This window comes from Loxodonta africana, chromosome 21 (assembly GCF_030014295.1).
Source record: "Loxodonta africana isolate mLoxAfr1 chromosome 21, mLoxAfr1.hap2, whole genome shotgun sequence".
Taxonomy (NCBI): domain Eukaryota; kingdom Metazoa; phylum Chordata; class Mammalia; order Proboscidea; family Elephantidae; genus Loxodonta; species Loxodonta africana.
In genome coordinates, this window is record NC_087362.1 from 61796230 (window position 1) to 61940408 (window position 144179).

At 41.2% G+C, this 144179-nt stretch overlaps 3 protein-coding genes across 5 annotated transcripts; all 3 read right to left on the minus strand.

The window, feature by feature from the left end:
• Positions 1-7396: 7396 nt before the first annotated feature.
• On the minus strand, positions 7397-90159 carry LPCAT2 (lysophosphatidylcholine acyltransferase 2). 3 transcript variants are annotated; one of them, XM_064274023.1, is made up of 15 exons: positions 89898-90012; positions 82010-83982; positions 79040-79179; positions 76042-76259; positions 74655-74767; positions 71820-71880; positions 70914-70972; positions 68670-68704; positions 65451-65505; positions 54888-54970; positions 50549-50674; positions 48218-48371; positions 20623-20721; positions 13229-13364; positions 7397-9404 (listed from the first exon to the last, which is right to left on the minus strand). In XM_064274023.1, the coding sequence occupies exons 2-15, from the start codon at positions 82016-82018 to the stop codon at positions 9223-9225; spliced, it is 1470 nt and encodes a 489-aa protein (XP_064130093.1). In that variant the 5' UTR covers positions 82019-83982; positions 89898-90012; the 3' UTR covers positions 7397-9222. The 3 variants fall into 3 exon arrangements, 2 of the variants coding, with proteins under 2 accessions (XP_064130093.1, XP_064130092.1); XM_064274022.1 differs by lacking the exon at positions 82010-83982 and having other exon boundaries at positions 89898-90124; XR_010318895.1 differs by lacking the exons at positions 7397-9404; positions 13229-13364; positions 20623-20721; positions 48218-48371; positions 82010-83982 and adding an exon at positions 52942-53720 and having other exon boundaries at positions 50559-50674; positions 89898-90159.
• On the minus strand, positions 29308-48211 carry CAPNS2 (calpain small subunit 2). Its single transcript, XM_064274024.1, has one exon. The coding sequence runs from the start codon at positions 30317-30319 to the stop codon at positions 29573-29575; it is 747 nt and encodes a 248-aa protein (XP_064130094.1). The 5' UTR covers positions 30320-48211; the 3' UTR covers positions 29308-29572.
• A 3154-nt stretch (positions 90160-93313) lies between the features above and the next one.
• Positions 93314-119868, minus strand: MMP2 (matrix metallopeptidase 2). The gene is made up of 13 exons (XM_003416312.4): positions 119412-119868; positions 115761-115987; positions 114529-114677; positions 113321-113449; positions 112897-113070; positions 108670-108843; positions 107707-107880; positions 105835-105990; positions 103983-104118; positions 100994-101130; positions 100301-100460; positions 96436-96545; positions 93314-94224 (listed from the first exon to the last, which is right to left on the minus strand). Exons 1-13 carry the CDS (start codon positions 119565-119567, stop codon positions 94121-94123), a joined length of 1986 nt encoding a protein of 661 aa, XP_003416360.2. The 5' UTR covers positions 119568-119868; the 3' UTR covers positions 93314-94120.
• Between the last annotated feature and the right edge of the window lie 24311 nt (positions 119869-144179).

Genomic DNA, 144179 nt, shown 5'->3' on the forward strand with positions numbered 1-144179 from the left:
AAAACCCTAAGGAATCCTCCAGAAAACTACTGAAACTAATAGAAGAGTTTGGCAGAGTCTCAGGTTATAAAATAAACATACAAAAATCACTTGGATTCCTCTACATCAACAAAAAGAACACCGAAGAGGAAATAACCAAATCAATACCATTCACAGTAGCCCCCAAGAAGATAAGATACTTAGGAATAAATCTTACCAAGGATGTAAAAGACCTATACAAAGAAAACTACAAAGCTCTACTACAAGAAATTCAAAAGGACATACTTAAGTGGAAAAACATACCTTGCTCATGGATAGGAAGACTTAACATAGTAAAAATGTCTATTCTACCAAAAGCCATCTATACATTTAACGCACTTCCGATCCAAATTCCAATGTCATATTTTAAGGGGATAGAGAAACAAATCACCAATTTCATATGGAAGGGAAAGAAGCCCCGGATAAACAAAGCACTACTGAAAAAGAAGAAGAAAGTGGAAGGCCTCACTTTACATGATTTCAGAACCTATTATACAGCCACAGTAGTCAAAACAGCCTGGTACTGGTACAACAACAGGCACCAATGGAACAGAATTGAGAACCCAGACATAGATCCATCCACATATGAGCAGCTGATATTGGACAAAGGCCCAGTGTCAATTAACTGGGGAAAAGATAGCCTTTTTAACAAATGGTGCTGGCATAACTGGATATCCATTTGCGAAAAAATGAAACAGGACCCATACCTTACACCATGCACAAAAACTAACTCCAAGTGGATCAAAGACCTAAACATAAAGACTAAAACGATAAAGATCATGGAAGAAAAAATTGGGACAACCCTAGGAGCCCTAATACAAGGCATAAACAGAATACAAAACATTACCAAAAATGATGAAGAGAAACCCGATAACTGGGAGCTCCTAAAAATCAAACACCTATTCTCATCTAAAGACTTCACCAAAAGAGTAAAAAGACCACCTACAGACTGGGAAAGAATTTTCAGCTATGACATCTCCGACCAGCGCTTGATCTCTAAAATCTACATGATTCTGTCAAAACTCAACCACAAAAAGACAAACAACCCAATCAAAAAGTGGGCAAAGGATATGAACACACATTTCACTAAAGAAGATATTCAGGCAGCCAACAGATACATGAGAAAATGCTCACGATCATTAGCCATTAGAGAAATACAAATTTAAACTACGATGAGATTCCATCTCACACCAGCAAGGCTGGCATTAATCCAAAAAACACAAAATAATAAATGTTGGAGAGGCTGCGGAGAGATTGGAACTCTTATACACTGCTGGTGGGAGTGTAAAATGGTACAACCACTTTGGAAATCTATCTGGCGTTATCTTAAACAGTTAGAAATAGAACTACCATACAACCCAGAAATCCCACTCCTCGGAATATACCCTAGAGATACAAGAGCCTTCATACAAACAGATATATGCACACTCATGTTTATTGCAGCTCTGTTTACAATAGCAAAAAGTTGGAAGCAACCAAGGTGTCCATGAACGGATGAATGGGTAAATAAATTGTGGTATATTCACACAATGGAATACTACACATCGATAAAGAACAGTGACGAATCTGTGAAACATTTCATAACATGGAGGAACCTGGAAGGCATTATGCTGAGCGAAATTAGTCAGAGGCAAAAGGACAAATATTGTATAAGACCACTATTATAAGATCTTGAGAAATAGTAAACCTGAGAAGAACACATACTTTTGTGGTTACGAGGGAGGGGAGGGAGGGAGGGTGGGAGAGGGTTTTTTATTGATTAATCAGTAGATAAGAACTGCTTTAGGTGAAGGGAAAGACAACACTCAATACATGGAAGGTCAGCTCAATTGGACTGGACCAAAAGCAAAGAAGTTTCCAGGATAAAATGAATGCTTCAAAGGTCAGTGGAGCAAGGGTGGGGGTCTGGGGAACATGGTTTGCGGGGACTTCTAAGTCAATTGGCAAAATAATTCTATTATGAAATCATTCTGCATCCCACTTTGAAATGTGGCGTCTGGGGTCTTAAATGCTAACAAGCGGCCGTCTAAGATGCATCAATTGGTCTAAGCCCACCAGGAGCAAAGGAGAATGAAGAACACCTAGGTTACACGACAACTAAGAGCCCAAGAGACAGAAAGGGCCACATGAACCAGAGACCTACATCATCCTGAGACCAGAAGAACTAGTTGGTGCCCGGCCACAATCGATGTCTGCCCTGACAGGGAGCACAGCAGAGGACCCCTGAGGGAGCAGGAGATCAGTGGGATACAGACCCCAAATTCTCATAAAAGGACCAAACTTAATGGTCTGACTGAGACTAGAGGAATCCCGGCGGCCATGGTCCCCAGACCTTCTGTTGGCACAGGACAGGAACCATTCCCAAAGACAACTCATCAGACATGAAAGGGACTGGTCAGCGGGTGAGAGAGAGATGCTGATGAAGAGTGAGCTAATTATATCAGGTGGACACTTGAGATTATGTTGGCAACTCTTGTCTGGAGGGGGGATGGGAGGATAGAGAGAGAGGGAAGCTGGCAAAATTGTCACGAAAGGGGAGACTGAAAGGGCTGACTCAAGAGGGGGAGAGCAAGTGGGAGTAGGGAGTGAGATGTATGTAAACTTATATGTGACAGACTGATTGGATTTGTAAACGTTCACTTGAAGCTTAATAAAAGTTAATAAAAATAAATAAATAAATAAAATAAAGGGAAGTTAGTGGCTTTCCTGTGCCTGACAAATCTCGGGTAAGGTGCCTGACAAGAATAAAAAGATGAAAAGGGCAGTACACTACACTGGGGCATTAATTACCTATTGATCCCTTGTTAAAGAGAGTAATTTATTAATTCTTAGGATTTTCTAATAGTTTGTACTATTTCTCTGCCTTCAAATTACACAAGTTCCCAAATCTCCTGGAAATGTTAATTACAATTTGAAATACCAAGCATTAAGCATCATTCTCTTGAAGCTTCAAGTTAAAACTACTTAACATAGCTCACAAGATCCTTCAAGATCTGGCTGCCATTTACTTCTTCATTCTTATGTCTCACTTACTCTTAGTCTTCTATACCCCAAGCCAGACTTAACTGTGCACAGAACTTGGAACACGAAGCCCCCTTGCTTTTACCTAGTTAACGCAAGCTTCTGGCCTCTGCTTGGACTTTGCTTTCTTTAGGAAAACATTCCAGGCCTCTCTCCTGAGGCCTCATTTGGTAAACTAACTTTGCATTCCTGAAGCGCTCAAAGTTTACTTTGAATTCTAAATGACCTGTGTGTATCAGTCAGGATCCTTGCAGGAGAAAGATGACATAATCAACCTAGGATAATTTGAGCAAGGCTTCATAAAGGGTCTAGTTCACAAAGGTATGTAAAAGAGGTAGGGAAAACACTTGGGATAGTTCAGTACTCTGGGACTAGTAACAGTGGAAGCCATTACCACCTTAGGCTTGAAGGATCAAGAAGAGGGGGGTGATTTTCAGAATCCTGGAAAGAGAATCTCATGAAGACAGCTGCCCTGAAAGGAGCTGTGATTTTCAGCAAAGGGATGAAGCCAGCCTGAAAAGAATGCTAGTGATAAATACCCTGATTTTATGTTCTTCCCTCCCTCTAATCTCCTGCCAGGACTCCACTTTGGTTGAACCCAGAGAACACAGCAGGACAAGGGAAATATATTCTAAGCAGATCAACCTCCCAGGACAGAGATGAGGGTAGAGAAGTATGAAGAGTAGGACTGAAAGATTAAACATCTGTGCCAGCCTGTTGACTTGCACATTTTCCCCACATGATTGTAGATGCTCGTAGGGCAGGACTATGCCTTATTTACCTTTAGACTCCCAGCACCAACAGTAGTGTCTATTACTCAAAAAGTATCTGCTGAATCGAAGGTTGGGTACGTTATAGTTTCAGTGCTGTACCAAGTGTGGTTCTTTCCTGTGTATAAACTTGTTACAAATTCTTGGCTAACAACTATGCACATGTGGGTAGACTCTAAAAAGCAGCAGCTGGAAGCTGGGAGAACTAAACAGAGAGCACAGCTTCTGTCCAAGACAGAATTTTGAATAGGAATTCAGCCAAGTTGACTGCCTGCTAGAACAAAAATAAATACTCTTCAAATGAACATAAAAAAATCCAGAGTCTCTACAATGTATCATTCATAATGTTCAATATAAAATAAATGCTTACTAAAAATCAACAGAAAAGTATGACCTGTACTAAAAAAAAAAAACCATTAAGTACTGACCCTGAAATGACCCAGATGTTGCAACTAACAGTGAAGGACTTTAAAGTAGCTATAATGCAAAGTTCAAAGATTTAAAGGAAAATATTCTCATAATGAATGAACAGATGGGGAGTCTCAGCATAGAAATGAAAACTACAAAAAAGAACTAAATGGAAATTATAAAGCCGCAATTACACTGTATGGGCTTAATAAAATATTGGAGATAAGGAGAGTCAGTAAACTTGAAGACAGATCAATGGAATTTATGAACAAAAGAAGGAAAAGAGATTGAAGAAAAATGAATAGCACCTCAGTGATACAGAGAATAATTCCAAACATTCCAACATATGTGTAATTGGAGTCACAGAAGGCAAAGAAAGAGAATATGGGGCAGAAAAAAATTTGAGGAAATAATAAACAAACACTTCCCAATTTTGTGAAAAATATAAACCAGAGGTCCAAGAAGCTCAACAAATCTCATGTGGGCGGGGGGGGGGGCGGAGATCACAGCTATGTATACCATAGTCAAACAGCTTAAATCCAAAGATAATGAGAAGAATTTGGAAGCAGCCTGCGTATACTGACAGCTTGAACACAGGGAAATATGACAGAAATGACAGCTAACTTTTCATGAGAAACAATGGAGGACAGAAGACAATGGACATTATATATTTAAAGGGGCATTACATATTTAAAGTAGTAAAGTCTATTTTTTCTGGTGACATATTAAAGTAATCCTCTCAATCAAGAATTTTATATTCAGTGAAATTGAAGGCTAAAGACATTTTTAGACCAACAAAGACTGACAGAATTTGTGCCAAGCAGAACTACATTGCAAGAAATGTTAAATTAAGTTCTTCGAACTGAAGGGAAATGACACCAGATGGTAACTCAGATCTATAAGAAGGAATAAAGAGCACAGGGAATAGTAAATATGTGGAAAAATATACAAATCTGTATTTAAATGATGAATTATAAAAATGATGCTAGGCTTGTATAATGTAAACTTAATAAATATGACAACAAGTATGAAAATGGTGGTACAAATGGAACTATGATATTGAAATGTGAAGTACAAGCCCTATTGCAACCACAAAAAATAATGCAAAGATATATATAGAGAGAGAGAGAGCGGCATTCCCTAGGTTACGAAAATCTGACTTATGTACAACCTGTAGTTACAAACCAACCCCATAAAGCCTATTATATTAAAAATTCGAGGTACATACAATGATTCACAATAACAGGAGCTACTTTGCAACATGCATCAAAATGTTATTATTATTATTACTGTATTGTTATATTAAAGATGTTTTAGTGCTTCTTTAATGTTTTTTATATAAAGGTACCAAACAAACAAACAAAAAAACCCATTGCTTTCCACTTGATTCTGACTCATAGTGACCCTATAGGACAGAGTAGAACTGTCCCATAGAGTTTCCAAAGAGCACCTGGCAGATTCAAACTGCCAACCCTTTGGTTAGCAGCCATAGCACTTAACCACTACGCCACCAGGGTTTCCTGTGTGTGTGTGTATATATATATATATACACACACACACATGTATTTATATATATATAAAACCAAAAAACCCATTACTATATACACACACACATATATTTGTGAATATGACTAATCATCTCTGCATTATCAGTGGCTAAATTTAAATGGAATCCTAAAAAGTATTCAATTAACCCAAAAGACAGGAAAGAAAAGTACACAACAAAGAAAAGATGTAAAACTGGTAGACCTAAATCCAACCATATCAATATTACACTAAATGTAATGGACTAAAAACTCAAATTAAAAGGAACGATGTCAGATTTGATAAGAAAGCAAGTCCCAATTATATGATGTCTATGAGAGACATAATTTATATCCAAGGATACAAATATGTTGAAATTTAATGATGTAAAAAATGTACTACACAACCAGTAAGTATTAGAAACCTGAAGTGGCTATATTAGCATCAGAAAATAATTAGACTTCAAGAGAAAATATTACTAGAGATAAAGGAGGACATTGCATAATGATAGAAGAGTTAATTCATCAGAAAGGTATAACAATTATAAATGTGTATTCACCTAATAATAGAACCTCAAAGTACATGAAGTAAAAACTGACAAAATTAAAAAGGGAAATAGCTAAATTTATAATCATAGCAAAAGATTTTAATAACCTTCTCTAAACAATTCCTAGAACAGGCAGACTTTCCCTACTTCCCCCCCTCCCAAAAGAAAAAGAAAAATCATTCTTTTGGTTCTTTTTCTCTGGAGAACCCAGATCGATACATATTTTGGTTACTGAGAGTGGTTCTAGAGGAACAGAGTTTTAAGGACGGGTTTTTTGAATGGCTTTGGGGTTTCTCAAATTGGTTCTTTAATTTAATTGGATTTAAAGACAACAACAACTTTATTTTCAGTGGCAAAGAGGACACTGATAGTCTATGGTAAAATGTGGCAATAGAGACATGCAAAATATCCCCACTGGATATTCCTAATCAAGTATTTATAAAAGGCAAGAATCTGGATGACCATGTATTTGATATCTTAAAAATTTTTGTCAGACTAATGAGTATAATGAGATTGGCTGGTTGCCCCTAACTCTGCTAGAAAAAGTTGGGAAAGAAGAGAAGGAGCTGAGTGGCAGAGGAGGATTAAATATACACGATGCAAGTGACTTAGTCTATAAGCATTCAGCATGCCATTATCCTTCAACAGAACTGTTCTGATTAAACTTTTTATGATTTAGAAGTCTTAGCATCTAGTATTTCTCATTTCAAAGAGTAACCTTTTTTTCAAACTATTAGAAAAAAAACCACAGTGCATTTAACTGATTTAATGAAATTTAATGCCTTACTTTAAATCCTAAGAGGACAAAAGACTCTTTGAAAGAAATCTTTGCTGAGATGGCATAAAAGCAGAGGTTTGGTCTATAGTAATACTGATGATCATGACTGTGTTATTATACACAACCCAACCAGTCAAAAGTCAACTTTTGCTACTTTGGGTAAAATTTTAGTTTTTCATTAGAATAAATTCATTTCTGACATTTCATGAGGCTTAAATGCAAAAAATGATTAATCACATTCACAAGCATGCAAACTTATATTCAAACCATGATATTAAAAAGGTATATTTGAGACAAAATGACAAAACTGGAATTTTTAAGGGCCAAGAATGATTTTATGTAGCATGTTTGTTTATTTGGTAATATAATAATAAAATAGGAATATTACATTGACAGACTAGAGGAATTAAAAGAGCATAAAATATTATTTTAAAACAAAACGATGGCATCATTTACAAGACTCTTATATATATAAAAAAAACACCTTTAATTTACAATGCCACTCTTTAATGACTATTAACAATAACTATATGGCTTTCCTGTGACTAAAAACAAAAAAATATCATGGTACCTGAGTATTACATACATTCAATTGCATACGACAAACACTATTATAAACATAAACTGTCCTGATTTTTTAAACAATTATTTTCAGTTCATTTAATGCCTTGTCTAAATAGCTCTAAGAGAAATAAAGAGCAAACAATTATATATAATTGAGGATGCAAGTTTTTGATACTCAATTCCCAAATACATTTTAACCGGTTAAATTAGAACACTACTGCTTAATATTGAAACTAACTTGAAATCATGATTCTTGATCAAATATAAACTTCAACAACTCTCCTGAGACTTTGGTGAAGATTGTTTCTACTTCACAGATAGTTTTAAAAAACTAGCCTGGGGGTGAATCACCAATACATTCAGACACATAGCCAGAACAAAGAGTTTGATTTCGAAGACTGAATTCAGAATATGAAGCAACTATTTTCTATATTACATTAATAAATTGTTTCTTTGTCAAAATCTTAAACATAAATGATACATAATATTAACAGTATACATGCATGAGACCCAATAAAAATGGCACTTGTGGGAAATAATGCTTAACTTAAAGGGAAAATGTCACTGTTAGATTCCTGTTTGGGGCCAGAGTTTCAGTCTCGGGTTTTTTGATTCCCTAGACTCTGGTGACACTTTGACGTCTCTTGTGTTTTCCATACAGACATTTCAGACAAACTCTAAAATCTGAGAGAACTCTTAAAATAAAACTCCCACTTAGATGGTAAAATAGATTAATCTTAATATTATATAAATAGAGCAAATCTGATTCATTTATTGAACAAGCTCTACATTCTAAACCATCCAATTCAAATTAAATTCAACTCTGTGGCCAACAATTCATTATTCTCATTAGGCAATCAATGTTACCTTCAATAAGGCAATTCCCACTTAGCCTTTGGCATCTGTAACTGTCTTTAAAACAAAGCTCCAAACCTGTAAACCTCAAGCGTATAAAAGAATATGATTTCCTTGGCAGATGGTTAAAGAAATCTGTAATACAGATGCATGCTAAAGTGAATATGAGCTCTTAAGAAGTGTCATCTAATTAATGGAGCTCCCCTTTCCAACCCACCCATATTCAGTGATCTCAGAAACTGAAATGTAAATGGAAAAAAAATGCATCTATGAAGTTATAAAAAATTCTGCTATGCTCCTCAGACTCTTCATTCTCATTTCCAGAATGGCAATGGATTAGAGATAGGAGAACATTACTTTTTTTCTTTAAAGGAAAGTAGATTAAAAGTGTTTATACTTTTGAAACTCTTTACAGTGTTGACTAATCCTCACCAGTTAATAAGTAAGCCATTGCATTCATCTAGATAGGCATATTAAACCAGAAAATCCATAAAAACATCATATATACCACTAGCAAACCAATCAGTAAAGTACAATATAACACAAAAGAAAATGAACATGTTATACATATGTGAATAAAAGCAATTTCAGTAAGAAAACTTATCATTTTTATTAAAAAAAACTTTCCATCTTAAGCATCATCATTACTCAACTAGCACATTTAAAATATTATCAATAAACATGTTTACAATTTCAAGTGAAAGCCATGGAGTCTTCCTCATTGAGAATATTTGTTTTCAGTCATCTTTTTTGTCTGAAGTGCTTTCTTCATGATTTTCAGGACTTACTTTATTACTTGTAACTGAGGGAGTTGCCCGGACTTCTGGTAATGAAAACACATGGCACGTCTGGAGGTCTAAGTATGTTGTGAATATTTTAGCATATTCTGGATGCTTTAGGGCAAAACTTTTAAATTCCTCTAGAAGAGAAAAAAAAAAATCCAGTAAATTGGGGTGAATCTTCTTTTAGCATGATGCAGATTGACATATGACCTTAATAATACAATTATTGCAAAATTCTTACAATCACTGCTGGTAGGAATACAAATTGTAAAACCACGACAGAAAACAGTGTTTCCATTATCTTGTTAAGTTGATGATGTGTGTACTCGATGACTCATTGATTTTACTCCTAGGTACTGATCTAGAGACATGTGCATGTTGTGCTCCAGAAGACATGTAAAAGACACTTTATTGAGTGCCCTGCACTTGTCTGCTGAGTGCTCATAGCAGCATTATTCAAAACAGGCAAAAAAAATGGAAACAAACTGAAGTGTCTCTCAGCAGTAGAAATGGATAGATGACGAACTGTGGCATGTTAGTGTAACATAACGCTATACAACAATGGAAATGAATGAACAGCTGTGTTACAACAATGTGGATGAATGAAGAAAGCCAGACACAAAATAGGAAATGCTGTGTGATTCCATTTATATAAAGTTCAAATACTTAGGCAAAACTAAAATAGAATATTTAAGGATGCATATTTTTGTGGTAAAACTCTAAAGAATAGCAAAGGTAGAGATTCTTTGTCAAGTCAGGACAGTGCTCCCTCCCTGAAGAGGGAGGAGGGGGCTGTTGTTGAGAAGGGGAACAAGAGGTTTCTGGAATTCTGGAAAAGCTCTATTCCTTGATCTCAGTGGTGGCTACACCGGTGTTCACTTTATAAAACTTCATTATGTTTTATGTTTATTCACTATTCTATATTTTTTGTCATTTTTCACAGTACAAAAGGTTTAAAAATTCTATTACCGAGGGCCGTAAAAAATTATATCTGGCTTTTTTTAACATTTTAACCCTTATGTCTGGTACACGAAATGGCGAAAAGCTGAACTTTGACTTATGATCAGTAATGGCTAACAGAGTGTACAATACGTAGGAATCATACCACAAGACCTCTGAGTAGAGGGCCTCTTTTTATCTCAAGTACCTCAGAGTTAGGAACTGAGGTAAAAATATAGATGGCTTACTTCATTAACCATCAGGTTTTGAACCTCAAGCCTCCAATAACCTGGAATTTCTAAAATATGATATTGCCCTCAATTTTGAAATGTCTCTGTTTTCTTTCAATTGGGTGGAAAAAGCTTTACAGAGTTTGTAGAGCAAAAAAGTAGCCTTATCTATGAATCAGCTTGCTGCTTGGCTCTGAAAAAAACATGTCCTTTTTGTAACTATTATTTTTTTAAATCCTCTGATAACAAAGACTCTGCTTTATTCTTGTGGTACATTAGACTAACAATTCCTGAAGACAAAAAACTAGGTCTTAGCAATGAGGTGTCCCGGGGTAGCACAAATGGTTAAACACTTGACTACTAACTGAAAGGTTGACGGTTCAAACCCACCCAGAGGCACCTTGGAAGAAAGGCCTGTAGATTTGTTTTTGAAAAGTTCTACTCTGCACACATGTGGTCACCGTGAGTCAGAATCAACTCTACAGCAATTGGTATGGCTTTTTTTTTTTTTTAGTGATGAGGAAGTCACTAGATTCAGCCCAAATCGCTCTTTGCAATTACAACATTATTTTGCCTTAATAGGCCACTTCGTATTTCCAAATTGGACAAGCTGTTGTTTCTTCTTAGCATCCAAAATAAACGTCCATCTGCATGAGTCTATTTCACTGATTGAGACACTAAGTACTTAAGATAAGTCACCATGAGAACTGACCTACTGAAACCAAGATTTTTAATTTCAAGACTTGTGCTTGTTCAAAAGATCAAGAGCCCTGTCCTCTGCTTGGATGTCAGTGGCCCTTAAAGAGTAAGTCATTTCTAGAAGTTTCTTGTGAACTGGCTATAAGTGGAATTTGGCCATTAATTTGTCTAATGTAAAGCCAAGAGCAAAAACAATGTAAAATATCACATTTAAACAACTTAAATGACCACATTCATGGCATATGTCAATACCTACTATTTTATAAAATCCATACTTAAATACCTCAAACATTCCTCCATTGTACCAAAAGTGGACTTGCATAATATTAGGGACAGAGAGACATTCTGTGTATTCTGGAACGAAAAGGGCTGGACTCAAAGAACAGAGATTTCTCTAAAAAATTACTATAATTGACAGGTTATGACTGTGAATCATCTGTAGTCTTAGCTTCCACTAAACAAAGTTCTTCAAAATAGTTTTTTCAAAGTTTGGGAGCTCAGAGTAATAGAATGTCTCACTAATCAAAGGAAAATGGTCAGAAAAGAATTAGTACTCATGGGGTTTATTACTCATATGTTTTGTTTCAGTATATACTTCCTCATTTTATAATGTCTTATTTTTTAAAAGATGAACTCAACAGAGTAAGTGTCCTAGGCATCTAATTACCTAAAATAGACTAATAAAGGGCACCCAAAATGACAGTAATTAAAAACGAAGAACAAAGGAAGTATGTGATCTAATTTCCCCACCCCATGAAATTTAACCAGCTGAAACTCTTTGAACACCATTAAAAAAAAAATTTTTTTTTTTTCAAGACAAATCCTCCTCCAACCTGAGGGAAAAGATGGGGAATGATAGGCCAACCTGCCATCTAGGACCACAACAAAGCCAAGGAAGAGAAGCTATTGCCTAGGCCTCTCCACTGAGGTATGCTTCTCAGTAGATGACTATACTGTGAAATATATGGAAACTGACACTTCAGATACATGGACTTGTCTTGATGTGTGGATTCAAGCTACCAGGAGAAAAGTCAGTCACTGATGGGTAGACCTGCCACTTTGCCACAAGGTTTTCCTCCATAATAGTGCCTACCTCACAGGGGCTGCTACAAAGACGACATAAGTAATGAAAGTGGAAACTTACACAAGTAAACACTCAATAAATGTTGTAGCTACTACTATTATTTTTGGATATCTGTCCATATCCCTGGAAACCCTGGTGGCACAGTGGTTAAGAGCTACGGCTGCTAACCAAAAGGCTGGCAGTTCGAACCCACCAGGCACTCTCTGGAAATTCTATGGGGCAGTTCTACTCTGTCCTATAGGGTCGCTATGGTCAGAATCTACTTGATGGCAATGGGTTTGGTTTTTTGGGGTCCATATCCCTCTCCTGTGATTACAACTCAGCTTAGTTAACTTGCTCAGTTGAGCCTGGCCACCAAACTTATAGCAGGAAAGACCCTCAAGGAGGGCTGCATACATGACAGATATGAGACGAAGTTAAGGTTCTAAAGCCAGCCTTTCTTGGGCTTTGAATCCTGGCTCTGTCATTCTCTAGCTAGGTAATATTCGGTAAGTTACTTAAACTCTTTTTATCTCACTAAAATAAGAATAATTAAGAATACTGATTAAATAGGCTTTGCTGTAAGGATTAAATGAGTTAATACATGTAAAATGTTTAGAAGACTATTTAGCATATGATATATCCTCAATAATTAGCTACTACTGTTACCATTACAGGGCCCTGGTGGCACAGTGGTTAAGAGCTCAGTGGCTAGCCAAAAGGTTGGCAATTTGAATCTACCAGCTGCTCCTTGGAAATCCTCTGAGGCAGTTCTACTCTGTCCTATAGGGTCACTAGGAGTTCGATTCAACTCAGTGACAATGGGTTTATTACTATTTTACCTCTACTACTACTTTTTTTTTTTAATTTTTTTCTTTTTTTTACTACTTTTACTATAATTACTGTCATCATCATTATTAGTATTACTAATATAATTAGCTGAGGAAAACAACATTCTTTTATGAGGGTCAATTCATAGTCTGGATGCCCTCATTGTAAACTAAATCAGGAGGCCAAATCGGCTACTCACCATAGGAAATAGAATCTCCTTGGGCTATCTCCTTGAAAAGACCAGAAACATCAAGATCAGGCACTCCAAGAGAAGCCTGCAGAATGGTGGAAAACTCTTCCTCTGTTATGTAGCCATCCTCGTCAACATCAAAGAGCTGAAGGAAAAAAAAAAAATGAAATATAAGAATTAGCTCCCCCAGAGCAATAATGGTAAGGAAAATAAACTCGTTAATAATTCAAACATTTATTGTGCCAGGGACCAGAGATACATGTGTGAAGAAAGCACACGCTTATGCCCTCATAGCACTTACAGTCTAGTGGTGAAAAGGGACAGAATTAAAATAGGGGCAATAACAATTGTGAGTATACCCTGTGGAAAGCATAATGAATCCTACCCAGAGGTCAGGGAAGGCTTTTCAGAGGAAGTGACATTTGAGTTGGGTCTTAGAACATGACAAGATGTTAAGAATATACAAGGAATGGCAGGTGATAGCCTGGGGCTCAAGGCAGGAGACTAAGGACAAGCAGGAACCAGATCATGGTGGATAAATGCCACAACCAGTCCTCTAGGTAATGGCAAGGACGTGATGTGATCATGTGTGAGGTGAGGACTCTGTTTTAGGCAGTGTGGAAGATGGATTGGGGCAGGAGGTTGACGAAACTAAAGGCAGAAAAACCAAATAAGAGTCTGGGATGGAGAAGCAGGGAAAGGTAGGAAGGGACAGAATTTATAAGCAAAGATAGGCCTTGCAATCAATTAGATGTCTGTCACTATAGGTCAGGGTTGAGTCGACAACACCCAACAACAATAATGATGGAAAGGAAGGAGCCAAAGAGGCTGAAAATTTTTAAAGAAAAAGAAAAAAGATGGCTGAGGTTTCCTGGCTTGGGCAACTGGGTGGAAGTGGGTTACATTAGCCAAGAGTAGGAGAACAGGCAGAGGAACAGGCGCCAAGATGAGATCAAGAGTTAGACCTAGATAGGTGGAATCTGAGTTAAAGATGCTAGGAGGAAGTAAGAGCTTCAGCATATCAGCTCAGGACAATGATGAGGCTTGAGATATGAATTCAGGTAAAATCTGAACCTATGGGTGTGTCTGAGCTTATCTGGAGAGAATGTATAGAGTAAGGGAATGCCCTGGAAATAAAAAGAACAGTACATGTAGGGAAGGAGAACTGGCAAAGACTTAGAGAAGCAAGAGCCAGAGAGACAAAAGAACCAGGAACAAACTGCATGCATCTTGGAAGCTAAGGGAGGGTTTTCAGGAAAGAAGTAACTCTGACAGTGGTAACGCCCAGCAGAGTAAAATGCCATTGAAAGGCCAAGAAGAAGCAAAAACGTTTGCTGGAGTTGATAATTAGGAGGTCTCGATGACTTTAGTGAACAGTTTCAAGGGCCTGGAAGCCAGATGGTAATGGAATTAAGGAACGAAACAGAGGTGAAAGTGCAGACAAGTAACGGACTCTTCATTCCAGAAATTATGTAATAAAAGGAGGAGATAAATGAAGTTATAGCCAGGAGTACAAATGGCTTTAGGGAGAGAGAGACCAAATGTGTTTATAGCAGGAGGCCAAGAAGGCAGTAAGGTGGGATGGACTGAATGAAAGTCAAGTAGCAAAACAGAGATAACTGATGGATAGTTAATATCCCATATTCAAATCCTTTCCTGTGTATTAACGATTTTTAGTGATATAAGCACTTAGTCTTTGCAGGTAATGTTAAAAAATGTTCAAATCACTTTACATGTCTTAACTCCTTTAACCCTCACAGTAGTCTTATGTAAGGGAGGTGCCATTATTAGCCCTATTTTACAGATGAGAAAGCTGAGGCACATGGAAGTTAGGTGATCTTCCCAATGTCACAAAGCTAGTAAGTGGTAGGGCTGGGATCCAAATCCAGGCGGAAAATATCTAGAGCTCCTGCTGTTAGGTATCTACTTTTGATCAAGCACATGAGCAAAAGCAGAAAGATAGGCATTAGAGATAGTGGTATAATCACGAGAAAAACAACAAGCAAATACTGAGTAGTGTTCTAATCGCCTGTGAGGCTTGGAGGGAAGATATAACTTGAAGTTTGCTGCCCCCAGCTGAGAAAGCACTGGCTTCCGGTCTATTTCCTGCTAAAGGGGGATAAGATAGTTGGAAAGTGAAAGCGAATTAGCATCTCTTTTCACAAACTGTACCCCCAGGGCTCTTTATGGGCCTTGGACTTCTAACAATAACTGCTAAGACTCCATCACAGCCTCTTCCTCACAGGCTCTAAGCTGTCTTCAAAGTTATATTACGGTTTTACCTTCTGTCCCTAAACAATTCTAACCAACTCATTTTAGTCTAAATTCTTGCTACTTTTGGTGCATCGGTGACTCTCACTTCTGTGTAAGTTCCCTTCTAGTGTCCATCCTGTTACTTCTTCTATATCCATCCTTTGCCACAACTGTCCCAGGTCAACCCCTCAATTCCCCATACCTACTTATCACTCTCAACAGTCTCCCTGCTATGAAGTTCCCAGACCTAAGGTAACTAACTAACTAACCCATTGCCATTGAGTTGATTCTGACTCCTAGCAACTCTCTAGGACAGAGTAGAACTGCCCCACAGGGTTTTTCATGCTGTAAATCTTTACGGAAGCAGACTGCCATATCTTTCTCCTAGCTGATGGATTTGAACCACTGACCTTCTGGTTAGCAGTAAAGTACTTTAACCACTGCTCCACCAGGGCTTCTTAGACCTAAGGTAAGCCCCCTGATTTATGCTCTGGTACAAAGCTTAATCAAAAATCCCCACAACTGGACCAATAAGCAACACCATGATAAACGGAGAAAATATTGAAGTCATCAAGGATTTCATTTTACTTGGATCCACAATCAATGCCAATGGAAGCAGCAGTCAAGAAATCAAACAACGTATTACACTGGGCAAATCTGCTGCAAAAGACCTCTTTAAAGTGTTAAAAAGCAAAGATGTCACCTTAAGGACTAAGGTGTGCCTGATCCAAGCCATGGTATTTTTCGTAGCCTTATTTTATTTTATTTTTTTTTTACATATTCACGTGAAAGCTGGACAATGAATAAGAAGACCAAAGAAGAATTGATGCTTTTCAATTATGGTGCTGGCAAAGAATATTGAATATACCAGGGACTGCCAGAAGAACAAACAAATCCATCTTGGAAGAAGTACAGCCAGAATGCTCCTTGGAAGCACAAATAGCAAGATTCATCTCATGTACTTTGGACATGTTATCAGGAGGGATCGAGTCCCCGGAAAACGACATCATGATTGGCAAAGTAGAGGGCTGATGAAAAAGAGGAAGACCCTGAATGAAATGGACTGACACAGTGGCTGCAACAATGGGCTCAAACACAGCAACAATTGTGCAGATGGTGCAGGACTGGCAGGGTTTCATTCTATTGTACATAGACAACAGAATGTACATTGTACATTCTATTGTCACTATGTGTTGGAGCTGACTCAATGACACCTAACAACAACAACAGGAAGGTTAACACTGTTTCTTTAGGAGGAATAACGTCTCCAATAATATCTCCCCATTGCAAAGAATACTGTGAGACTCTTAATCAAAACATCCTTCCTTTCCATAACATAGTTTATAAAGAAAATGTTCTACATTCTGCCTTGATGAATAGCATCTGGGGTCTTAAAAGCTTGTGAGTGGCCATCTAAGATACTCCGCTGGTCTCACCCCATTGGGAACAAGGGAGAATGAAGAAAACCAAAGACACAGGGAAAGATTAGTCCAAGTGACTAATGGACCACAAGTACTACAGCCTCCACCAGACTGAGTCCAGCACAACTAGATGGTGCCTGGCTACCACCACCAACTGCTCTGACAGGGATCACAACAGAGGGTCCCAAGCAGAGTTGGAGAAAAATGTAGTACAAAATTTCTAACTCATACACACACAAAAAAGACCAGACCTACTGGTCTGATAGACTGAAGGAACCCCAAAAGTATGGCCCCTGGACACCCTTTTAGCTCAGTAATGAAGTCACTCCTGAGGTTCACCCTTCAGCCAAAGATTAGACAGGTCCATAAAACAAAATGAGGCTAACTGGGCGCACCAGCCCAGGGGCAAGGACGAGAAACCAGGAGGGGACAGGAAAGGTGGTAATAGGGAATCCAAGGTTGAGAAGGGGAGATGCTGACATGTCATGGGGTTGGTAATCAATGTCACAAAACAATATGTATACTAATTGTTTAATGAGAAGCTAGTTTGTTCTGTAAACCTTCACCTAAAGTAAAATAAAAAATAATCCTGACTTTCCTAGCAGGCACTTGGCCCAAGACCATTTGGATCTTCACTGGAATTTGAATTACAAACAGAGTTACAGTTTGCTCATTCCAACTGCAGGCCCAAGGGAGTTCCTGTAGCCAGGATCCCTGAAACAGCCTGGTTGTGAACCTTCCCTCACACCTACTCCATAGTCCTCTTTGGATCCAGTCAGCCAGAGTCTATTCCTATTGTTTGCTTCTGAAAAACTGAAATAATATTTTACCTCTAATAGTCACTGTGAAGATGAAATGAGATAAAAAATGGAAGTATTTTGTTAACTGTCAAGTGCTACCCACTAAAATAATGTAAAAGGATCCTATGTGCAAAACGATACTATTATACAAAAAATAAAAGCATGCAAAAAACATTTTCAAAAACATAAAACACACCTGAAAAACAAAGTTAAAAAATAACTAACGTAAAGCATGACATTCACTTTATTGGAAATAGAGCTAATTATAGTTTTAGGTCCTCATTTCCTCCCTTTCTCTACCCACAAACCAAGATCTAGGCTAGACAGAAATCTCACGACTTCTCTAAAAGCAATAATTACTGTGACTAAGGGCCAAATTTTCTATCAGATCTTTCACTGGTAAACTCAAAGTGACCATTTACCCAACTAAGCTTATAATTACACATACAATCCCAAAACAGAAACAGAAATGTTTGAATCAGAATAAGTTAGCTATCTGTATAATTTTAGGTTTTATGATGAATAAGTCTGTAAAAGCCAAAGATTTTAAACTTGGAAAAAGTTCTGGCCCCTGCCTTATGGCCATCTGCTGAGCATCAACCACTTAGGTTCTTTGGGCCTAGCAGTAAACTCTGTTTAAACCAACCTGAAATAAAAAAGTAAACTCAGGCACTCTTTTGTCAGCAACAGAAGAACGCATGAAAATTCCTTAGGCTGTCCCAGTTGGTCTTGAAGATATAAGAAAGGACTCTTGGAGGAAGAGTCTCCCTAGACAATAAAGGAAAGGAGGCTTGTCACAGTCACAGTGTGTTATGGATTGAATTGCGTCCCCCCAAAATATGTTTTGAAATCCTAACCCCTATACCTGTGGATATAATTCCATTTAGGAATAGAGCTTTCTTTGTCATGTTAATGAGGCCATATTGGTGCCTTAAATCTCTTCATTTCTGAGATATAAAAAGAGCCAATTAGGCTGTGGGGACCATGGTCTCAGGGAACGTCTAGCTCAACTGACATAACATAGTTTATAAAGTTCTACATTCTACGTTGGTGAGTAGCCTCTGGCATCTTAAAAGCTTGTAAGCAGCCATCTAAGTAAGATACTCCACTGGTCTCGTCCCATCGGGAACAGAGGAGAATGAAGAAAATTAAGACACAAGGGAAAGATTAGTCCAAAGAATAATGGACCACAACACCCCAGCCTCCACTAGACTGAGTCCAGCGCAACTAAATGGTGCCCAGCTACCACTACTGACTGCTCTGACAGGGATCACAATAGAGGGTCCCAGACAGAGCTGGAGAAAAATGTAGAATAAAATTCTAACTCCCCAAAAAAGACCAGACTTACTGGCCTGACAGAGACTGGAAAAACCCTAAGAGTATGGCCCCCAGACACTCTTTTACCTCAGTAATGAAGTCACTCCTGAGGTTCACCCTTCAGTCAAAGATTAGACAGGCCCATAGAACGAATCAAGACTAAAGGGGCACAACAGCCCAGGGGAAAGAACTAGAAGGCAGAAAGGGACAGGAAAGCAGGTTTAGGGAATGCAAACTCGAAAAGGGGAGGATACTGACATGTTGTGGGGTTGGTAACCAATGTCACAAAACAATATGTGTATTAATTGTTTAATGAGAAGATAGTTTGTTCTGTAAACCTTCATCTAAAGTACAATTTAAAAAATGTTTTTTCCAAAAAAAAAAAGAAGAGCAGGTTAGGCACAGAGAAGCAAGCACAAACAGAGAGGAAGATACATGCTGTGTGGAGATGGTCAAGGAATCGAAGGATGCCAGGACTACAGAAATTGAACAATATCTTCCCCCAGAGATGACTAAGACAGAGCCTCCCCCTACAGCCAGTGCCCTGAATTTGGACTTTTAGCATCCTAAACTGTGAGAAGCTAAATGTCTGTTCTTCAAAACCACCCACATACAAAGTATTTTGGTTATGGCAGCCCTAAGAAGCTAAGACACAATGGGATATTCTTCTCGGATAAAAGACAGTCTTACCTCAGGAAGAGGTTAATTCCTGAGGTAAGATTAGAGAAGAGGAATAGGAAAGGTCTGCTGTTGGCATGCTGGATGGAAGTGAAGAGACCAAGTGGCTGAACAAGAAGAGGTCAATATAAAAAAGTTGATAAGATAAGCAGGGAGATCAAGTTTTTAATTTGGGGTATGATCTTACAAGCCTGGAACTCAAAGGGAACATCCCATTTAAATACTAATTAGATGAAGCACCTTTAATCTCAGAAGAACTGAAAACACACCTCTGGGAATGTATTTTTCTTCTCCTTTTGCATGTGTAGGTAATAAATGGAGTCTATATCCTCAGCAATTCAAATTTCCATCAAGCTTTGGTGAGGACCTGGACCAGGGATTTTATTCATCTGCCCCCAGCTTAGCTCCCCGTATTGCTATAAAAATGTATGTGATACTACAGGAAAACATACAGAGTGGAAATTTGGGAGATTTATGATGGTGTTCACCTGATAACCACCCAAAGAAAATTAAGTCCATCAGGAAAATACACTTAAAATACCTTTGACCCCCAGAGTGAGAAAAAAAAGATGGCTTAGGGCTTTGTGGATGGCAAATGAGGATGACAAGTGACAGGTGGTGTTTATTTATAACTCTCACTTTGGGGCTTTAAAATGGGAAGGCTGAAAAGAAATAATTTTTCAATTTGTTAAATTGCCTGCTCTTCAATCTTGATGTTGTTAACTATGCTGCTTCCAAAGGCTTTTATGCTTAAACAGATGCTTATGTTTCCTTTATTCTCAGTAGCAATTGACTTAATTACGTTACTCTTGTATACACGTCACAGAAGATCTATAAACTCATGTAATATATTCACTGATTTCCAAATTATACACTTAGAGTCAACATTTGTTTGTGAGGCAAACCAAGATGCTTTCAGCAGAGCTGACAGTACCTTAAATGCCACCTGGATGATCTCCTCTGTGTTGGCAGGGTTGCACAAGACAGCCAGGCCAATCACATACTCTCGGAAGTCGATACTGCCATCGTGGTTCTGTGAAATGAGGGGAAAAATCAATTAGGAGGGCCACTAACTGAATTATCACTCATCACAGCTAGAAAGGTGAAATTCAGGTATAACATCCAGCTCAACATCTTCATGCACTGAGGCTAACTGGAAAAAATTTAACATTTGAGATAGAACAGCAAGCAAGTAGACCACCCATTCCCATTTTCAGAGGGAAAACGACATTCTCTACTTAGCAATAAAATATTAACATTTTATCACTAAGGCCATTTAGGGGGCCCTGCAGTATCCAAAGTGAGTTCTTGAGCTCAGCCCTGATGGGAATCCCAGTAGGAGGCAGGATCCAGGCCATTCATCCCAAGTGGGACCAAACCATTCATTCCACCATGGATGGTGGCCCTGCCATGATGGCCAACACCAAATACTTTTACACACCAAAGGTCACGAAGCAACACATGGAAAATGGAAGGGAAAGGAAAAGGGCAGTAATCACAGCTACACCTTTCTTTCTTTCACTTAATCTGTAGTAAACTAGAAGCTGCTAGAGCAAACCTGGGCCACTTACTTGCCTCTTGGGAATATCAGACCCAAGAAGATGCTGAACTTTACCAGGGCTTCGAACCAGTTTGAACTGATTCAGTCATGGCTGAAGACGTGAAACCTAAACAGACTTGAATTCTTACGATTTGAGTCATCCAGAACGATAACTGGAACAGGAAAGATTACAGGTCAAAGTCCTAGAATGGGAGACTCAGAAGAGGTGTAGTGAGCCATTTCAGGAGCTTGATGCATGAGACTGGATTACTGGCAGGACTGTGCAGACAGTCAAAGTGGCGAAGTTGGCCACCATCTTTGAGTGGGGCACCACTGTTTCCGGCTCTGCTCAAAATCCAATGAGCAAGAGATTTAGTTGCTATGCCCTTGTTTTCTAAGAGGGAGATTAGGCTTTCAGCAGGGCTTCAACCCATAATCTTTCCCATTCTTGCTATCATTCAGGTTCACTCAAATTTTAGAAACTGGATCTGTTCTGGTTCCGCTTCCTCAACCATGACTGAACCAGGAAGAAGCCAGCTGTTCAAAGCCTTGAAATTTACTGAAGCTTCTGTGGCTACACCTCTGAAAACCGAACACAACTGGTATATTAGTATCTATTTTTTTTTTTATAGGCCTCAGGAGGCATTTCATGATAGCAATATAAAAGAGTGGACTGGTAATTCTAATCCAGGCTATATACAGAGTTTTTCCTACACATTAACTACTCACCTAGACAGGAATACTGAGAATGAAAATGAAGAGAAAGAAGAGAGAGCTTAAGGAAGGGAGGAAGAAAGGAAGAGAGAGGCAAAGCAGAGAGGGAGGGAGGGCTGAAGGGAAAGAGAAGACTAAAAGAAGGAAAGGGGGAGGAGAGAGGGAAATAGGGAAAGAAGAAAGGAGAAAGAGAAATGATTATAAATCCCAGGTGTTAGAGTCACTTTGGCAGCAAAATCTTCAAATGATGAGGTGAGTTCCCAGATAAACTATGAACTAGTAACAACAAAGCTGACACAGTACTTGATAGATTAACAAATAATGTTGGGCATCAATAAGACTGTAATTTTCAGCTGTAACTAATTACACTTCAATCCTCAAGAGTTCCTGAAGGGCAAGGATGGTTCTTCTTTAGCCAGTGCAATCCCATTGCCTAACACCCAGGTAGGCACCAAAACAATGCTACCCTTTCTTTTCTCATCTGCCTTACAAGTGATCTTCATGTTAAAGCACTAAGGCAAGCATTCTATACTGGGGGTTCATAGATGAACTTGGGGAAGGAGAAGGCTGTGAAGCCCCTGAAATTAATGTGATTTTTGTACGTACATTTTTCTAGGGAAATATTCTGTAGCTTTTATCAGCTTCTCAAAGCAACCAAGATTCAAAAGGTCAAAAACCACTTCTACCATACTACTTTATTTTACTACAAGGTAGAAATGGAAAAGTCGGCAGTTCGAATCTACCAGGTGCCCCTTGGAAACCGTATGGTGCAGTTCTACTCTGTCCTATAGGGTCGCTATGAGTTGGAATCAACTCAACGGCAAACAGTTTGGTTTTTTTGGTTTATAGGGTCGCTCATCTATGAGCTGGAATCAACTCCACAGCAATGAATTTGGTTTTTTGGGTTTTTTTGTTTGTTTTTTCCCCCACTGGAGAAGGTAGAAACAGGGAGGTTTCAAGATTTTCCTAAAGTAACAGGGTTTATTCATGAGGAAAAAAACTCATGTCATCTGACTTTCATTTTTGTCTGGCTGCCAGCCTAAGAGACTTGGCTTTTTTGTTTGTTTTTAAATCAACTTTGTTGAGGTATAATTTACATTCAATACAGTGCAGCCATTTTCAGCGTACAGTTCAATGTGTTATGACAAGTGCGCACACCAGGTTAAGCACCACCACAACCAACATTTTCATCACCCCAAAGGTTTCAGAGAAGGCAGAGTATGAGGGACATAAGTTCCTTCTTGTGCCTGCAACATTTAATTTTCTTCTGCACTAGGGAGGGCTATTTCATAATTAGCCTCAGAGTTTTAGGAGCTTATTGAACTCTGGATATATGACTCAGTATAGGTAAATTTCTTCTGCAATTGGTTTTCTCTGCTAAGCAACATAGAAGTTTTGAATAGAAGTTCTTTAATTAATCACGGATTACTTACGGGTACTGTTGTCATGGTCATAAATGGGAAATACCCCTTTGAACTTATGTTATGCCTTTATTGTGAGGCATACAATTTTTATCTGTACTAAACCCTATGTAGAATGCGGGTCAAATATCACAACTCAATTTTCAGATGGAGAAATAGAAATAAAACAGACCCTCAATATTACCACAGTTCACAGAACCAGGTAACAATTTTCATTGTTAATTTCATTAGAGAAAAATAACTTAGTCTTATATGAGTTATTTTGACTGACAGAAGAATGTTAAGGCAGACTAATCGCATGAGAAATTACGCAGAAGTTTCCATCTTAGCAATGCAAAAAAAATAAAAATAGCATGAAAGTTTTTCTGAGAGATTCTATTACTAGATTAATAAAACAAAACATTTTCAAGGTTTTAAATTTAGAATAATAAAATTTAGAACTGGAAAGAATCTTAGAAATCATCCATTCCAACTTCTTTTTACTAATGGAAAAACTGAGATAGAAGTTTTATTTGAGGTCACAAAAACTCACTATTGCTGTAGCTGAAATCAGAATTTAGGGAGTCTGGCTCCCAATCACACAAACTAAAATAAACAGCTTGATAAAATAATACTATTAAAAAGCAGAATAAAACAATTATAGAGCAAAATATATTCCTTTCATTTTTTTAATAGCATATTGGTTCCATGATAAAAAAATATATATATACATATTTTCCAGAAAAGCTGGTCTCCTTCTTCAGGGAGGATTATGAATTATTTAAAAAAAAAAAAAAATCTAGATAGGAAAATATCTCATGGCCAGATTCCAAAGGAGGAGACCAGCTTTTCTGGTGGAGGCCCTAATCCTTCCATTAAAAAAATCTGTAGCCCTGGAATTGATTCCTACTCATACAGACCCCATGTGACAGGTTAGAACCTGCCTCATAGAGTTTTCTAGACCGTAATATTTATGAGAGCAGATTGCCAGGTTATCTGGTGAGTTTGAACCGCCAACCTTTGCGTTAGCAGCCCAGTGATGAACCACTGTGCCACCAGGGTTCCTTTAATCCTTCTATAACCTGCCCTAATCTGGAGTCCAGCACAGCCCAGAGTTGCAACCAAGGATTTGTTTTGAGTTACTGCCAAAAAAGGGTGACTAAGCCTCGCTGAAATTCCAGGCAGTGGGCCCTATCCCCTTCTCAGCTGTCAGCAGGATCAGAAAAGCATGGAAGTGTCTGTTGGGGCCACTGTGAGCACATGGCACCCCAGCACCATCCCTGCACTCTCACCACACCAGCTTCCAGGGCCACCAGGAAGTTCCAGACCACCTAATCACACATACTGTCTGTTTATAATCACAAAAAGGGAAAATGATGAGTCTCATGTATGATTCTCAGTTATCTGTTTCCTAAGGTTATTTCATAGTTGGAATTTTTTAACATTTTTATTCACATGGAATTGGGTACTTTGTACAATTTCCTAAGTCTAGCAACATTTAAGGATATGGTTATGAATACATTTTGAGGTAGTAAGCTCCCAAAGATAGGGGCTATTTTTCTCTTTGCTGTGTGAAGCTCTACTATTATAACTGATGTAACATCATGTCTACAAGTGAGAGATAACCAATGTCCTCAAAATAACATAAACAATGCTTACATAAAACAGAACTTCCTTGGTAGCATCCAACAAGAAAAAGTCTTCAAGTCTGCAAAAATAGTCTATAAATCCAAAGGAGTATTATTATTTAAATACACAGTAAATTCTCAGTTATCCAGAAAAGTCAGGGAAGAGGTGTTCTGTTTACCAGAATATTCTGATTAAGAGAATGTTTCTACCCACATACATAATCGTATTACTAATTTTCTGGGAATTAAGTTGCTTTAATTCACTTAGCATTAAAAGTAAACGTTTTTTAAAAGTAATTTTAGAGGCACTTTAAGATCACTAACCCATTGCCATTGAATCAACTGCAACTCATAGCGACCATACAGGACACAGTAGAACTACCCCCTGGGGTTTCCAAGGCTGTAATCTTTACAGAAGCAGATAGCCACATCTTTATCCTGAGGAATAGCTGGTGGGTTCAAACCACCAACCTTTTGATTAGCAGCCAGCCTCTTAACCACTGCGCCACCAGGACTCCTAAGATCGCTACGCACATTTAATATCAGTGCGCTGCAGGTGCTTCTGGAAATATTTTTTAAGGCCCTAGTATGGGTTGGAAACCCTGGTGGCATAGTGGTTAGGAGCTACGGCTGCTAACCGAAAGGTCAGCAGTTCGAATACACCAGAACTCTGTCCTATAGGGTCGCTATCAGTTGGAATTGACTCAGTGGCAACAGGTTTAATATGGATTAGTACTGCAATACTAGTGATCGAGATTTCTGACTTAGGTTACTGTACAAATCAACTTTTATAAATACATGTACTACTTAAAAAATATTTTTTAAATGGCCTTTAAATAAAAAAAGAAAAAATTTTTTTTCTTTTTTTTAATTTAAATATTGGCCTTTAAATGGCATACAAATATTGAATGTTTTCGGATGTTTGTTGTTCTTTGGTGCAGAACATACAGTTCTTTTTCCTGCTGTTACAGACTGTCATGGATTGAATTATGTCTCCCCAAAAATGTGTGTATCAACTTGGTTAGGCCATGATTCCCAGTATTGTATGGTTGTCCTCCATTTTGTGATTATAATTTTATGTTGAAAGGATTAGGAAGGGATTGTAACACCACCCTCACTCAGGTCACCTCCCTGATCCCAGGTAAAGGGAGTTTCCCTGGGGTGTGGCTGGCACCACCTTTTATCGCTCAAGAAATAAAAAGGAAAGGAAGCAAGCATAGAGTTGGGGACCTCATACCACCAAGAAAGCAGCACTGGGAGCAGAGCGTGTCCTTTGAACCTGAGGTCCCTGAGCCTGAGATGCTCCCAGACCAATGGAAGACAGATGACAAGGACCTTCCCCTAGGGCCGACAGAGAAGGAAAGTCTTCCCCTGGAGCCAGCGCCTTGATTTTGGACTTGTAGCCTACTTGGCTGTGAGAGAATAAACTTCTCTTTGTTAAAGCCATCCACTTGTGGTATTTCTATCATAGCAGCACTAGATAACTAAGACACAGGCTGTAGTACTCAGTAGGCTATATTAAGATGAAGGAGCTTTTCAAAATCATATGAAATAGATTGAAATTTTAAAATGTAGGTGATGCATCGTCACATATTTTTATTACTGAGTATTATTTTTGAATCGCATAATGTATTCCTTGATGTTATAGACATCAAGAAATAATGGGATGGAGTATGAATCACAGACCTTCATTTTAGGCTATAGTCTTCCATATAAAAAAAAGAAAACCCAGTGCTGTCAAGTCGATTCCGACTCATAGCGACCCTATAGGACAGAGCAGAACTGCCCCATAGAGTTTCCAAGGAGCGCCTGGTGGATTCAAACTGCCGACCCTTTGGTTAGCAGCCGTAGCACTTAACCACTACGCCACCAGGGTCTCCTTAGTCTTCCATATAGACATGGCTAAATACTTGTCTTACACTGAAAATGTGCCTTTAAAATATCAGCCATTGGATGAAAACAAAGAAATTCAATCACTCATCAGGCTATTCATCCACACAATGCCAAAGATTTAGCTACTTGGAAAAATTCAGAGTTTGGACCGAATCTTCTAGTATTCACTCCGTATATTATTTAAATAAATTGTGTATAGATTCAGAAGAGAAGCTTAGGTAACCTGAAAATGTTTTGCCATGTGCCCGCTGAAAGAGAATCATACAAGTAGGTACTTCCTCTATTGGGAAAGCAAGAGAAATACTTAATACCACTCCTAGTGTGAATAATTGTCCTAACTTTTATAAAATACTTCAAATGAAGAGAGGGAAAAAAGTGTAGCGACACTGTCCTGTCCATAATCATCACGTGGAAAGGTTAACTTATAAACTTAATATCCTGAGACCTTAAAAGACACCTTGGCAGCTTTCCCCTTTCCTGGCTAATCTCCTTCACTCATGCTTCATATATAAGTGGGCTTGTTCTAAAATAGGGAGAATGATACTAAGGTGTGGCAGCTGGCAGGAGCCGCATTGCTTCTATAACCACGCCTGGTCTAAAGAGCACACAGACCCAGCTTAAATGACAAGTCCCTTGAGGAAAGGGATGTGACATCCACACGTGGTGTAGTACAGAATCAGATGCACTGGTGTTTCATGAATACTTGATGGCCGTAATGGTGAACCCAGAGGTCAAATGCCAACCTCTTCAAATTTCACTGGGGGTTTCTAATAGACAGCTGAGGGCTGTTAACAGGCCAGTGACATCATTTCCATAGTTCCGACTTTCTTCTAAATGAGTCAAAAGAGGGAGAGTTTATCTTTCAACTCATGCTAAATGTAATGCATTCTCTCTCTCCCAGGCTATTTTGGACCCTCCAAAAATAGCCTGGGAGAAAGGGCATGCATCAAAAACCAGAGAAGCAGGAGGGGTGGAAACTAATTAAGCAGAAGGCAGGTGTACTGAGCATTCAGGAAGGCAGCCTCTCTTGCCCGAGTTCACTTTGCACTGGGATTCTGGATTCCGCTTGCTCCGCTATAAGAGCCTGAATCAAAATTATAAAGCCAAACCAAAGGCTACATACACAAGGAGGATATGACTACCAGTTTTGGGAGAAGCAATTTCTCAGTTATCCTCATCTTCCTTCTCCTGGACATTGGCAGTACTGATTCTCCTAGCTCTCCCTCACTTTCTGCTAAGCCAGATTTAAGAAATCCTGGAGACAGTTTTACTTTAAAGCAGTGGCTCTCAACCTTGGCTGCTCATTAGAATCACCTGGGGAGCTAATCCTCATCCCTGAACCCCACCTCAAAAGATTCTTAGTTAACTCACTTGGGATGGGGCTCAGGCATCAGTATTCTTAAAGAGCTTTTCTGGTGATTCTGAATTGCAGCCAGAGCTGAGAACCACTGTAATAAAAAGTCAGTGATATTTGTCTTTCATACTGTTTTATAGGCCATTTAACTGATGACTCTTTATTTTTAAGTTTTCCTTCTTTTCTTTGTTCACTTTTTTCCTGCCTGTAGGGTCCCTATGAGTCTGAATCGACTCGATGGCAAAAGGTATTTTTCTTTTTTTTTTTGGTTTAGTTTTCAAAAAGAAACGAAAGAGCTTTCCTTGCTCCAAGGCAGGACAAGACGTGACAAGAGCTGGCTGACATCAGCAGGGTGTGCCTGATTCTGTATCATAAGGACATTGTACCATAAGAGTGATGGTTTTGATTCATTAAAGCAACTAGAACATCTTGAACTACAGACACACCCTTTATTCCCCAATACCCTTGGATCCTCTTTAGAAATATATAAAAACAAAAAAGAACTGCTAGAGGGGGCCAGAAGCTGCCCTAATGGACACGAGGAGAGAGAGTGGAGGGAAGGACTGTGCTGTCTCATTAGGGGGACAGCAATTAGGAGTCTATAGCAAGGTGTATGTAAATTTTTGCATGAGAGACTGACCTGATTTGTAAACTTCCATTTAAAGCACAATAAAAATTAATTAAAAAAAAAGAACTGCTACATGCTTATTTCACTAGAGAAATAGGTCTAAAGAATTCTAGAATTTTACATAGTTGCTCTCCCATAAGAAAATGCTACCCTGATAGGAAATTGCTTAATTTCACGTATCTGAAGCTGTTTCTATATGGTCCAGTAGAGAGTTTTCCTGGAAAGCCCTTTTCATTTTTAACATAATAGAAAGACTAGATGTGAAATGGAGAGAGAAACAGATTAAGAACTTCCCTTCTCACCTTTTTAAAGGGAAAAACATGTCTCCCGAATGCTTCCTCAATTTATTCCAGGAGTTCTTCAAAATTTCATTCTTAACAACAAATTTCCTACTCCTTGGAATTCATTTACCAAACAAGCAGTAACCATTAAATACCTACTCATACATTTTTTTTTTCATACATTAGGGCTTTGCCCTGCGACCCCCTCCCCTGCCATTACATATATAAGTCTATGTGACTCTAGTATCTCAGAAACCCATTATACAAACCACTCAAATCGTTTCTCATGAAAAACCTCTTTTAATTACGCAGTAAAGTGTGGCACAACTTCATGAACAGGCGGAGTTGTGACGGCACTGGCCAGGTACCAGCAACCTTTGGATGGCTCAGCTCAGCTTCTAGCAGTCCTGTCCTCCTGTGCGGGGCTGGCCTTCTTGGTGGCCACTTCAGGAATACATGGTCAACTGCAGCCATTCTTCGATAGACACCTGAATGAGGCCATCGGCATCTTGATCCAGAGACCTGAAGGCACGAAACATGGCATCCAGGCGAACCAGGCAGCTGATGAAGTTGTTAAAATCCATACTCCCGTCCTCATCGGCATATCGGCGGATAATCATTTGGTAGAATTGTTCATTTAGCTGGAAGCCTGCTGCCTGCACAGCCCCCCGCAGCTGCGAACTTCCCAGGGACCCAGAATGGTTGCTGTTATATTGCTTAAAAACACAGTGCCATTTCTTGATGTTGTTCCACAGATACTTAAATTCTTCAAAGCCCAGCTTCCCAGTCGTGTCACTGTCCATGACAGACACAATGCTCCGGCACGTGTCAAGACTGAAGCCATCGGTATTCAGATCCGCGTGCTTAGCAATGACTTTGTTGAGAATATTCATCAAGTCAGTGGCACCCACCTCCATGTCCGGTCCAGCCAGTTGTGCAAATTGCTGCCGAAACCTCTTAACTTCTTCACTTTCGTTGGCCTCCACATTGGTGAAATGCTGCTGAGTGGGAGGCGGTTCTGGAGTATACTGAGCTGCTGCGGCCTCACTGATAAAATTCACAATCCCTCCAACTATCCCTCTGATATTTCCTCCTCCTGTTGCTGCTCTTTGACCGCCTCCCCCAAGAAGGCCTCCAAGAGCTTCTCCAAGACCATGATCTGCCCCTTCCAAAAAAGCCTTTGCAAGAAACATGCTTTCAGCTTAATGAGCAAGTGTAAAAGCTGCCAGAATCTTGGAGGTGGTATGCAGAGAGCTGAAATGGAGTCTAAGTAGCTCCTATGTGGAAAAACTGGCTTTTCTGCACCTGCTTAAACTGCACCACACCCCCTAGTGATGATGTCTCATCTTAGATTTCAGCTGCCTGAATTCCATCAGGTCCTAGCACCTGCCATTTTTAGAGGGCCTCAATAAAATGTTGTCTACTCTTGTAAATAAATATTCATAAATTATAGCATGAATGACACATTCAAAGATAATATTTTTAAAAGGAAAATATAAAACTCTATAGGAATATAATATTATATAAAATATATTACAAAAACTGCACAAATATAAAAATGAACATTTCCATAGTTCTCTGATTTCTTAGTTTACTCTCTAAGCACCTGAAAGATGACATGCATTTTTCTAACTGGAGAGGTAAATTACTCATAGATTTCTTTTCTAAAGAATCCTCATTGTTAGAGTAGAACTGAAGAATTCTTGGGCATTGGAAAGATTTACCTAATCCCCCTTCTTCTGCAGAAGTTCTCAAAATTCAATGTGCTGAAGAAAAACATGGAAAATGGGGGACTCTTATTAAAATGCAGGCCCCCCACCCCCACCCCACCGCCAGGTCCTACCTCCAGAGATTCTGGTTTAGTGGATCTGCTTTGAGGCCATGGATCTACGCTTTGGAAACTTTATGAAGTGTAACATTCATACAAAAAAAAGTATCAATCATAAGTGTACAGGTGAAAGAATTTCAAAAACTATACATACTCATGTCACAGCACATGGATCAAGAAATAAGACATCACTGGCCCCATGAAGCCCTTCTTCCCTCTTTCCAGTATCTCTCACCTCGCAAGGGTAACTGCTCTCCTGACAACTAACAGCATAGATTAGTTTTTGCACCATAAATAAATGGAATCACACAGCATGTACTTCTTTGTGTCTAGCTTTTTTTGCTCAACACTGCATTTGTGCAATGTGATTTTAGATTTTTAAGTGAGTCTGTAGATGGTCCCAAACAATACTTTGAGAAATACTACCCTCGATAATATTAGGCAGCTAGGTGGTACAAATGGTTAAGTGCTTGACTACTAGCTGAAAGGCTGGTGCTTCGAACCCATCCAGAGGCACACGGAAAGATAGGCCTGGTGATCTGCTTCTGAAAGGTCAAAGCCTTGAAAACCCTATGGAGCAGTTCCACTCTGCACACATGGGGTCGCCATGAGTCCACACTGACTCGATGACAACTAACAACAACAACCACCACCCTTGATACTAGATTGAATCAGATTACAGACAGTCCCTGGATTATGAACAAGTTCCGTTTCTAAATCTCTCTTTAAGTCAAATTTATGCGTAAGTTAGAACAGGTACAGTTCATATATAACACAGTTAGTCAAATGTTTAACTTCTTGTTATTGTTGTTAGGTGTTGTCAAGTTGGTTCCAACTCATAGCGACCCTATGTACAATAGGGTCCTGCGCCATCCTCATGATCATTGTCATGCTTGAGCCCATTCTTGCAGCCACTGGGTCAGTCCATCTCGTTTAGGGTCTTCCTCTTTTTCACTGATCCCCTGCTTTACCAAGCATGATGTCCTTCTCCAGAGGCTGGTCCTTCCTGATAATATGTCCAAAGTATGTGAGATGAAGTCTCATCATTCTCGCTTCTACAGAGCATGCTGGCTGTACTTCTTCCCAGGCAGACTTGTTCATTCTTTTAGCAGTCCATAGCATATTCAATATCCTTGGTCTTCCTTATTCATTGCCCAGCTTTCACATGCATATGAGGCAACTGAAAACACGGCTGGCTTGGGTCTGACACACGATCTTTGTTTTCAATACTTTAAAGAGGTCTTTCGCAGCAGATTTGCCCAATGCAATGCATCATTTGATTTCTTGACTGCTGCTTCCATGGGTGTTGATTGCAGATTCAAGTAAAATGAAATTCTTCACAACTTCAGTCTTTTCTCCGTATCATGATGTTGCTTATTGGTCCCGTTGTGAAGATTTTTGTTTTCTTTATGTTGAGGTGTAATCTATACTGAAGGCTGTAGTCTTTGATTTCATCAGTAAGTGCTTCAAATCCTCTTCACTTTCAGCAAGCAAGGTTGTGTCATCTGCACATTACAGGTTGTTAATGCGTCCTCCTCCAACCATGATGCCCTGTTTCTTCATATGGTCCAGCTTCTAGGATTATCTGCTCAGCATACAGATTAAATAAGAATACTGAAAGGATACAACCCTGATGCACACTTTTCCCGACTTTTAACCACACAGTATCCCCTTGTTCTGTTCCAACAACTATCTCTTGCTCTATGTACGAGTTCTTTACGAGCACAGTTAAGTGTTCTGGAATTCCCATTCTTTGTAATACTATCCGTAATTTGTTATGATCCACACAGTCACATGCTTTGTGTAGTCGATAAAACACCTGGTAAACATCTTTCTGGTATTCTCTGCTTTCAATTAGTATCCACTGACATCAGCAATGATATCCCTTGTTCCACATCCTCTTCTGAATCTGGCTTGAATTTCTGGCAGCTCCCTGTCAATGCGCTGCTGCAACTGCTTTTGAATGATCTTCAGCAAAATTTTATTTGTGTGTGATATTAATGATACTGTTCAATAATTTTCGCATTCGGTTAGATCAGCTTTCCTTGGAATGGGCACAAATATGGATTCTTCCAGTCAGTTTGAGACAGATAGGGTTAACTGTGCTGGCGGAACTAAAGAGCTGTTAAAAGATTACCATCTAGAAGTTGGGTAACCAGGAACCACACCCTGTCAACAAGAGATAAGGTTTAAACAACCCTTGAATTACTATCTCCTTCTTAGTGTTTTTCTAGTCCCTTCCCCCTTTACAGGCTCCCTCATGTGCAGAAGAACAAAGTGTGACCGCTGTTTAATCTTCCTTAACCCTCCGAAGATAGCAAGGTAGTGCCAAAGATCAGTGTGCTTGCCCTATATCCCATAATAAGTGATGCCAACGGCTGCCCAGAGGACTCCATCTTGAATATCAGCAGGTTCCATCTTAGATTACAGGTTACAACCTACTTAGCATACACCACCATTCTGAGAAGCACACGCCCCTTGAAAGAAGCCCACTAAATATTCATTACTCTATTGTCTCCACGGAACCCAAATAAGCCCTAGCCATGCTTCCCTTTTTGAGTCAGTCTTTTGGAGAGGCTTAGATCCCCGCTGACTCCTTTTGCTTGACTCAAGCAAAATAAAGCTTGCTGAAGATAAAGTTTGTCTTTCGCGTGTATTCTTACTCAGGAAAAGACAAGGGCCCTTTGAATCAGATTGGCAATTGGTAACAAGTTGGCCAGGTAGCTGTCTTCCAAATTTCTTGGCACAAACGAATGAACACTTTCCGCACTGCATCTGTTTGCTGAAACATGTCAAGTGGTATTCTGTCAACTCCTGCTTTTTGCCAATGCCTTCAGTGCTGCTTGGACTTCTTCCTCCAGTATTATCCGTTCTTGATCATAGGCTACCTCCTGAAATGGCTGAACATTGACCAATTCTTTTTGGTATAGTGACTCAGTGTATTCCTTCCATCTTCTTTTAATGCTTCCTGTGTTGTTCGGTATTTTGCCCATAGAATCCTTCACTATTGCAACTCGAGGCTTGAATCTTTTCCTCAGTTCTTTCAGCTTGAGAAATGCCAAGCGTGTTCTTGTCTTTTGGTTTTCTAACTCCAGGTCTTTGCACATTTCTTTATAATAATTTACTTTGACTTCTCGAACCACCCTTTGAAATTTTTCGCTCAGCTCTTTCACTTCATCATTTCTTCCTTTCAGTTTAGCCACTCAACATTCCAGGGCAAGTTTCAGAGTCTCTTCTGACATCCATTTTGGTCTTTTCTGTCTTTTTAATGACCTCTTGCTTTCTTCACGTATGATGTACTTGCACAACTCGTTTCGTCTTCAGTCATGTGTTCAATGCATCAAATCTTTCCATAGATGTAGTCAATTTGATTCCTGTGTATTCCATCCAGCAAGGTCCATGTGTATAGTCACCATTTATGCTGCTGAAAAAAGGTATTTGCAATGAAGAAATTGTTGACCTTGCAAAATTCTACCATGCAATCACTGGCATCATTTCTATGACCACGAAGGCCGTATTTTCCAACTACTGATCCTTCTTCTTTGTTTCCAACTTTCACATTCAAATCACCAGTAATTATCAATGCATCCTGAGTGCATGCTCAGTCAATTTCAGACTGCAGAAGTTGGTAAAAATCTTCAATTTCTTCATCTTTGGCCTTAGTGGTTGGTGTATAAATTGGAATAACAGTCATATTAACTGGTCTTCCTTGTAGGCTTATGGATATTATCCTATCACTGACAGCCCTGTTCTTCAAGATAGATCTTGAAATGTTCTTTTTGATGATGAACACAAAGCCATTCCCCTTCAAGTTTTCATTCCCGGCACAGTAAATCATATATTGTCCAATTAAAAATGGCCAATACCAGTCCATTTCAGCTCACTAATGCAGGGTCACTATGAGTCGGAATTGACTCGACGGCACTGGGTTTTAATGCCTAGAATATCGATGTTTATGCGTTTCTTGCTTACTTTGGACGTGTTATCAAGAGAGACCAGTCTCTGGAGAAGGACATCATGCTTGGTAAAGTAGAGGGTCAATGAAAAAAGAGGAAGATCCTCAATGAGATGGATTGACACAATGATTGCAACAATGGGCTCAAACATTCCTACTACTGTGAGGATGGCACGGGACCAGGCAACATTTCATTCTGTCATACATAGGGTTGCTGTGAGTCAGAGTAGACTTGATGGCACCTAACAACCCTTAATACTAGATAGAGTCAGAGTACAAGTCCTTCAAAAGTCTCTGGAAGTTCTATTGGTGAACTCAGGGAAAGGTGACCAGGACTTAATGACTCAATCATTATATTACTTAGCACGTGGGGATCAATTTCTAATCTGCAAAATGATGATGACAGTATCTCACTGCCTACTTCACAAAGATTCAATCCAATTTATAATGTATCAGGAGGTTGGCTCAGTGCTTAGGATACAAAAGTGAATACAACACGATTGCTGTTCTCAAGGATCAAGATGACCCACAGTCAACTGGTTGTAAATATAACCTGAAGTGCTGTGTTCATATTTCTACTCTTACCACTAACCCATTACATTTGTATATAATATGCTTTGGTATTTGGGTTTCATAAGATTCCTCTGAAAGATACAAAAGTATCCCAGATAAAGTAAGAAAAACATAGAGAAGTTAAGCTGCTCATCCAAAGTCAAACAGCTAGTACTTTGTACTGTATTATCCAATCAGTATGGGTGCCCAAAGGCCCCTGGGTGGTACAAGCAGTTTGCAATCGGCTGCTAACCTAAAGGTTGGTGGTTCAAACCCAACCAGCAGCTCCACAGAAATAAGACCTGGTGATCTGTTTCTATAAAGATGATGGTCAAGAAAACCCCATGGGGCAGTTCTCTGTAACATATGGGGTCATCGTGAGTCAGAATTGACTCAATGGCAATGGATTTTTATTTTTTTATTTTTATGGTGCCCCAAATGGGGAGCAATGAATTCTGCTGAGGCTTAAGAAAGGAGAACATTTACCTAGAGAAGAGATAGTGTGTAGGCCTGATTACAGGCTGAGTCTGAGTTCTCCAAATAGACCAAGGATACAGAGAGACAGTATAGTCAAAATATAGAGGCACTAAAGCATGTGAGGTATTCCAGAGAAGGTGAATAGTTCAACGTGACCAGAGCCCGTCCCTGCACATGACAAGAGATAAAAGCAGAACAATAGGATGCAACCAGACTGGAAAGGGCTTTGAACTGCCATGTGATGGTATCTATCACACAGGTAATTGTAGAGACCACTAAAGGCTCAAATATGAAATCCAAAAACCAAACCAAGCCCAGTGCCGTCGAGTCCATTCTGACTCATAAAATCAAAAGGGGATTAAATGTTGTCTTAGTTATCTACTGCTGTTGTAACAGAAATACTACATGTGGATGGCTTTAACAAAGAGAAATTTATTCTCTAGAAGTCTGAATTCAGGATGTGAGCTCCAGGGGAAGGATTTCTCTCTCTGTCGACCCTAGGGAAGATCCTTGTCATCAATCTTGCCCTGGTCTAGGAGCTTCTCAGTGCAGGGACCTCAGGTCCAAAGGACATACTCCCCTCCTGGCTCTCCATTCTTGGTGGCATGGGGTCCCTCCCTTTCTTTGTGCACTTCTCTCTTTTATATCTCGAAAGAGATTGACACAAGATACAGCCTAATTTTGTGGACTGAGTCCTGCCTCATTAACATAACTGCCTCTAATACTGCCTCATTAACTTTATAGAGGTAGGATTTACAATGCATAGGAAAATCACATCAGATGACAAAATGGTAGACCATCACACAATACTGGGAATCACAGCCAAGTTGATATACATTTTTGGGGGACACAATTCAATCCGTAACAGATGTGGAATTACTTTGTAACTGTATAACTCTAGAATTAAGGAATGACTACTTTAGCTATTATTAGGGACAGAATAGTAGCTAGAGGGCCCTGCTCTTCTTAGGACATTGAAGCAATGTCCTGTCTCCTTTTGCCATACCCAGTGGTTTGTGTCGAACTTTCCAATGGCTGGTTTTATTTCTCCTGAGTACAATGAAATTGCCTCTGTGAACACGAAAGGCCAAATGTCTTCCTTAATCACACCAAAAAGTATCACCAAAGGACTGTCTTTCTTTCAGGGAATCACAGGGGCCATCTGGCCTCAGACAGATTGAAATCCAGTCATATAAGCTTCTGTGAGAGGAAATTACATGAGTTTTGTTTTTATAATATTGCAAATTAACTTGATAACATCCACTGTCATATAAAATGAGTCTCCTTATGTCTAGCTGAAGTGTTTTTTGCTGAGGTTTAAATCCAATTCCTCTCATTTATTTTCCGTGAAGATGGAGGTCATTTGGCTAACAGTTTCTCATAAGCCATCACAGAATAAAAGACTGTTATTAGATTAACAAGCCCTTTCTTCTCTGGATCATTTAATCCCCTAAGGCTATTTATTAGAACATTAATAGCAACTTTAGCTGCTGTCTCAGGGAACTCTACTGTCCAGATCTGGAGAAACAGGTTAGGGGAAGAAGCTACATCTGATGAATAGTTTAACCCCAATTTGAGGAGAGGAGTTATTGAACTTAAAAAGCTAATGGTCACAAATAAATATTCTTGGCAGCATCATTTATAATAGTCATAAACAACAACAACAAAAACCCACTGCCATTGAGTCAATTTGATTCTGACTCATGGTGACCCTAATCAACAGAGTAGAACTGCCCCCATAGGGTTTCCAAGGCTGTAATCTTTATGGGAGCAGACTGTCACATCTTTTTCCCGCATAATAATAGCCATAATTGAAAAAAACCCTAATGTCCACCAACTGGTGAAAGAGTAGACAAAGTGTGGCATATCCATACAATGGACAACTATTCAGCAATAAAAAAGAATGAACTACTGATACTTGCTAAGACATAGATAAACCTCAAAAACATGTTAAGTGAAAGAAGCTAGACAAAAGAGACCATATACGGTATGATTCTGTTAATATGAAATACCTAAAAAGGCAAATCTAGAGAGACAGAAAGCAGATTAGTGGTTGCCTAGGGCCGGAGGGCGGGTGAGGGGGTGAGCAGTTAACGACATGAGGGATCAATGGAGTGATGGAAATGTTCTACAACTGATTTATGGTGATGGCTGTACAAGTTGGTAAATTTATTGAAAAATCATTGAATCGTACATTTGAAATGAGTGGATTATATAATATATAAAATATGCCTCAATAAAGGCATTAAAAAAAATTCAATGGTGACAATTTAGAGTAAAAAGAACACTGAACTAGGAGTTTTCATCCCTGTCCTACAATTAACTAACTGTGTCACTTTTTTGGGTCACCTTGGGCATGTAACTTCCTCTCTTGGGCTGACAGCTGTCTGCAAAATGAGGAGGATGGATAATTTAACACCAAAGGTCCCTTTAGCTCTAGAATTGTATGTCTCGATTTGAATGTGCCATGTAACCATGACAGCAGCATCATTTCTGTATGGAGGTTAGTTTCCTTCTGGTGCCCAAGACTTTTATGTTATGTATGAATTTAATCTTTCTTTATCTTGGGTCTGGTTCTATGACCTTTGAAGACATGCTTACTTGCCCTTCTCCCTAGTCTGACATTTTCAAAAGTATTCCTGATTGCCTATTTTCAATGGTATTCCTGATTGCAACCTACTAAGTATGTTGCTCTTCCAAACAGAACTCCAAGATGGAAGACTGCACCTGGTCTCAGGTAATAGAAGAACTCACCAGTCCCACTTTGGGTAAAGTCCTTCTGTCAAGTGGGTTTTCACCTAACTGCAATGTGATCTGGACCAGACCTTCCTAGTTGATTGATGAGGATGTCATGTTGGATGAAATCAAAAGCCTTTCTAGAATCTATATAGATGTTATTGTTGTCGAGTCAGTTCCGACTCCTAGCGACCCTATGCACAACAGAACGAAACACTGCCCGGTCCTGCGCCATCCTTACAATCATTGTTATGCTTGAGCTCATTTTTGCAGCCACTGTGTCAATCCACCTCGTTGAGGGTCTTCCTCTTTTCTGTTGACCCTGTACTCCGCCAAGCATGATGTCCTTCTCCAGGGACTGATCTCTCCTGACAACATGTCCAAAGTATGTAAGAGGCAGTCTCGCCATCCTTGCCTCTAAGGAGCATTCTGGCCCCACTTCTTCCAAGACACATTTGTTCGTTCTTTTGGCAGTCCATGGTATATTCAATATTCTTCGCCAACACCACAATTCAAAGGCGTCAACTCTTCTTCAGTCTTCCTTATTCATTGTCCAGCTTTCACATGCATATGATGTGATTGAAAATACCATGGCTTGGGTCAGGCGCACCATAGTCTTCAGGGTGACATCTTTGCTCTTCAACACTTTGAAGAGGTCCTTTGAGGCAGATTTGCCCAATGCAATGCGTCTTTTGATTTCTTGACTGCTGCTTCCATGGCTGTTGATTGTGGATCCAAGTAAAATGAAATCCTTGACAACTTCAATCTTTTCTCAGTTTATCATGATGTTGCTCATTGGTCCAGCTGTGAGGATTTTTGTTTCCTTTATGTTGAGGTGCAATCCATACTGAAGGCTGTGGTCTTTGATCTTCATTAGTAAGTGCTTCAAGTCCTCTTCACTTCCAGCAAGCAAGGTTGTGTCATCTGCATAACGCAGGTTGTTAATGAGTTTTCCTCCAATCCCGATGCCCTGTTCTTCTTCATATTGTCCAGCTTCTCGGATTATTTGTTCAGTACACAGATTAAATAGGTATGGTGAAAGAATACAACCCTGACACACACCTTTCCGGACTTTAAACCAATCACTATCCCCTTGCTCTGTCCAAACAACTACCTCTCATCTATGTAAAGGTTCCTCATGAGCACAAGTAAGTGTTCTGGAATTCCCATTTTTCACAGTGTTATCCATAGTTTGTTATGATCGACACAGTTGAATGCCTTTGCACAGTCAATAAAACACAGGTAAACATCCTTCTGGTATTCTCTGCTTTCAGCCAGGATCCATCTGACATCAGCAATGATATCCCTGGTTCCACATCCTCTTCTGAAATCGGCCTGAATTTCTGGCAGTTCCCTGTCGATATACACTGCTGTAGCCGTTTTTGAATGATCTTCAGCAAAATTTTGCTTGCGTGTGATATTAATGATATTGTTCTATAATTTCCATATTCGGTTGGCTCACCTTTCTTGGGAATAGGCATAAATATGGATCTCCTCCAGTCAGTTGGCCAGGAAGCTGTCTTTCATATTTCTTGGCATAGACGAGTGAGCACCTCCAGCGCTGCATCTGTTTGTTGAAACATCTCGATTGATATTCCATCAATTCCTGGAGCCTTGTTTTTCACCAATGCCTTCAGAGCAGCTTGGACTTCTTCCTTCAGTACCATCGGTTCCTGATCATATGCCACCTCTTGAAATGGTTGAATATCGACTAATTCTTTTTGGTATAATGACTCTGTGTATTCCTTCCATCTCCTTTTGATGCTTCCTGCATCGTTTAATATTTTCCCCATGGAATCCTTCACTATTGCAACTAGGGGCTTGAATTTTTTCTTCAGTTCTTTCAGCTTGAGAAATGCCAACCGTGTTCTTCCCTTTTGGTTTTCCATCTCCAGCTCTTTGCACATGCCATTATAATACTTTACTTTGTCTTCTCGAGAGGCCCTTTGAAAAGCTTTTCTATATAGATAATATCTATTTATTTTCCCTTATAATCTTGGACTGTCACTCTCTCATAGGAGGAAATGCAATTGGTCTGCACAACTGCTCTTTACAAAGCCCTGTTCTTTACTTCCTTGTGCTCCTGGAGGAGGCCAGCCATCACTCCTTTGCTCTGGTAAGAAAGTTAAGCTTCAATTGTTGCAATCTCCTTTGTGTCTCCTCTATGGTATCTCCCACCATACAATGAGAAGCCAGAAATGAAGTACATAATTCTCATGTTTAAATGGATATTTCCAGTGTAACAATATGTACCAAGGGAAAATATTTTGATGGACTAAATGGGGAGTTAAGTCAGTCCGAGAACTGAAGGGGGAAATGGTCAGACATACAGGACCACCAAACTTTCACAGCAACTTGTACAGCTGAATACAAAAGTGCATCTGCTCAACCCAGAAAGCTATGGCCTTTTTCTGCCAATTACATAAATTGTAGAGTCGATTACATATATCAAATCCTGACTAACGGGGATTGGAATCAAGATGAGTTCCACATGAACCACGAGATACTTTATTATACATCAAACCTGAACTGGAAAATGAAGGTTAGAAAACTTCAGTGTTTATTTCCAATCACTTAAGCCACCTAAGTGCCCTGTCCTACCTCTTAGCATGAGCAGAAACTGCACACGAGAGCATGCTACCTTGTCTAACAGGAATGGGCAAGCAAGGATACCTGCTATTATTGGCACTCATGATTTAAGGCTTGAACTGATACCAAGAACAGAGCAGACAGGAAGAACTCAAGATAAAGGAACACAATCATTCCACCGAATGTTAAACAGTAATAAAAGATCTACAGAAATTTACAAAAAGGCTGGCCCACCAAAGTGCTAAAAGTACACACAAACATCTCCTGTCTAATATTTAAACAAAGGACATAGTAATGACAGAAGAACTGAATATTAGTTGGAAGGCAGAAATGGGGAAAACTATGACTGTTTTCAAACTTTTTTATGGAATAAAAATTGTATCCATCTATCTATATTTGCTAGGTGATGATCTGTGAGGTACATAATGGTATTAGTAAAAAGAGAGAGCTTGTACCAGACTATACCTGAGAAATTAGATATCAATCTCTCTCATTCTCTACCTCCCGTCTGACAATGACTGTTATACTACTAGTTAGAATTGTGGTGGGATGGCAACAAGAGGTAGACAAATTAGTCAAGGGTAAAGATTCAGAGTGATCCCCTTCAAGTCAGCTGTGGTGGTTGTTGTTGTTAGGTGCCATGGAGTTGGTTCCAACTCGTAGTGACCCTAATGCACTATCCTCACAATTGTTGCTATGTTTGAGCCCATTGTTGCAACCACTCTGTCAGTTCATCTCATTGAGGGTCTTCCTCTTTTTTCGCTGACCCTCTAATTTACCAAACATGATGTCCTTCTCCAGGGACTGATCCCTCCTGATAACATGTCCAAGGTATGTGAGACAAAGTCTCACCACCCTTGCTTCTAAGGGGCATTCTAGCTGTACTTCTTCCAAGACACATTTGTTCATTCTTTTTGGTAGTCCATGCTATATTCAATATTCTTCCCAACACCATAATTCAAAGGCGTCAGTTCTTCTTCGGTCTTCCTTATTCATTAACAATGGTCAGCATGAGCACTGACTGCAATCCTTCAATTCAGTCTTTAAACCTACCATAAGCTTTGTTTTATCAGTTTATTACACATTGCAGGGGTCAGCAAACTGCAGCCTGTGGGTCAAATTCAGCCAGGCACCTCCTTTTAAATAAAGTTTTACTGGAACACACCCATGCTCATTTGTTTATATACTGTCTATGGCTACTTTCACACCACAATGGCAGAGGTGAACAGTTGCAACAGAGACTATATGGCCCACAAAGCCAAAAATATTGCAGGGGCCCTGGTGGAGCAATGGTTAAGCACTCGGCTGCTAAACAAAAGGTTGGCAGTTCAAACCCAGCAGCAGTTCAGAAGAAAAGACCTAGTGATCTGCTCCTGTAAAGATTACAGTCTAGGGAACTCTATGGGACAGTTTTACTCTGTCCTACAGGGTCCCTGTGAGTCGGAATCGACGGCACACAGTAACAATGAGAAGTACTCAGCTGTTAACTGAAAGGTTGGCAGTTCACACTCACCCAGTGGCTCCACATGAGTAAGACCTGTTGATCTGCTCCCATAAAGATTACAGCCTGTAAATCCTTACCAGGTAGTTCTACTCTGTCACATGGAGTCTCTATGAGTCAAAGTAGATTCAACAGCATCTAACAACAGCAATAATTTTTATAGAAAAAGTTTGCCGACCCCTGAAATATAGTTTTGCTACCAGTGAGTATACATTTATGGTGATGTGTGTCGGATGGAACATGAAGCTGAGTATACCATGAGATGTAGTGTAGAAGAGGGTATGACTGGCTACAAAGAGATAAGAAGCAGACACATGGTATACTATCCAGCTAGCAACAAAGATTGTGTACTTACTGAAATATTGGAGGACTTTGCTCAATAACATAGTCCTCATGGCCTGGTGGTTAACAGCTTGGCTCCTAACCAAAAGTTGGCCATTCAAATCCATTAGCTGCTCCTTGGAAACCCCATGGGGCAGTTCTACTCTATTCTATACGGTCGCTATGAGTTGGAATCTGCTCGATAGCAAGGGGATGGGACAAAAGATGAAATGAACAATGATGCTGTTATGGACCTTGACATTGTTATATCGCAGAAATGACTGTTATAATTATTTTCTGAGTTAGCCAGTATTGTTCCTTAATTCCCGTTAAGTGTCTTTAAATCCCTTCAAATGTGCTGGCAAAAATCTAGTATTTAAAACTGAAATCAAGCATATAAAAAACGTTGAGAAGCCACTGTTTTAAACTATCATTTCAGCCTTCAGTTCTAACTCATCTGGACATTTGACTAATCACCAATTAGCCTCCGATCAGGAGAGTTCAGTGCACATTCAGAAAAACAAAAAAAGTTAAATTAGACCCAAAGATAAAAAGAATTTTTTGTTTCCAAAGAGATAGGACCTCTTCAAAGGAACTTATCCCAAGTAGTGAAGTAGGTCATGCTTTGGGTCATGAAGGCCACATTTCTGCTGGACTTTCAAAATGGCTGCCATCAGATATATGAAAATCTAAAAGAACACGTCAGAAGAAGCTAAATGGACAGCGAATTTTTTTTTTTTTTTAAATAACAAATTGAGAGGAAAACCATAATGAAGCATTTGTAGACTAGCCAAGCAAGTTGGTGAGAAGAGAGAGTATGGGGGTGGTAGAGAGATATCTAGGTCCTCCTCTCACCCCCAAGGTACCAACCATAACCACATTTACATTTGGGGTAAGATTGGGAGAGGAAAACAAGGAAAGAGGAAAGGATAAAGTGGGAAGGGAACATGGGAGGGGCTTATGGGAGCAGTCTGCATTGCAGGAATTTACAGCTACTGTAAGCGCAACAGGAACGCTCCACCCTTTCTCTTTCCCACCCTTCCTCCCCACCCCATGCCCATTAAGCATTTAGCAAGATAAGTTACTCTGAAAGAAACAAACTGTGAAGTTACTGAACTTCCTTGTTTTTCCCATCAAATATTCCTTGGCTAAATCACTTAAAGAGACAGAAAACGGGCCTAGTATGGAACTGGGTATGCGCGTGGCCTTGTAACAATTGCACAATTCAGCTTCTCAAAACAAAGCAAATCTTCACAGGCACAGACATGCGGGTGTGTTTAAAACAATAAGGAAAAGAGAGAGGGAGAGAAAGGAAGAAAGAGAAAGAAATGAAGGTGAAACATATTAATCATTAATTTTTCAGACTATTTTCCTTACCTGTCTGTATGTTGGAGATCGAAAGAAAAGTGCTTTAAAGGCCAGCTATGGTCTATATTTCAAGCTAAGCCACACCATACAAAGCGGTACAGAAAACTCACAGTATCAATGATACCTGAGCAGATGGAAGCAGTCCGTGGGAAAATGTGAATGATCAAATTGGCTACAAAGGCTTACCAGTCTCCCAATTGCTTGGAGCCAACTGTCTTGCTCTAGTTCAAGGCAAGGGAGCTTGGCTAACTGGGGGTTCGGAAGGCCCCAGCTTGGGTATCAAATGCACCTATCATGGGACCAAGGCACTGCAACCTGGGCCATATACAGGTTAGTACTTTGTGAAAAATTTGTCCCAGAGAAGTTATTTTGATCTTTGGTTTATACTACCTTTCCTACTCCCAAATCTTCCTATACTGACCTGTGCTTAGGAACAGTGAGGCTGCTGCAGGTATAGTCCATGGAAGACAGAATTGATGTCATAACCACTCAGGAACTGCTAGTTATGACAGGTTGACACGTGAAGGACAGGACAACCTCTCTGGGTATTTTTTAAGTTTTTATTAAGAATCCCAGTAAGCACGATATCTAAGATATATTGTAAACTTCCTCCTTGGTCCCTGCTTCATGTCCCTTCCTGTTTCCTCAGCTCCTGTCTTTGTTTATATGTCCCTGCCATATTCCTTCCCGTGAAAAGATTCATGTTTATAGAAACTTTGCTTAAAATTACTTGCATGGCTTCTAGAACCATAGTGGGAGATGCTAGACAAATCTCACAGAAAGACTAGCAATAATATAAGTGAAAATGCACCTCTAATTTCCTACCTTGCATGTTTACATCCAATAATTTATTTCTCCCTTCCTCAAATCTTCATTAACATCTAAGATACAACTATTGGTCTCTTCTAGTGCAGAACAAAAGACAAAGAAGGGAACCAAAGACTCAGAGAAGAAACCAGTCCACAGGACTAATAGTCTACACAAACCACGGCCTCATTTACCCTGAGACCAGAAGAACTAGATGGTGCCCAGCTACCGCTAACGACAGTTCTGGTCAGGGCCACAATAGATCCTGATAGAAGAGGAGGAAAATACAGAACAGAATTCAAATTCTTAAAAAATCTAGACTTACGGGTTAGGGTAAGACTAGAGGACTCCCCAATACTATCACCCTGAGATACTCCATAAACCTTGAAATGAAACTACCCCCTGAGATCCCCTTTTAGCTAAATAATAGACTGGCTCATAAAATATATTACCAGTGAGTACTGTGTTCCTTTAAAAAATCATCTATATGAACCAAATGGTCAACAATTACTCTAAAGCAAAGACAAAACTGAAAAGGAAAGAGAAGCCAGATTACTGGAAACAAAAGATCCAGAATGGAATTAATGAGAATGGTGACACATTGTGAAAAATGTAGCAATATCACTGAACAATTTGTATAGTAATTGGTAAGTGGGAACCTAATTTGCTGTGGAAACTTTCTCCTTAAACACAATAAAATATTAAAAAAAAAAAAATCTTCATTACACTTTATGGTAGTACCACTCCAACGATGGAGCCCTGGTGGCATAGTGATTAAGAACTTGGCTGCTAACCAAAAGGTCAGCAGTTCAAATCTACCAACTACTTCTTGGACAGCACCTGCTTCCAAGGAGCACCTAGTGGATTTGAACTGCTGACCCTTTGTTTAACAGCCATAGCACTTAACCACTACACCACCAGGGTTTCCAAACAAAACCCATGGCCATTAAGCCGATTCCAACTCAGAGACACTATTGGACAGAGCAGAAGTGCCACATAGGGTTTCCAATGAGCACCTGGTGGATTCGAACTGCTGACCTTTATGGTTAGCAGCTATGCTCTTAACCACTACGCTACCAGGGTTTCCTACCCCAATGATACATTATCATTTAAGGGATAAGTGAAAATCATTTGTATGTTGCAAGGAAGCCCAGAGGAGAGGTCCGGGCACTACATATAGAAAAAAGCTGCTTAACAGCATCATGTTAAATATGAGATTATAGAATAAGTCATTGGGAGCATGAATATGCTCCAGGAAAAAAGAACTATAGCCCTGTCCTGGTTTTTCTCACAAAGCTATAATTTCTTTGCAAAATATCTTTTTCCAGTGGCTAACAGAGAACAAATTGGGACTTCTGGTACCAGCCAAGATGGAGTAAGCCTACTCCAGCCTATCTCTCCCACTGGGTTTGTCATCTAGTGCTGCTATAACAGAAATACAAGTGGATGGCTTTAACAAAGAGAAATTTATTTTCTCAGAGTAAAGTAGGCTAAAAGTCCAAATTCAGGGTATCAGCTCCAGTGGAAAGCTTTCTCTCTCTGTCAGCTCTGGAAGAAGGTCCCTGTCCTCAATCTTTCCCTGGTTGAGAAGCTTCTCAGGCACAGGGACCCCAGGTCCAAAGGACACTCTCTACTCCTGGCACTGCATTCTTGGTAGTATGAGGTCCCCAACTCTCTGCTTGCTTCTCTTTCCTTTCCTCTTTCCTTCCTTCTCTTTTCTCTTAAGAGAGAAAAGGGAGTGCAGGCCACACCCCAGGGAAACTCCCTTTACACTGGGTCAGGGAGATGGGCTGAGTAAGGGTGGGATTACAATACCACCCTAATCCTCTTAACATAAAATTACAATCACAAAATGGAGGACAACCACACAATACTGGGAATCATGGCCTAACCAAGTTGATAGACACATTTTTTGGGGGACATAACTCAATCCATGACACCCACTGATTAAAATTAAAACCTCTGAAGAAAACACAAAAAGTAACTACCTGTGGACAAAATACCACAGCAGGAGGATCAGTGAGAAAAGTCAAAATATGAAGAACAACCAGTAAGATGGTGAAACCATGGAGGCCTGAAGACAGTAGAACATTTATCTTTAAATTGTTGAACGCAAAGAACTGTCAATCCAGAATTCTATATACACCAAAATTATCCTTCAGAAATGAAAGCCAAATAAAAACATTCTCAAATGAGGGAAAACTCAGAGAATTTGTCACTAGAAGACCTGCACTAAAATATACACCATAGGAAGTTCTAATGGCCGAAGGGAAATGACACCAGAGGTAAACTTGGAACTTTAGGAATGAAGGAAGAGCAACCAAAACAGTAAACATCTAGATAAATATAACAGACTATTTTTCTCCTCTCAAATTCAAATTCTTTAAAGTATGTATGACTGTTCAAAGCAAAAATTATCACATTGGTGGGGTTTTCAATGTATGTAGATGTAATAATATAAAGGAAAAAATAACATAAAGGGAAAACACAGGAAACATAAAAGACAACAGATGGTCAAGGGTGTTATTTGTTTGTCGGGCTTCGAGGTTTTACTTGAACTTGTAAAAATATAACTCTAAATAGATTTCAAAAAGTTAGTTGTATTTATTGTAACTCCTTGAACAACCACTTAAAAATAATACAAAGCCAAAAAGTCAATAGATAAAATAAAAATGGAATACTAAAAATCTTTTTAAAATAATAAAAAAAAAAGGGCAGAGGAACAAAACTCAGAGGAGACAAACAAAAATAATAAAATGATAGACCTCAAACCAACCAGGCAACTCACACACACACAATTATTATAATTAAAGGGAAAAATAATTAAACCATGGGCCCAGCTTTGCTTCTTCTAACACCAATCTAACAAGTTTTTCTAATACCTGCCATTTTGATTTATGCTCTGTGGAGGCTGACAGTAAATACATCTGCATGTTTAAGATTAAATTTTAACATACCCTGTCGAAGAGGGCAAAAAGTTGTCTCAAGACATCTGAAACGGGCAACTTCAGATACTCTGCAAATTCTTCAATTCCAATTCTTCCTCCTTTTGAGGATCTTGCAATAGAAGCATATTCATCCAGATGCTTACGGATACCATCCCAATCCAATCTACACGAAAAAGAAATACAGAAACATGTTATTAGCCCTTCACAATTCATATGGATATTTTACGAACACTGTTTTATTAATTTATCTAAGGGAAAAATACTTGGTGCTAAATTTGAAAAGGAAAATAAAATAGGCATTTTAAACTATATTGAATATGTATGCAGACATTTAATTTTTTTAAATAAATCATCCCAAATAGCTCAAGGGAATAAAGGAACCTAGAAGAAGAATGATGTATTGGAACAAGAAATGGCTCATAGAAGAAAATAAAGCAAATTCCCTGGTGGCGAAGTGGTTAAGAGCTTGGTTTAATCAAAAGGTCGGCTGTTTGAATCCACAGCCACTCTTTGGAAACCCTATGGGGGGATTCTACTCTGTACTATAAGGGTTGCTACGGGTTTGAATTGACTCAATGGCAATGGTTTTTTGGTTTTTTTTGGCGGGGGGGTTGTGGTGGTTTAGTCAAAAATACTTATTGAGTTGGTATAAAAGAAATTACAATTCTTGCTTTCAAGCAACTTTCAGACTGATAATGAAGTAGAACTCGAATTTCACAAACTGTTGTGATACGGACATTCATTAGACTATACACACTTCTACCAATATTAGTTATAAAAACTCAGGACGATAAAACACTGAAAAATACACTGTAGCTTACATCATAGCCTGTCTCTGCCTTGAAGAATCAGACAGGTGACCTAACATACTTCTGTAAACAATTTCAACGACTACCTAAACTTTTCAAACCTACAGGAGCATTGTGAACATGACATCAAAATAATAAAGCAAAACATTTTTGTTATCTAACCCAGACCCAGGGTCGTCGAGTCGATTCCGACTCATAGCGACCCTATAGGACAAAGTAGAACTGCCCCATAGAGTTTCCAAGGAGCGCCTAGCAGATTCGAACTGCTGACACCTTGGTTAGCAGCTGTAGCACTTAACCACTACACCACCAGGGTTTCCGTTTGTTATCTAGCAGGTATAAATAACACTCGTCCACATCAGTTATCAAGGTATTATATTTTAATATTGAACTTTGATACAATACCTGATTCTGTACCTCCCTCCTAGGGAAGATGCCAAGGTCTATTAAACCAATAAATTCTGCAATTGCCTAATAGGCCTGAGAACAGATGAGTCGTAATAAGAGGGGGGCTTTCGCACCAGATAATTCAAAGGCAATGTTCTACAAGGTTTAAACAAGATCTTAAAAATTGAAAGGAATGTTTTTGCCTTTTTTTTTTTTTCCTCAGTTGGGTACCCAAGGGAAAAAGGGTAGACACAGAGTATTTAAAAGGAGTCCTGGTGGCACAGCGAGTAAGTGCTCACCTGCTAACTGAAAGGCTGGCAGTTCAAACCTACCCAGCGGTGAAAGGTTGGTGGTGTTGGTGGTTCAAACCTACCCAGTGGCTCAATAGAGAAGGACCTGGAAGTTTGCTTCTGTGAAGATTACAGCCAAGAAAACCCTATGGGGCAGTTCTACTCTGCCACACGGGGTCACTATAAGTCAGAATCGACTCAGTGGCACCTGCCGACAATAGAGTATTTAAAATCCAGTGATGGTCAGAACTGCCACTATTCAAGTCAATTCATATTTCACATGTGAGGTTCTGCCCACCACATGCCAGTATCACCTAACTAAGCTGTCCTCTCATAAGAAGGAGTCCCTGGGTGGTGCAAACTGTTATTGTGCTTGGCTGTTAACTGAAAGTTTGGAGGTTTGAGTCCATCCAGAGGTGCCTTGGAAGAAAGGCCTGGCAATCTACGTGCAACAAATCAGCCATTGAAAACCCTGAGGAGCACAGTTCTACTTTGACACATGTGGGGTCACCATGAGTCAGAGCGGACTTGGCAGCAACTGGCTTTTCTCATAAGAAGGTGGCAGGACTTATTCACTATTCTGAGCCATTTCTAAGTAGGGAAGGGGGTCTGTGCTAATGCACAGTTATTATCTCTTGGTCTCTTCCTGTGACCAACACACGTATCTTCAAGTTAACTGCTCTTGAATAATCAAAACCAGATGGACTAAGCGGGAGACGAATGTACAACCCTGGCTTCCCTGATAAACATCATGTGAGTCTTAGTAAAAGCCGAACATTAATAAAGCAAGAGAAAATAAACATACAGGATTTCAGATCTCTTCTGGGCATCTTTATGATTTAAAACACACTTACTTCAGTTTCCGGCTAATTTTAGTAAATTCCACCAACCCAGCTTCCATAGGCAATGTTAGCTGTCCTGCTGAAATCATCAATCGGCAATCTTCATAGGTGTGATCTGTAACTGGTATTTCCAGAGCACTAAAAGTGTTAGAGAGCAAACTGAAATTCAGTATTTAAATGAGGTGATGATTTTTCATTAGGCCTATATCAGTCAACAAATGACAGTAAATGGAAACGTATTTACTACTTTTTCAACCAGTAACTCTGGCTTTTTCTTGCCAAAGAGATTATTTCTCTACTTTGTCACTGACTTACTGTGCCCTGGGTTAATCTCCTTATGTCTTTGTGTTTTAACTAGAACGATAATAATTGAAGCAATTAGAAATTCCCTGGCACTTCACCTAAGCCTCAGTTTTCTCATCTATACATAGGAATAATGTTTATTCGATTTACCCCACAGGATTATTTTAAGGACGAAATAAGAATGCATATGAAAGTACTATGTAAACAGATAAGTGGCTGTTGTATATATTTTAAGTGATCAATCTACACAAGCCTCTAGCCATATGTGTTTTCTGATCTTTTAAAAGTGGAGATCACCTTCTTGTTACATAACAATCTTCTCCAAATACTGGACAGAACTGATAATAAGCTGATATTTCTTCCAAACCTAAATGTCTTACCCTCAAAGGAGACCATAACCCATACCATCTCCTTCCTTCTCAGAGACCTGATGATAGTGGACTCGATTTGAAAAAATACATATTAATAAGCAGTAAAAAAAAAAAAATCACTGAGTATCACAAGAAAAGCTGGGCAGAACATGAAAAAACTTCCTAAGGGTCCTTTTTCACTAAATTCTGATTTGCAAATATTCAGTGCAAATCATAAAATTAGGTTTTTAATTGTATTTGATTTTGTTGAATCATTGCTAGGAACATTAAATTCTGAAGACTGCAATCGGAATTAAAGCATTTTTTGTTTTGTCTATAATGAGGCTGTTTCTGATGAATAAATATTTTGGCATAAGAATATATAAGATAGAAAATAAAAATTAAAAATAATTTGGGAATTATAATACTAAACAGGATTGCATAGTGGTTAAGAGCTTGGGCTTTGGTCATAGGAAAGGTAAGTTTCAGTCCCAGCCCTGACACAGCATCTGGTCTGACCTTGAGCAAACAACTTTACCCCTCTGAGTCTCGGCTTCCTCACTTACCTCCTAGAGTTGCTACACGGTTATGTCAGATAGCATGCGTACAGGGCCTATATATTAAGCACTCGATAAATATTTATTATAGTGGCACCACCACTTTCTTACGTCTGCTCTGTCCTTTACCGTTGTCCAAACGCTTTCATCAAGTTTTCTTACTTGAGTCTCATAATAACCAAAACTATGAGAAAGGCAGAGCAAGGATTATTATTCCCATTTTACATATGAGGAAAACAGGCCTTGAAGAAGACTTGTTTATGATTATACAGCTAATAGAAACATAAACATCTTTCTTCTTCTTTATCCAAGGCCCTTATACCTCTACACCTCCAAACTCAGAAAACGGCTGCTTCAAAAATCCCTTCTCTGTTTTAGCCACGTTTTGGGAGGCCAAAATATCTGATACAAATTCTCTCAGGTCCTATCTTTCCTAACTTGTGGGTAGAAGCTGATACGAAGACATAAGAAGAAAGAGGAGAAAACAACGTAAAAGCAAATCTTGCAGTTGGTCTAGAAACCAGATGAAATAAGCACATCTAGGTACACAGAGTAGCAAAGAGTTCTGCTGAACATTTAAGTATTTACTCCTGGTTGAAAATAAAGGGTATTCCGTTGTGAAATACTAAGATGACTTTATCTCTGTATATATATATGGAAACTATGGTGGTGTCGTGGTAAAGTGCTATGGCTGCTAACCAAAAGGTCAGCAGTTCAAATCCACCAGGCGCTCCGTGGAAACTCTATAGGGCAGTTCTACTCTGTCCTATAGGGTCGCAATGAGTCAGAATAGACTCGACAGAAGCAGGTTTGGTTTTTATTTTATATATATGTATATATGTGTGTGTGTATGTATAGACAGATGGATAGATGATGGAATGGATAGATAGACAGACAGACAGATAGGCGCTCTGGTGGCACAATGATTAAGTGCTTGGCTGCTACCTGAAAGGTTGAACCCACCCAGAAACTGTGGAAGAAAGACCCGATGATCTGTTCTTGTAAAGATTACAGCCTAGAAAACACTGTGGGGCAGTTCTACTCTGTCACATGGGATTGCTACAAGTCAAAATCAACTCGATGGCACCCAAAAACAGATAGATAGATGTTGTTAGGTACCGTCAAGTCGGTTCCGACTCATAGCGACCCTATGTACAACACAACAAAACACTGCCCAGTCCTGAGCCATCCTCACAATCGTTAGGCTTGGGCCCACTGTTGCAGCCACTGTGTCAATCCATCTCGTTGAAGGTCTTCTGTTTCGCTAACACTCTGTTTTACCAAGCATGATGTCTGTCTCAGGCATTGATCCCTCCTGATAACATGTTCAAAAGTATGTGAAATGAAGTCTCGCCATTCTTGCTTCTCTAATGAGCATTCTGGCTGTACTTCTTCCAAGGCAGATTTGTTCATCCTTTTGGCAGTGCATGATACGTTCAATATTCTTCGCCAACACCATAATTCAAAGGCATCGATTCTTCTTTGGTCTTCCTTGTTCATTGCCCAGCATTCTCAAGCACATGAGGCAACTGAAAACACCATGGCTTGGGTCAGGTTCACCTTAGTCCTTAAAGTGACATCTTTGCTTTTTAACACTTTAAAGAGGTCTTTTGCAGCAGATTTGTCCGATGCAATGCGTCGTTTGATTTCTTGACTGCTGCTTCCCTAAGTGTTGATTGTGGATCCAAGAAAAAATGAAATCCTTGACAACCCCAGTCTTTTCTGTTTATCATTCTGTTGCTTATTGATCCAGTTGTGAGGATTTTGTTTTCTTTATGTTGAGTTATAATCCATACTGAAGGCTGGCTGTGGTCTTTAATCTTCATCAGTAAGTACCTCAAGCCCTCTTCACTTTCAGCAAGCAACGTTGTGTCACCTGCGTATCGCAGGTTGTTTATGAGTCTTCCTCCAAACCAGATGCCCGGTTCTTCGTCATACAGTCCAGCTTCTCGGATTATTTGGTCAGCATACAAACTGAGAAAGAATAGTGAAAGGATAAAACCCTGATGTACACCTTTCTTGACTTTAAACCACGCAATATCCCCTTGCTCTGTTCAAATGACTGCCTCTTGGTCTAAGTTCCTCATGAGCACAATTAAGCGTTCTGGAATTCCTATTCTTCTCAATATTATCCAAAATTTGTTATGATCCACACTGTTGAATGCCTTTGCATAGTCAGTAAACACAGGTAAACATCTTTCTGGTATTCTCTGCTCTCAGCCAGGATCTATCTGACATCAGCAATGATATCCCTTGTTCCACATCCTCTTCTGAATCTGGCTTCAAATTTCTGGCAGTCCCCTGTTAATGTACTGCTACAACTGCTTCTGAATGATCTTCAGCAAAATTTTACATCCATACATACATATAGATGCAGACACAGATAAACCTGTTATGAAGCCATGCTTCCTGAGCTTAAATTCAGAGTTCTCATTGAATTTTTACTGAGAATAAACAGTGATGGCCTATTAGCTCCAAACGTGCCACTCTGAATGACAGAGGGGGTTGGTGCCTGGAGTGCAAACCTGGAGGATGCTGAAGCTGCCACAGTGGTGATCATAATATAATACACTCTTTCATTACATGACAGAGAGTGATTTATCTAGTCAGAACATTGGCCAGCTCAAGTTTCCTTAAGTGCAGGTAAATATTGGTTTTATGTTTTGTAGTTTCTAAATCTTAAATTTATAGCCATCCCTTAACGGGGGAGACTTTTCCCTTTTCTCTGCATCTTTTTCCCTTGCAGGCTTTCTCTTCTTTGGCGCTACAATCATTAACGCATTGAAACATCCAGCCTGGGGCTGCTATATGGAGACTGAGGGGAGAGAGGCAGGCCACAGCAGAAACCCCAGAGACCACCACAAGGCTGAAGGGCCAGCGTGGGACAAACTACCCTACAGAGGCACCACCTGATCTTTTCAGGTTATTGTGCCCCCTGGCAAAAGCATTTCCATTAGTAGCCGCAGACAGGGAAAATTCTTACAGATTGTCTTACTGACCACATCCCTGGGCATGTTATTTTACTTACCAAAACGTGTTAGGGAATGCAGGCCTCAGAAGAAAACCTTAAAACTATGTTAAATGCCATTTACCAGCAATTTCCAAATTATTTACCGATTATAATCACATATGGACACTTACTCTGCCATAATATTCCGGACTTTATTGGCAAAAAGGACAGGATCACTCTTTTCTTCATCATTAGGTACTTGAACAGGCAAAAACTGAAAGACAAATACACCTCTCCATAACAATCCTTAGGTTTAAAGCATTAAATGCTAAATAAATTAATTAAAAACTATCTATTATTAAATTAAAGGACCCCTGGTGGTGCAGTGGTTAAGTGCTTGGCTGCTAACTGAAAGGCTGGGGTTTGAACCCACCCAGTGGCTCCTTGGGGGAAAGACCTGGAGATCTGCTTCTATAAAGATGATAGCCTGGAAAAGCCTATGGGGCAGTTCTACTCTCTCACATGGGATTGCTATGAGTTGGAATCTACTCCACAGCACCTAACAACATCATTATATTAAATTCCCTAACTTTCTAGAGTACAAAAAAAAGAGTACAGCCTGCATGATTTAACTGGAAGGATGCTGGGCTTGGCCTCAGGAGATCGGTATCCAAATCCTGGCCCTATTTGTGTGTTCCCAGTGTATCATTTAACTTTTCTCAACTGTCTCCTGAACTCTAAAAGGAGGGCTATGACTCCTACTTCCCTGGTGCTATGGATTGAACTGTGTCTCCCAAAAGTGTGTGTCAACTTGACAAGGCCATGATTCCCAGTATTGTGTGGTTGTCCTCCATTTTGTGATGTGATAATCCTATGTGTTATAAATCCTAACCTCTATAATGTTAATGAAGCAGGATTAGAGGCAGTTATGTTAATGAGGCAGGACTCAATATACAAGATTAGGCTGTATTTTGAGTCAATCTCCTTTGAGAGAGAAAAGGAGAGAGAAGCTAGTAGAGAAAAGGACCTCATGCCATCAAGAAAGAAGTGCCTGGAGAGGAGCACGTCCTTTGGACATGCGGTCCTTGCACTGAGAAGTTCCTAGACTGATGACAAAGACCTTCACCCAGAACCAACAAAGACAGAAAGCATTCCCTGGGGGCTGGCACCTGGAATTCAGACTTCTAGCCTCCTAGATTGTGAAAGAATGTATTTCCGTTTGTAAAAGCCATCCACTTATGGTATTTCTGTTATAGCAGCACTAGAGAACTAAGACATCTGGGTTGTTGTGAGGATCAAATGAGCCAACGTCTGTGAAGGAATTCTGGCTATAGCTACTAAGATCTTATTCTCAGAGCTGCATTTTCTACCAACCCCCAACCCACTGCTTTTTGTGGAAAAAAATTTTTTTCCTTTATAGTTTATTTTCTCTATCCTTTCCAACGTCAACCAATTATTCTTACATATTTTATTTTTTATTCATATTTGTATCATTTAATCTAATTTCGCGTTTTATTATTTTTTTCTGCAATTTCTTATCCTTAGTATTGGCTAAGGAAGACCCTTGACGAGATGGATTGACCCAGTGGCTGCAACAATGGGCTCAAGCGTAACGATTGTGAGGATGGCGCAGGACCGGGCAGTGTTTCGTTCTGTTGTATACAGGGCCGCTATGAGTCAGAACTGACTCAATGACATCTGATGACAACAAGTACCGACTTTCTAGCTTTTGCTTAATATCATGTTTTTGCTTTATTTATTTATTTTTAAATTTCATTAATTTTGTTATTGTTGTTGAGAATATATACAGGAAAACATACACTAATCCGGCAGTTTCTATATGTGACATTGAGTGACACTGATTATGCTTTATTGTTTTTAATTTTACTTTTTCTCCACTTGCTGTTCTGTGATACCCCATTTGTACTGTCCTCGTTTTTACTTATGGTTTCCCAATAGTAAAAGTTTTGGTGGCATATTCAAATCACTACACATTTTGTGAATATCTACTATATACAAAGCACCACGAAAGCTGAGATTAATAGGCCCTTAGTCCTGCTCTAAAGGAGATCGTACTTTAACAGGAGAGACCAGTATATCGAGAACCCCACGTGCTAGTATCACTCTCCTACTTTCTCCAATTACAGATGGGGATAAAAGCTTAATTAATTTGTCCAAGGTCACATAGGTCACATCAGGATTCAACTCAAGGTCTGTCAGATTCTAAAGCCCTCGCTTTCCCCACTAAACTATCCTTCCTGCGGTATGACAGAGGCAGGAGGGAATGATTAATTTTGCCAGAAGGCAAGGAAAAGCAGCCAAAAAAAACTTTACAAAGCCCACTTGATCTTGATGTTTAATAATAAATATAATTTCTCTAATAGCTACCATTTATTCAATCATAGCTATGAACCAGGTACCATGCTAGGTGTTTCATGTGCATTATTTCATTAACCCTCCCCCATTTTGATCAAAAGGAATTAAGGTTCAGAAAGATTAAGTGACTTGCCCAAGATCTTATGGCTCGATTCTACTCAACAAATATAGCTTAGGCACCTACTATGTAGCAGGTGCTGCACTAAACTCTAAAGTCATAAGGAATGGTCTCTGTCTCCAAGTTCTCCATGCCATGGGGTAGAAAGACCCAGGAATACAGAATTTATGATACAATGAGCTAAGTCCACTGAGCTAACTAACTACCATCCATTACACATCTACTGTGTGCTAGGCACTTTAAAACAGAGGCTTTATCATTAGCTCTCGCAAGGATCCATTTCCTACCATGTACCATTTCTACCAATTACTACCATTCCCAATGGCGAGATAAAGAATGAGGCCTAAAGAGGTTCAACAATACAGCCAAAGCCATATACAACTGACAGGACCACAGGTTGAAAAAAAAAGATTTGCATTAAAAAAACACCACTTTTGGACACACATAGACCTAGTTTCAAACTTCATGAATCATGTTAAGAAGTCACAACAGCGACTTGGAGATAAAGTTTAAGCAAGGGGGTGATGTGGTCAGGCCCAGGTTTTTGAGCCATAACTTCGGTGATGGGAAATGGGTGCACTGGAGAGGTTAGGAGGCTAAGAGCAGGGAGAAGCCCTGGAGGCTACAGCAACCGCCTGTGAGAGATGGGAAGACCATGAATAGAGGGAACGTGGGTGAAGAGAACAACGTGAATGCAAATGGTACTTTAAGATAAAGTGGGTAAGAACTTTGGATTAATACACTATATGTCATTTTATTTTTCACATTTATTTTACTAATTTCCTCTCCAAGGCGGCAGTGCCATGTTGCAGAGAGAGCACCTGGCCTGGGTTTTTGCCTTGGCTCTGCCATGTGGTCCTAGAAAAGTTATTTAGCTTTTATGCATCTCAGTTTCCTCTCCTGTCAGATGAGAAAGTTTGACTAGATGATCTCTAAAGTCCTTTCAAACTAAAATTCTATGTCTGGCTTTCTATTTCCAAAAACCAAACTCATTGCCATTGTGTCGATTCCGACTCACAGTAACCGTATAGGACAGAGAACTGTCCCATATGGTTTCCAAGGAGCAGCTGGTGGATCTGAACTGCCGACTTTTTGGTTAGCAGCTGTTGTAGCTCTTAACCACTGTAGCATCAGGACTTCCTATTTAGCATCCAGGTATTCTTTAAGAGGGAAAAATAAAGTAAGCCACCAGAGGTCCCCACATCCCTTATATATCTGGAGCAGCAAACTGCAAACAAGTATTTCCAAACATTCCCCTCACCCTGATCTAGTAAAATCTCTTATACTTGCTTAGTATGCAATCCAAGGAAGAAAAAAGCAAGCTAAAATCAAATGCTCATAAAATATCTACCAAAATGACATAAGGGATTAAGGTTTTTATTTGCCATATAATTCTTTTTTAAAAAGCCAAGTGAGCATTTATAATATACTTGATTTGTAGGTCATAAAAGCATATACTGAAAACCCTGCAAAATAAATTGCTGCTACACTGTTAACTAAACATAACACAAAAAACTATAGATTTGGTTCCTGTTCGTGCAGGTAATATTTTCCATGAAACGATTTTTAATAACTCTCATATTGGTGTGGCATTTTGTTCTTGGGGAAAAAAATTCCACTGAGAGCATGGAGTAATTAAAGCGTGGATTTGACACTCACAGGCCTCGGAGGTCTCCATGCCTCCTGCGAAACAATTCAATGGAAATTTTAATAAAAAGTCATCTCTCCTAGGATAAGACCTTGTCCTCTATATCACATTTTCATTTTGTACAAAGTCATTCAAAGTTCGAAGCACGGATGTGCCCTTTATTTGAGAAGGGAGATCAACCAAAAGAGAAGAACATGGTTGCCATTATCTGTTAGTGTCCCCCCTCCCCAATACCCATGTAAATACCCCAGTAATTTCAAGATCCCAAGCTCTTTGTATCTTTGTCTTTTCTCACTATCTTCAGTATCCACACTGATGGCCCACCTGACGTCTTCAACTCACAGCCCCTGCACCTGGACACAGATATTATTCCAAATTCCACCTCAGCCGCAGAAATAAACATAGGGCTCTAAACTACTCCTCTGACAAGCCTTTTCATTCAGAGTTCCCCCTCATTATTCATTGGTGCTTACCTCTCCCCTAGACTGGTCCCCCATGGACTGTGGGAACTCAGTGGTCACCCTCAAGGCCTGCACATCCATCTTTATCCACTCTCTTCTGGCAACATCTGGCTGCCTACCTACACCGGGCTTCTGAGTCAGACACTTCCATGTGGCCCCTGTTACCTAGACACTTCCATACGGCCTGTCACCTAGACACTTACTTCCATACAGCCTCTGTCACCTAGACACTCCCATACAGCCTCTGTCACCTAGACACTACTGTAAGGCCTGTCACCTGGACACTCCTGTACGGCCTCTGTCACCTAGACACTCCCGTACGGCCTCTGTCACCTGGACACTCCTGTAAGGCCTGTCACCTTGACACTCCCATACGGCCTCTGTCACCTAGACACTTCCATATGGCCTCTGTCATCTAGATACTTCCATACGGCCTCTAACCCCTAGAATCTTTTACTTCTGCCATACCCATGGTGCCAGTCACAAATCCTGCACCCCTCCTGATTCTGCCCTCCCACTCCTGTTAGAGACCACTGAGGGATGCTAAGGAAGTTACAAAACCGCATTGGTTGAGGCTACTACAAATTCATGCTAACTTCCATAGGGGTCTCACAGCTGCTTGAAAATTATTTTCTTTTCCAAAGGTGGCCATTAATCAGCTAGTTGCTCTCAAGTCAACTCTGACTCATGGCGACCCCATGTGTGTCAGAGTAGAACTGTGCTCCACAGGGTTTTCAGTGGCTAACTTTTTCAGAAGCAGATCACCAGGCCTTTCTTCTGAGGCACCTCTGGGTGAACTCAAACCTCTAACTTTCCAATCAGCAGCTGAACCCATTAACCATTTGTACCACTAGTGACTCCAAGGTAACCATACTGCCTCCAAATATAAAAATAGTTGTTTTTGTTTGTTTGGTTTTTGCCTAAGATCTTCCTTTGTCTTTTTTAACCTGAGTAGGTATACCAAAATTTGTGATATTAATAGTTGGTCTATTTCCTTAATACCTATATGACAGGAAAGGATCATATTAAAACCACTCCTGTTGAGTCGATGCTGACTCATAGTGACCCTACAGGACAGAGTAGTACTGCTCCATAGGGTTTCCAAGGCTGTATTCTTTATGGAAGCAGACTGCCACATCTTTCTCCCACAGAGCGGCTGGTGGGTTCAAATCGCTAACCTTCTGGGTAGCAGCCAAATGCTTTAACCACCACACCACCAGGACTCCTTAGGATCATATTACCTAAGTTGAGCTGAACCTGCTGCTTGGCAGTACTTAGTTATCTCCCTTAGAGACTTGCTGCCATCCCATTTTACTGTTTCAAACATGTTCCATGCTTCCCAAGCTGCAGATCCACTTACATCTCACTCTCCCTGGTCCTAGGGCACTTCACTTTCCACTTTAGAAAGAAGACAGCCCATGGGAACTCTTCAATTTCCTTTTCCATTGTACCTGAGACTAGCTCCCCAGCTCCATTCCCCTATCCACTTCAAAAATTCTCTGTACCATCACCAGGCTCTATCTGCAAATACCCCAGGCCAGGTGAGGGAGAGACTAACTGCCATGTTTCCCAAACTAACGTCTCTTGTTGGTGCCTTTGGTCTCTGAGCCTCCCACCTCACCTTGGGCCTTAAACTGAACACCAGATAAAGTCAAAATCCCTCAGCCTGCTATTTAAGGCTATGCATTATCCACAGCCAGTGGTTTACATGAGCACTCAGTCACCACCAGTAAAACTGGCTTATTCGTTGTTTCCTCACCACATCAGACACATTTCCTTTTACTAAATAAATGATGAGGAGGAGACAGATTGATGTAAATGTAATGTAAATGTAAATGACACTACAATCAATATTTTTTCTTCTTTTCTAGTAACAGGTATTTTAAAAGGTCGACGTTAACAAATGCGCAGTTCTAGTTCTTCCCACAATTCTTCTTTTAAGTCTTGAAAGACAGAAAATACAAAAGGAAGATATTTATGAAAAGCATTTGATACTTCCTTTCCAAAAAAAAAAAAAACCAGAAACATCTAGATAACAAGGGGAATAAAAGTTAATGTTTACTGAACACTTACCATATGTGCCAAAACAGAAGGAATCTTATGAAATCCTCACCACCCTATAAAATAGGTACTAGCATCCCCAGTTTACCAATGAGGAAAATGGCTTAAAGAAGTTTAAGTATTTTTCTCATGCACATACGGTCAGCAGTTCGATTCCGCCAGGCGCTCCTTGGAAACTGTGGGGCAGTTCTACTCTGTCCTATAAGGTCGTTATGAGTTGGAATCGACTCGACGGCACTGGGTTTTGGTAGGTACATACAGGTAGTTAGTGGCAGAATTAGAATAAAAATCCCAGAAAAACTTTTTATAACACTCCATTTCTCTAATACCACCAGTTAAAAAAGCCAGAATTCTACCAAGTTCTAGAAGAAACTAACATTGTTGGAACAAGTATATTTGTGTGCGTGTGTGTGTGCGCACACACATGCTCACACACATCTGTGTGAGGGAGGTTTTCTAAAAAGCCTGTTTTAGTTTCAAAACCATAGTTCATCTCAGTATACTTAGATACTTAGATCAACTGTATAAATGTATTTGAACTTTCCATTAGCAATAAGCTCTTTAGAGACTTTAAAAGTGAAATATACCTTTATGTGTTAATCATAACACTCATGATTAATTACTACCTTTTCCTGAATCAGAAATTCTTGAGTTTTCTGAATGAAAAAAAAAATCTCTTTCTACTACTTAAGGCAATGAATTGCCCACCAAAAAGTATTTTACGGTCTACTGCTAGCCACTATAAGTTCAGTAGAAATTTTACGAAGGCATTTTCCTAAAACAAAATATGTTTATATACCTACAGACAAATCATTTTATGTATCTGTAATATGCCAATGGCTTTAAAAGTCAACAAGCTTTGAATGCACAGAGATACAGCCCACAAAGAAGGGAAATCTACAGTCAGCGTAAATGCCATGCTTCTATTCGTAAACTAGCTGCTGCCCACACAGTGCTAGAGTCTAGCTTAACATATATTCTTTCTCCTGAGATAAACTAGCAGGCTCTTACGTTATGGCCCGTTTTGGGATATTACCTACTACCTATCTTATTCCTTATGTCCCTAACCCATTTGCTTGTAAAGGTATCCTTATGAAGTAGCTGGTTGGTAAAAGTAATCACTAAAAGACACTTTAAGCACACCCACTACGCCACATTATGATTCAAAGAATAACTTTCAGTGGAACCATTCTGTAGGCACACATATCCTTGCTATTGCTCAAGGCTGCCGAGACCAATTAAACAGGTTATGAGGTTTGGAACTTACTGTAGTTTTAACACTCAAGAAAATAATAATCTTTTCAAAAATAAGTCTCTGTGCTGGGGAGACAGAGAGGGATTGGAGAGAGGAGGTAAGAAACTATTCCTAAATATTATACTCACTGGATTTTAGATATTCAGTGATTTGGGAATTCAACAGTTTACTAATCAACCCTGCTAAGGGAGGCTTGTGAAAGTAAGGGATACCGCAGTCAACATACTGAGACGGGCTGTGACTGGAGGGAAGGTCTCAACGGGCACGTCAACAGTCCACTCAAATTCCATCTTAAGAACCAGAAAACTAATATCATACTCTTGAATAATACAGTCTTGAATTAGGTTTACCTAACATTCAAGAAACAGTTATAAAGGAACCCTTGTGGCACAGCTGTTAAAGCGCTTGGCTGCTAACTGAAAGGTCAGTGGTTCAAACCCACTAGCTACTCCTCAGTAGAGAGATGTGGCGGTCTGCTTTTGCAAAGATTTTGGAAACCCTGGTGGCGTAGGGGTTAAGTGCTACAGTTGCTAACTGAGAGGTCGGCAGTTTGAATCTACCAGGCACTCCTTGGAAACTCCATGGGGCAGCTCTACTCTGTCCTATAGGGTCGCTATGAATTGGAATTGACTGGAGGGCAGTGGGTTTAACATTCAAGAGAGTCCCTGGGTGGTGTAAACAGTTAACACATTCAGCTGCTAACCAGAAAGCTGGAAGTTTGAGTCCAAACAGAGGAACCTCAGAAGACAGGCCTGGCTATCTACTTCCAAAAAATCAGCCATTGAAAACTCTGTGGAGCACAGTTCTACTGACACACAGATGCCATGAGTCAGAATCGATGTGACAGCAACTGGTTAATATTCAAGGAGCTATAAAAATATATGTTAAAAGTATTAACAAGGATTTCCATCAACTTTAAAGAAAACGAAAAGGGAAGGGGTGCTTCTGAACAACCAAGACAAGTGAAATTGAAGGAACTCAATGAACTGAGACTGCCAACCAAACGACACGCAGGGCAGCTCAAGCTGGGCCTCTGCAGATGTGGACGGAAAGCTGGTGCCTCAGGGACAAGACCCAGCTCTGCAGAGCCTCGAGCCAGGGAGTGTATAGACTTAGTGCCCAAAGGGCTTCTGGGACACATTTTTCAGTGACATCCAAACTGTGGTGAATTAAAGTATTCAGAGATCATAGTTAGGAGTCCTCTGAGTGAGAGGCAGCACTGTAAGTCTAAAATAAATGTGCTTTAAAACAAGAATACTAAATTCCAATCTGCACATTCCCATCCTCTTGTTCTGCACCCTGATTCTAACACATCCAATCCCTGTAGGTTCAGCTGTTCCGAACTGCTTGAAAGTCATTTTGTTTGGGAAGTTAGGGAACAAAGGATATATTCTTTCCTCTGCCAGAAAGTACTACCTTACACCAAAGGGTCTACAGCTGGAGAACGCGAATATTGTAATTAAAAAAAAAATAGTGACTACAGGGAAAGGAAATGTGGTAAGAGTGGTCAGGGCAAAAATGAGGAATTTGCATACCTCTGTTGTAATGCACTTTGACCACTGACACACATGTTAGACAAAAAAGTACAGTCCTGTGTGCACTTCCACATCTGTGGCTAGATCCTGTTTTTAGCTGAAGAGGAGAAGATTTAGAAAAAAGGACTCCCCCCCCCCGCCCCAACACACACACATAGGGCATCTTCTAAATTTGCAGAGAATATAGCATTGCTGTTTTAAGTATAAGAGCCCTGGAGCACAGTTAAAGCACTCAGCTGCTAACTGAAAGGTCAGCAGTTCAAACCCACCAGCTACTCCACAGGAGAAAGAGGTGGCAGTCTGCTTCCATAAAGATGTACAGCCTTGGAAACCCACAGGCCAGTTCTACTCTGTCCTATAGGGTCGCTATGAGTCAGAATCGACTCAACAGGAATGGGTTTTGGTTTTAAGTATGGGCTTTTCTTGATTTTTAGAAAAAGAAATCAGGGTGAGACTACCTGTGCAGCTATTAAAGAAGGAAGAGCAGTGCTCAGGGGACTTAGAAATAATGTAATACAGGGTTTTCCAAAATGTATTCTATGGAACACTGGTTCCAGGAGATAGCCTGAGAAAAAGGAGTTGTGTGATCAAACATTTCAAAGGCTCTGATTCAAAGGCTCTTGAGAAAAGAAACCTGATTCGTTTTGTTTATCCCAGCACTTCCTAAACTTATTAGGCCACAGATCAGTTTTTTCCTAGAAACACTTAAGTATATCCCAAGAACTAGTGTGCTTTTTTTTCTAAATTTTATTTAATTTGTTGTTGTTGAGACTTTACACAGCAGAACATAGGCCAATTCAATCGTTTCTACATGTACAATTTTGTGACATTGATTACATTCTTCGAGTTGTGCAACCATTCTCACCCTCCTTTTCTGAGTTGTTCTTCCTCCATTAACATAAACTCACTGCCCCCTAAGGTTCCTATCTAATCTTTTGAGTTGCTGTTGTCAATTTGATCCTATACAGATAGTTCTTAAAAGACCATAATGCTCAAGGCAGACTTTTTTTTTACTAGTTAAGCTGAACTTTTGTTCAGTTTTAAGGCTACTTCAGGGAATATTTTTGGTTTAAGGTTTAAAGATGATCTCAGAGCAATAGTTTCAAGGGTTTATCCACCCTCCATGGCTCCAGAAAGTCTAAGGTCCATGAGAATGTGAAATTCTGTCTAGTGTTTTTGGCCACACGGAGAAATGATGAACTGGTTAAAGAAGTATAAATCTGCTCTCTCTAGACAAGAAATTCAAAATAATAGGAAAGGCCACGTCTCAAGTTCCAAGGCAACCTTTTGAACAACTTACCTCAACTTCCACCTTTGTGAAGGGCTGACAGAAAGTGAGCATGCAAAGCTGAAAGCTGAAGAGAAAAAATTGACAGCTCTCTTTATGGTACTACAAGTATCACCTAACAGTATCCAATAACCCCTTTTTTACACACCCACTTCCCCGTGTCATACTTCATACACATTTTGCTTTTATAAATACCACACTGAGACTATAACACTTCTTGGGCTTAGGTACCCATTCTTGATATTTAAAGTTAAATGACCAAAAACCCATAAACCCACTGCCATCGAGTCAATTCTGACTCATAGTGACCCTATAGGACAGAGTAGAACTGCCCCCATAGGGTTTCCAAGGAGCTCCTGGTGGATTTGAACTGCCAACCTTTGGTTAACGGCTGTAGCTCTTAACAGCTACGCCACCAGGGTTTCCTAAATCACCAAAGGCAATATCAAATACGTATTTGTGAGTCAGAGCTGCAGCTCAGCAGACTAAACCCCAAATTTGAAGTCTCCTTGACAACAAGGACTTGTAGGCCTACTTCTCTAGATAAACTACCCAAGGCTGCAATTTAAGATACACAAATAAAATGAGTTTATAAGGAAACTGCAGAGTAGCACCTTACATATCTAAATTCTTTTCTGACATTAAGGAGAATCAGTGGGCCTTTCCTTAAAAAGCAGAAACCTTACCATAGTTGTCTCAGTACCTAATAGAAGTTTTAGTTACGGGGAAACTTCCTAAAAAGTTTCAAATTTCACTGTAAACCTAGACAAAGGCTTTCTTTAAAGTGGTTAACCAACACTCTCAAAGACAATTTTTGAAATAGTTGTTCCTACTTGTAGCTTTCCAGTACATATTTAGCCTCTTTGGATAAGTTTACTATGGAATTTTTAGTTCAGCCTTATTTAGACAGATGATCCAGAAGTCAAGCAGAGTGTATGAGACTACATGGTTAAGAAAATAACCAACCAACATTTTTTTTCCTAATTAGAAACTAATATATCATTTATCCATAAACATTAATCAAAGGAACTTAATACAAGGAATTTAGCTAAAAGAAGGAATTTAGGAAATATGAGACTTTCATAATTAAGTAAAAATTGTTAATGTGTCAGTTGTCAAACTTTCCATCTGAAAGAGGAAAAATCTTTTGTTATTAACACCAAGCAAAGTCAATCCACATTATCTACCATAAAGTAAATTGTTTTTTAATTAATTACATAAATTGAACTTTAGAATTCAATTATTTGTTAAGTGCATGTTCTGTTCTGTAAAGAAAATGAAAGCACTCATAAGATCTCATTAAACCTGTCTTGTCTACACTATAGACAAGCCAAATAACACTGACACAAAACAGCTTTTCCATAGCTGCCCCTTCTCTAAGTTTATTCCCTGACTCTCTTTTCCCTTAGGACATCCTCTTTGGTTTAAAATCTCTTCCTTAGACTCTGAGTCTAGAGTCGCACTACAAGCAAGGGCAACGGAGAAAACTCAGAAGTAATAGATAGCGCTAACAATAACAAAAAGTAGACCAGAAGGCAAAGGTGGAAATGAGATTTGCCATGATCAGTGAGTGCAATGCGGCATTTGGACAAAACACAGTTGTGCCTTTTAAAGTTTTTGAGTATTGTTTACAAGTCCTAAGCAATCTTTGACTCTTAAAATACTTTTTTCTTTCTTCTCCTGAGTTCTTTCTCCTATTTTCTTTTTTTGTTTATCACACACTTGCCAGGTTAGAAGGCTAAATTAACTAAACCACTCGATTTTCTATTCCTAAACCTGCTTCCAGAAAAGTCTTCTCCTACTTGACCTTCACATCAACCTGGATGGCTGCACAACCAAAAAGACTCATGCTGACCACAGAGTGAAGCCAGAGTCATTATCTTCATAAGGATCTTAACTTATAAAGACCCAAAAGATGACACTTCAGGAAATACAAATATGCCACCCGCTCAATTTTCAGGCACTGCTTTTTCTAAAATGCTCTCCTAATCTCACTTCTCCTAATCTTCCCCTTGTATAAAAGCTGAAAACAAGGAATTCAGATTCAACAGTGGCACAAAACACGTTTCCTAGCTGAATGAATAAATTTATTTCCTATAGAGTTAAGCATAACATAATGTCTAGATATCCTTTACAATTTTGTTCTTCATTTTGGGTATTGTTTGCTTAATTTCATCTACCAAGGACTTAAGCTTAACAGGAGCATAAATGTCTCACATGTGTTAATATTTATTCCACTGGCCTATCAGTTACCTATTCTGATTTAAATGAACTGTTTCAAAGCAGCATACACGCCAAAAAGTTGAGAAAATAAGTACGCAATATTAAAAAAAAAAAAATTCTGATTCTCGGAAGTTGGTTGGATTATTAAAGAGGCATCTAAAGACCACTACGTGCTTGAAGGCAATGACGAGTTCTCTTTCAATATTTTCAAATGACTGTCACCTCTACCCATCACCAATGCTATTTGAGCTCTGTGTGTAACACAAATCAAAAGGCCCTACTGGGTAAGTCCCTGGTGAAAGTCTTCAAGTCCAGGTGTTTCACATGGCTCTCACCAATAAACAAGCTCAGACTTATCCAAGGGAAACTAAAGAAAGGATCTTCCTTTGAGAAAGTAAAATTCTACATGTTCTGTTCTTTTTAAAGAACTATTTCACTTCAGCTTGCTTAACAGTGAAACTGTATTCCCTTCTGTCTTAAGTGCTTATAAAAACTGCTGATTCCTATGCTTTTAAAATCCAAGAACAGAACTGAAACTTGGTTAGCTATTTTCTCACCTCAAATCAGACATACCATAGCTATTTCAGGCTATACGACTAATTTGCTCTGAGCTATTTCAGGCTATACGACTAATTTGCTCTGAACTGCTCAAACCTATATAGGAAAGTAACAATGGAGACATTAGGTAATAAATATGCAAAGGAAATGAAACTACAAAATTAAAGTTAAGTATGATGCAAACTAGGCCTCTAGAATGTTCCTCAAGAACCGGTCTTTGGAACATGGTAGACGACAAGAATTCTGCACATAGAGACCCCAGAAATTAATGGGCAAGATAGTGAAGCTCTGCAGAGACTTACCAGTTACAAGATTTAAGACTCTGACTGGAAGTCTTCACATTTACAAAAACAAGGCTTTTTTTTTTTTTAATTTAAATAATAAGTGATGTTTCTCCATCACTAAAATAAAATTTATATAAACTAACAATAGACATCATAAGTAACTTACAACGTATATCCTTGCCACGTCCAGGTCACAGTATCCTACAATAACAAAAAACTTAAACTGTTAGTCCAGAGATAAATTTACCAAATAAAACACAGATTGTATTTTAATATTTGTATTCATGTATTTTTTCCTGAAATAAAAAGCAATATGCATATTATTAGTACTAAACAACTGTATTAATCGGCGTTAGCATTAATCAACAAAGAGTTGATATGTAAATACTTGGTTTTATAGATTTGCATACGAAGATCTGTCTTCCTCGTGTCACCATCTTTTTTTTAATGGAAATAAGTTGGTCTGAATTAAAAAAAATTTTTTTTTAACTATTGTGCACACTTAGCTATTTTTTACTCCTAGTATGTTTCATTCTGTTGTGCACAGGGTTGCTATGAGTCTGAACCGACTCATCAGCACCTAACAAACAACAACATGAACATAGGTAGATGATTTGCTTACAAAAACCAGAATAGATCAGTTCTGAAAAAAAAAAAGTGATTAATTGGGAGAAAAGATTAAAACACTGCATAGGCAAAGAATTTGAATACATAGTCCATTCAAACCCCGAGGCAGAAGAGGGGCCCTGGTGGCGCAGTGGTTAAGTGCTCGGCTGCTAACCGAAAGGTCGGCAGTTCGAACCCACCAGCTGCTCTGTGACAGAAAGATGCAGCAGTCTGCTTCTGTAAAGATTTACTGCCTTGGAAACTTCATGGGGCAGGTCTGCTCTGTCTACACGGTCACTACGAGCCAGAATTGACTTGAAGGTATGGGGTTTGGTTTGGTACAGGCAGAAGAACAATGAGTAAAAGTTTGATAGATTTTAATTCCTTTTAAAAATTGTTTTTCTTTTAATTTATTTTTTTGTTGCCATAGTAATTGAGAATACACACAGCAGAAAACTCATTCAACAATTTCTACATGTGCAATTCAGTGAAATTGGTAACATTCTTCAAGCTGTGCGACCATTCTACCCTCTTTTTCTGAATTGTTCCTCCAGCATTAACATAAGCTCACTGCCCCCTAAGTTTCTATCTAATCTTTTGAGTTCTTGTTGTCAATTTGATCCAATATAGATAGTTCTTAAGAGTACAATGTTCGAGGCAGACATTTTTTACTAAATAAGTTAAACTACTGTTTGGTTTAAAGAAGACTTCAAAATGAAGAACAGAATTTCAAATTCTCATGGAATTCAGACGTTCTGGGACTCAGTTGAGGCTGGATGAACCCCAAAACTATTGCCCTGAGATAATCTTTAAAACTTAAACCAAAATATCCCCTGAAGTCTTCGTTAATTCCTTTTTTTTTATTAAAGAGGTCCAAGGTTCAGAAACCAGTCACTGAGTGGAAAGTTAAACTGAACAAGAACACTTAATCTTCAATATCACAGATAATAATTTTCCAATTGCCGCCAAGTCAATTCTGACTCATGTGTACAGGAGAACTGTGCTCCACAGGGTTTGCAGTGGCTGATTTTTTAGAAGTAGATAGCCAGGCCTTTCTTCTGAAGTGCCTCTGCGTGAACTACAACTGCTAACCTCACCAAGAGATTCCAATTGAGAATTACCTCCTGCATTTTTATGCCAAATCTCTAGTAAAGAAAGTTCTTCTCAGAACCAAAAATATACCCCCATCTCCAAAAAAAACAATCTTTCTTTAGGAAACTAGTGGCACAATCAATATCCAGAAGGCAACAATGTACCCAGTTAGAGTGGAAAGAGACTCTTTCCTGAGCTAACTCTGTAGGTTCTTTTCAGATATCATCTTATTTATTTATTTTTTTTTACTTACCAAGGGTCACACAGCTAGTAAATACTGAACCAGTAATACCATGCCTCTCCTAAATTTACCGTTATTTCAATCATTCTCCACCAGTAATGGTCACTGAAGCAGGAAAAGTTTCCTTCTGGACTAAGTGAAAATCACAAATTTATGCAAGTTTTCTAATGTCCATTCTAATGAGACCCTGAATCTGAGATTTCATCACACCATCGTAGTGACAACGGAGTGGAGGCTAAGGAAATGTCTTCCTGAATCTTAGTAATAACAAAACAATAGTTAATACAGTACTAACAAATATGTGCCTATCTTGCAAAAATTTAAAAACAAAATGTGGCAAGCTGAATGAGTCTACCCCATTCATCTACTCATTTACCCATTCATACCTTATTTAAAAATTAAAAGGAGTCCTAAGGAATCTGTGCTGTTTGGGATGTTTGACATTTTTTCGTAATAAAAAGCTATGCTTACCAGTTTGTTTGGGTATCTGAGGAGTACTGGCTGTACTGGAACGCCAGGAATGAAGGCACCTGCAACCACAATGAAATTTTATGACATGTTGTTTATTCTAATATCAGCTATACAATAAAGAAAAAAATAGTATAAATATATTGGATATTTTAAGAGTACAAGAAACCATTTGCTAAATGTTGGTAAATTCTGAGCATTTACCAAAATTAGGGATTTTTAAAATTCAGAATTATTTAAGCAAAATAGTAAATGCTGTGCCTAAGTCACTTAATTTATTTATACCACAACTCATTTTCACTTTCCAAATACCTATGTTCCATAAGATAAAAAAATGACAAAATCAAGGTAAAGAGAAAATAATGAGAAGAAAATTTAGAGGAAAGCAAATGCTTGAAGCAATGACTGCACACCTGCTAGAAGTGAGTCATACCTTTGGCTCTGAGCATTCTAGCAGCCAACACGATAACATTTTAAAACACAACAAATTACTATGAAAGCTGCATTCAAGACTTCGTGACACGTTATAAAGGAATGAACCTTAGAAGGCATTTCAAGACATTATAAAGGTAATGAAATAGGTTTTCTACTTGGTGACATAGCACCCAAGGGGTCTCTGAGGATATCCTTCAAGGAAAAAAAAATCCGTCAGTGGTTTTTGCCACCCCCCGCCAGCCCCCACCCACCACACATACTCAAAGGAAAAGGGCACTTCAGGGAATATGAGGTTATGATACCAAAAGAGAAAGTAAAGGAATAAATTCCGTGGTTTCACAACATTAAAAACTTTTTCTCAGAAAAGAAGAAATGCTCAGAGCAACCTAAAGAGTTATTTTGTGTATTACTCTGAAATCATTTGAGAAATCTCCCACACTGGTGTGTCACAATAGATAATTTAATTTATCTCACCTGGTTTAAAAGTAATCAAACAGGAACGATTAGTACAAGTACCTTCTGGGAAAACCAGTATCTTGGGAGAAAAGGAATAGATTTAATATTTCAGTCTAAGTAACAGATTACATCTTTACTGCCTTTCTTATGACTTTACAAATAGCTGCTAAGTCTTAAAAAACAAGTAAAAATGTAACAAAAGGCTAACAGTTGATGCTAATAAAAGCCAAGAACTGTTACTCAGTTTTCCTCTGAGAGATATAGTCTAAAACGATAATTAGAAAATGGATTTACACTTTGAATAGAGAATATACTTTTTTTTTTTAATCTATTTTGTTGTTGAGAATACACACAGCAAAAAGTACACCAATTCAACAGTTTTTATATGTATAGTTTAGGGACATTGATTACATTTTCCCAGTTTACAACCATTCTCACCCTCTTTTTCTGAGTTGTTGCTCCCTCATTAACATAAACTTGTGGCCCCCTAAGGTTCCTATCTAAACTTTTGAGTTGCTGTTTCAGTTTGATCCCATACAGATAATTCTTACAAGAGCATAATACTCAAGGCAGACCGTTTTTACTAGTTAAGCTATTGTTCAGTTTTATGACTTCAGGGGATATCTTTGGTTTAAGGTTTAAAGTTGATTTTAGCACAGTTGTTTCAGTTCATCCACCCTCCATGGCTCCAGAAAGTCTAGAGTACATGGGAGTTTGCAATTGTGTTCTGTATTTTCCCCCTTTTGATCAGGATCTGCCTCTGGAATTTTTTTATCGAAATGCTCAGTAATGGTAGCTGGGCACCATCCAGCTCTTTTGCTCTCATGGCAAAGAAGGCAGCTATTCATCGGGGCAATTAGCCACACATTTCATATCTTCCTCCTATTCCTGACTCTCCTTCTTCCCCTGTTGTTCCAGGTGGATAAAGACCAATTGTTGTGCCTTGGATGGCTGCCCGCAAGCTTTCAAGACTCAGGCTCTACACAATGAACTAGGAGGTAGAACAGAAGTACTAAACATGTTATTAGGCCAATTAACTGAGATGACCTATGAAGACATGTATACTTGTTTCTTAACGATGATATTAATAATGATCTATAAAAACTTAAAAGGTAGATACTTTAAGTCATGGTCAAAGTGTATGTTAGGCTAAACTGAATTCTTTATTCTGCTGCTATACATCCTTAACCAAATCACTTCCTACATCTTTGCTTCGGTTTTCCCATTAAATGATAATCATTTCCACAAGATACAGTTTAGAGATATCTTGGGGACAAAGGAGGAAATGCTTACAATTTGCTTTATGCTTACTTGAACTAGTTGACATATGGAATATAACTTAATATCTTTTTGAGGAAATGTGTTTAACTCTTAAAGTACTTCATATGTTTTCCATGTGAAAGATATGTACAGTTAGTTTCTCCATTAACTGAATAAAATAGCAGCTGGAGTTTCTGCAGCTTTTAGAAATCAGCAGAGTAAATTAATAAGTACATAAAATTAAAAAATAAAACCCCTGCACTCACAGCAGTTAGTAATCTGTATTTCATAACAGAGAGGAAAAACATTATTAGGCTAAATTGTCACAATAACAGGTTATATTATATATAATAATATAATAGATTAGTTGTAAAATAAAAATTATGAATAGATGCAATTCCAATCTTTAAGAAAAGCTATGAGTTTATATGACAATAGGATATATCAAGTATCATTCATTCAATGGAAATTCTATAGCTACACTATTTACAATGAATGTATATTGAGGGAATCATAAAATCTTAGAGCTGGTAAAAAAAAAAAAAAACCGTCGAGTCGATTCCATCTCATAGCGACCCTATAGGACAGAGTAGAGCTAGTAAAAAAAAAAAAAAAAAAAAATTTTTTTTTTTTTGAGCTGGTAGGGGCATTAAAATTACATAGCATCTCTAATGCTTGAATTCTTTCTACAATATCCCCCCCAAGTGGTTGCTTAGCCAATGCCTGCAAATTCCAGAAAAGGAATCCAAAGCAGGCCATTCTACCTCTGAACAGAAAGTTCTTCCTCAAAATGAACACAATAAGCTGAAATCTGCCCACTTGTTGTCTCCCACCTACCACTCCTAGAAAGATCCCTTGGATACAAAAAGAACGATAAAAAATGCCAGCTCTTGGCAATCATGCCTCACATGCCTTGGCTTCTAATACCTCCTGGTTGGTCATATTCCCCTTGGTAGTTTACCATCTACCTGTCATCGCGGGTGGCCAGACTGTGGCAAGGCGGTTGGTTCTGCTAGAGATCAACAGGGCAAAGGTAGAGGGATGCTTATCAGAGTCACCCCTGAGGCTTTCTTGGTGCAATAAGTGCTATCCCTCCTGCACTCTCAAAATTCTGGGTCATTCTGGGGGAAGGAGGGTGGTGAGATAACGTTTGAAAATGTTCTACAGGTGACTTGACATGTCCTTGAATTGAAAAGCACTATGTAAATATACTTCAAATAAGATCAAAGATCCTAATCGCTTTTTCAGTAAACCCACTGTATTGTCAAGCATAACTGAGTGTTAGCCACTCATCTTTAAAATGGTAGTTTAATTCAAAGGTAGAGAATTCTTTCAGATGAAACAAAGTAAAAAGTGGTTCAGAGTTGGGAGATAAAAAAGAATGATATATTTATGTCCACAGAGTATGATATGGGAAAAAGGACTTCTTAGGACTCACTGCTTCATTTATTCTTCACCTATTATGGGTATTATGCTAAAGATACCCAGCAAAGGTGTCTGATACATTGCTATCTCTGGATCCACATAAGTATCTTTACAAAGTTGCAATAATAAACTCTCAGTATATTTAAATGAACATCTACTGTGTTTCACCTGGGGCCATTCCCCTCCTGATGTTGCTCGCTTTATTATTTCATTTATTGTGGTTTTTCGTGAATCCGGATCGACACGGGAGACCAACACTGGTTGCACAGCCCGTAACAGTCCTTTAAAACAAACAAAAAGTTACAACCAAGCTATTTATTTATTTGGCTAAAGCTACCAGGGCAATGATACTGGTGAAATCATATAACAAATTTTATGGGAAATTAAAATGATAGCACATCAAAGAAAGCAACTTAAAACAAACAAACGAACAACTCCAATTCAAAGTTCATCAGAACTTAGTTTTCAGTTTCCAAAGGAGAGGGTGAATATTTATAGCTAAGAACGTTTCAGGGATTTAACAGAAGTGAGCAGCAAGAACGCGAAAAGGAGCAAGCACAGTGTGCTCCCTCAGAATTTTCTTCTCGATTGCCGTTAAACGTTTGGAACAGCCTGAAAACTGATTACGTGAATTCACAGCACAGACAATATAGGAAGGATTTATTATGCATTTTACTCACATTTTCAGCACAACATCCTTCTAAATAGGTAACTTCCTAGCACAAACAAAATAAGCCTCGATTTACCAAAAATGTATTGCTACACAGCTTTTCAGGAAATAGCCATGTTACACAAAACAAGGCAGTTAACATTTCTAATTTTTTTTAAGTGTCTTTCCTAGCTGAATGACAAAGCTGCAAGAACTAACATTATTTCTCCAGAGCACCGAGGCAACATCAGGCAACTTTCACGGCCAGTCTCTCATCACTTGATGTCTGCAATCACCTTGGGACAACCGGGAGCAGTTACTTGGAGACTACTACCTTAGGGAGAGGACAAAGCATCTGGTGGGAAAAACATTTCACTTGTTTCATTAGTTTTTATGGCAGGAAGTACTTACTGTTCCATATCATAACTTTCAAAGAGTTAGTTACACACTGATCCCGCATGGAGATTTGGAGGCAATCATGAAAAATCAGTTAGGAGAAAAGACATTGTGCCTTTATCAGCCTGATACCCTGAAGAGAAATTTATGAGGCAGCATGTAAATGGGGCTTCTTCACGAATCCTTTGGTTAAATTTTCTCTCAGAAAAATCAAGTATGTTTGGCATTTAAAAAACTGGTCTTTCTGGTCACATATAAGAAAAGAAAGGCATGATGGTACAGTGATAAAGAGAAGTCTTAAAAAGAATTCTAAGGGTACAGACAGGGAAGTTTCTAATCTTTTTTTCATAAATTCATTCTTTCAATATAGTATCTTCATGAAAAATAGGAGATGCATTTTAAATGTTTTATTATTCTAAAATTGTTTAACAAGCCTACCAATAAACTAGATACAATTTTGAAATTTAAAGTGTGAGCATGAAAACACTACGTTGCCTCACAAGTACTTACTGCCAATCACAGGCACTTGTGCATTCTCGTTTCGCGACACCATGGAAGGTAACCCCGCGATGACACAGGCAATTCCATCGAAGAATGTTGAATGAGGGGCAGCAACAAAAATTGGTGCTTCCAAAGGACTTGCAATCTTTCCTTTCACAGTAACTATAAATCCCATTGAGAAGAACAAGGCACGACCCAGAAACTTCAAAGCTGGTTGAGTAACTTTCCTTGGAAAATAAATATTAAAAAGACACAGTTAGCTTTGCTAACTAAAGCTAACAACTGGGATTTACTCTAAAATGTAAGAAGAAAACCAAAACATGTCAGAACATTTTATTTTAAAATATATGCTAAGAAGAACAGCTAACACGTACATAGAGCTCCTTCTTCCAGGCATTGTTCTCAAATGTTTTACGTATATTAACTCACTTAATCCTCAGTACAATCTTACGAAGGAGATACTACTACTATGGGAAACGCTGGTGGCATACCAGTTAAGTGCTATGGCTGCTAACCAAAAGGTTGGCAGTTCAAATCCACCAGGCGCTCCTTGGAAACCCTATGGGGCAGTTCTACTCTGTCCTATAGGGTCACTATGAGTCAGAATCGACTTGACGGCATTTTTTTTTTTAACTAGTATTATAGTCCCATTTTATAGATGAGGAAACTGAGGCACTGAGAGGTTACAGTAATTTGCCCAAGGACACACAGCTAAGAAGTGGCTCTATTATTCTGTTACAGTACTACAAAGAGATTAGAATACATTTTCAACACACCTCCCTCACTGAGATATCCAAATGAGTATTGTCATTCAAAGTAGTCACCGTGGGAATCTATATTTGTGTAATGAAGATGCTACTGGCTCCCAAAACATTTTTAGAACTCTCATGCTGAAACTGTGCTCAGATTTATTTTGGGAATACCTTCTTAAAAACCTGTAAGCCTCATTATCTAGGATCAGAGTTCTTATACATCATCAAGACTCTTAACAAGTTAATTCACCACCTCACTTCTTGGAATAAAGATACACATAAGCCATTTCAGCAATATAGTTGTTCTGCAGGACACACAAGACAAGTCAGATTCAGTTTCTATCCTCAATAATAAGCATATAGCTTTTCATGGGAAAAAAAAAAAAATACATGCATCTCACCCACAGGGCATCTAATGAGAGCTTTGAAAAATAGGTTTCCTTCAATGTTTCCTTTTTGTTATACATGGGGTCACTGAGAGTTGGAGCCCAGTCTAGGGCAACTAATTCTTGCAACATTCTTGCTATAATATAGTGAGGAACTGTTGGCAATTAGCTACTGAGGAAGTTCCTGTGACTATTATTTCACAGCAAGGAGAAGTGAGACACAGAAAAACAAGTTACTTTTCCAGAGGGCACAGAGAAATGACCACCTCCCCTCTTTCCCTTTAGTTCAGAAATGAAATCCCTATTTATATAAAGATACAAAGAGTATCCCCTCATTGACTTTCCATACCTCTCATTTTTTATCTATAATAATGTAGCATTATTAAATGTTTTCTGCAGTCTCTTCTTCTATGTGATAAGTATATATACATTGAAAAATTTCATCATCTCAACATTTTTTACATGTATAATTCAGTGATGCTAATTATGTTCATCATGCTGTGCAATCATCTCCATTACCCATTTCCAAATTTTTCCATCGCCCTTATTAGAAGCTCAGTGCCCTCTAAGCCAAGTCTACTCATTCATCACCCTAGGTTTTCATAAACCACTAACAAAAGAAACCAAAGAGATAATCTGGAAGGAATTGGTGAGGCACGAAAAACATCCCTTAAAGTGTTTTTTTACCACGCAACCTTGTTATAAAACAAAGGAGTATGACTTGCAAGGACTGAGGTGGTATTAGTTCTCTGGGGGCATTGCCAGCATTGGATACTGTTCCACTTCAAACCAGTTTTTTGGCTGATATTGACCTTTGTTCACTAGAACATGAACTGAAAGGCGAATCGCACATTTCTTGAAATGTCTCATGAATAAAAAGTTTTGGAGGCTGTATTCTCATTTGAGATTTGGATGAGAGGGACAGAACTTTGCATACTACAAAAAAATTTTTTTTTTTAAAGCACAATTTCAGAGAATTCAACGGTGCTCTAAAACCGTCGACGGATTTCTATGGAATCCATGGAGTCCGCATGAAGAGCCTCCAATTTCAAGATGTACAGATGGCCACATTTGGTTCTGCCAAAGAGGAATTAACTTTACCAGGATCTTTGTTGCAGCCCTGGAGGTGTAGTGGTTAAGAGCTCAGCTGCTAACCAAAAGGTCAGCAGTTCAAATCCACCATCTTCTCCTTGGGAACCCCATGGGGCAGTTCTACTTTGTCCTATAGGGTCGCGATGAGTTGACTCCATGACGGCACACGACAACAACAGTATCTTTGTTAATACAGGATCAATCTGTTCCCTATCACCATGCTAATTAGACGATGCTTTAGAGGTAGTTCCATTCTACCTCAATGCTAATGTCCAAAAATGCTAGGCTACATTTATTAATAAATAATTATTAATAACAATTGCTAAGGTAACTAATCAAAAAATATCACAATAGATGCACTAAATTATACCACTGCAAAATTTGTTTAGAAAGTACGTAGTTAGTGTTGAAGGAAAAAAACAACTGAGAAAACTGAGAAAGAGCAAAAGAAGGCCAGGTGCTTTGCAGCTGCAATGGTCCCAGGTATACCAATTGGGTAACTTTCAGAACCAGGCACTCAGCACTTTTTTGGCAATAACTCAGAAAGCAAGGTTTTTCCACATTAGGAAATTATGACTTCAACAGAAGATTATTATAATATGTTTGGGCAGTGATTTCTACATATGATAAATTAAGGCCAGCTTCTTCTGAGCAATAAAAATAAATTATCAAAAATAAGTATGTAGCAGTTAGATAGGACTATGAATCACTGACTACATTATGATAAATCCTTTTTCATCTCGATTTACCTAGTATTTGGACATAATTATTTCTTACCTCCTCCAACCTGCTATTGGGTGAGTCAGCTTTTCAGGACAGCATGCTGTTGAAATTGCAGCAAATGGCCATGCCAGGAGTAAAATTAATGCAACCAATAAGGCACGGATTGGAAGCAGGATAATTCCAAGAAGAAAAATCTGAAAGCCAAAGTTTACAAAAACAGTGAATGGATAATATTTTAATGCTGTAGCTGTAGCACAGAAACACGTGAGAGGGAAGTTTTAGGCTACTCATGCATAAAACATGGATGAATTGAGCACTATTCTGTGCCAGGCAAGAACCTAAGCACTGAAGATAAAAAGGATAATAGGACATTGTATTTGACCCCACAGAGTCTACTCTATGGCAAAAGAAACAGTGAAGAAAACCAACTACTATAAGATAACTTGATTTATATTTGATAGAAGCGAACAGAGCAGGCTGGGGAAACAAAGAAAAGGAATGTCTGACTTAGCCGTCAGGGAAATCTTCCTGGAGGAGTTGAAACGTGAACAGTCTTGAAAGACAAACAGCTAGCAAGATAGAAGAGGGAAACTACTGTTTGAAAGCCATGGGTAGAAGGAAGAGTGTTAATAAAAGCATTAGTGTGTAAAGAAGGAATTGGATTATTTTACATATTTGACAGTCCTTTATAACAAAAATAAGGAGATGTAGGAAGAGGAAATAATAATAATAATAATAAAATTAAGAATAAGAATGAAAACTAAGTAAACAAGAATGTCATTGTTGTTAGTTGCCACCAAGTCGATTCTGACTCATGCTGACTCCATGTGTGCAGAGTAGTGTTTTCAATGGCTGTGACCTTTCTTGATGAGCAGGAACTTATTTAATTCTACAAAATTAAATTGTTTCACATTACAAGAAAGGAGTGTCACAGAGGAAGTTAAACTGCATAAAATCACACAGTGAGTGAGTGGTAGAACCAGGACTTGAACCCAGTTTGCTTACAAAGCCCTTGCTCTTAATCCCTTTTTATAATGCCTTTTAAGTGAAATAAGCTATCCTTACGCATAGCAAGTTGACTTTTTTTCCTATAAGTCAATTATACTACTCAACAATGACATCCTTTTTGTCTCTACTGGCCCTTAATATCAACCTTAGCATCACTGTCATTCACAAGAAATGACAAAAAAAATTCTAGTTATTTGATTGCATGCATCTGAGCTAAAAATTACATACGAGAAAATGTTCAGATCTTAAGCGTATATACAGTATACAGTTCAATGAAATTTGATAAATGCATACTTGTGTAATTACTATCCCAATCAAGATACAGAACATATCCACCACCCCCAGTGAGTCCCCTTGTACCCCTTCCAGTCAATCCCTACCCCCTTAGGCATTTCTCTTAAGTCAATACCTAGGAGTGGAATTTCTGGGTCATAGATATAGTTTAAATTTATAAGAAACTACCACACAGTTTTCTATAGTGGTTTTTATCATTTTAAATTTCCACCGGCAATGTATGAGAATTTCAGTCACCCTACATCCTTTCCAACATTTGGTGTTGGCAGTCTTTTTAAAAAATCAATTTTATTAAAGTATAATTTACATAAAATAAAATACAACCATTTTAATTGTACAGATTATGAGTTTTGCAAATACATATCTACCACAATCAAGATTTTCATCACCACATAAGGTTCCTTTGTGCCCCTTTGCAGTCAATACTCCCTCTTGGGCCCTAGGTAGCCACTGATAGGCATTCTTTCACACTGTTCTAAATTTTCATATAAATGAAATCATATAGCATGTCTCTTTTATGTCTGGCTTCTTTTAGTTCATATTTTTGAGATTCAACCATGTTGTCATATATATCAGTAGTTTATTCTTTTTAATTACACAATTGCTATTGCATGTATGAATATATTGCAATCATTTATCTGTGCAATTATCCATGGATATTTGGCCTATTATCAGGTTTTAGCTACTGTGGACATTAATGTTCAAGTCTTTGTGTGGATATATGTTTTCATTTCACTGGGAGTGAAATTGTTGGGTTACAGGGTAGCAGCATGCTTGACTTTGTAAGAAATTGCCAAACTGTTTTCCAAAGTGATTGCATCATTTTACATTCCCCCAACAATGTATGAGAGTTCCTGTTCCTCCACATCCTTACCAACATTTGATGTTGTCAGTCTTTTTAATTTTAGCCACTCAAGTGGATGTAAAATGATATCTCATTGTGGCTTTAATTCACATTTCCCTAATGAACAATAATGTTGAATATATTTGCTTACTGATCATTCCTTTACTTATGTGCACTGCCTGTTCAAGGCCCACTTTTACTGGGTTGTCATTTTCTTTTAGATTTATAGGAATTCTTCACATATTCAGTATGTAAGTCCTTTGTCCGTACATGTATTGAAAATATTTTCTCCTATTCTGTGGTTTGCCTGTTCTTTTTCTTAATGGCATCTTTTGATGAGAAGAATTCTAATTCTGATAAAGTCTAACTTCTCAATTTTTACTTTATGTTTGGTTATTTTCTGTATAGCCTTCCTAACAAATCTTTACGTACCCCAAGGTTGAAAAGATATTCTATATTTTCTTTCAGAAGCTGTATGGTTTTAGCTTTCATCTTTCAGCCTATGATCCATCTTAAATAATTTTCTACATATAGTGTGCAATAGGGATAAAAGCTCATTTTTTTCCACCCATTCATCCAATTGTCCCAGTACCATTTGTTGAAATACTTGATATTCTCCCAATGAATTGTCTTGGCAACTTTCTCAAAATCAATTGAACAAACAAGTTGTTCTGTAGATATATGCTTTCAATTCTCTTGAAATTTCAAGGAGTAGAATTGCTAGGACATAGGGTAAGTCTATGCTTTTTGGTTTTTTTTAAATTGTGGTAAATATATAGGTAACAAAACATTTGCCATTTCTACAATCTTCATATGTACAGTTCAAGGATATTAATTATTTTGATCATGTTGTTGAATCATCACCATTTTTCCATTACCTTTAACATAAGGCTCAATGTCCCCTAAGCATTATGAGTGTGAAGTAGTATCTCATTGTGATTTTGATTTGCATTTCCCTTTTGGTTAGTGACGTTGAGCATCTATTCATGTGCTTATTGGCCATTTTCTAAATCTGCTTTGGAGAAATGTTTATTCATTTCCTTTGCCCTTTTTTTTTAACTGGGTTGTCTTTGTATTGATAAGGTCTTTATATTATCTGATACCAAATCCATGTCAGTTTTATGACTTAAAAATATTTTCTCTCATTCTGTACGTTAACTATTCACTTTTTTGTAGTGTGCTTTGAAGCACAAAAGTTTTTACTATTGATGTACTTCAATTTATCTGTTCTTCCTTTGAGTGCTTGTGGTTTTTGTGGCTATCTAAGAAACAATTGCCTAACCCAAACTCACAAAGTTTTACATCTATGTTCTTTTCTAAGAGTTATATAGTTTTAATTCTTAGGTTTAGGTCTTTGGTACATTTTGAATTAATTTTTTTATATGATCTGAGTAAGGATCCAACTTCATTCTTTTGTAAGTGCCTATCCAGTTGTTCCAGTACCATTTGTTGAAAAGACTATTCTTCACCCCATTGTTTTGGCATCCTTGTCAAAAATCAGTTGGTCATGATGTTGTTCTTGTTATTGTTGTTCTTGTTAGATGCTGTCGAGTCAGTACGATTCATAGCGGCCCTATGTACAACAGGATGAAACACTGCTCGGTCCTGCACCATTTCCCAATCTTTGTTACGCTTGAGCTCATTGTTGCAGCCACTGTGCCAATCCATCTTGTTGGGGGTCTTCCTCTTTTTTGCAGGCCCTAAAAAAAAAAAAATACTTTACCAAGCATGATGTCCTCCTCCAGGGATCCCTCCTGATAACATGTCCAAAGTATGTGAGACACGGTCTCACCATCCTTGTTTCTCAGGAGCATTCTGGTTGTACTTCCAAGACAGAATTGCTTGTTCTTTTGGCAGTCCACGGTATATTCAGTATTTTTTGCCAACACCATAATTTAAAGGCATCAATTCTTCTTTGGTCTTCCTTATTAATTGCCCATCTTTTGCAAGCATATGAGGTGACTGAAAATACCACGGCTTGCGTCAAGTGAAACTTAGTGACATCTTTGCTTTTCAACACTTTAAGGAGGCATTTTGCAGGAGATCTGCCCAGTGCAACACATGGTTTGATTTCTTAACTGCTGCTTCCATAGGTGTTGATTGTGGATCCAAGTAAAATGAAATCCTTGACAACTTCGATCTTTTCTCCATTTATCATGATGTTGCTTACTGGTCCAGTTGTGAGGATTTTGGTTTTCTTTATGTTGAGGAGTAATCCATACTGAAGCCTGTGGTCTTTGATCTTCATCACTAAGTGCTTGAAGTCCTCTTCACTTTCAGCAAGCAAGTTTGTGTCATTTGCAGAACGCAGGTTGTTAATGAATCTTCCTCCAATCCTGATGGAAAATTTCAAGGGGCGGCTCCAGAATACAATATATTATAATGACATGTGCAAAGACCTGGAGGTAGAAAACCAACCCAAAGGGAAGTACACACTTGGCATTTCTCAAGCTGAAAGAACTGAAGAAAAAATTTAAGCCTTCTAGAGTTCCAGGAATAAGTCAAAGCTTTTCAAAATCCTTTGTGGACATCTCATTTCCAAGCTTTTCCTCTGAAGCTTTTTGGTTACCCTACTATTGGCTCCAACTGTCTTCATTACTTCGGTAAGCTGCGATGTTAAGCTATTCTAATTGTTTTCGACAGAGAAAAGGCTGTTTGCATATGGTAAACTCCAAGGCAGGTCAAATAAAGATATCCTTGCACGTGGGGTCCTCCAGGAAGCTACCAGATAGATCAAATAAGGAAAATTCTCTGGAAATGGGTTTTGAAGGATTCCAAATCTGCTCTGCCCCGTCTAGTAGCTGGGTTTCACTGTGATTGCGGACTGTTGGTTTTCAAAGCTATTGGAGAGCTGGGAATTGGGAAAATGAGAATAGGACATATTAAAATGCCACAAAGCTTGCTGTATTTACCAAGATTCAGCACTTTTTCTTGAATAAATGCTCCCTGAATTGCTGCTAGTTTTTGGTTAATTTTCAGAGTTCTGACAAAGTTGATTCCTATAATTTTTTACCAGTGTTCTCACAATTTTTATGGAGCAGATTATTTTCAGAGACCTTTACTCTGCCCTTTTTGCTGATGTCCCATCTCAATTTCATCCTGTTTATTTGGTTGTATAATTTCTGATCATCTATCCTTAGGTTCACTGATCCTTTCTTTTGCCATCTCCAATGTACTACTAATCCCATCCAGTGACTTACTCATTTCATATGTAATAATTTTCAGTTTTAGAATTTCCATTTGGTTCTTCTTTACAGTTTCTATTTCTCTACTAAAATTACCTGAACTTTTCACTCATTTTGACACTCTTTTCCTTTAAGTCCTTCAACGTATTTATACAGGTGCTTTAAAGTCCTTCTCTACAAATTCCAACATGTGAGTCTTTTCAGGATCTGTTCTTACTGACTTTTTTCTCTTGACCATTGGCACATTTTCCTATTTCTTTGCATGTCTATTAATTTTTATAATGCATTGGCCACTTTCAATGATAAGTGCAAATATTCTGGACTCTGTTATCTTCCTCTGAAGAGTGTTGATTTTTGTCCTTTGTTGTTTGTCATTGAGTCAGTTCTGTGTCATGGTGACTGTTATGGATGGAATTGTGTCCCTCAAAAACGTGTGTAAACTTGGCTAGGCCATGATACCCAGTACTGTGTGGCTGTCCTCCATTTTATGATCTGACATAATTACTTATGTGTTATAAATCCTAACCTCTATGTCAATGAGGCAGAATTAAAAGCAGTTATGTTAATGAAGCAGGACACAATCTACAGGATTAGGTTGCATCCTGAGTCAATCTCTTTTGAGATATAAAAGGGACATGTGAATAGAGAGGAGAGGGACCTCCTACCACCAAGAAAGAAGAGTCGGGGGCAGAGCATGTCCTCTGGACCCAGGGTCCCTGTGCTGAGAAGCTCCTAGACCAGGGGAAGATCAATGACAAGGATCTTCCCCCAGAGCTAACAGAGAGAGAAAGCTTTCCCCTGGAGCTGCCACCCTGAATTTGGACTTCTAGCCTCCTAAACTGTGAGAGAATAAATTTATTTTTTAAAGCCATCTACTTGTGGTATTTCTGCTATAGCAGCACTAGATAACTAAGACAACAATCTTATACAGCTAGGTAAAATACTGGCTGATTATCTTCAACTTATGGAGGCTTGGTTTTACACTTTCTTAGGGAAAGTCTGTTTCCTTAGTCTTATGCTGAAACTTTAGTTGTAGGACACAACTTTTTCTCCTAAGATATTACTTTTCTGAGGTTTTAATAGAAAGCCTGGGGCGTCTACCAAGGCCCTCTAACTTTCTGGGATTCTAACTGTCTCTGGTGTAGTGGACAGCAGTTGAACTGCTTTAGATGAGCAGGGCTCTTTTTTCTCTTGTTCATTGTTACATCCCCAGAAATTAACACAGTGCCTCACACATAGTAGGTATTCAACAAATATTTCTGGCATGAATGAATGACTCACATTTACAACCACTCATTTCAGTTCCACAGTCTATTGAGAAAATGAAGCTAGGCTACTTTTGTCATGCTACTAAGTAGAAGACTTTTAACTGCCAAAAAAGAAAGAGGAATGGGGAGGACAGAACTAAGCCCTATAATGACGTACAAAAGTGACAACAATCCTGAATCAAGACCTTGATCATCATTCAAGATTAAATTTAGTCTGGATTAATCATATCACTTATACTTCAAATGAAAGTATGTTCATCGTTCAAACTAGATAATACTGACAACTTTGCTTTTCAACCACGCCTGTTCAAATCTTCCCTTTACCTAGATCATTCAAGCCACTGAAACATCTTTGGTATCTTTGGTCTATACAGACTTTTTTATTTTTTATTACTCAGGCCCTGTTCAATTTCATTCAAACCAAACAGTAAATTTTAAGTACTGCATATAATTTCTAAACAACAAATAGCACAAAATAACTATTAAGATCAGTAAACAACAGCAGACACTTTCATACAGTATCTTGCTTAATTTTAACCCTCCTTTGAGGTATTATTATTCCAATTTAATAGATGAGGAAAGTGAAGCTCAGAGAAGTTAACTGACTTGGCCAAAGCTGCAAAACTAGTAAATGGTAGGGCCTGACTAGCTCTTTTGACTAAGGCCAGTGATCCTTCCATCATGTTACAGCTGTTGGAAGTGCTCTCTAAACAATAACAGGCAGTGCTAGAAAAAACTTAATTAGTGGTTAAGTGCTATGGCTGCTAACCAAAAAGTCAGCAGTTCGAATCTGCCAGGCGCTCCTTGGAAACCCTGTGGGGCAGCTCTACTCTGTCCTGTAGGGTTGCTATGAGTCAGAATTGACTCGATGGCAATGGGTTTGGTTTTTTTGGTTTATGTCTAGTTATAAACATGCTATTTTGATCTTCCCTCCATAAAATGAAGCCAAGTGGATGGGCGTATTTTCATTTAAGTATGACTGATTTGGCTAAATCAGATTAAATTTAATCTAGAATGATGGTCAATATATTTAGGAGAGTTTCCAAAGTTTTAAGATACAAGGGAACATCTGTCCATTTAAAGACATGAAGATCAAAATTTTAAACTTTTAGCTTTTTAAAAGAGATATGACCACATTGTCTTCCTCTTCCTCTCTCACACCCTTCTTCATTTAGCCACTCACCTACCATTACTTTAACCACCTCCTCCCTGTGGCGTACATGACAGCTATTTCGCCCAAGCACTCAACCTGCCCCCACTGTAGGGAACAATGGTCTCAGTGAATTCAAGCAGGCTGTGCAAAATTTACACTACTTTAAATCCAAGTAAAGAAATGTGTGAGATGAACAAGAAAACATCAAAACCATTTTTTCATGCAGAAACCACAGGATGAATGTAGCTTGCAGAGTCTATCTTGTTCTCTAATCACTAATTTCACCAAAGAGGAAGTCCAAAGTGTGACAGTAACTGCTAATGGTAAAAGCAACCCTTTGCAAGGAAAAAGCCATTTTTGACAGTGGAAGAAAGTCTGGGCTACCTCTCATCCTTGGATCTAGGACAAGTGTTTGGGTGAGGACTGATATAAGACCAACAACTCTTTATTTTTTTTCTGATTTTTATTGTGCTTTAGGTGAAAGTTTACAAATCAAGGCAGAGTCTCATACAAAAAGTTATAAACACCTTACTATATACTCCTAATTGCTGTCCCCCTAATGAGACAGCACACTCCTTCCCTCCTCTATTTCTTTTCGTATCCATTCGGCCAGCTTCTGACCCTCTCTACCCTCTCATCTCCCCTTCAGCCAGGAGATGCCAACATAGTCTCATGTGTCTACTTGATCCGAGAAGTTCATTCTTCACCAGTATCATTGTATATCCCATGGTCTAGTCCAATCCCTGTCTGAACAGAGTTAGTTAGCTTTTGCAATGGTTCCTGTGGGGAGCTAACAGAAGGTCTGGGGACCATAACCTGTGGGGTCATTCTAGTCTCAGTCAGACCATAAAGTCTGGTCCTTTTATGAGAATTTGGGGTCTGCATCCCACTGCTCTCCTGCTCCCTCATGGGTTCTCTGTTGTGTTCCTGTCAGAGCAGTCATCGGTTGTAGTCGAGCACCATCTAGTTCTTCTGGTCTCAAGCTAATGTAGTCTCTGGTTTATGTGGTCCTTTCTGTCTCTTGGGCTCATAATTACCCTGTGTCTTTGGTATTCTTCATTCTTATTTGCTCCAGGTAGGTTGAGACCAATTGATGCATCTTAGATGGCCACTTGCTAGCATTTAAGACCCCAGACGCCACTCTCCAAAGTGGGATGCAGAATGGGACCAACAACTCTTGTACACCTTAAGCTGACTCACAGTTATCCCTTTTCAATTCTGATTTCCTACCCTCCATGCCCCTGCTCAGAAACCCTGGTAGCATAGTGGTTAAGTGTTACAGCCGCTAACCAAGAAGTCGGCAGTTCGAATCCACCAGGTGCTCCCTGGGAACTCTATCGAGCAGTTCTACACTGTCCTATAGGGTCGTTACAAGTCGGAATGGACTCAACAGCAGTGGGTTTGGGTTTTGGTTTATGCCCCTGCTCAGCTAGATAGTCCCAGCCTTACCTGTTGTGCTAAATCCAGCCCTATTCTCTTCCCCTGTCTCTGTTTTCACATGGAGACTGACTCCTTTCCTTCCCTAAGGCAAAGAAACACTTTCCCAAACCTGCTTTCTTGTGGTTAAGTTTGCCTCCCACTACATGCCAACAAACTCAAGTTCAAGTTCCTCTCATAGATTCATTCCACTTTCTCAGGCATGAGTCTCTTTGCTCATACCCCCTCCAACACCCATATTCCGCATCTTCTCTTCTCACACTTCCCCTCAGACCATGTCCCAAACCAAAATCAAAACCAAAACCAAACCCAGTGCCGTCGACTCGATTCCGACTCATAGTGACCCTATGGGACAGAGTTGAACTGCGCCCCCCCCCACCCCGCCCCAGAGCTTCCAAGGAGCGCCTGGTGGATTTGAACTGCCATCCCTTTGGTTAGCAGCCGTAGCACTTAACCACTATGCCACCAGAGTTTCCAGACCATGCCTCAAGCGTCCTCAATTCTCAGCTCCATATCTCTGCCCCTTTCAAACTCACAGCCCCCACAAAAGCCCTCCTCTGCCAGACCTACATCCTCCTCTTCCAGAGACGCCTTTGCTTCCCAGACTCACGAGCCCTCACACACCCTCACGGGTCAGACCCACGCTCCCCTCAGACCACCTCCCCTCTCAGACCCACGCCCCCCTCAGACCACCTCCCCTGTCAGACCCACGCCCCCCTCAGACCGCCTCCCCTCTCAGACCCCCACCCCCCCTCAGACCACCTCCCCTCTCAGACCCCCACCCCCCTCAGACCCCCACCCCCCTCAGACCACCTCCCCTCAGACCCACGCCCCCCTCAGACCACCTCCCCTCTCAGACCCCTACCCCCCTCAGACCGCCTCCCCTCTCAGACCCCTACCCCCTCAGACCGCCTCTCCTCTCAGACCCACCCCCCCTCAGGCCCCCACCCCCCTCAGGCCCCCACCCCCCTCAGACCCCCACCCCCTCAGACCCCCTCCCCCTCAGACCCACGCCCCCCTCAAACAACCTCCCTCTCGGACCCAGGCCCCCTCAGACCACCTCCCTTCTCAGACCCACGCCCCCCTCAGACCGCCTCTCCTCTCAGACGCCCACCCCCCTCAGCCCACCTCCCCTCTCAGACCCCCACCCCCTCAGACCGCGTCTCCTCTCAGACCCACCCCCCCTCAGGCCCCCACCCCCCTCAGGCCCCCACCCCCCTCAGACCCCCACCCCCTCAGACCCCCTCCCCTCTCAGACCCACGCCCCCCTCAGACAACCTCCCTCTCGGACCCAGGCCCCCTCAGACCACCTCCCCTCTCAGACCCACGCCCCCCTCAGACCGCCTCTCCTCTCAGACGCCCACCCCCCTCAGCCCACCTCCCCTCTCAGACCCCCACCCCCCTCAGACCGCCTCTCCTCTCAGACCCCCACCCCCCTCAGACCGCCTCTCCTCTCAGACCCCCACCCCCTCAGACCGCCTCCCCTCTCAGACCCACGCCCCCCTCAGACCGCCTCTCCTCTCAGACCCACGCCCCCCTCAGACCCCCACCCCCCTCAGACCCCCACCCCCCTCAGACCCCCACCCCCCTCAGACCCCCTCCCCTCTCAGACCCACGCCCCCTTCAGACAACCTCCCTCTCGGACCCAGGCCCCCTCAGACCGCCTCCCTTCTCAGCCGCACGCCTCTTCGGCCACCCTCCCTCTCAGCCTCACCCCCCTCACCTGGAGCCGGGTCGCCGCGCTCATCTGCGTCTGCTGCACGAAGGGGTTGGGCACTGGCGGCGGGAAGAAGGACGCCTGACGGGGCACCATGGTCGGTCGCAGCCCCGCATCTCCGACGCCCGAGTCCGGCACTGTGGCCGCCACCGCTGCCGCCTCGGTGCACCGGTTCATGGCTGAGCCCGGCGGCGGACCCGACCAAACGACCGGCGCGGAGCGCGGGAGCGAGCGCTGCAGCCGAAGTGGATGGAGCTGGAACCAAGAAGTCGTCGGAGTCCGGGGGAGTCCCAGCGTGAGGCGCCGGTCCCGGGCCCATGCGCAGGCGCCAGGGTTACCTAGACGCCGGGCTGGCCTGGCCCCGCCCCCTGGACGCTGACTCCTCCCCAGGCTCCGGCCTCCCCCTCTGTACTCCAGCCCCAACCTTTTAGGTATCTGGGTCCTCCTCCTTGCCAGTATAGCTCGGGTCCCTTGAGAACAATGACCTTAAAGACACCCCGCTAGTCCCATTACCCCAGTGTGAGTTTAGGTAGAGTTCTCTGCTTTATAGATTTCCAGTATATTTTACTGGCTCTGCGGCCTTGGCCAAACCACCATCTCCATGAGCCTTAGTTGCCTCCTTCTGTAAAAACAGGATGAACGTAGTTAGAGGGTCGTGAGGCATAAATTATAGAATGTTTACACTGGGCAAGCCATGAGGAAGACACTCAACAAATGGTAGTTGCCACCCATTTCCCCAATATCGTTGACGCCCCAGTTCACAGAAACTACCATCCTTGTATCCCTTGTCACAATGAATTGCCTAGAGCTTCTTGTTGAAGTCTCCCTGTCTCTTCTCTTCCCATGTTCTCCCTCCTCCTACATTTAGACAGGCTTTGAGGGTGGGAAAAGTCTCAGAGAAGCAGAGAGACTGGACCAATTGAGTTTTTGTCAGTTACAGATAGAAGTCTTGACTAACATAGAAATTGGAACCAGGAGTGGAATCTCTCACACTCAAAACACATGGACTGACAGCCGGAGATGGTTCTCCAAAGGAATATTGAGCTATTACCAAAAAAAGGCAAAAATGACAAATGCCTTCTACCAGATGAGGAACCTGGCCCAGAAAAGGGAAATGACTTGGGTGGTGGCTTCATTTCACCCTGGGGAAGTTCAAGCACCTGTCTGGTCATGAATGGGGGAAGGGAAACAGGTGTTGTCCCTGGACCTGAGACCAGTTGGTCAAGCCTTGCATGTGGCTGAGTGTCAGAGGATGAAGATAGCAAATGACCCATCCTTACTGATCAAGTCTATTTACAGGGCAGGAGAATCTAACTCTGGGTCTCTGGGGCAGCTGCTCCCCTAAACTTGCCCACTGTAGAATCTCGGAATCTTCTAACCCTACCAGATCTTGGTGTGACCTTCAGCTAGTCACTTGACCTTTCTGCACTTGCTTCTTCATGTAGGAACTGGGAGAAGAGTAAGTCCTACCCTACAAGGCTGTAGTGAGGATTAAAGAAAACACATGTGTAGTGTTCATAGAAAGCTCATGAAAAATAGCACCTTTCAGTTATACTATGTTAGGCAACAGCTGGATTTCCTCTCAGTATAACAGATAACCTCATTGGGTGCCGATGAGTCAATTCCAACTCACAGTGGCCCCATGTGACAGAGTAGAACTGGGGTTTTCCTGGTTATAATCTTCACAGAAGCAGAGTGGCTGTGTGGGTTCCAACCACCAACCTTTCGATTAGCAGCCAAGCACTTAAACATTGCTTCTTACCAAAAAAACCAAAAACCAAACCCAGTGCCATCAAGTCAATTCCGACTCATAGTGACCCTATGGGACAGAGTAGAACTATCCCGTAGAGTTTCCAAGGAGCGCCTGGCAGATTTGAACTGCCGACCCTTTGGTTGGCAGTTGTAGCACTTAACCACAGAGAACCTTAATAATAGTGTATTAAAGCTGTGACACAAGCTTCCTCATGGCAACAAAGAGCTCCCCGACCTGGGAGTCTTCAAGTAGGGGCTAGCAGACCTTTGTAACTTTTCAGCCTAATACCTTCACAGAAGGCTGTCTCTCCAGGCTCCTTAAGGACACGGGAGATGAGTTCAGACCCACTGATGTCATCTTCAGAGTCCTGTCCACTCCCTATCCCCTCTACACCAGCCCCATCATGAGAGGCTTGCTTCAAGACTATCAGAGCTGGAAGGGGCCTTTGAAAAATCCCCAAGCTTTAAATCTCTGTTCAGTAGTAGTAGGTCCAGAATTTCTATATAGCAAGGGGTTAGGGATGGGCGGAAATCCTGGTTGCATAGTGGTTAAGTACTATGGCTGATAACCAAGAGGTCGGCAGTTCAAATCTGCCAGGCGCTCCTTGGAAACTCTGTGGGGCAGTTCTACTCTGTCCTATAGGGTCGCTGTGAGTCGGAATCGACTGAACAGCAATGGGTTTGGTTTTGGTTTGGTAGGGATGGGCAGTCTGGTTGGAAGGAGTTACAGAGCTTATTCTTCAATAGAAGATGGGTTTGAAAAGCAAGCACACGTTTCTTCCCTAGGTGTGTTTACTTGGGATGTCTTTGGCAATGGTGACAGGTAATGCTGCTAATGGAGATGATGGGCTGAAACCTAAAGCTCCTCCTCTAGGTCACCCTTTGGCTGTGACTCAGTTTCTTCATTTATAAAATTCAATTAATAATAGTATCTCCCCTTTAGGCTAAATTAAGTGATACCAGTAAAGTGCCAACAATGGGCTCAAGCATAACAATTGTGAGGATGGTGCAGGACTAGGCAATGTTTCGTCCTATTGTACATAGGGTCGCTATGAGCTGGAAAGACTCGATAGCACCTAACAACAACAAAGTAGAGTGCCTGGCACATGGTAAAGACTCAGCCGATGGAGGTGGTGGAGGTGGGGACAGCTGCCACTGAGTTGGAGTTGACTCAGTGGTGACCCCATGTGTGCCAGAGTAGAACTGTGCTCCATAAAGTTTGCAATGGCTGATTTTTTAGAGGTAGATCACCAGGCCTTCCCTCCCAGGTATCTTTGGGTGGACTCCAACACCAACCTTTTGAACCACACAGGGAGTCCCCATTAATGGGGAAGGGGTATTATTGTTATTGGTCATTGTTATTTGTAGTGGCATTAGAATTAGTATTATTGGTAATGAAGAAACTGAGACTCAGAGAGAAAGGGCAGCTTGAGCAGGACCCCACAATTCAAATAACAGGATTGCCACTGTTTGGGGGCTCTTTCCCCAGAACAGAGGGGCTCCAGCTCACCCACTCACCCACCCTGAGGGTTTCTCTTTTGGAAGCTCTGATCTTTTCAACAGAGGTCATCTGTGCTCTGCAGAGAAGCAGAGATGTGGATTTCTTAAGTTTCCTTTTGTGGCTAAGGCGTGGCACCTCTGTCAACTCTGCTAAAACAGCAGGCAAACACTGCCACTCAAATGGTGTCTTTATTCATACTTGTGGACATTTCCCATGGGGAATTGTTGAAGGGAGAGGAGAGGAAGGCTGAGCAGGGCGCCACGGCTTGGTTTTCCTCCATCCAGTGGAGGAAGTGATGGGCGAGGCACAAACTAAATACGGTGAACAAGGGAACCATCGCTATGGGGGCTGAGATGCATCGTGCAGTAACTTCAGACAACCTGAGCCCTTCTGTCCAGAAATACAAGTTCGAAGTGGAAAAACAAAACGGTCAAAATAAACAAACAAAGTGCATAAAAAGCAAATGGCTAATGTCTGGAAGATTCTAAGGCAGCCAGCAGTAAGAATCCAGGTGTCTGGGGTGGCCACCTGGCCATGCCGCTATCCCACTGCCCCACGCCTGGCCAGGCTGTTGGGCCACCAGTGGCCTCTTGAGACAGTCTCAGTTGGCTCCGAGGGTGCTGAGAGCCACAGAAGGTTGTGGAAAGAGAAGACCCTGAAGATGGGGCAGCACCAGGGCAGCCCAAGGCAAGGCTGCCTTGAGGATATCAAAGCATCTTTTGGGGGTGGCTCTTGAGGGCTAGTGGGATTGGAGGGAGAAGGGGCAGATGGAATGGGTATAATCAGCACCTTTCTTTAGGCCCAGGGTGGGGCCGCTCTCCAGAATCGTAAATTACCAGGTGGAAGTGAGAATGCTGATTAAGGACAGAGCTGGAGGTGGGGCTGCCAGGCCCATCTGCGTCCTTCCCTGGTGCTCAGGGCCCAGTGTGTGGAAGGTGATGGAGATGGAGGGCCTGCAGGAGCCGGAGGCGTCAGCTCAGCAGCCCAGCCAGTCCGATTTGATGCTTCCAAACTTGACAACCTTCAAACTTTGGTTTTCCAGCTTCAGGTAATATGCTTCCTTGAAGAAGTAGCTGTGACCTGAGACAAAGAAAGGAGAGAGGGTGTGACCACCCCATCCTCAGGCATCCTGGTGCACATAAGGCTCCTGGGAGCTTTGAATGTCCGCCTGGCATAGGGAGGAAGCTTTTAAACCAGAGAAGACACCCTGGGCTGAAGGAGGGGCAATGGCAGCAAAGGAAGCTCTTTGAGTTCCTGTTTTCTATAAGATGGTATCATGGATTGAATTATGTCCCCCCCAAAAATGTGTGTATCAACTTGGTTAGGCCATGATTCCCAGGAGTGTGTGGTTGTCCTCCATTTTGTGATTGTAGTTTTATGTTAGCAGGATTAGGGTGGGATTCTTATACTGCCCTTACTCAGGTCACCTCCCTGATTCAAGGTAAAGGGAGTTTCCCTGGGGTATGCCCTGAACCACCTTTTATCTCTCAAGAGATAAAAGGAAAGGGAAGCAAGCAGAGAGCTGGGGACCTCATACCACCAAGAAAGAAGCCTTGGGAGCAGAGAGCATCCTTTAGACCCAGGGTTCCTGCACAGAGAAGCTCCTAGTCCAGGGGAAGATTGACGAGAAAGACCTTCCACCAGAGCTGACAGAGAGAGAAAGCTTTCCCCTGGAGCTGATTCCCTGAATTCAGACTTGTAGCCTACTTTACTGTGAGAAAATAAACTTCTCTTCGTTAAAGCCATCCACTTGTGGTATTTCTGTTATAATAGCACTAGATAACTAAGACAGGAGGGGATGAAGATATTAACCGCTTAGGGCTTGTTGTCGAGATTAAAGTAGATAATACATGCTGTTGTTAATAATAGTAACAGCGCCCGGGCAACACAAGCACTTCACACATATCAGAGGTAGCAAACCAGGAGGCTTCCAGCCCTATCAGGCCCATAGATGAGTTTTATTTGGGTCATCTGTTGCCATCGAGTTGATTCCAACTCATAGTGACCCTTTAGGGCTAGAACTGCCCCATAGGGTTTCCAAGGCTGCAATCTTTATGGAAGTAGATTGTCACATCTTTCTTCCATGGAGCGGCTGGTGGGTTTGAACCACTAACCTGCGGTTAGCAGCCGAGCACTTAACCACTTCACCACCAGGGCTCCTTTATTTGGCTTACACATTTTTTGGTATTATTGTCGTTTTGTTGTTGTTATGTTGCTAACATGTAAACATCTAGAAATTTCAAATGAAAATACAGAATTCTGGCTTCTCATTAAAATGACTAGAATATCTAACAACACTGGGCCCACATCCTTGCAGGGCAGCAATCAGCAGAAGTTGCGAAGCAATTGTCCCCTGTAGATGTGCTTTCTGGTTCATCACAGACCCCACCGTTCCCTATTGTCTGCCCCTGCCTGCTTCACTCTTTTGTGATACCTGTCTGGCCTCTATAGGCTTTGGAATTTATAACTCCTGGCATAATCTTATTTACTTCTTTTAGAACATGGGCACATAGTAGGTGCTCAACAGAGGTTGAAGATAGTCCTTAACCTTGCACCAGATTGTATACTGAGTTTTGTTTTGTTTTGTTTTGTTTTGTTTTTTTGAGTTCTGTAAGACCTTTAGCTACTGGAGGTCAAGGCTATGTCCTTAGCACATGGTAGGGATTCAAAAAATCTTTATAGAATTAATTTAATTTAATTCTCTTCTAAAAAGCCAAACCAGACTCACTTCTAGACCCTCAAGAACTCACAGAAGCCTCCTAGGGCATATGGTCCTCAGATTCCAAATTCTATCCCTCACTGACACTGGCTGTGTTTTATTCAGCAAGGGACCAGATGCAAATTGAGTTAAGTGGGAGATCTTTGCCACATCAGCAAGAGAGCATGAGGAAGTTTGTCCTTTCTCAAATGGAGACAACCTTTGCTAATGGGAGGCAGTCACAAGGCCTCCTGTGGAATCCAAAAGGGCCTGGGTTCGACACCCGAATGAATCCAGGGCACAGGGCCCAAGCTCCTGGCCCCATGCATGCCTCCTCCTGCCCTCCCTCTTTTTGGCTCCAGTCCTGGCAGCTGTGAGGGGCCCCTCTCTGGGTCTTACTGCCTGGATCTGGGCCAAGGAGCAGAGGTCAGGGGGCTGGACGCCTGCCCAGCACCAGGCTGAAGGGGCTAGCTTGTTTTTCTGGGACTGCCACAGGCCTGCCCTACACAATGAGGGAGTGTGTGCTTGCAAGCAGCCAGGCCTTGGAGGGGGAGGGGAGTCCTAGAAAGCGGAAAAGGACTTAGGCAGCTCACCACCACCCTGCAGGTCCACAACGGCGTCCAGATTATCAGGGACAGCGTTCCAGGCATCTGCGATGAGCTTGGGGAAGCCAGGATCCATTTTCTTCTTCACTTCATTGTACCTGCAAGGAAATGGACATGGTGAGCCAGCTAGCCTCTCTAAAGGCCACCCCTCTCCAATCCTGGCACGGGAGGGCCCAGCAGATGGCTCCTGGGTAGACCCAGGAAGCCAGAGTGGCTCCTCAGTGTAGTGGCCAGCTGTCATGGAAAGGCCATGAGGTCAGACCTGGATCTGAGTCCCAACTTGACCACTTATTAATTTCAATTGTCCATGTGACTTTGGACAGTCACATAAAAATAAACTTGTAATAACAGCTAACTTATGGAGCACTTTCTACATGCCAGGCAATGTGTTAAGCACTTTCCATACACTTTATCATTCAATCCTTATGACAATCCTCTGACCCAGTTATAACCATAATCCCATTTTACAGACCGAGTCTTAGAAAAGGCATCCAGCTTCCAAATGACAGTACAACTCAGGCCAGTCTAGTTCTAGGGCAACCATACTACTTAAGCCTCAGTTTTTCCAGCTGTAAAATAGGGTTGTTGCATGCATTAAATGAGATAGATAGATTGATCGATAGACAGACAGACAGACAGATAGATAGATAGATGGCTGCTATTGAGTTGACTTCGACTCATGGCAATCTTGTGCACCACAGAATGAAACACTGCCTGGTCCTGCATCGTCCTCACAATTGTCAGCTTGTTCCAGTCCATTGTTGTGGCTATTGTACCAATCCAAGGATCTCCCTCACCCTAGTTGGCCCTCTACTTCACCAAACATGATGTCCTCCCTAGAGATTGATCCCTCCTGATGATGGGTCCAAAGTAAGTGAGTTGAACCATATTCTGTTGTGGCCTGTAAGGTTTTCATTGGCTAACCTTCAGAAGTAGACCACCAGGACTTTTCTTCCTAATTAAATGAAATGGCACGTGCAAAGTGCCTGTCCCATGTCTGGCCCTTAATAGATACTTGAGAAATGTTGATTCCAAACTCTGATCCCTAATGTATTGCGGGGAACACCTGGCTAGTAGCTTAGGGATTGGGTCCTGTCGCATCATTCTTTGATTGCTGTTTCTTCATCTGTTGAGTGGAGATGACAATCCTGGCTTTGCTGACCTACTGGGAGATGATCACGGCTGGGACAGTGAGGTTACGATGCCGGGTGGTGTGTGAGTTTAACAGGCCTGTTAGTCATGGGGTGGACCTGCTGCCACCTCGGTCCCAGCCACAACTCTCCGGGTGTATAGTTATCCTGTGCCCCTCCTTTACTTCCGGTTAATACTTTGGGCATGAGTTAGCGTGTTCTTCTCCCTGGCTAGCAATACCTCTGTCTTTTTTACATCTTGGAGAGTTTTTTTAAATGCTGCTGTCACTTTTATACCTTTGCTTCTCCACTGACACTCAACCTATTATTCTACAGATATTTAATGTACTCCCAGTATGTGCCTGTGGATATCAGGGGAAGCAAAAAAAAGTCTTGCCCTCATGGGGTTAATTCTCTAGATAACTCTGGGTTTGATCCCATTCCAGTGACAGCCAAGCTGTCCTCTAGTGTCTCATAGCTGCCTCTCTTCTTCTGGAGTTTTCCATGGCTGATATTTTGGCAGTAGAACACCAGGCCTTTCTTCTGAGGTGCTTCTGAATGGACTCAAACCTCCAACCTTTCAGTTAGCAGCCTAGCAAGTTATAACTGTTGGCACCACCCAGGGACTCCTGCAGATACCACACAGGGCCAATTTCCTCAAGTTCATTAACCACTTCCCCTGGGAGAGAGATCTTTCTCCTTTGGGAATTCAGCCCAGAGGTTCCCATGGGCCCTGCAGGTCTGCTCCTTTTAGGGAAGGCTCACTGAGATTCCTCTGTAGAGCAGGCAGTCCTGGGCCCCGGCTTTTGGAGGTGGGCTTGCTGCAGAAAAGACAGGAAGACAAACAACCTGCCCAGAAATGCAGCAAGGCACTGCCTCAATGTCCAAGCGTGTGTCAGCGTGTGTGCGCATGCTCACATCCACACACGGGTGTGTATGTGGCCATCTTTGGGTGCAATGGTGGGCAATTCCATGATGCATTCATAACTCAAAGCACTACGCACTACGGCATTAATGAGTCTCAGATTCAAGCTTCTGTTGATTCTGTGGCTCTCAGTCAATGGTTTAAGATTCAGAGACTCAAGTGCTTACAATGCTGGGATGCCATTTGCAGTACGTTGCATGCCTTCCAGGGCTCTGGAGCCTGTGGGCAGAAAGCCCACTCCCTGGTTTCCTGGTTGGCTGTTTCCTTTCTGGAGATATCAATCAGCTTAAGTTGTTAAGTGTCTTAGCTATATGTCTGGAATTCCATCCTGACATAGACAGGCCTGGGACATAAACAGCTTCTGAAAACAGAGCAGCTGGGGGGGGGGAGGTGTAGCAGGGGAGGGTACGCGGGGGAGAGAAAGGCCTTGGGAAAGAAGCGGAATTATTTCAGAGTGGCAGACAAAGAAGCGGAATTATTTCAGGGGTGGCAGACAAAGGCCCACAAGGGCCTAGATGCAGTGGCAGCCCCAGAAGGAAGGTGGGAGGTAAAAGATACCCTAAAAGTTTCTATCCCTTTCCCAGGGACCAATGACCCTGAGAGTATAGAGGAAGGGACACTGGGTTGGAAGACAGGGGAAGCAGTTATAATCCTGACTTTGTGACCAACACACTGCATCATCTTAAGAAAGTTATTTAATGTCTTTGTACCTCAGTCTCCCCATCTGGAAAATGGGGAAAATTACCATCAAACTCTCAAGGTTTGGGCCTCCTCCTACTGCTCACTCCTGGACACTGGGCTCTCTGAGCTCTTAACCCTGACCATAGCCTCTCAGAGCTAGACCCTTCCCTTTTAGATGACCTGGAGCAGAGAGCTGCCTGCTTCCAAACTGCCCCCCCGCCAACCAGTTTTTGCCCACAGCCATGGGGCCCGTTGCAGGTGCTAGAGGCTCAGTGCTCTAGCACTCACTTGGGCCTGTGGTCTGCTGGTATACCCGTCTCTCAGTCTTCATCTTATTTTGCTCTCTCTCATCCCTGCCTCCGCCACTATCTCTTGGGACCCCATTATCTCAGTATAGTGAGGATTAACATGTTCTCTGGGAGCTAGAATGAAACCTGCCATTACCTGGCTATGAGACTTAAACCTAGTTACTTAACCTTTCAGAACCCAAGTTTCTTCATCTGTAAAATGGGAATAAGGGTAATAATAATATCCACCTCACAGAGCTTTTGGAATAGTAGCTGGCACATAATATCCGTGGCAACAAATAACTCTATTTTTTATTACCCTTTTCTTCAGTGAGGGTGTCCCTGGGAGGTACAAGTGGTGAACACACTTGGCTGCTAACCAAAAAGTTAGAGGTTTGAGTCCACCCAGAGGTGCTTCAGAAAAAAGACTTGGTGATCCACTTCCAACAAAATCATTGAAAACCCTGTGGAGCACAGTTCTACTCTGACACACATGGGGATGCCATGAATCAGAGTCAACTCAATGGCAACGGTTTTTTTGTTTTTTTTTTTCCTTTAGTGAATCACCTGAAATGTGAGGCTCCAGCCCAGACAGGCATGGGTACAATCAAAAGACTTCTGAGAAAGGAGAAGGGATTCTGACCTGAACCGTACCAGCAATGTGCACAAGAATAAGTCATCCTTTGGTGGCTCCTCAGAGGGGCTGTGGCCCTACAGGTTAGAGGCCAGAGGAGGGGCATCCGTGGTCCACCAGCCTCCAAACTCAACCCCAGAGGCATGGAGCCACGTGTCTTCCTCGCCTATCTCTGCACAGCCACCCCATGGCTTACCTCCAGAACTTGTCCCCAGCAAAGATGTATGTCTTCTTATTCTTGCTCCAGTTAAAGGCAGCATCTACTTGTTGGACGTCAGGGGGCAGCCCCAGGCTGGTCAGAGGCTTGGGGTACCCGCGCTCCAGGGTGCTGGCTGAATAGACCCAGTACTCATTCCCTGAGGTGGAAGCAAAGTGACACACTGTGTTGGTGGTATATACGAAGTCCCCCAAGCCAGCCTGTTCCTCCCGTCATCTGTCTCCCAGGGGAGCCCCCCGAGGCCACTGGTTTGTGGCCACCGGTTCGTGCTCACTCTGCACATGTTAGGGGGCTGGGTGTAGTGCCCAGGACCAGGGCTCATATGTGATTCTACACATAGGTTACGGAAGGGGCTGGCCGAGGGGAGCAGACCCTGCCCACGCTCCGCTCACCAAGCCATGCGTTCTGGGTTTGCCAGGAATCAGAAGGCTTGAAAAAGAATTGAAAAGGAAATGAGATGTTTGCTACGTGGGTCAATGCTATTCAATGCTGGGTCTCTGAACCAATCTCCCAGATGAATCCCATGCTTTGCAAAGGATGGTTGACTGAGTGGATCCACAAGGAGTTGGATTAACCACAGGTGCCGAGAAAATGTGGTCTGGGAGGGGGAGTGGGCCTGGGAAGGTGCAGAGCCTGTGGGGCTGAGGGCCACAGCAGGACCCTTCCAAACACCTGCAAAAAACACAGTCTTCTCCTCTTGCGGGGCCTCGTACACAGCGTCAATCTTCTCCGGGAGCTCAGGCCAGAACGTAGCCACCAACAGGGGTCCCATGGGTTTGTCACGCCGTGTCACTGTCCGCCACATGAACCTGGGGGTGGGGAAGGGGACACAGGAAATCACGCTTTCAGTTACTCGGCAGCTCTGACCACAAACACCTCCCAAGCCCACTCAGGCACGTTCCAGCGACGATTCCCTGGGAGGGAAGGCAAGGCCAAAAGAAGGTCAGAGAAAGACCAGAGAAAGGGCAAAGTCCTCCTCTGCAAGATGCCAGGGCTGAGAAACAACCCCCATCCCCTCCCCACCTCCTCCAGGAAGCCTTCCCTGCCTACCTCTCTCCGTACTGTGCTCTCCCACCCCTGAGCCTCTCGAAATCACCAACGAGTGACTGGAACAATAGTTTGTTCTTTAAAAAAAATAAATGTCTTATCTCTTCTCCTAGACAAGAAACCACTTGAGGCAGGGAATAATGGTGCTCAAAAGAGCATTTCCTGAGTTGAAATGAAATGGATTCATGCCATTTGGCAAGAGTAAGAGCCATCACGTACTGAGGGCCCATGACTGGGAAGCACTTCATGTATCTTGTGTCATTCAAGTCTCACATTACAAGAGAATATCCACTCTTGATGGCCTATTCAGCCTCCTTTTCCCCCACTGCCTTTTCCCACAGAACCCCCAGAATTATGATCCATCCTTCCCCCTGGTGACCCTAGTCCCCATTCAAGGAGTAGATACTAATTAATCTCAGCCACCGGTTCTCAAATTGGGGTCCCCAGACCAGCAGCATCAGCATCCTGGGAATCCCTGAACTGGGGGGCTTCTGGGCAGCATTGACATCTATTCAGTGCGGGTTTGGATATTCAAAGTCAGATGGTACCTGCCTTCTCATTATGTTTTCAGTTTCATCTCTCTGTGTATTCTTGTCTTCCCTTCAAGTCTACAAACCCTGTAAAGAGCGCGGCAATTGCACCCCAGCCCCTAGCCAGTGCCTGGGGCAGGAGAGGCCCCACACAGACATTTGTGGAACACCTTCTAGCTTCTCTGTTCCTCCCTTTAAACACCACGAACTTTTCACATCTCCGTGCCTTTGCAGGTGTCTCGCATTTCCCTCTGTTTCCATCACCCTCCCAACCTGCTGCTGCCATCACATCTATCAAAGTCTTGCTAAGTGCTGCTTCATCTGTGAAGCCTTCCTTGATTCACGAGTAGAGAACGAGTACCTCTTTGCCATATGCCCACAAAAGCATTTTGCTAACGCCTCTGCAACCACGTTCCTTTCATCCCGCCCTGTGTTACTCTCAGTTCTCTAGGTCTCTGTTTCCCAAACCAGACTGGAGATGCTCAAATTTTAATGTGCATCAGACTCATTTGAGTAATTTGCTAAAATGCAGATTCCCGGGGCCCACTCCCAGAGGACCTGGGGGACAGAAACCCACACTTTTAATTTATGCTCCAGGTGGTTCTGGAATAGCTGACCCATGGACCTCTCTTTGAGAAACACTGATCTAAACATGAAGCACAGCCCTGTCACCATCCCACCTCAAGCTCCTAGAGCATAGCGGTTTTGGCACACTGGATGCCAAATAATTATCCGTCGATGATAACAGCGAATATGAGTGAACACTTACCCTATTTCAGGTATTGTTCTAAGCACTAAACTCATCTAATCCTCACAACAGCCACCATAATACAGGATCAAATATTAGCCACATTTTTTTTATATACCAGGAAATTGAGGAACAAAGATCAAGGAGCCCTGGTTGTGCAATGGTTAAGCGCTCAGCTGCTAAATGAAAGGTTGGCAGTTCAAATCCATCCAGTGGCTCCATGAGAGAAAAACCTGGCAACCAGCTCCCATAAAGATTACAGCCTAGGAAATACTATGGGGTAGTTCTAGTCTGGCACATGGGGTCACGATGAGTCGAAAATTGAGTCGATGGCACCTAACAACAACAACAACAACAACAACATGATGGCTCAGCTAGGAAGTAGCAGGTCCGAGATTTTAACCCAGATAATCTGACTCTAGAGCCCATGCCCTTAACTACCACGGCATTTTTACTCAAATAATGTGTATGTTGGATGTTTAGCCAACTGCATGACCCCCTTGTGCTTTGTTTTCCTAAATGCCCTACTAGCTTTATATGTGTGGGTACGTTATCTACGTGGGAGTGTTATTTGTAAAAATGCAGTATACTCAACAGATGGATAGATGGATGGATGAATTGATGGATGGATGAAGGATAAATGGATGGAAGACAGATAAATGGTGGACAGACCTAGATACTACGTGTAGTCCTAGATACTACATGCCATTCTCCAAGAGGAATGGGGCAGTAGGGTGAGCCTCAGCCCTTGGTTGACTGAGTGGGGGCTGTGTCTATAGCATGAATATCACTGACTCTCTATACCCTGTTATCATTCCACACCTGGAGCAATTTGGTCATTTGAGGTTGAGGCTATTTCAGAGGCCTGTGATAAACTGAATTACTGTTCCCAAGTCTATCCCTATTTTAGAATTATATATCCACATGATTGTGCAGTACCACTCCTAGCAGAGGTGTTAGAGTTGGCCACGTGATTTGGATCTGCCAGTGGAATATTCTCAAACATGTGAGTGGAGGTTCTCAATGTGCTTGTGTGGTTTAACTTTTCTGCCATCTGCCAGGAGTAGCCGCTAATGCCAGAAGAATGAGTGACATGCAGAGCAGACCTGAACCCAAACTGCAGCCCAAAGCTGGCACCCCAGTGGACCCACAGACTAGGAGGGAGCAAAAGAAATGCTGCTGTTTTAAGCCACTGAGATTTGGAGGTTATTTGATATGCAGCAAAAACTCTAATACAAGGCCATTCCGAGATGCTCCCGTGGGGTCCTCTGCAAGATGTGAGGGAACACAAATAATGGATGAGGGACAGAGGACAGAGGGCAGGGAAGACACTCACCGGTCCTTGAAGAAGAAGATTTCCCCACGGATCTGAGCGACGCCATCAAAGGTAATGTCCTGTTTGCAGATCTCGGGAGTGACGGGTCCCAGCGTGGGGGTGGGGCCGGTGCCAGTGCCAGCGTCAGGGGAGCCCCCTGGAAAGGACACCTGATCTCAGACTCTCCCCAGCTCCAGGGACCTGCCCACCAGGCTGAGCCCCAAGGCTGCCCACCCAACCTGCCGAGGGTCAGAAGAAACCACATTCTGGCCTAAGGCATGCACAGGTAAGACAGGGAGAAGAAGCCTGGGCTTGGACCAGAAACCAGAATCCCATGGCCCTGAGCCCTTCACAGACACTCTTCACAGGCCTCTCCCGAATCAGTCCTCTCTGCATCACTCAGAAGTAACATCATTACTTCCCTTACACACACGAGGAAACTGAGGTCCAGAAAGGTTGAATGACTTGCCCAAGAATTTGAATCCAAAATTCAGGCTCTTGAGCCCACAAGAGTGGCAGGGCAACTGGGGAGCCATTCATGCATCTGGTGCCAGAAGTGTGACAATTTCTTGAGGATGAGCCTTTACTCCTCATGATAACCAGGCACATTCTGGAAGTGGGGAAACTGAGTCCAGAGGGGTCAAGACTTGCTCAAGTTCTTGCAGCTGGTGAGTGGTGGTAGAAGCACTTGAACCCGAAGCCTTTCAGAGCTTCTTGCTCCAGATCGCAGGTTCCTTCCTAAGTCCCATGTTCCCCAAATGTCATCATTCAAACACCACTTTCACTATTTTGAACTGATCTAGGTACTGTCAATAACAATATATATATATGTATATAAACCTGTTAAACCCATTGCTGTTGATTCCGACTCATAGTGACTCTACAGGACAGAGCAGAACTGCCCCATAAGGTTTCCAAGGTTGTAATCTTTACGGAAGCAGACTACATCTTTCTCCTGTGGAGCGGCTGGTGGGTTTGAACCGTCCACCTTTTGGTTAACAGCCGAGAGCTTAACCACTGCACTACCAGAGCTCCTTATGTATATGTGTATGTATATATATATATGTGTGTGTACGTATATGAATATATATATACACAGCTGCAAAAGCGGGAAACTGTGTAAGGCAGAAACCCATCAGAGAAGGAAAACGCAAACATTTTCCACTCATATAGTGATAGAAAAGTGTTAAGACTGCACCCTGTCATAGGCCGAAAACTTGGAAGATCCAGAAAAATAAGGAAGTCCTATTAAGTTCCAGCTCTCCCAGGTATCACTGCATGTATACACATGAACTTACTTTTTAAACTCTAGCCTCATTATAAGCACCAATAATCTATAAATCAAGGGTTCAAGGAACTAGTATTATTTCTATCATTTGTTACAATAAAAGCGCAATTGTGAAAACTACAAGCTTTCACCACGTATTAGTCATCTGTCTAACCCAGGGTGGTCCTTCTACATGGGGGGAAATTCTGCCCTGTACTTTGCTAACTCTCCTGGATTTGAAACCCAACTTGGTCGCTTAAACCTGTGTGCCCTGGGGTCAGAAAGGTCCCCTTTCCAGGCCTCAGTTTACCCCCCTGGAAAATGGTGACCCTGTTTCTGTTCTGCCTGCCTCGCAGAGTGGCTCTAGGAGACAAGAAGGACACGGATATTGGTGTTTGGAAAGGAGAAAGGCTACCCAAGACGTCCCTTGGAGTGTTGCTTTGAGTCTCCTAACTCCCCCCACCCCAACCAGGCCAACACTCCTGCCTCCTGCCCTGGTCTCCTTCAGTCCTAGGTCGATGGGGCTTGGCTGGTTCCCATGCCCTAGGCCTCTACCCCAGGCAGCCTCCTAGATCCCCACCCAGAGGCCCCCAGGCTGACATTTACCATAGAGCTCTTGAATGCCCTTGATGTCATCTTGGGACAGGCGGAAGTTCTTGGTGTAGGTGTAAATGGGCGCCATCAGGGCTCCAGGGTCCTCCGAGTGCTCCAGCCCCATCGCATGGCCAAACTCGTGGGCTGCCACGAGGAACAGGCTGTACCCTGAGGGTCACGGGGGTGGAGGGGAGAAAGATGGGGAAAGATGAAAGGGGAATCCAGACCTGGCCCCAGTTTTCGAGGCCTTTGGGGGCATTCTTACGGTGGGGCTGAGAGCCCTGGAGGTGGCCATTATGTACTTTCCTTGTCCCAGGAGTTCTGGGGTTAATAGACTATGACCAACTATCACTCTCAAGCAGGGCCAGCCAAAGTCCCTTTGGCCCTTTCCGGCACGCTGCCCACGTGCCACAAAGGAGGAGGACAAGTAGCTCCTGCCAATCCTCTACTTAAAGTCCCATTTGTTAAAAAGTGAGTTTCTTGCAGTGAGTTTCTGTTTATGGCGATGGGAAATTTGGCACCAATGAAGCAGAATGGTTGCACAACATGATTCATGTAACTGAAATCACTAAGATGTACCCCTGAAAAATGCTGAATCTGCAAATGCTGGGTTATACATATTTTTACAACAACAATTTAAAAAAAAAAATTGAACTTCCTGGCGTCTGGTGTTTCTCGATCAAGATTAGGGACAAAACCAACTCCTCAGAGTCCCAAAGCAGTAAGAGAGTAGCAATAAGCTGGCCCCTGGGGGCCACCATTTGTGCTCCAGGTAAAACAGTAAAAACCCTTCTCACTTGGAGTGGGTGCCTAGGCTCAGCTCCAGGCAGCTGGCAAACCTATGTCACCCCATCACCAGCTCTGGAGCCTCAAGCTGTCCAGGCAGATGGAGGCTCCCACCTTAGGTCAAAGGCCGGAGCGGCACAGGTAAAGTCAAGATGTGCCCTAGTATGGCACTCGATCGGGAATAAGAAAAACTCTCTGGCCAGCCTCTGTTGGTTGGCATTCTGCAAGTTCTAACTCACTGCTAGAAAAAAAATAAAAGCAACACAGAGGGGCGGCCAATCTAATTCTGGCAGAACCTGGCCCACCCTCTCACCTGGCCAGGCTGAGCCATTAGGGAGCTCTGAGTGAATGGCCCTGAGCCCTGCAGACTGGGCAGGGCACGGTGCCCCAAGTTCCCCACTTACGGCACAGGCCACACAGTGGAGTTACAGGCTCTCTCCTGGTCACTCTCTTCTGGAGGGCAGAGAGCTGTCCTAGACACTGTGTCCTCAGCACCCAGCACTAACAAAGGAGCCACTGCTCAGAACTTGGCAGAAAACAGTGCTGCTGCGGCTGGGAGAGGGCCTCGGGGCTCTGCAGTGGGACCTCTCTGCCACCGGCGTGGGCTTAGAGCAAGGATGAGAACATCCTTCTCCCCTCTCTCCTGCCTGAGGCCCCTGCTATTTGCTGGTGGGGTCGAGAAGGACGTTGCTCTAGCTTGGCCTGCCAGAGGGCTGCCCATCCAGCTCCTGGAAGGTGTCTCTTCATCGGAGTGGGAATGTCTCTTGGGAGAATCATTGCTCTGGAGCAGAGTAACCTATGCGCAGAAATGGGACAATTTTGGGGGTAGAAACCACACTGCCTGGAAGGGTGATAGAGAAGGAAGGGAGCAATGTCCTTAGGAATGAGCAGAATCTCTTCAGGAGAGATTGGGGGCAAGGTCTCTGCCCAGGTGGCAGGGGGAGCAGTGTCCCTGTCAAGAATGTGTAGGGCCTCACCCAAGGTGGGATCTCATTAGGGCGGGTGGGCCTGGGGGTGATGTCTGTGCTTGAGGTGCCTGAGGTCTCAGTCAGGAAGGGTTCTCTGGCCAGGAGGCAGTGGGGGTGGGTGTCTTTGTACCTTGGTCGGGGCAGAAGCCCCACTTGCGGTCATCATCGTAGTTGCCCGTGGTTGCGCACCACATCTTCCCGTCATTGCGTCCGGTGCTGGTGCAGCTCTCGTGCTTGTTGCCCAGGAAGGTGAAGGGGAAGACACATGGGGCACCTTCTGAGTTCCCGCCGACAGTTGACATGGCTATGGGGTTAGGGACATGGGTCAGGAGGCACCAAAGGCTCTGAGGTCACCACCAGGGAACAATGACATGCCGCTGGCATTAGCAAACCAAACTTGCTTGAACAGGGACTGCTAGGAAATGTCAGGGCTGGCTGAGCTCTGGCTTCCCCATCTGTGAAATGGGCTAGCATTGGTCCCTACACACTGGATTGTTGTGGGGCAGGGGACACAATGTGTAGGGACCGATGCTAGCCCAGTGTCAGGGCCAGGATTCAAACCCAGGCAGTCAGATTCCAGAGCTATAATTAGCCTCCCAGGGATGGGCGCCAGGGGTCTAAGGTAAAGGGAGCTGATAGTACAAAGCTGATGGTGCCAGCCTGCTCCCCCACACTGAAAGCTTCCTCAACAGGGGTCCATGGGATGCTGCCTCCACATCTCCTGCATAAAGCAGGCACTCAGTAAATACATGCTGGAGGGCAAGGGGAGGTGGCAGTCCTTATGGAAACACAGGCTGAAAGATAGAGACACAGGCTAGGACAAAGTACGACAGGGAAAAGAGAGGCAGAGAGAAATGGCCTTCAGGAAGACTGAGGGAAAAAGGCCATGGTCAGTGGAGGGTCCTGGGACTCGACATCCAGGCACCTCAAACTCGGCCGCACTGGCTGCTGATGCCTGACATCCTGATTCCGGTGCCCATGCTGATCCAACTAAGCAGCTGCTAAGCATTCTGACTAGCGCCCTGTGCTGGGGAAGGAGGATGGTGACTCTTGTGGGTTTCCTTTCAGAGACAGAGTGCTGGGGCACACCCACCAGTCTCTGGGCAGAAGCCATACTTCTTGTCGCGGTCGTAGTCGTCGGTGGTACCACACCAGCGGTAGCCATCCGTGCGGCCCTCGGTGGTGCAGCTGTTGTAGGACGTGCCCTGGAAGCGGAACGGGAACTTGCAGGGCTGTCCGTCAGCATTGCCACCCATGGTGAACAGGGCTGGGGAGAAGAGAGAGGGAGGATGCGTGTGAGAGAAAGGCCACCTCCAGGGGCCATCTGGGCACCTTCGCAGGCACAGAGCTGCTGGCCACCAACATGCTAACTTGCACCAGCGACACTGGAGTGTTGCTAAAATATTAAAAATCCTTTATACTGATTGGTAGGTCCCTGGGTGGTGCAAATGACTTGCACTTGACTACTAACCAAACAACGGAGCCCTAATGGTACAGTGGGTAAGAGCTATGTCTGCTAACCAAGAGGTTAGCAGTTCAAATCTTCCAGCCACTCCTTGGAAACCCTACGGGGCAATTCTACTGTGTCCTATAGGGTCACTATGAGTCAGATAACTAACCATAAGGTTGATCGAATACACCCAGCAGTGCCACAGAGAACAGTCATCGAAAACCCTATGGAGCACAGTTCTACTCTGAAACACATGGGGTCACCATGAGTCACAATCAACTCCTCGAGGACCATAGGTTTGGTTATGTTTATAAAAAAATACTGGTTGGTAAATAGCTGCATCTCTGAGCTCCAAGGAGCACTATCTCTGGCGCCAACCCAATCCCTCCCCCAAGACCTTCTGGACCTCCAACACTGAAATGGTTAACACCTGGCACACAGCAGGGGGCCTCCAGGACCCTGCCCCAGCCCCAAAGTTACTGTCTACTCTGCCTGGTCCCCACCCACATTGTATGGATTGCTAACTCCATTATCCATGGTTGGCAGGACTGAAAGAGTCTTCCATTGACAGGGAAACTAAGTCTTTGAAAAAGTTGGCCCTGAGACTGCTCATGGCCACATAAACAGAAGAACTAGATAAGGCTTATAACTGAAACTATCAAAACAAAAAACGAAACCAAACCCGTTGCCAGTGAGTCAATTCCAACTCACAGCAACCCCATTATCACAGAGGAGAATTGCTCCATAGGGTTTTCTTGGCTATAATCTTTACAGAAGCAGATCTACAGGTCTTTCTTCGGTACTGCCACCAGGTGGGTTTGAACTGCCACCCTTTCGGTTGGTAGTTGAGCACAAACCTTAACTGAAACTATAAAACACACTAATTCCAATCTCTCGCTCACTCATGCTGTCTCCAACACACACACACAAACAGGAAAATCTTCATCTCCTTCCAACCCTAGGCCCTTTCCTGGGTGGCCCTGCTTTTGATCCCTGCAGGAGGGAGTGAAGGAGAGGAGGGGGAGGAGGAGGTGTCTTTGGGAACCTTTTATACACACTCCAGGCTCCCACTTTGACTTCCCGAAGGCAGGAGTCCTGATTGAAGAGTGAGGGGGCAAGGGTCGGATTCAGACTCTGGGCTTGTCCGTCTTGGGTTCCCTCCCACCCCGTTATTCATCCTAAACCTACAAAATGGTGTGTTTCTGGAATTGCCAGTGAGCAAAACCACAAGTGCGTAACAAGGACCATCTGTGCACAGCAGCGCCAGAGGTGACCTCACCAGCCGCCATTAACTCCACCACAGCCAGAATGGAGCCCAGTCCCTAGTCCCCAACTCAGGATTCAGGGTCCCTATCCTCACTGCTCCCATCCCTCCAACCAAGAGACACTCTCCTGCAACCCCGGAAACAATAGCACTAAGGGAAGAGACAAAACTGAGGCCAAATGCCTCAGTGGCCTCAGAATGGGGAAGGCAAGGTGTTAACGTTGACTAAGTCAAGCCCCTGCCTCCAGTCTCCCAACAGCTGCATTTCTACCACCCTGGGTAGGAAGCCCGTCTCCTCTTAGATCCTGTCCCCAAAGAGAATGGAGAGAAGCAGACACTGACTCAGCAGTCAGGAGGGGCTGAGTAATGAGAACCCCGATCCCAAGCCCCAAACACATGCATGTTGTGCGTACTTGCCTCTGGCTAAAGGCCAGGCAAGTGCTGGCTAATGTTCAGTGCAGGGCCAAACCCTGCCCAACTTATCAACTACAGCTCTGTTTCCACTCTGTTATCAAGGCAGTCTATTTCAGCTAGAGGGGCTGACTCATGGAAGGGTTAACTCTACCCGATTCCCTGCTGGGAAGTACAAGATACAGAAACTATTTTTATTTTAAAAATCCTGACTTGTTAAAGGCCGCAGTGACTGAAGCTCTTACTTAATACAAGGCTTATTGTTGTTAGTTGCCATGATGGTGACCCCATGTGTACAGTGTAGAACTGCTCCAAAGAGTTTTCAAGGCTGTGACCTTTCAAAAGCAAATGATCAGGGTTTTCTTCCAAGGCTTCTCTGAGTGGGTTTGAACCATTAACCTTTTGGTTAGTAGTCTAACACTTAACCATTTGCACCACCCAGTGACTCCATAATACAAAGCTTAGCTTTGGTAATAAAAATGTAAAGAGGAACACAATTAACTAGCTTTCTGTTAATTGTGTCATGATGGTTGGTGCTCAGTATTCAGTCATGATGGGGTCAAAGAGATTCACACATATGTAAAATAACATAGCCAACAAGAAGATACATGTTATGGATTGAATTAAAAAAAAAACCCTTGCCATTGAGCCAATTCCAACTCATAGCAACCCTACAGAACAGAATAGAATTGCCCCATAGGGTTATAGGGTTTTCAAGGCTGTAATCTTTATGGAGGCAGGCTGCCCCACCTTTCTCCTTTAGAGCAACTGGTGGGTTTGAACTGCCGACCACTCAGTGAGCAGCTGAGTGCTTAAACACTGCACCACCATGGCTCCCACTAGGAGTAGGGTAGGTCCTAAACCTAATCCCTTCTGTGTGGCATCTTATGAAAAGAGCAGAATGGACATAAGCACACACACAGGGAGAAGACAGACACTATGTGAAGACCCTTCTACAAGCCTTTACCTTCAACTTGCAAGGATTGCCAACAGACACCAGAAACCAGGAGAGAGGACCACAGGAGGAATCAACATGGCTGAGACCCTGATTTGAAGTTTTAGCCTCCACAAGTGTGAGAAAATAAATTTCTGTTCTTTAAAACTACCCACTTGTGGTATTTTTTGTTACAGCAGCACTAGGTGACTAATACAGCATACATAGGCTAAAGAATCTTTATGGGGTAGGGGAGAAAGAAGTACTTAGGAAAAATGTTGGATTTTTTCCCATTTTCCCCAGATATTTTGGGCTTTCAATCTCTAGAATCATCAAATATAATGACTTGATGAGTGTGAAGTTATACACACCCACCAAAACCAAACCCACTGCCATCAAGTCCCTCCCACTATGCAGTTACATATACTGCCTTTTTATTATTTAGGATTATGAGGTGTGTCAAGGATATTTTAAAAAAGCATTGAATGTGTATGTCAACACCCTCACCCCTTTTTAAAACTCTCCTTTCACACGGCCTCAAAATAGCTGAAAACTTTGTCTCAAGCACTGACAAACACACACACACACACACACACACACACACACACAAATACTGAGTCAAGCCTACTGCCTTTACCAAGACACAGAGATGCTAGACAGACTGGAGGGACAGGAAAACAGACAGAGAACAAGAGAGGCAGATGAAATAGCCCCCATGCCCAGACACACACACACACACACACTCACACACACACACACACACACACACACTCACACATTAGTGGAGTCAGCATCAGAACCAGGGAAATGGCTGAAATTCCCCAGGTCAGGGTTTCCCAGTCAGTTTGGGCACCAGCTTTGGTCTCTGAGTCCTGACTCCCAATCCCACCACCAGGCTTTTGATCCATCCCCAAGCCTTTCCTCAAGCTCTTGAACCCCGAATCTTGGCTGGTGTGGATAGAGTGGTTCTTGAGAGGGCCAAATATGTAGTTCTAAGTTCATTCTAATGCACGTTACGAAAAAAATAATCAGCACATAAAACCCGTGATTGCAGAAATATTATTGCTAACAGCGAAGCTTGAAAAAGTGAACTGACTGACTAAAAGATATGAAGTAACTGATGGCACAGGTGAGAGGAATACAGAGACAGCTCAAACAGGGAGGGTGGGACCTGAATGAAGGAAGACAGGGGAACACTGTGGAGACTAGGAGTACCAAGCCTGAAGACATGGGAAGCCCAGGGCCAGGCCAGAATACTTACCTTCGTGGGGACAGAAGCCGTACTTGCCGTCCTTGTCGAAGTTGTAGGTGGTGGAACACCAGAGGAAGCCGTCACTGCGGCCCGTGTCAGTGCAGCTGGTGTACTCCTTGCCACCAAACAGGAATGGGAACTTGCAGTATTCTCCATCGGCGTTCCCGTACTTCACACGGACCACTGAGGGGCAACACAGAGGATAGATGGTGAGCGGCCCAGAGGCTGGAGGGTGCACCTCTCTGGGCCTTTCTTTGGAGACCAGGGTTCTGACTCTTCCAGGTGTGTGACCCCCTCCCATCTCTCTGGCTCCATCTCAGCAAATGAGGATGCCCAGGGTTGCGAGGGAAGCCGTAGTCCCTGCTGCTAGGTGACAGGGAGGCATGCAGGGGACTGGAGAGGAGGCTTGGCATGCAGCCAGTCACTTTCTTACCCTGCCCTTCTCCCAGGGTCCACAGCTCATCGTCGTCAAAGTGGGAATCTCCCCCAACTCCAGGGCCTGGGGCGAAGGCGTGTGCCAGGAGTCCGTCCTTGCCGTCAAATGGGTACCCATCGCCATGCTCTGCAACACACACAGGATCTCGGCTTCTAGATACCCCAGCTGGGCTTCAAGACCCATCCACACCCCGTCCATGGTTGGAGCCCTTTAGCCCACCTAGCATCTGTCCCACCCCACCCGCTTGCTCTCTTGGGCTTACCCAGCACTGGAAAAGAAGGGAGTAAGTAGAGATTTGATGACTTGGCTGTTACCATCCTGTGGTCTACAGCAATCCTTTAAGTTTACATGGCCCCCAGTATCTATATGACTTACCTTCATTGTCTACACTACCACCAACCCACCTTACCTACCCACATACCACCAACGTTGCCACACCAGTGTCCTCACCACTCACCCTCATGTCTACATTGTCCCCGGTGTTTACACCATCTACCTTCATGTCTACACTGCCCCCTTGGCCATATCGCCTACCTTCATGTCACACTACCCCAATGTCCACAACACCAAAACCCTCATGTCCACTTTGCCACCAAGGTCCATATCACACCCACATGTCTACACTGCTGCCTGTGCCATACACCCTCACAGGGTCTACACCACTTACCTTCATGTCTACACTACCACTAGTGTTCCTACCACCAGCCCACATGTTAGCCTTTACTCCAGGGTCTATGCCACTCACTCTCATGACTATACTGCCCACCTTCCCGGGCACAGGTCCTTGGTGACTGCCAGTGTTATAGCACTTCCGAGGATGACAGAAATGCTCTTCATGCTGTCCAGTTCAATAGTTACTAGCCTCATGTGGCTACTGAACATTTGAAATGTGGCTAATGTGACTAGAGATTTGAATTTTAAATTTTACTTAATTTTGATTCATTTAAATTTAAACTTAGCCCTGTGTGCAGAGTGACTACCATGTTGGACTTCTGGTATGCACTCTCTCCAGGGTATACCTCCATGTCTCCATCATCTGCCCTGACAACTGCATGGCCCTACACTTACCCCATCTCTACTGCCTTCAGCATCTGCACCTTCTACTCTCCTATCTAAGCCCTTCTCAGCATCTCACCACCTCTCTAATGCCCATGTTGCCCTCTCGTGTCTACAACGGCCCCCCTGCTGGCCTCTCTTCCACCTACCCCAGCGGCCAAAGTTGATCATGATGTCAGCCTCTCCATCGTGAATGCGAGAAAACCGCAATGGGGTCACGTCACTCCAGACTTGGAAGGCTCGGGCGAAGGCATCGTCCACTGTCTCAGGGTCCAGATCAGGTGTGTAGCCAATGATCCTGGGGGTGGCAGAAATGTGTGTGAGTAGGCATGTGTGCGTATGAGTGTGCACACAAGCACATGGGTATGGGTGCATATGAATGTGACTGTGTATGTTTGTGTGCAAATGTGTGCATGTGAGCGTGCATGAGTGTGTATGTGTGAGTGTTCATGAGCATTTGTGTGTATGTGCGCAAGTAGAGGTGTGTACAAGTCAAGAAGAGTTCACTCGGAGAACAGCCCTCCCAGAATGCCTCCTTGCGGGACCATGGAGTCCCTAACCAGCCAGCATTCTCAGGTCCTCTCTCAGGAGTCCCATCCCTCACTTTCACCTGGGCGAAGGGCCACACAGAGTGCATCATGGGACCCAGGGCAGAGATCTCATCCTTGGAATCCTGAACCAGCCATACAGGGAAGAGCTGTCAAGCTGGGAGAGTCCCCACAACTCAACAAGCAACCAACCATTGCATTTCCTCTGCTTCCCCTACAGTGACCCCATCTAATAATTATAATAACTAACGCTTATTATGCTCTTGCTATATGCCAGACACTCTGAAATCCCCCTTGTATATGTGACCTAGCTTCAGTAGTAGAATTCTGGCCTCCCATGTGGGGGATCAGGTTCAATTCCTGGCCAATGCACCTCACACATAGCTACCACCCATCTACCAGTGGAGGCTTGTATGTTGTTATGATGGCGAACAGGTTTCTTTGGAGCTTCCAGACTAAGATGGACTAGGAAGAATGTTCTGGCAATCTACTTCCAAAAATCAGTCAGTGAAAACCCTATGGATCACAACAATCCAATCTGCAACCAATCATGGGGACAGGACAGGACTGGGCAGCGTTTTCATTCCATTCTGCATGGGGCTGCCATGCTTGAGTTGCCATTTTGCCAAGGCTCAGAGAATTGAAAAGTAAGTCACCCAATACCCCACAGCTGGTAAGTGTGGGACTCAAACTGGGTAAGATGTCAAACTCTCACAAAAGATACCTATGGGTCCCCAGAGTGGAGAGAAGGTGAGGCCCATGGATACTCCTTGGCCCTCAGCCCACTGACCCCAGGCATGATGGCCCTGCCTCCCTCGGCCCTGCCTTGGCACCTGTATGTGATCTGGTTTTTGTCCCACTTGGGCTTGCGGGGGAAGAAGTTGTAGTTGGCTACATCGGGGTTGCCACAGCGTGGTTTCCTCATGGTCTCAATGGTGCTCTGGTCAAGTTCGCCTGTCTGGGGCAGTCCAAAGAACTTCTGCATCTTCTTCAGCGTGTCCTTCAGCACAAACAGGTTGCAGCTCTCTTTGGGACAGCCATAGAAGGTGTTCAGGTATTGCTGGAAAACACGAGCACCCCCAAGGCACGTTAGGATGGCACAGTATCGACATGACAGGCCGCAGCCAAACCCCATAGCCCAGACAGGGCATGTCAGGGGCCTAAGGGTCAGAAAGCCTGGGCTCCAAAACCAGCTCTGTCACTAGCTGAGTGACATAACACCTGTAGACCCAATGGCTACCATGTTGGGTGCTTACTATAGATGCCCAGGCACTGAGATCAGCATGTATCAACTCATTTAATGCTCACAACGTTCTATAACATAATTTTTATTACCATCCCATCTTACAGAGGAAGATACTAAAGCACAGAGAGGTTAAGAAACGTGCCTAAGATAAGAAAGCTCACAAATAGCGGAACTGGAATTGGGTCCAAGCAATGTGCTTCCAGAGTCCATGCTCAGAGCAGTGATTCTCTACCACCTATTTTACCTCCGTCATCTCATTTAATCTGGATTATTCTCCTCCCCTTTCTTACATGGAGACTCAAAGGCTATGTGCATAGGCTCTGGCAGCAGACAGATTTGGGTTCAAATCCTGGATCTGCCATTTCCAAAAAGAAAATGGTCCTGCCGTTGTGCTGTGCTGCTTGTTCTGTCTAACCTTAGGCCAAAACCAAACAAGCTCTGGCAGAGGTTCAGAGACCGACCAACTCATTTATTTATTCCATAAATACTTTTTGCTATGTGCCTCGTGCCAAGCCCTGTGCTAATGGTGGGAATAAATTGGTGAACAAGACAGGCAACGTTTCTGGTCTTTCAGGTCTAAATTCTATGCAGGAAGGCTGACGTGAATCACAAATAAATGCACAATTAAATATGTGATAACTGCTGCACTGGAATGGGGAAAGGGCCAGAGGACCTTATGGCCAGGGCACTATCCTTGTTCCAAGGGGTGGTTAGGGAAGGCTCCCTTGAAGACTTGAAGGGAAATTACCTGAAGGATGGCATTTATGCTAACAAGATGAGGGGGAGGGAGATAATAATAACAGCAACAATGGCTAAGGCTTATTGAGTGCTTACCATGTCCTAGGTGCCCTTCTAAGTGCCTCAGATATTACCTTTCCTTTAACATTGACATAGGTACCATTGTTCTCCCCATTTTGCAGATGAAGAAACTAAGACTCAGAAAAGGTAAGTCACTTGCCCAAGATGACTAGGTCAGTTGGTTGGTGGGTGCACACCTAGATTTAAAGCCAGGCAGTTTAAGTCAGAGCCCATGTTCTTATGCAACTCCTCTAGGCAACAGGCACTCCCACATACTCTTGAGGGTGCGGGGACCCAGAGAAGTCTGCCATTGCTCCACAGCTCTGCTCTCCTCCCCAACCAACAAGCACATCATCCCCAGACCCTTGAAAAGGTCCTCTGGAGGCTCAAATGGCTTGTGCTCAACTACTGACATAAAGATTGACTGTTTGAACCTACCCAGCAGCACCAGGCTACTAACCTAAAGGCTGGCTGTTCAGACCCACTCACTAGTGCAGTGGAAGAAAGGCCTGGTGATCAGCTTCCATAAAGATTACAGCCAAGAAAACCCGATGGAGCAATTCTGTTCTGTAACACACGGAGTCACCATAAGTCAGAATGGACTCCACTGCAGTATGTTTGGGTTTTTTGGTTTAAGAATGTAGGGAGTACTGAGCGCTCTGACTGGGATCACAACAGAGGGTCCCGGACAGAGCAGAAGAAAAACTTAGAACAAAAAAATCAAATTAATAAAAAAGACCAAACTTACTGATTCGACAGAGACTGGAGGAACCCCCGAGACTACGACCCTAAGACACGCTTCTGACCTGGAACTGAAGCAGTTCCCGGAGACCACATTTCAGCCAAACAATTCCTGGAGATCACCTTTTAGCCAAACAATAGACAGGTCCATAATATAAACAATAGCACCCGAGAGCAACATGCTCCTTAGAACAATCAATTATACGAGATCAAAAGGGCAACATTTGCCCAAAAGCAAAGATGAGAAGCCAGGAAGGGGCAGAAAATTCCGCAAAAGGAAACGGGGAACCCAGGTTGGAAATGGAGAGAGTTCTAACACATTGTGGGGAATGCAACCAACGTCATGGAACACTTTACATACAAACTATGGAAAGGGAAAATAATTTGTTCCATAAACTTTCACCTAAAGCACAATAAAAAAATTAAAAAGCAGAAGAAGAATGTAGGGATGCCTCCCAACTCATCCATTCACAGGTGGCAGAGGCTTGATGCTGGCAAAGGATAGGGGTGTCACATCCTGAAAAGGAGTGTCCAGGTGGACCAGAGGGCATGGGTGTTCTGTCCTTGGCAGTTTGGGGATGGAGGGGAGAGGATTTCTAGGATGGCTGAGGCAGTAAGAGGCAGATACCCTGTGGGCTGGAAGAAACACCTTGAGGGGCCCTCCAGTGGGAGGAGTTTACAGGATGAGGGGGCAATGCCCTTCAATTACCCCCGCCCCCAGCCAGGCTTTAGCAACTGTGCCCAGGGCTCATGGCTAGCCAGGGGCGCGCTCTCCCAAAACAACATCTGAGCCGCAGCTCGGAGGCCCGCCAAGAGGGAGGGCTCGCTGGCGGCTCTCCGACACCAACAGGGCGCAGTCCACCCCCGCCCCACGCGCCAGGGCCCTCCAGCGCCTTCCCCTCACTGTGCCAGTTCTCTCCTTCTGTCCTCCGGCCCTTCGGAGAAGTTCCCGAAGACAAGTTCGAGGAAACTTTCCGAGGTTCGGAGGCCCAACCCTTGACCCTCCTGGCCAACTTGTCCCTCCGGCCAGGCGAAAAACATGAGCTTCCCGCTTCTCTCAGTCTCCAATGATTTGCTTAACGGTCCCCTCGACCTGTTCTTCAAGGCCCCTCTGCAGATGTGCACTAAGGGCTCCCAGACGTCCGCCAAGCCCCGCTTTGCCCCGAGCACCCATCTTCAGGTTTGCGAGTTTTCTCCAATTGTGTGCCAAAGTTCCCCCTTCCCAAAGTGTCGCAGGGGTTTAAAAATCTCCCCCGTTTGTAAAAGAGACCCCGTTAGCTATTTGCCAAAAGCCTACCAAGATATTTAGCCAACCCCCAGATGTGTCCAAATGTTGTTTACCAAATCCGCTCCCCTTCCCAAGTGCCTGGGAAGCTTGACAATGTCCCCGTTATCTGCAAAGGTGGCCCCTTCCAGCAGTTTGCCAAAGCACCGCTCCCCGTTTGTTTCCCGCCTCCGCGCTCACCCTCGGTGGTGTCTTTAAGATTGCCATTGTTTACCAAAGGCCTCCTCCATTTACCAAAGCCCCCTCCCCTGGCTGCAATAGAGATTCCTCGGTTAGTTCGCCAAAGACCCTCCCCGCCAAGCTGTTTTCCGAAGCCCCTCCCCTCACCCTGTGCCCACTCTGCCCCATCCCCCACCCTCGCCTTCTCCAAAGTCTGTCTAAACTTGGCTTGTTGAGGTCAGCGTTGCAACTCACCACAGCCAACTCTTTGTCCGTTTTGGGGGCGACGTCACCGGGGAACTTGATGATGGGCGACGGCGCGGCGGCGGCGTGGCCCAACAGGCAGCCTAGGACACAGAGCGTCCGCAGGGCACCGGCAAGCGCGCCTCGGGCCCCTAGGTTCTCCATCATTATTCTCCCCGACCCCACTCCTCGCCGGGGGGTCGCTGGCTCTGTGCGTGTGGCCGCGTCGCCGCCTGGCTGGCGCCTGCTCCGCGGTGCAGCGCTGCGCTCCAAGGACGCACTCCGCTCAGTCAGCTTTGCTGGACCCGGCTCAGAGACGTATGGTCCGGCCCCGTACCTCAGCCCAGCCGCAGCCGCTGCAGCCGCCTGCTCTCTCTGGTCCTGCCAATCCCTTTATATGTTTAAAGCCCCAGATGCGCAGCCTCCAGCCACCTCCGGAGGAAGTCTGGATGCAGCGGAAACAAGGGAGGGCAGCCGCCAGATGTGGCCGGCTGGGCGGGGAGGGCGCTGGCAGCGCGGGGCGAGGGCGGGGGGGGGGGGGTGCGCTGGGACCCGCCCCCGCCCGCCTCCCCCCACCCTATTCGCCCTCCTCCTCCAGTTTCTCCACCTCTTTTCCCCCGCTGCGGGCTACCCGGGCCTGAGTCCATCATCAGGGCGCGCGTTCCTTCCCCTCGCTCCCAGTCCACCCGAAAATTTCAGGAACTCCTTGCAGAGAATCTTCTGGCGTGACCGCTCTAGACCCTTGACGCCCTGAGGTTGGAAAGCAGCGGTTCTTGGAGGGATGCCCATTGACCTGGACATCCTAGGCTCTCCTCAGGGACATGGGTCAGGAATGGGGAGAGATGATCAAAAATAGATGATCAGAGGCACCCAGTGAACCGAGAGATGGTCAGAGACAGAGCTATTCAGAGATGGAGACAGAGAGACGGAGGACAGAGATGGAATGAGACAAAGATGGAAACAGATAAAATGGAGGGTCCCTTCTTGCTTCCTTCCATTCATCCCTCTTTCAGTGTGTTGCAGGGGAAAAAAATCACAAAGCTTAGTAAAGCAAAAAGAAAGTTTTATTCGCCATATATTCCAAAAGACAAAAGTTGAGAAGTGGACAAGCATACTGCAGAGCTAATGTCTGCCCAAGTCCAAAGAAATACTACAAAGTAAGCAAGAATGGGAAAACTACTGAAACTAATAGAAGAGTTCAGCTGAGTATCAGGATACAAGATAAACATACAAAAATCACTTGGATTCCTCTACACCAACAAAAAGAACATTGAAGAGGAAATCACCAAATCAATACCATTTACAGTAGCCCCCAAGAAGATAAAATACTTTGGAATAAATCTTACCAGAGATGTAAAGGACCTATACACAGAAAACTACAAGACACTAGTGCAAGAAACCAAAAGAGACCTACATAAATGGAAAAACATACCTTGCTCACGGATAGGAAGACTTAACATTGTAAAAATGTCTATTCTACCAAAAGCGATCTATAGATACAATGCAATTCCAATCTAAATTTCAATGACATTTTTTAGTGAGATGGGAAACAAATCACCAACTTCATATGGAAGTGAAAGAGGCCCTGGATAAGTAAAGCATTACTAAAAAAAAGAACAAAGTGGGAGGCCTCACTCTACTTGATTTTAGAACCTATCATACCACCACGGTAATCAAAACTGGTACAACAACAGATACATAAACCAATGAAACAGAATTGAGATTCCAGACATAAATCCATCCACATATGAGCAGTTGATATTTGACAAAGCCCCAAAGTCAGTTAAATGGGGAAAAGACAGTCTCTTTAACAAATGGTGCTGGCATAACTGGATATCCATCTGCAAAAAAATGAAACAAGACCCATACCTCACTCCATGCACAAAAACTAACTTAAAATGGATCAAAGACCTAAATGTAAAATCTAAAACAATAAAGATCATGGGAGGAAAAACAAGGACAAGGTTAGGAGCCCTAATACATGGCATAAACAGTATACAAAGCATTACTAACAATGCAGAAGAAAAACTAGATAACTGGGAGCTCCTAAAAATCAAACACCTATGCTCATCCAAAGACTTCCCCAAAAGGGTAAAAAGACTACCTACAGACTGGGAAACAGTTTTTAGCTATGACATTTCCAATCAGGGCCTGATCTCTAAAATCTATATAATACTGCAAAAACTCAACTACAAAAAGACAAATAACCCAATTAAAAAATGGGCAAAGGATATGAACAGACACTTCACTAAAGAAGACATTCAGGTAGCTAACAGATACACGAGGAAATGCTCATGGTCATTAGCCATTAGAGAAATGCAGATCAAAGCTACAATGATATTCTGTCTCACTCCAACAAGGCTGGCATTAATCCAAAAAATACAAAATAATAAATATTGGAGAGGTTGTGGAGAGACTGGGACACTTATACACTGCTGGTGGGAATGTAAAATGGTACAACCAACCTGGAAATCGATTTGGCACTTCATTAAAAAGCTAGAAATAGAACTACCACATAATCCAGCAATCCCACTCATTGGAATATATCCTAGAGAAATAAGAACCTTTACATGAACAGCTACTTGCACACCCACATTCGTTGCAGCACTGTTTACAATAGTAAAAATATGGAAGCAACCAAGGTGCCCATCAGTGGATGAATGGACTAATAAATTATGGTATATTCACGCAATGGAATAAAACACATCAATGAGGAACAATGATGAATCTGTGAAACATTTCATAAATGGAGAAATCTGGAAGGCATTATGCTGAGTGAAATTAGTCAGCGACAAGAGGGCAAATATTGTATAAGATCACTATTATAAGAACTCAAGAAATAGTTTAAAGAGAGAAGAGAATATTCTTTTATGGTTGCGAAAGGGAGGAGGGAGGGAGGATGGGAGAGGGTATTCACTAATTAGATAGTACATCAGAACTACTTTAGGTGGCGGGAAAGACAACACACAATACAAGCCAGGTCAGCGCAGCTGGACTAAACCAAAAGCAAAGAAGTTTCCTGATTAAACTGAACACTTCGAAGGCCAGCGTAACACGGTGGGGATTTGGGGACCATGGCTTCAGGGGACATCTAGGTCAATTGGCATAATAAAACCTATTAAGAGAACATTCTGCATCCCACTTTGGAGAGTGGCATCTGAGGTCTTAAACGCTAAAAAGCAGCCATCTAAGATGCATCACTTGGTCTCAACCCACCTGGATCAAAGGAAAATGAAGAACACCAAGGACACAGAGTAATTATGAGCCCAAGAGACAGAAAGAGCTACAGAAACCAGAGACTACATCAGCCTGAGACCAGAAGTACTAGATGTTGCCCAGCTATAATTGATACCTGCCCTGACAGGGAACACAACAGAGAACCCCTGAGGGAGCAGGACAGCAGTGGAATGCAGACCCCGAATTCTCGAAAAAAGACCAGGCTTAATGGTCTGACTGAGACTAGAATGACCCCAGAGGTCCTGGTCCCCAAACCTTCTGTTAGCCCAAGATAGGAACCATTTCTAAAGCTAGCACTTCGACAGGGAGTGGACTGGACAATGAGATAGACAATGATACTGGTGAAGAATGAGCTTCTTGGATCAAGTAGACACATGAGACTATGTTGGCATCTCCTGTCTGAAGGGGAGATGAGAGGGTAGAGAGGGTCAGAAGCTGGCCAAATGGACAAGAAAAGAGAGTGTGGAGGGAAGGAATGAGCTGTCTCATTAAGGCGAGAGCAATTAGGAGTATATAGCAATGTGTTTATAAGTTTTTGTATGAAAGTCTGACTTGATTTGTAAACCTTCACTTAAAGCACAATAAAAATTAAGAAAAAAAAAAAGAATGGGAAAATAGAAAAGCACTTTTCACAGCCATGTCTGCCTGAGTCCAAGGAACATTACATAATAAACAAGATTGAGAAAACCAACAAGCATGCCACCACAGACATGTCTGTCCAAGTCCAGAGAATATTACAGAATAACCAAGAATGGGAAAAGGGACAAGCATGCTGCCACAGACAAGTCTCTTCAAGTCCAGAAAATATTACACAAAAAAAAGGATGGGAAAATGAACAAGCACGCTGCCACAGCCATGTGCATCTAGAGTCCGAGGAGGGTTACAGAGTCATCAGCATGTATTAACATTGCAAATGGCCAAAACCACTGAAAGCTTCACCTTTTCACACATTGGCTAGAAACTGTCTTCCTACAGTTTGAATTGTCTTTCTTAAGGATCATTGGTTTCAGTAATGATGGTCAGGAGGGTCTCCATCGGTCCAACAAATTTCTATTTGCTCAAAGTTAATAGAAAAAGGTAGAGTGCAAAGTCTTTTGTGTTCTAGCTTATGTGAAAGGTTCCTTGAGAGATATTTTCCAAGGTTATTTTATCTATTTTCTTTATCTCAGGGCCCAAGTGATGTGTCCCTGTGAGTCCTTGTGAGCTCTTCTGAGCCCAAGTCCAGCTGGATCACTTTCTCTATGCTCAAGGACAGGGAATAATGATTCCAATATTATTTCCTAAATCATCCCCTTCTTTTGATCAAAGATTGGAGATAACACATCGGTGATCAATACCTGCACTTAATCGGGCTCCTAGATGGCAACCATGGCAGGTTCTTTAAACTCACGGTGCTGGATTCCCACTGGATACCATCTGGATCTTCACCAGGATCTGAAGAGCAATGTTCTCATCAATCACATTGCCAACGTGAGCAAACTCAATGCACCTCAACATTTTAGCCCAAAGCCTTCTTTTGCCTTTTAGGTGTGTAAGACAATAGAAGATAAGTTTTACTATGCCTAATAGTGTCTGAATGTGGACTAAGAATGTTACTTGTAGTAGTGCAAATAAATCTGGTCTTTGTAAGGGTGTTACAGTATGTAACCAATGAGCTTGCTATCCAATTCTATGTGTCTATCCTGTTCTTCTGTGTTATGTATCTAAATGTAAAAAGAGGTATTTGCTACAGCATATATTACACTTTCTTGGATGAATAAATAAAAATCTAAGGCTATATTGTTGTCTAATGTCACCTTGGCTTCATGAGGTCAAAGATCACTGTTGTGTTTCCATCCCACTAGTAACTTTGTGATTGATAAATTTCTTAAAGATTTCTCCAATTCAAATATACTGTAAGTACGAATTAAATTTACCAATGATACACTGCGTGTTGTTCCAAAGGACTTTCTTCTGAATCTCCTTTTACAAAGGCTAACAAATTAACATTACCTTTCTAGTATTCTAGTATTTGCTATGAATATTTAAAGATAATCTTAAAGTTCCCAAAGTGCACTGCGCACACATTTGCCAGGAATCTAAACAAGAGATTGCCCATATAACTTCACTATTAGTTAGAAAGGAATTATGTAAATTAGTATAGTTGGATCCATCACACAGAAACATACCTATAAAGGGTACTCAAAGTTTGTCTAGAGAAAACAGGAGGTATAGAAAAATTTACATGTGATAAACAAGTTTCTATTTTTTTATTAAAGAATACATGATGAGCAAGATAATACAGAGTGGGCTTCTGTTGGAGGTCTCCAGTTAATCTGTCTAAACATACTAAGTGGTTTCCCTGAGGGCAAGCTGCCTCTCCTTGGTTTACCTATTAGCAGTCACAGGTCACTCAGAAGCAGAAGTGGAATCTAAGACAAAATGGAGGCTGAGCCATGAGGTCCATCTCCTCTGAGAACCTGATTTCTTTAAGTTACATAATTTTCTGTACAGCAAGGGGGTCAGAGTTTGAATACAAGCATTAGACAGTTATTTCATGCAACATTGTGTTGAAAACTGATGAAACTGATTTACGCTAAACATAACTCTCAGTCTGATCTTTGGAGTAAGGTTTTCAAAACAGACTAAATTCTTCAAAAAAAAAAGCACAAGATCCAAAGCAAAGTAGTCTTGCTACATTATCTGGACAATTGTTTGATTGGAAGTGACTTCAAGAATCAGTTTTTTTTCTCAAGGCTCGAGGTTCAAAAGGACTCCCAAAAGGTGATGGCCTATGTAGGCTTCTCCAAACTTTATGAAAACCAGAAATCCGGATTCCAGGAGAATTACATACACTCTCTCACGGTTTCCTCTTTTGGATCATAATCTTGTTATAGAATTTTTGATCAAAAATGGTAATGGGGCACTATCCGGTTTTAAGATCCCAGGCACCATACAGCAAATCAAGAGGTAAAATGGAAACACTAACACTAGGCCAATTGTCTGCACTAATCAATGACGCCATGACCCTAAGGTCTTTGAACCAAGGAAACAAACCTCAAGGGGTGTTCTTTATGCATAAGCAGCATCAGTAACTGTTTTTCATGTGCCCCTGTAGCAAACATATTCTGTAAAACCTACGATTGTGTATTAATATAAATACAGCAACATTTATCTATTAAGGCACAAACTATTCCTTGAGAGAACTAATAGAAAATGTAATGCTATTCGAATTCGTAAAAAATCGTAGCTTAAATTGAGACAGGGACAGAAGGCTGGACAGCTTCAAGACTGGAATAACAGGCCCATTAATCTGGGACTCTATCTTGTGGGAGATGATACAAGACAAACCTCACATGCAGCACATGACACACAAAGTTTTACATATCTCTCTCAAGTTGTTTTTCAAGACCCCACCATAGGGGTGGCATCCTACCTATCTCTCTCTACTTGTTTTTCAGAACCCCTATCATAGGGGTGGCATCCTACATATCTCTCTTGTAATTGTTTTTGGACTGTGCCATACAGGGTGGTGTTACAAGGTAACCCACATCTTGGATTCTGACACTTGAAGTTCTACATAGTTTCCCTATGAGCTATTTTCCAAAGTTGAACAGAATCAGCTGATCCCCAAGGTATGCGCAGTGAGAATGGGTGCAACCTTAGTCTTGTCAAGTGGCCACTGAGACTATACAATGGTGAGGTGACATTGTCCAAACTGACCGCACTTTGGATTCCAGATGTGCACACCTAATTTCTTTATCCCTCTATTTCTCAGAAAGGCCTGCCTTTTTCCCCAAAAAGCAAAGGATAAATCATGAGATCCTTCCCACCTAAAACCCCTTATAAACTCTAGGAAAACCCCCGTTTGGGGAGGGACTGGAGGCTGCCATAGGGAGAAGCCCCTCTCCATCCCTCCCTTGCAAGCCTCTGCTGTCTTTCTGTCACTAATAAGCCTTTCTTGCTGTGGAACCTCTGAGCCTCTCCTGGTCATTTTTCTTCAGTAGAAGGCAAAAACCTAAACACAACTTAGTCCAAGCTGGGAAGCCTTAACCTGCAACAAAATTTCAGACCCTTTTCTAGTTATGATATTTACAACTTTATTAAGTTGTGCCAACAGGAACTTCTAATTCAGGAGTTCAAGTAACTAAACCCATTAGTTAATTTAGGAGAAAAGAGGAAAATGGTCTCTTATATCCAGAAAATAGGAGCTTAAAGCATTATTTCCAGAAGGAAAGACCTTAAAACATCAGAAATATTCTTCTGTAAAACCCATAGTATCGTCCGGATTACTCGGTCTTATGCAGTTAAATTCTGTTGCAAGTGGTTCTGGATCGACCGCAGTTTGCAAAACCCTCAGCTTCTGCATAGAGTTCTGGAAACCTTGACTGCATCTAATCACAGTCTTTTTTGCAAGTTCAATATTGTCCATCTTTTTTGTTGAGATATTCTGGTCAAATGTTTCCAGAAAATCAGCAAAGTCAAAACTTATCTGCAGGTGACAAAACTTAATTTGGCCGTGATTAATTTATAATCATAACTCTTAATAGTGAAAGACCTGATAGAAAAGAATCATAAGCATAACAAAAAGGCCATTTAAAATTCGTTTAAAAAAACTTTAGATGAAAATATTTCTAAACATATCTGTTAACCATATTTTTAAAGAATTTGATAATAATCTTGAGACATAATGCCATATAGTCAGGATTTATTAAGAGTTTACCAAGATTATAAAAATCTCTAAATACCTGAATAGTAATAAAAAATAACTTCATAGGTAAATAATTTGAATCCTCCAGTCAAAGTATTGGCTTTGATGATGCTATATTCAAAAAAATAAAGTTTGAACCAAGTTAACATTTAAAAACAATAGAGTTATGACATAATATTATGCATTTGCTGTCTAATATTAGGCAAAAACACAAGAGAAAATACTAACATGTAAATTTTAAAAAAAGAGAAAGAATCAGCACTTCTCTTGATTTTAACAGCACCTTCTGTGTAATTTATAACATGTTAAATAAACCTTCCTAGCACTTTTCCTATATAAAATTTTGTGACTTTCCATGAAGTTTCAAACTTGTCAGTTTATCATAACAGTGAAACAGTAATTAAATCATTTAACCAAAGATCTCAAAATAAAAACAAAAACCTTAGTTTTTTTTTTTTTTTTTCCTAAAGCTATGTGGCTTGGTTTCTGACTGAGGAACCTTATTCTAATGAGAGGCCGAACCTTGTTTTAGAGGCAGATTTCACTAATAAATTCACCCTTTAACACAGAAATCAAAGAAAAATTTGTTATTTTAACAGCAAGAAACCTAATTCTTTGTTCTATATCCCATAAAAGCTGCTAAAAAATCTCATAAATTAAACCATTATACTTCAGTCAGAGAGATAAAACTTTTGACCACATCAAATAAATTTATTTTTAATAAACCTCTTAAATATTGTCCTTGTTGCATACCTTATAAGTCCATCCCTTTAAAATGGCAAAAATGAACTCACTCATTAGCTGACCCAAATACATACACACACAAATATATATTTGTCTTTTGGTATAAAAAGCAAAAGTATATACGTTTAAATTGTGACAAATATCTTTTAACTCAATTCAACATCAATAAATTACCTAAAAGGTCTTAGAAATTATTTTAAACCAATATACCATAAAACAGAAACAATTGAAATAAAGTTTCTTTAAATATTCCAAGTTTACATTTGACTTTTACTGTTTTTCATAATTTCCCAGTCTAATTTTATCACTTGGCTTTGGAAATCCCAAAGTCTCTGCTCAACTGAATAATTCATTGATAGGGATATAACCTTAACTCTCTGGCTACTGTTGGAAACATTTTCCCAGGCCGTTTCAGGTGTGTCTCATTGTGATTTTTATTTGATCTTGGAGACTGAGGGTTGGGGGTGAGGAGGGAGTCATCTGAATTCATTTACATATGTTAAAGTCCACCTAGACATTTTGAAAGGCAAAAGGAACTAATTTCTTTCTCTTTTGCTGTGCTGGAACTGTTACTTTTGCTTTAAGACAAAACTATCCTTTTTCTTCAAATAAAACACATTTCATATAATATCTAGCTTAAGTTACTTAGAAAGGTTTCACTTCTAAGACTGACATACAGAACATAAAGATCTTGGTGTACTTTTTAAATAGACCAACTTATATCAAAGTTTCTCTAAGTAGCTACTAAAAGCCTAAACTGTAAGGTGGACACAAGACGCAAGTTTTCTGAATGAGGAAAGAACTAAGGGTGTAACAGAGCCTTAAACAACAACAACAAAAAATCCCCTACAGTTCTTAGCCATAGCCTCTAATCTGATACAGGACAGAAACTTAGACATAACACTCTAGACCAGAAGCAAGCTCTTAGAACAAAAGCAGACAGAAAGATCACATAAACTCACTAAACAATACTACAGAAAACAAGGATGTGGGGATCTTAGTTTCTAAAAGCGCATGTATCTTTTTTTGGTAAGATCGACTCAGTCAACGGAAAAAACAGGTTCTAGATTAAACTTATTAACTTGCTAGAGCTTCAGATAGAGGAGCATTAGACTTTCTGACAAATCCTGAGCATCAAGCAAATTTCCCAAAGAGGAAAAGACAACACCGATGAAAGTTCGTTTTCTCAAAATGGTCACTGAATTCTCAAATTACTTCTGGTTTACTCAGTTTATAGCATTTTTAAATATGAACCCCAAACCAGGGTCTCAGTGCCTGGGGAAAAATCCTAGCTCATTTATCAAAGATATTAAGCTCTAAGTTTCAAGCTTTTGGTTTCCTTTTCTTATCTTAGTTCCTTCTGCTGGCTAAACACCTTATCTCTTATTTTAGACCTTAAATATACTAGTTCTTCCAATGGGAAAGTACTTTAAAGATCCCGATGAATTTAATTCTAACACTGTGATTTTTCATTGGAAAACAATCTCATAAGCTCCCTTCAAATTTCATAACATAGGTCAGGAGCTGCCACCTGGACCTCAAATTTGGCAATACAGACCACTATTTTCCAGCTTTTCTCTGAGTCACAGAAAGGCCTCAACTTTGTGACTTATTGTGATCTAGAGCTCTTTGAAAACAGAATTACCTTCTTAATGTTTCAAATGCCCGAATTGGGACCTAAACTGCAGTTTACCTAAAGAGTTACCAAAAGTCACTCTTAGCCAAATGATCAAGCAAAAATCTAAGACAGACCCTACTTAATCAACCAACCAGTTTTCCAACGAATATGCCAAACACAGCTTAAGAAAACATGAGAAAGAGAACAAACAGGAATAAGCCAAGCCTGGATTTCTGAGAGCACTCATCCTGTAGGTGTCCAAAGGAAGTGGAGTGGGAGCCCCTGGGTCCAGAAGATAGGACCTGTCTTTCTGTCAGCTTCTGTTCTGCAGTCCAGGTCTCCTCGAGTTCGACTGGATTTGTACGTTCAGAAATCCCTGACGACTATGCCATTAACTGTTGTAGGGGAAAAAACATCACAAATCTATGGGGCAGTTCTATTCTGTCCTGTAGGGTCGCTATGAGTACGAATTGAGTCGATGGCAATGGGTTTCACAAAGTTTAGTAAAGCAAAAAGAAAATCTTATTTGGCATATATTGAAAAAGACGAAAGTTGATAAGTGCACAAGCATGCTGCCAGAGCTAATGTCTCCCCAAGTCCAAGGAACTATGACAGAGTAAGCATAAATGGGAAAATGGACAAGGACATTTCACAGACATGTCTGCCCGAGTCCAGGTAACGTTACAGAATAAACAAGAAAGGGAAAAGGAGCAAATGTTTTGCCATAGCCATGCCTATCCCAGTACAAGGAAGGTTACAGAGTCATCAGTATGTATTAACATTGCGAATGGGCAAAACCATTGAAAGCTTCACCTTTTCATACTATTGGCTAGAAACTGTCATCCTACATTTTGAATTGTCTTTCTTCAGGATCATTGGTTTCAGTAAGGACAGTCAGGAAGGTCTTCATTGGTCCAACAAATTTCTATTTGCTCAAAGTTAATAGAAAAAGGTAGAGTGGAGGTCTTTTGTGTTCTAGCTTATGTGAAAGGTTCCCTGAAATGTATTTTCCAAGGTTATTTTATCTATTGTCCTTATCTCAGGGCCCAAGTGATGTGTCCTTGTGAGTCCTTGTGAGCTCTTGTGAGCCCAAGTCCAGCTGGGTCAAGTTCTCTATGCTCAAGGACAGAGAATAATGATACCAATATTATTTCCTAAATCATCCCCTCCTTTTAATCAAAGATTGGAGATAACACATCGGCGATCAATACCTGGACTTAGTTCAGCTCTTAGATGATGACCATGACAGGTTCTTTAAACCCATGGTGCTGGCTTCCCACTGGATACCATCTGGTTCTTCACCAGGATCTTAAGAGCAATGTTCTCATCAATTGCATTGCCAACGTGAGCAAACTCAGTGGACATCAACATTTTAGCCCAAGGCCTTCTTTTGCCTTTTAGGTGTGTAAGACAATAGAAGATAAGTTTTACTATGCCTAATAGTGTCTGGATATGGACTACGAATATTACTTGTAGGAGTGCAAATAAATCTGGTGTTCGTAAGGGTGTTACAGTATGTAACCAATGAGCTTGCTACCCAATTCTATGTGTCTATCCTGTTCTTCTCATGTGTTATTTATCTAAATGTAACAACAGGTATTTGCCAGGGCACATATTACACTTTCTTGGAAGAATAAATAAAAATCTAAGGGTATATTGTTATCTAATGTCACCTTGGCTTCATGAGGTCAGAGATCACTGTTGTGTTTCCATCCCACCAGCAACTTTGTGACTGATAAATTTCTTAAAGATTTCGCCAATTCAAATATACTGTAAGTAAGAATTAAATTTACCAACCATACTCTGAGTGTTAGACCAATGGACTTCCTTCTGACTCTTCTTTTACAAAGGATAACAGATTAGCATTAACTTTCTAGTATTTACCATGAATATCTAAAGATAATCCTAAAGTTCCCAAAGTACACTGCACACACATTTGCCAGGAATCTAAACAAGAGATTGCCCATATAACTTCACTACTAGTTAGAAAGGAATCATGTAAATTAGTATAGGTGGGTCCATCACACAAAAACATGTATCTATAAAGGGTACTCAAAGTTTGTCTAGAGAAAACAGGAGGTATAGAAAAATTTACATGTGATAAACAAGTTTCTATTTTTTTATTAAAGAATACATGATGAGCAAGATAATACAGAGTGGGCTTCTGTTGGAGGTCTCCAGTTAATCTGTCTAAACATACTAAGTGGTTTCCCTGAGGGCAAGCTGCCTCTCCTTGGTTTACCTATTAGCAGTCACAGGTCACTCAGAAGCAGAAGTGGAATCTAAGACAAAATGGAGGCTGAGCCATGAGGTCCATCTCCTCTGAGAACCTGATTTCTTTAAGTTACATAATTTTCTGTATAGCAAGGGGTAAGAGTTTGAAAACAAGCATTAGACAGGTATCTCATGCAACATTGTGTTGAAAACTGATGAAACTGATTACTGATTTACCCTAAACATAACTCTCAGTCTGATCTTTGGAGTCAGTTACTCAAAACAGACTAAATTCTCCAATAAAAAGGCACAACATCCAAAGCAAAATGGCCTTGCTACGGTATCTGGACAATTGTTTGGTTGGAAGTGGCTTTAAGAATCAGTTTTTTTCTCAAGGCTTGAGGTTCAAAAGGGCACCCAATGGTGGTGGCCTATGTAGGCTGCCTGAAAAATTATGAAAGCCAGAAATCTGGATTCCAAGAGAATTATATACACTCTTTCATGGTTCCCTCCTTTGGATCATGATCTTGTTATAGAATCTTTGACCAAAAATGCTCAATAAATGCTAATTGGGAACTATCTGGTTTTTAAGATCCCAGGCACCATACAGCAAATAATGAGGTGGACTAGAAACACTAACACTAGGCCAATTGTCTGCAATAATCAATGGAACCATGACCCTAAGGTCTTTGAGCCAAGGAAACAAACCTCAAGAGGTGTTTGTTTACGCATAAGCAGCATCAGTAACTGTTTTTCATGTGCCCCTGTAGCAAACATATTGTGTAAAACCTACGATTGTGTATTAATTAAATACAGCAACATTTATCTATTAAGGCACAAACTATTCCTTGAGAGAACTAATAGAAAATGTAATGCTATTCGAATTCGTAAAAAAATCATAGCTTAAAATGAGACAGGGACAGAATGCTGGACAGCTTCAAGACTGGAATAACAGACCCGTTAATCTGGGACTCTATCTTGTGGGAGATGATACAAGACAAACCTCACATGCAGCACATGACACACAAAGTTTTACATATCTCTCTCCAGTTGTTTTTCAAGACCCCATTATAGGGGTGGCATCCTACATATCTCTCTTGTACGTTGTTTTTCAGGACTGTACCATAGGGGGTGGTTTACAATATAAGCCACATCTTGGATTCTGACACGTGAAGTTCTACATAGCTTCCCTATGAGCTACTTTCCAAAGATGAACAGAATCAGCTGATCCCCGGGGCATGTGCACTGAGAATGGGTGCGACCTTAGTCTTGTCAAGTGGCCACCGAGACTGTGCAATGGTGAGGTGACATTGTGCAAACTGACTCCACTTTGGATTCCAGATACACACACCTAATTTCTTTACCCCTCTCTTCTCCAAAAGCCCCACCTTTTCTCCCCAAAAAACCAAAAAAACCAAACCCAGTGTGGTCGAGTCAATTCCGACTCATAGCGACCCTAGAGCAATGGATAAATCATGAGATCCTTCCCAGCTACAACCCCTTATAAACTCTAGGAAAACCCCCGTTTGGGGAGGGACTGGAGGCTGCCATAGGGAGAAGCCCCTCTCCATCCCTCCCTCGCAAGCCTCTGCTGTCTTTCTGTCACTAATAACTCTTTGTTGCTGTGGAATCTGTAAGCCTCTCCAGGTCATTTTTCTTCAGCAGAAGGCAAAAACCTAAACACGACCTAGTCCCAAGGTGGGGAGCCTTGCCCTGCAACAAAATTTCAGACCCTTTTCTAGTTATGATATTTACAACTTTACTAAGCTGTGCCAACAGGAACTTCTAATTCAAGAGTTAAAATAACTAAGCCCATTAGTTAGATAATTTGGGAGAAAACAGGAAAATGGTTTCTTATGTCCAGAAAGTAGGAGCTTAAAGCATTATTTCCAGAAAGAAAGACCTTAAAACATCAGAAATACTCTTGTGTAAAACCCGTAGTATCCTTTCAATTACTCAGTCTTATGCAGTTAAATTCTGTTGCAAGTGGTTCTGGATCGACCGCAGTCTGCAAAACCCTCAGCTTCTGCATAGAGTTCTGGAAACCTTGACTGCATCTAATCACAGTCTTTTTGCAAGTTCAATGTTGTCCATCTTTTTTGTTGAGATATTCTGGTCAAATGTTTCCAGAAAATCAGCAAAGTCAAAACTTATCTGCAGGTGACAAAACTTAATTTGGCCGTGATTAATTTATAATCATAACTCTTAACAGTGAAAGACCTGATAGAAAAGAATCGTAAGCATAACAAAAAGGCCATTTAAAATTAGTTTTAAAAAAACTTTAGATAAAAATATTTCTAAATGTATCTGTTAACCATATTTTTAAAGAATTTGATAATAATCTTGAGACATAATACCATATAGTCAGGATATATTAAGAATATACCAAGATTATAAAGTCTCTAAATACCTGAATAGTAATAAAAAATAACTTCATAGGTAAATAATTTGAATTCTCCAGTCAAACTATTGGCTTTGATGACGCTATATTCAAAAAAATAAAGTTTTGAACCAAGTTAGCAATTAAAAATAATAAATTTATGACATAATATTATGGATTTGCTCTCTAATATTAGGCAAAAACAGAAGAAGAAATACTAACATGTAAATGTTAACACAAAGACAAAGAATCAGCACTTCTCTTGATTTTAACAACAGCTTCTAGGTAATTTATAACATCTTAAATAAACCTTTTTAGCACTTTTCCCATATAAAATTTTGTGGCTTTCCATGAAGTTTCAAAGTTGTCAGGAGTTTATCATAACTTAAGTGTGAAACAGTAATTAAATTATTTAACCAAAGATCTCTAAATAAACACCTTAGCTTTTTTTTTTCCTAAAGCTATATGGCTTGGTTTCTGACTGAGGAATCTTATTCTAATGAGAGGCCGAAACTTTGTTTTAGAGGCAGATTACACTAATAAATTAACTCTTTAACCCAGAAATCAAAGAAAAATTAGTTATTTTAACAGCGAGAAACCTAATTCTTTGTTCTATATGCTATAAAATCTCCTAAACGATGCCATAACTGAAACCATTATACTTCAGTCAGACAGATAAAACTTTTGACCACATCAAATAAATTTATTTTTAATAAACCTTTTAAACATTATCTTTGTTGCATACCTTATAGTCCATCCCTTTAAAATGGCAAAAATGAACTCACTCATTAGCTGACCCAAATACACACACACACACATATATATTTCTCTTTTGGTATAAAAAGCAAAAGTATATAAGCTTAAATTGTGACAAATACCTTTTAACTCAATTCAACATAATAAATTACCTAAACGGTCTTAGAAATTATTTTAAACCTGTATACCATAAAACTTAACTACTTGAAATAAAGTTTCTTTAAATATTCCAAGTTTATATTTGAGTTTTACTATTTTTCATAATTTCCCAGTCTAATTTTATCACTTGGCTTTGGAAATCCCAAAGTCTCTGCTCAACTGAATAATTCATTGATAGGGATATAACCTTAAGTCTCTGGCTACTGTTGGAAATATTTTCCCAGGCCATTTCAGGTGTGTCTCATTGTGATTTTTATTTGATCTTGGAGACTGAGGGCTGGGGGTGAGGAGGGAGTCATCATAATTCATTTACATATGTTAAAGTCCACCTAGACATTTTGAAAGGCAAAAGGAACTAATTTCTTTCTCTTTTGCTGTGCTGGAACTGTTACTTTTGCTTTAAGACAAAATTATCCTTTTTCTTTAAATAAAACACATTTCATATAATATCTAGCTTAAGTTACTTAGAAAGGTTTTGCTTCCAAGACTGACATACAGAACATAAAGATCTTGGTGTACTTTTTAAATAGACTAACTTATATCAAAGTTTCTCTAAGTAGCTACTAAAAGCCTAAATTGTAATGTGGACACAAGACCCAGGTTTTCTGAACAAGGAAAGAATTGAGGTTCTAACACAGCCTTAAAAAAAAAAAAAAGCCAACAATTCTTAGTCATAGCCTCTAATCTGATACAAGACAGAAACTTAGACGCAACACTCTAGACCAGAACCAAGCTCTTAAACAAAAGGAGACAGAAAGATCACATAAACTCACTAAACAATACTACAGAAAACAAGGATATGAGGATGGTAGTTTCTAAAAGAGTATGTAGCATGATCCACTCATTCAACGGAAAAAACAGCTTCTAAATTAAACTTATTAACTTGCCATAGCGTCAGACGGAGGAATATTACATTTTTGACAAATCCTGAGCGTCAAGCAAATTTCCCAAAGGAGAAAAGACAACACAAATGAAAGTTCGTTTCCTCAAAATGGTCACTGAAATTTCAAATCACTTCTGGTTTACTCAGTTTATAGCATTTTTAAATACGAACCCCAAACCAGGGTCTCAGTACCTGGGGGAAAATCCAAGCTCATTTATCAAAGATATTAAGCTCTAAGTTTCAAGCTTTCGGTTTCCTTTTCTTATCTTAGTTCCTTCTGCTGGCTAGACACCTTATCTCTTATTTTAGACCTTAAATATACTAGTTCTTCCAAAGGGAAACTACTTTAAAGCTCCCGTTGAATTTAGTTCTAACACTATGATTTTTCATTGAGAAAGGATCTCATAATCTCCCTTCAAACTTTGTAACACAGGTCAGGAGCTGCCACCTCCCCCTCAAATTTGGCAACACAAACCACTATTTTCCAGATATTCTCTGAATCACAGAAAGGCCTGTACTTTATGGCTTCTTGTGACCTAGAGCTCTTTGAAAATAGAATTACCTCCTTAATGTTTTAAATGCCCGAACTGGGACCTAAAGTGCAGTTTACCTAAAGAGTTACCAAATGTCACTCTTAGCCAAAAGATCAAGCAAAAACCTAAAAAAGATTCTCCTTAATCAACCAACCAGTTTTCCAAACAAATATGCCAAACACAGCTTAAGAAAACATGAGAAAGAGAACAAACAGGAATAAGAAAAGGCTGGATTTCTGAGAGCACTCATCCTGTAGGTGTCGAAAGGGAAGTGGAGAGGGAGCACGTGGGTCCAGAAGATAAGACCTGTCTTTCTGTCAGCTTCTGTTCTGCAGTCCAGGTCTCCTCGAGTTCGACTGGATTCATAGGTTCAGACATCGTTGACGACTATGCCATTAACTGTTGTAGGGGAAAGAACATCAGAAATCTATGTGGCAGTTCTACTCTGTCTTGTTCATCGCTATCAGTTGGAATTGATTCGATGGCAATGGGGTTCACAAAGTTTAGTAAAGCAAAAAGAAAGTTTTATTTGGCATATATTCAAAAAGACAAAAGTTGAGAAGTGGACAAGCATGCTGCCAGAGCTAATGTCTGCCCAAATCCAAGGAAATATGACAGAGTAAGCACGAATTGGAAAAGCAACAAGCACCTTTCACAGCCATGTCTCCCTGAGTCCAAGGAACATTACAGAATAAACAAGAAAGGGAAAACAAACAAACATGCTGCCACAGCCATGTCCACCCAAGTTCAAGGAAGGTTACAGAGTCATCAGCATTTATTAACATTGCAAATGGCCAAAACCATTGAAAGCTTCACCTTTTCACACATTGGCTAGAAACTGTCATCCTACATTTTGAATTGTCTTTCTTAAGGATCATTGGCTTCAGTAATGATGGTCAGGAGGGTCTTCATTGGTCCAACAAATTTCTGTTGGCTCAATGTTAATAGAAAAAGTTAGAGTGGAAGTCTTTTGTGTTCTAGGTTATGTGAAAGATTCCCTGGAAAATATTTTCCAAGATTATTTTATCGTCTTTATCTCAGGGCTCAAGTGATGTGTCCTTGTGAGTCCTTGTGAGCTCTTGTGAGCCCAAGTCCAGCTGGGTCGCATTCTCTATGCTCAAAAAACCAAGGACAGGGAATAATGATTCCAATATTATTTCCTAAATCAGTCCCTCCTTTTGATCGAAGATTGGTGATAACACATCGGTGATCAATACCTAGACTTAGTTGAGCTCCTAGATGGCGACCATGGCAGTTTCTTTAAACTCACGGTGCTGGCTTCCCACTGGATACCATCTGGTTCTTCACCAGGATCTTAAGAGCAATGTTCTCATCAATTGCATTGCCAACGTGAGCAAACTCAATGGATATCAACATTTTAGCCCAAGGCCTTCTTTTGCCTTTTAGGTGCATATGACAATAGAAGATAAGTTTTATTATGCCTAATACTATCCGGATGTGGACTACGAATATTACTTGTAGTAGTGCAAATAAATCTGCTGTTCGTAAGGGTGTTAAGGTATGCAACCAACGAGCTTGCTATCCAATTCTATGTGTATATCCTCTTCTTCTCGTGTGTTATTTATCTAAATGTAACAAGAGGTATTTGCTATAGCAGATATTACACTTTCTTGGAAGAATAAATAAAAATCTAAGGCTATATTGTTATCTAATGTCACCTTGGCTTCATGAGGTCAGAGATCACTGTTATATTTCCATCCCACAAGGAAATTTGTGACTGATAAATTTCTTAAGGATTTCTCCAATTCGAGTATACTCTAAGTATGAATTAAATTTACCGACCATACCCTGAGTGTTGGAACAATGGGCTTTCTTCTGACTCTCCTTTTACAAAGGCTAACAAATTAACATTTATCTTTCTAGTATTTACTATGAATATCTAAAGATAATCCTTAAGTTCCCAAAGTGCATTGCCCACACATTTGCCAGGAATCTAAACAAGAGATTGCCCATGTAAATTCACTACTAGTTGGAAAGAAATCAAGTAAATTAGTATAGTTGGATGCATCACACAGAAACATATATCTATAAGGGGCACTCAAAGTTTGTCTACAGAAAACAGAAGGTATAGAAAAATTTACATGTGATAAACAAGTTTCCATTAAAGAATACATGATTAGCAAGATAATACAGAGTGGGCTTCTGTTGGAGGTCTCCAGTTAATCTGTCTAAACATACTATGTGGTTTCTCTGAGGGTAAGCTGCCTTTCCTTGGTTTACCTATTTGCAGTCATAGGTCACTTACTCAGAAGCAGAAATGGAATCTAAGACAAAATGGAGTCTGAGCCATGAGGTCCATCTCCTCTGAGAACCTGATTTCTTTAAGTTACATAATTTTCTGTATAGCAAGGGGGTAAGAGTTGGAATACAAGCATTAGACAGGTATTTCATCAGTCTTGAAAACTGATGAAACTGATTACTGATTTACCCTAAACATAACTCTCAGTCTGATCTTTGGAGTCAGTTTCTCAAAACAGACTAAATTCTTCAAAAAAAGCATAACATCCAAAGCAAAATGGTCTGGCTGCTTTATCTGGACAATTGTTTGGTTGAAAGTGGTTTCAAGAATCAGTTTTCTTCTGAAGGCTCAAAGTTCAAAAGGACACCCAAAGGCGATGGCCTACGTAGGCTGACCCAAACTTTATGAAAGCCAGAAATCTGGATTCCAGGAGAATTATATACACTCTCCATGGTTCCCTCCTTTGGAGCATGATCTTGTTATAGAATTTTTGATCAAAAATGCTCAAAAAATGGTAATTGGGCACTATCCTGTTTTAAGATCCCAGGCACCATACAGCAAATCCCGAGGTGGACTAGAAACACTAACACTAGGCCAATTGTCTGCACTAATCAATGACGCCATGACCCTAAGGTCTTTGAGCCAAGGAAACAAACCTCAAGAGGTGTTCTTTATGCATAAGCAGCATCAGTAACTGTTTCTCATGTGCCCCTGTAGCAAACATATTCTGTAAAACCTATGATTGTGTATTAATATAAATACAGCAACATTTATCTATTCAGGCACAAACTATTCCTTGAGAGAACTGATAGAAAATCTAATGCTATTCGAATTCATAAAATCATAGCTTAAATTGAGACAGGGACAGAGGGCTGGACAGCCTCAAGACTGGAATAACAGGCCCATTAATCTGGGACTCTATCTCATGGGAGATGATACAAGACAAACCTCACGTGCAGCACATGACACACAAAGTCTTACACATCTCTCTCAAGTTGTTTTTCAAGACCCCATCATAGGGGTGGCATCCTACATAGCTCTCTTGTAGGTTGTTTTTGGACTGTGCCATACAGGGTGGTGTTATAAGATAACCCACATCTTGGATTCTGACACGTGAAGTTCTACATAGCTTCCGTATGAGCTGTTTTCCAAAGATGAACAGAATCAGCTGGTCCCTGGGGCACGTGCACTGAGAATGGGTGCGACCTTAGTCTTCTCAAGTGTCCACCAAGATTGTGCAATGGTGACATTAAAGTGTCCAAACTGACCGCACTTTGGATTCCAGATGTGCACACCTAATTTCTTTATCCCTCTATTTCTCAGAAAGCTCTGCCTTTTTCCCCAAAAAGCAATGGATAAATCATGAGATCCTTCCCGACTAAAACCCCTTATAAAGTCCAGGAAAACCCACATTTGGGGACGGACTGGAAGTTGGCGTAGGCAGAAGCACCTCTCCATCCCTCCTTCGCGAAGTTCTGCTGTCTTTCTGTCACTAATAAGCCTTTCTTGCCGTGGAAACCCTGAGCCTCTCCTGGTCATTCTTCTTCAGTAGAAGGCAAAAACCTAAACAGGACTTGCTCCCAAGCTGGGAAGCCTTGCCCAGCAATAAAATTTCAGACACTTTTCTAGTTATGATATTTACAACTTTATTAAGTTTACCAACAGGAACTTCTAATTCAAGAGTTAAAATAATAATTTAGGAGCAAAGAGGAAAATGGTTTCTAATGTCCAGAAAGTAGGAGCTTAAAGCATTATTTCCAGAAAGAAGACCTTAAAACATCAGAAATACTCCTGTGTAAAACCCGTAGCATCCTTTCGATTACTCGGTCTTATGCAGTTAAATTCTGTTGCAAGTGGTTCTGGATCGACCGCAGTCTGCAAAACCATCAGCTTCTGCATAGAGTTCTGGAAACCTTGACTGCGTCTAATCACAGTCTTTTTTGCAAGTTCAATATTGTCCATTTTTTTTGTTGAGATATTCTGGTCAAATGTTTTCAGAAAATCAACAAAGTAAAAACTTATCTGCAGATGATGAAACTTAATATGGCCATTATTACTTTATAATCATAACTCTTAATAGTGAAAGACCTGATAGAAAATAATTATAAGCATAACATAAAGGCCAAGTGAAATTAGTTTTAAAAAAACTGCAGATAAAAATATTTCTGTTTTTGGGTTATAACTATTAACCATATTTTTGAAGAATTTGATAATTATCTTGAGACATATCAGGATATATTGAGTTCACCAAGATTATAAAGTCTCTAAATACCTGAATAGTAAAAAAAAATAACTGCGTAGGTAAATAATTTGAATTCTCCAGTCATAGTATTGGCTTTGATGATGCTATATTCAAAAAAATAAAGTTTGAACCAAGTTAGCAATTAAAAACAATAGAATTATGACATAATATTATGCTTTTGCTGTCTAATATTAGGGAAAAACACAAGAGGAAATGCTAACATGTAAATTTTAACACAAAGAGAAAGAATCAGCACTACTCTTGATTTTAACAATAACTTCTATGTAATTTATAACATTTTAAATAAACCTTTTTAGCACTTTTCCCATATAAAATTTTGTGGCTTTCCATGAAGTTTCAAACTTATCAGGGGTTCATCATAAGTTAACCATGAAACAGTACTGAAATTATTTAACCAAAGATCTCAAAATAAAAACCTTAGTTTTTTTTTTTCCTAAAGCCGTGTGTCTTGGTTTCTGACCGAGGAATCTTATTCTAACGAGAGGCCAAACCTTTGTTTTAGAGGCAGATTACACTAATAAATTAACTCTTTAACTCAAAAATTGAAGAAAAATTAGTTATTTTAACAGCGAGAAACCTAATTATTTGTTTTATATCTCATAAAACCTCCTAAAAAATCTCATAAATTAAAGCATTATACTTCAGTCAGACAGATAAAACTTTTGACCACATCAAATAAATTTATTTTTAATAAACCTCTTAAACATTGTCCTTGTTGCATACCTTATAGTCCATCCCTTTAAAATGGCAAAAATGTACTCACTCATTAGATGACCAAAATACACACACAAACATATATTTGTCTTGTGTATAAAAAGCAAAAGTATATAAGCTTAAATTGTGACAAATATCTATTAACTCAATTCAACATCAATAAGTTACCTAAACGGTCTTAGAAATTATTGTAAACCTGTATACCATAAAACATAAAACTGAAATAAAGTTTCTTTAAATATTCCAAGCTTACATTTGACTTTTAATATTTTTCATAATTTCCCAGTCTAATTTTATCAATCGGCTTTGGAAATCCCAAAGTCTCTGCTCAACTGATTAATTCATTGATAGGGATATAACCTTAAGTCTCTGGCTACTGTTAGAAACATTTTCCCAGGCCATTTCAGGTGTGTCTCATTGTGATTTTTATTTGATCTTGGAGACTGAGGGCTGGGGGTGAGGAGGGAGTCATCTGAATTCATTTACATATGTTTAGGTCCACCTAGACATTTTGAAAGGCAAAAGGAACTAATTTCTTTCTCTTTTGCTGTGCTGGAACTGTTACTTTTGCTTTAAGACAAAACTATTCTTTTTCTTCAAATAAAACACATTTCATATAATATCTAGCTTAAGTTACTTAGAAAGGTTTCACTTCTAAGACTGACATACAGAACATAAAGATCTTGGTGTACTTTTTAAATTGACCAACTTATAACAAAGTTTCCCTAAGTAGCTACTAAAAGCCTAAATTGTAACCTGGACACAAGACCCAGGATTTCTGAACAAGAACTGAGGTTCTAACACAGCCTTGAAAAAAAAAAAAAAAGAACCAGCAATTCTTAGCCATAGCCTCTAATATGATATACAAGCCAGAAACTTAGACACAACACTCTAGACCAGAAGCAAGCTCTTAGAACAAAAGCAGACAGAAAGATCACATAAACTCACTAAACAATAGCACAGAAAACAAGGATGTGGGGCTCTTAGTTTCTAAAACTGTATGTAGCATTTTTTGATAAGATCGACTCAGTCAATGGAAAAAACAGATTCTAGATTAAATTTATTAACTTGCCAGAGCTTCAGACGGAGGAATATTGGATTTTTGACAAATCCTGTGCATTAAGTAAATTTCCCAAAGAGGAAAGACAACACAAATGAAAGTTCGTTTCCTCAAAATGGTCACTGAAATTTCAAATCACTTCTGGTTTACTCAGTTTATAGCATTTTTAAATACGAACCCCAAACCAGGGTCTCAGTACCTGGGGGGAAAAACCAAAGCTCATTTATCAAAGATATTAAGCTCCAAGTTTCAAGCTTTTAGTTTTCTCTTTTTGATCTTAGTTCCTTCTGCTGGCTAGACACCTTTTCTCTTATTTTATGCCTTAAATATACTAGTTCTTCCAATGGAAAGTACTTTAAAGCTCCCGATGAATTTAATTCTAACACTCTGATTTTTCATTGAGAAATGATCTCATAATCTCCCTTCAAACTTCCTAACACAGGTCAGGAGCTGCCACCTCCCCCTCAAATTTGGCAACACGGGCCACTATTTTCCAGATTTTCTCTGAGTCACAGAAAGGCCTGGCTTTTTGTGATCTAGAGCTCTTTGAAAATAGAATTACCTGTTTAATGTTTCAAATGCCCGAATTGGTACCTAAAGTGCAGTTTACCTAAAGAGTTACCAAATGTCACTCTTAGCCAAATGATCAAGCAAAAACCTAAGAAAGATTCTCCTTAATCAACCAACCAGTTTTCCAAACAAATATGCCAAACACAGCTTAAGAAAGCAAGAGAAAGAGAACAAACAGGAATAAGCAAAGGCTCGATTTCTGAGAGCACTTATCCTGTCCGTGTTTAAAGGAAGTGGAGTGGGAGCACGTGGGTCCAGAAGATAGGACCTGACTTTCTGTCAGCTTCTGTTCTGCAGTCCAGGTCTCCTCGAGTTCGACTGGATTCGTAGGTTCAGAAATCCTTGATGACTATGCCATTAACTGTTGTAGGGAAAAAAAATCACAAATCTCTGGGGCAGTTCTATTCTGTCCTGTAGGGTCGCTATGAGTTAGAATTGACTGGATGGCAATGGGTTTCACAAAGTTTAGTAAAGCAAAAAGAAAGGTTTATTTGCATATATTCAAAAAGACAAAAGTTGAGAAGTGGACAAGCATGCTGCCAGAGCCAATGTCTGCCCAAGTACAAGGACATATGACAAAGTAAGCATGAATGGGAAAAGGGACAAGCATGTTTCAAAGCTATGTCTGTCTGAGTCCAAGAAATGTTATAGAATAAACAAGAAAGGGAAAAGAAACAAAGGTGTTGCCACAGCCATGTC

What these genes read in the sequence shown, in the direction of transcription:
- CAPNS2 (XM_064274024.1), bottom strand. Translation starts at nt 30,319, where the DNA reads ATGTTTCTTGCAAAGGCTTTTTTGGAAGGGGCAGATCATGGTCTTGGA.
- LPCAT2 (XM_064274022.1), bottom strand. Translation starts at nt 90,068, where the DNA reads ATGAACCGGTGCACCGAGGCGGCAGCGGTGGCGGCCACAGTGCCGGAC. An exon ending in ACGTGGCAAGGATATACGTT is followed by an intron (nt 65,506 to 68,669) that starts GTAAGTTACTTA and finishes TTTTCTCTTCAG; the next exon opens with CTTTCAGCTTTGCATGCTCA. An exon ending in TTTTTGCCCTCTTCGACAGG is followed by an intron (nt 20,722 to 48,217) that starts GTATGTTAAAAT and finishes CTCATTTCACAG; the next exon opens with AACCACGATGGCAGTATCGA.
- MMP2 (XM_003416312.4), bottom strand. Translation starts at nt 119,567, where the DNA reads ATGATGGAGAACCTAGGGGCCCGAGGCGCGCTTGCCGGTGCCCTGCGG. An exon ending in CGGACAAAGAGTTGGCTGTG is followed by an intron (nt 115,988 to 119,411) that starts GTGAGTTGCAAC and finishes CGTGTTTTCCAG; the next exon opens with CAATACCTGAACACCTTCTA. An exon ending in CGGCTTCTGTCCCCACGAAG is followed by an intron (nt 108,844 to 112,896) that starts GTAAGTATTCTG and finishes TCTTCTCCCCAG; the next exon opens with CCCTGTTCACCATGGGTGGC.